Consider the following 144,179-nt stretch of genomic DNA (forward strand, 5'->3'; position numbering starts at 1 on the left):
CAGGTCCCAGAAGAGGTGAACCCAGCACTACATGCAGGGGACAGCATGGGAGGAGGGCCAAGGGAGTAGACTCAACCAAGCAGGTGGGGAGCCAAGAGAGAATGAGGACCTGTGGACAAGTGTCTATATTGGGGGTCAGAGTGAAGCACATAAGCAAAAAGTGTGAGGGGATTTCATTGGTGTGATTGAATGCCACTAGGCCAGAGGGAGGGCAAGAAGGGGAACTTGCAGTGGGGACCAGCCTTATCACACTGGTGCACCTGGTCACCTGGGCAGGGTGCTCACAGCCTATTTATGGGGATGTTCAGGAATCAGAAAAATACAAAGTTTAAAAATTTTACAATATGGTTTGGTAGTGCTTTCTAAAATTTATTTTGCAATAAAAACCTCTTGGTAGCAATGAACTTATAGAAAGGAGAATACTAATAATCATTTTTAAAGGGAAGTTGGTGATAAATGTTCACTATTCTTCCTTTATCAAAAATAAGGTGACCATATATGCGTGGGTTTATCTCTGGGCTTTCTATTCTGTTCCATTGATCTATATTTCTGTTTTTGTGCCAGTACCATACTGTCTTGATTACAGTAGCTTTGTAGTACAGTGGGAAGGAGGGAGACGAAAGAGGGAAGACATATGGGGATATATGTATATGTATAGCTGATTCACTTTGTTATAAAGCAGAAACTAACACACCATTGTAAAGCAATTATACTCCAATAAAGATGTTTAAAAAAAAAGAAAATAGGGAAGAGAGAAGATAAATATATAAGACAAAAAATACATATAGCTGATAATTGTTAAAAGAGGTTCAAAAAATAAATTAAATAATAAATAGTAACAAAAAAAAAAAAGAAAGATACTCTGAATAACAGTAAAAGTACCTCTGAACATATTTTGATTGCCATATTGTTCCATTTCAATACAAAACAAAATAGATTTGGAAATAGGCTCCATTTAGCATAATTGGCTCTAAGTTTATTGGGTACCTCAGCATGTATAGATAGAATATTTTCTCCATTAACAATATTATATTCTATGGAGAAGAGACAGATAAAAATATAAACAATTTCAAATTGATTAACCGTAACAGCAATTTTGAAGAAAATTACAGGAGATTTTATTTAAAAAAAAAAAGTAAAAATAAGGCTGTATTGAAAAAACTACATTCTTCAGCAAAATACTAGTGTCACATAATAAGACAAAGATATGGCCCTGAAATTGATTAAAGTTCAAGAATATTTATCTAAAATAAATATACTGCTTATGATATTTTTTAATATTAAAGAAAACCTATAAGGGAATTTTAAATTTTGATCTATTATCACTTATGTATTCAAGTTTTTAAAAAGATATTTAGTTTTTTTTTAAATTTTTTTTTATTAGTTTCTGCTTTATAACAAAGTGAATCAGTCATACATATACATCTGTTCCCACATCCCCTCCCTCATGCATCTCCCTCCCTCCCACCCTCCCCATCCCACCCCTCCAGGCGGTCACAAAGCACCGAGCTGATCTCCCTGTGCTCTGCGGCTGCTTCCCACTATCTATCTACCTTACGTTTGGTACTGTATATATGTCCATGCCTCTCTTTCCCTTTGTCACAGCTTACCCTTCCCCTTCCCCATATCCTCAAGTCCATTCTCAAGTAGGTCTGTGTCTTTATTCCCGTTTTACCCCTAGGTTCTTCATGACATTTTTTTTTTTTTAATTCCATATATATGTGTTAGCATACGGTATTTGTCTTTCTCTTTCTGACTTACTTCACTCTGTATGACAGACTCTAGGTCTATCCACCTCATTACAAATAGCTCAGTTGCGTTTCTTTTTATGGCTGAGTAATATTCCATTGTATATATGTGCCACATCTTCTTTATCCATTCATCCGATGATGGACACTTAGGTTGTTTCCAGCTCCGGGCTATTGTGAATAGAGCTGCAATGAACATTTTGGTACATGTCTCTTTTTGAATTATGGTTTTCTCAGGGTATATGCCTAGTAGTGGGATTGCTGGGTCATATGGTAGTTCTATTTTTAGTTTTTTAAGGAACCTCCATACTGTTCTCCATAGTGGCTGTACCAATTCACATTCCCACCAGCAGTGCAAGAGTGTTCCCTTTTCTCCACACCCTCTCCAGCATTTATTGTTTCTAGATTTCTTGATGATGGCCATTCTGACTGGTGTGAGATGATATCTCATTGTAGTTTTGATTTGCATTTCTCTAATGATTAATGATGTTGAGCATTCTTTCATGTGTTTGTTGGCAGTCTGTATATCTTCTTTGGAGAAATGCCTATTTAAGTCTTCTGCCCATTTTTGGATTGGGTTGTTTGTTTTTTTGCTATTGAGCTGCATGAGCTGTTTATAAATTTTGGAGATTAATCCTTTGTCAGTTGCTTCATTTGCAAATATTTTCTCCCATTCTGAGGGTTGTCTTTTGGTCTTGTTTATGGTTTCCTTTGCTGTGCAAAAGCTTTGAAGTTTCATTAGGTCCCATTTGTTTATCTTTGTTTTTAGTTCCATTTCTCTAGGAGGTGGGTCCAAAAGGATCTTGCTGTGATTTATGTCATAGAGTGTTCTACCTATGTTTTCCTCTAAGAGTTTGATACTTTCTGGCCTTACATTTAGGTCTTTAATCCATTTTGAGCTTATTTTTGTGTATGGTGTTAGGGAATGATCTAATCTCATACTTTTACATGTCCCTGTCCAGTTTTCCCAGCACCACTTATTGAAGAGGCTGTCCTTTCTCCACTGTACATTCCTGCCTCCTTTATCAAAGATAAGTTGGCCATATGTGCGTGGGTTTATCTCTGGGCTTTCTATCCTGATCCACTGATCTATCTTTCTGTTTTTATGCCAGTACCACACTGTCTTAATTACTGTAGCTTTGTAGTATAGTCTGAAGTCAGGCAGCCTGATTCCTCCAGCTCCGTTTTTCGTTCTCAAGATTGCTTTGGCTATTCGGGGTCTTTTGTTTTTCCAAACAAATTTTGAAATTTTTTGTTCTACTTCTGTGAAAAATGCCAGTGGTAGTTTGATAGGGATTGCATTGAATCTGTAGATTGCTTTGGGTAGTAGAGTCATTTTCACAATATTGATTCTTCCAATCCAGGAGCATGGTATATCTCTCCATCTATTTAAATCATCTTTAATTTCTTTCATCAGTGCCTTATAATTTTCTGCATACAGGTCTTTTGTCTCCTTAGGTAGGTTTATTCCTAGATATTTTATTCTTTTTTGTTGCAATGGTAAATGGGAGTGTTTTCTTGATTTCATTTTCAGATTTTTCATCATTAGTGTACAGGAATGCCAGAGATTTCTGTGCATTAATTTTGTATCCTGCTACTTTACCAAATTCATTGATTAGCTCTAGTAGTTTTTCGGTAGCATCTTTAGGATTCTCTATGTATAGTATCATGTCATCTGCAAACAGTGACAGCTTTACTTCTTCTTTTCTGATTTGGATTCCTTTTATTTCCTTTTCTTCTCTGATTGCTGTGGCTAAAACTTCCAAAACTAGGTTGAATAAGAGTGGTGAGAGTGGGCACCCTTGTCTTGTTCCTGATCTTAGTGGAAATGGTTTCAGTTTTTCACCATTGAGGACAATGTTGGCTGTGGGTTTGTCATATATGGCCTTTATTATGTTGAGGAAAGTTCCCTCTATGCCTACTTTCTGCAGGGTTTTTATCATAAATGGGTGTTGAATTTTGTCGAAAGCTTTCTCTGCATCTATTGAGATGACCATATGGTTTTTCTCCTTCAACTTGTTAATATGGTGTATCACATTGATTGATTTGCGTATATTGAAGAATCCTTGCATTCCTGGAATAAACCCCACTTGATCATGGTGTATGATCCTTTTAATGTGCTGTTGGATTCTGTTTGCTAGTATTTTGTTGAGGATTTTTGCATCTATGTTCATCAGTGATATTGGCCTGTAGTTTTCTTTCTTTGTGACATCCTTGCCTGGTTTTGGTATCAAGGTGATGGTGGCCTCATAGAATGAATTTGGGAGTGTTCCTTCCTCTGATATTGTTTGGAAGAGTTTGAGAAGGATGGGTGTTAGCTCTTCTCTAAATGTTTGATAGAATTCGCCTGTGAAGCCATCTGGTCCTGGGCTTTTGTTTGATGGAAGATTTTTAATCACAGTTTCAATTTCAGTGCTTGTGATTGGTCTATTCATATTTTCTATTTCTTCCTGAGTCAGTCTTGGTAGGTTGTGCATTTCTAAGAATTTGTCCATTTCTTCCAGGTTGTCCATTTTATTGGCATAGAGTTGCTTATAGTAATCTCTCATGATCTTTTGTATTTCTGCAGTGTCAGTTGTTACTTCTCCTTTTTCATTTCTAATTCTACTGATTTGAGTCTTCTCCCTTCTTTTCTTGATGAGTCTGGCTAATGGTTTGTCAATTTTGTTTATCTTCTCAGAGAACCAGCTTTTAGTTTGGTTGATCTTTGCTATCGTTTCCTTCATTTCTTTTTCATTTATTTCTGATCTGATCTTTATGATTTCTTTCCTTCTGCGAACTTTGGGGGTTTTTTGTTCTTCTTTCTCTAATTGCTTTAGGTGCAGGGTCAGGTTGTTTACTCGAAATGTTTCCTGTTTCTTAAGGTGGGATTGTATTGCTATAAACTTCCCCCTTAGAACTGCTTTTGCTGCGTCCCATAGGTTTTGGGTCGTCGTGTCTCCATTGTCATTTGTTTCTAAGTATTTCTTAATTTCCTCTTTGATTTCTTCAGTGATCACTTCATTATTGAGTAGTGTATTGTTTAGCCTCCATGTGTTTGTATTTTTTACAGATCTTTTCCTGTAATTGATGTCTAGTCTCATAGCATTGTGGTCGGAAAAGATACTTGATACAATTTCAATTTTCTTAAATTTACCAAGGCTTGATTTGTGACCCAAGATATGATCTATCCTGGAGAATGTTCCATGAGCACTTGAGAAAAATGTGTATTCTGTTGTTTTTGGGTGGAATGTCCTATAAATATCAATTAAGTCCATCTTGTTTAATGTATCATTTAAAGCTTGTGTTTCCTTATTTATTTTCATTTTGGATGATCTGTCCATTGGTGAAAGTGGGGTGTTAAAGTCCCCTACTATGATTGTGTTACTGTCGATTTCCCCTTTTATGGCTGTTAGTATTTGCCTTATGTATTGAGGTGCTCCTATGTTGGGTGCATAAATATTTACAATTGTTATATCTTCTTCTTGGATCGATCCCTTTATCGTTATGTAGTGTCCTTCTTTGTCTCTTCTAATAGTCTTTATTTTAAAGTCTATTTTGTCTGATATAAGAATTGCTACTCCAGCTTTCTTTTGATTTCCATTTGCATGGAATATCTTTTTCCATCCCCTTACTTTCAATCTGTATGTGTCTCTAGGTCTGAAGTGGGTCTCTTGTAGACAGCATATATATGGGTCTTGTTTTTGTATCCATTCAGCCAATCTGTGTCTTTGGTGGGAGCATTTAGTCCATTTACATTTAAGGTAATTATTGATATGTATGTTCCTATTCCCATTTCCTTAATGGCTTTGGGTTCGTTATTGTAGGTATAGTCCTTCTGTTGTGTTTCTTGCCTAGAGAAGTTCCTTTAGCATTTGTTGTAAAGCTGGTTTGGTGGTGCTGAACTCTCTCAGCTTTTGTTTGTCTGTAAACGTTTTAATTTCTCCATCAAATCTGAATGAGATCCTTGCTGGGTAGAGTAATCTTGGTTGCAGGTTTCTCTCCTTCATCACTTTAATTATGTCCTGCCACTCCCTTCTGGCTTGTAGAGTTTCTGCTGAGAGATCAGCTGTTAACCTGATGGGGATTCCCTTGTGTGTTATTTGTTGTTTTTCCCTTGGTGCTTTTAATATGATTTCTTTGTGTTTAATTTTTGACAGTTTGATTAATATGTGTCTTGGCGTATTTCTTCTTGGATTTATTCTGTATGGGACTCTCTGTGCCTCCTGGACTTGATTAACTATTTCCTTTCCCATATTAGGGAAGTTTTCAACTATAATCTCTTCAAATATTTTCTCAGTCCCTTTCTTTTTCTCTTCTTCTTCTGGAACCCCTATAATTCGAATGTTGGTGCGTTTAATGTTGTCCCAGAGGTCTCTGAGACTGTCCTCTGTTCTTTTCATTCTTTTTTCTTTATTTTTCTCTGCATCAGTTATTTCCACTATTTTATCTTCCACCTCACTTATCCGTTCTTCTGCCTCAGTTATTCTGCTATTGATCCCATCTAGAGTATTTTTCATTTCATTTATTGTGTTTTTAATCGATGCTTGATTCATCTTTAGTTCTTCTAGGTCCTTGTTAACTGTTTCTTGCATATTGTCTATTCTATTTCCAAGATTTTGGATCTGGGAAATAGAATCTTGGATCAGCTTTACTATCATTATTCTGAATTCTTTTTCAGGTAGACTGCCTATTACCTCTTCATTTGTTAGGTCTGGTAGGTTTTTATCTTGCTCCTTCACCTGCTGTGTGTTTTTCTGCTTTCTCATTTTGCTTATGTTACTGTGTTTGGGGTCTCCTTTTTGCAGGCTGCAGATTCGTAGTTCCTGTTGTTTTTGGTGTCTGTCCCCCGTGGCTAAGGTTGTTTCAGTAGGTTGTGTAGGCTTCCTGGTGGGGGGGACTAATGCCTGTGTTCTGGTGGTTGAAGCTCGATCTTGTCTTTCTAGTGGACAGGTCCACGTCTGGTGGTGTGTTTTGGGGTGCCTGTGGCCTTATTATGTTTTTAGGTATCCTCTCTGCTAATGGGTGGGGTTGTGTTCCTGCCTTGCTAGTTGCTTGGCATAGGGTGACCAGCACTGTAGCTTGCTGGTTGTTGACTGAAGCTGGGTGCTGGTGTTGAGATGGAGATCCCTGGGAGATTTTCGCTGCTTGATATTATGTGGAGCTGGGAGGTCTCTTGTGGACCCGTGTCCTGAAGTTGGCTCTCCCACTTCAGAGGCACAGCACTAACTCCTGGCTGCAGCACCAAGAGCCTTTCATCCGCCCGGCTCAGAATAACAGTGAGAAAAAGTAGAAAGAAATAATTAGTAGAAGAAAGAAAGAGAGATTGAAAGAAAGGAAGAAGGGAAGTAAGGAAGGAAGGAAGGAAGAAAGAAAGAAAGGAGGGAGGGAGGAAGGATGGAAAGAAAGGAAAGAAAGGAGGGAGGGAGGGAGGAATGAAAGCAAAAGGAAGAGTGAATGGAAGAAGAGAGGGAGGGAGGGAGGAAAGAAAGAAAGAAAGACAGGAGGGAGGGAGGGAGGGAGGAAGGAAAGAAAAAGAAAGTGGAAAGAAGAAGGGTGGGAGGGAGGGAGGGATGGAGGAAAGAAAAAGAAAGAAGGAAAGGAGGAGCGGAGGGAGGGAGGGAGGAAGGGAAGGGAGGAAAAAAAGAAAGAGCAGGTAAAGTACAATAGAATAAAGTATGAAATATAGTAGCGTTATTAAAATTAAAAAGTAATTATTGAAAAAAAACACGGACTGAAAGAACCCTGGGACATATGGTGGAAGCAAAGCTATACAGAGAGAATCTTACACAGAAGATTACACATACACATTCACAAAAAGAGAGCAGGGGGAAAAATCAAAAATCTTGCTCTCCAAGTCCACCTCCTCGATTTGGGATAATTCGTTGTAAAAAGAGGAAAAGGGCGAAAAGTCTGAAATCTTGCTAAGTCCACCTCCTTAATTTGAGATAATTCGTTGTAAAAAGAGGGAAAAAAAGGGGGGGAAAGTCTTAAATCTTGTCCTCAAGGTCCACTTCCTCAATTTGGGATGATTCGCTGTCCATTCATGCACTCCACAGACGCAGGGCACATCAAATGGACCGTGGAGCTTTAATCCGCTGCCTCGGAGGCTGCACAGAGAGATTTCCCTGTCTCTGCTCTCACAGCTCCCGGGTCTCAGCCTTGGACCTGGCCCCGCCTCTGCGCGTAGGTCGCCGGAGGGCGTCCGTTCTTCGCTCAGACAGGACGGGTTTAAAGGAGCCGCTGATTCGGGGGCTCTGGCTCACTCAGGCAGAGGGGAGGGAGGGGAATGCCCTCTCCTCGCACACCAGGCAACAAAAGGGAAAAAAGTCTCTTGCCTCTCCGGCAGCTCCAGACCCTTTCCCCGGACTCCCTCCGGGCTAGCACTAACCCCTTCAGGGTCTCTTCCTGCCGCCAGCCCCAGACCTCTCCCTGCGCTCCGACTGAAAGCCGATACCCGAGCCTCAGCTCCCAGCCCCGCCCGCCCTGGCGGCCGAGCAGACAAGTCTCTCGGGCTGGTGTGTGCCTGAGGGCACTGATCCTCTGTGCCAAAATCTCTCTGCTTTGCCCTCCACACCCCTGTTGCTGTGCTCTCCTCCGCTACTCCGAAGCTTTCCCCCTCCGCCACCTGCAGTCTCCGCCCTCGAAGGGGCTTGTAGTGTGTAGAAACCTTCCCTCCTTCACGGCTCCCTCCCACTGGTGCAGGTCCCGTCCATATCCTATTGTCTCTGTTTATTCTTTTTTTCTTTTGACCTACCCAGGTATGTGGGGAGTTTCTTGCCTTTTGGGGGGTCTGAGGTCTTCTGTCAGCGTTCAGTAGGTGTTCTGTTGGAGTTGTTCCACGTGTAGATGAATTTCTGATGTATCTGTGGGGAGGAAGGTGATCTCCGCGTCTTACTCTTCCGCCATCTTCCTCCGGCTCTCCAGATATTTAGTTTTGAAAAACAGTTTTGAATAAACTCTTTTGCAGGTCTGCCAATAAAACCAATAAAACCAATATATTGTTAAATAAATAAATATCTTAAAAATCACTTAATTCTAACAATTTTAGTGTCCCCTTTTACTTTCAAAAATGTCCCAGTGGGGTGGTATATTATGTGGTCACTTTGGCTTTACATAACATGTCTGGACATCCTGCTACCCCACTACAGGCCTCTGAAGTTTATGGGTTTGTCTTTACTTGTCCTTAGACTCAGTTTGGATGAGTTCTTAGAGATGGAGTCCACCCTCTCATTTACAGATGAGGTTACCTCTTAGAGCTAGCTTAGTTCTTGGAGGTGGCATCTTCCACTGTCAGGAGAGGACTGGAAAAATTCCAGGGTAGGTACTTGCCAGACAAAGAAAGAATCCCAGGATGTTCTGGAATAGCCAAACCAATGCTGATGAAGGGGGTAGGGGGGATTTTCTCTCAAGAAATTGATTCTCTTTGAAGGATTTGAGAAAAGTGCACAGAAAAAAAAAAAAAAAAAAAGGAAGGGGGGCAACCTGTAAAGCCCACACAGCTGGAGAACTAAAGATCATAAAGAAGACTTTGGATATGTAAGAAAATAGCAGCAGTTACATGTATCAAGCACCTACCACGGCATGTGTCAAGCACTTGCTGGGCACATTACATACATGGTCATGCCTCATCATTTCAACACACCTACGAGATGGGTATTAGATCCATTTTACTGTTGAAATCCTGAAGCTCACTCAAGCCTGAGGGCTCTTTACTGCTGCACCACCAGGTCTTCCCCAGTAGAGGGGAATGGAGAGCAATAGGGAAACAAAGAAAGAACAGAAGATGAAGACAGGCAAGAAAATCAAGGCTACAACTTGAGAAAACTATTCGTTCACATAAACCAGCATGAACAAAGACCTTAGAAAAATATGAAAAATCTGGGGCTTCCCTGGTGGCGCAGTGGTTGAGAGTCCACCTGCCGATGCAGGGGACAAGGGTTTGAGCCCTGGTCCGCGAAGATCCCACATGCTGCGGAGCGGCTGGGCCCGTGAGCCATGGCCGCTGAGCCTGCGCGTCCGGAGCCTGTGCTCCGCAACAGTGAGAGGCCCGCATACTGCAAAAAAAAAAAAAAAAAAAAAAAAAAAATCTAGAGATTCAAAATATATAGGTTTTGAAGGCTCTTGAGAGCAGTGGTCAGCTAGAGCCTTTATTCATCCAATCAGAAACAAACATGCCCTCTTTTGGGTGATGAGTGTGCAGAGAGCCAGAGCTCAGAATTAATTACAGAGTGGCTACAATACCAGCCATCCTCTGGAAGTCTGCTGTGAAGTGGAATGTAGGAATAGCACGGGTAATCAGATCCACGGGTTGCTGGGGATGATGCAAACACATTATTCTCCCCAAATTTAAGCACTCTATTCATGTCCAGAGCTTGAAAATTCATTTCTCAGTAAAGGTCAAGAAAAGCAAACACTGCTTGAATTCAGTTATTAAGCCAGCTGTCAGTCACTGGCAGTGACAGAGACAGGAAGACATATTGAGGCAGGAAATTGGCTGAAAGTAGCATGACAGGGTCCTTGCATCTTTAGTCAGAAACTCCTTTTAGAAATACTTTATCACTGAAAGAATGATGCCAAGTTGGCATCTACTATATTCCCTTATAGCTTTATCTCATTTTTTAAGTAGCAAATCTAGCAAGACCTTAGTTCACTAAGAGGATGGATTTCAGAAGGGCTGATAACCATATTAATCTGTCATTGATTGTCCACATTCAAAGTAGCGCCCTGAAGCAAGATCAAACAAAGCATGAGAGAAAAATCTGACCTCCTGGCATTTTGTTTTGTTATAAGATTAGGTGTGAGAGAGTTGGTTCAGGCATCAGGTGAACCAGTTTTATCCTTGAGCCCACCACTACTAACTAAAGGCAGCTTCAGAAGGTAGAAAGGACCCAGTAGGCTGGAAGGGAGTACTTGAACTATTGATGTATAGTGAATGAGAAAAAGGCCTAAATCATCTGCCATCCCCTCCTAGAACCAACCCTGCTACTAATTTTTCCTCTGTAACTTTGGGGGATTCACTTAACATCTCTTAATTTACATATTATTTGATTTTTACACATCAATATTATTAATATTTCCTTAAGATTAAGTTACTGCCTCGCTACTGATAAATGTTCTTCTGTATTTTTTGATGGTTCTTTATACACAGGGTCATAACAGAGGAAGCAATCCCATCATTGTCTCAAATGATAATGAACAGTCTTCCACAGTCTACCTTGCCCAAGCTGACAGCAGTGGAAGTTCAGAGATAGAGTCAGATTCTGGATATATTCTGAAAGTAGAACCATCAAGATTCTGCTGAGTGTGGGAGAAAATGGAAGGTCAAGAATAATATCAACTTGTTTATCCTGATCAGGAAAGGAAGGTTTGGGGGGGTAGCGAGGAGGGCAGTTAGAATTCAGTATTGAGCATGTAAAGTTTGAGATGTCTATCATACATTCAAGCGGAGATGTTGAGTAGACAATTGGGTATGTAAGTCTGGAATTTAGTTAGGGAAGAGGTCAGGTCTTGAGACACAAATTTAGGAGTTATCCATACATAGAAAAAACAAAACAAAACAAAACAGAAGATTGCATGAAATCACCGAGCAAATGAATGTAAATAGGAAAATGAAGACCAAGGACTCTGCTGCAGGGTACTCAGCATTAAGAGCTCATGGAAAAACTAAATACCCAGCAATGAACACTGGGAGTAAGGCAGGAAAATCTCAAGATACTCTAATTTCCTAGAAGTCAAATCAAAGAAGTGTCTCAAGGAGGTAGGAGTGACTTATTGTCTCAAATGTTGCAGAAAGTTCAAGAAGAATGAGGGCTGAGAATTGATCATAGGATTTAGAAGAGTGATCATTGATGCTCTTGACCAAAGCAGTTGCAATGGAGAGGTGATAAGGAAAGCTTGAGTTTCAAAGGAGTAGAGGCATTGGTGACAACAAGTATAGACAACACTCTTGGGGAATATTTCCGTTAAGGGGAGAAGAGAAATGGAGTAGTAAAGCTGTGGGGAAAAGTGAAGTCAGAGGAAGATTTTCACTTGTTTTCAGGATGGAAGAAACATTCTGCATATGGTGATGGGAATGGTTCAGTATATAGGCAAAAACTGATGAGATGAGAGCAAAAGGGAGGAATTACCAGTGTGATATCCACGAGCATGAACGAGGTGACTGAATATGGGGGATTGGCTTTAAATAGGGACACAGACAATTCAACTGTAATATCAGGAAAGACAACAGAGAATATGGGAATAGCTGGGAGATAGGTAGATACAGGTGAGAGTCTGTAAGTTCTCATCTAATGGCTTCAGTTATCTCCATGAAGTAGGAAGTCAATCTAATCTCAGTACTTAGGCTTGTATCCATTCTGTAGCAACTGACATTGTTCGCTACTTTCTCTTTTAAGAGTCCCTCAACTTTTAGCTTCTGCAACACAGAAAGTTCCTGACATCTCTCTTCTCCAATTCCTTTGAAGTCTTCTTTATCTTCCTACTCCTTAAATGCTGACACACAAGATCTTGTCTTCAACTCTTTTCCCTATTTCTCACTCACCCCTTCAGTGACTGTAGACATTACTAGTGTTCACTCCATCTGGTTCTCGTCTTTTCTGGGCACCCAAACTGTACTTTCCAGGCCCCTTTCAGTGGGCAAGGCAATGTGACTACTTCTGGCCCATAGGCTGTGAGCATAAGTGACACTTCCAGCATGAAGCATTTAATTAACAGGGTATAACCCTCCACTTTCTTTGTTCCCCTTGCAGTCATGATTGATAAGTTTTCATGTTCCGGCGGTGCAACTACAAGATGATAGAGGTTCTGAAAGCCTGGAATGATGAGTTGCCACATGAAAGACACTGGCCTGGAGAGTCACCCAACACAAAAAATCTTGGCTTATGAAAACTTTCCTTGTGTTCAGGCACTGTGATTTGGGGGTTATCCCACCATAACTAGCCTAGTTGAACGGTACAGTGATCTAATTGAGTGGTTCTCAAAACTTTGAGGCTTAAGACTCCTTTAACTCATAAAAATTATTGAGGACCCTAAAGAGCTTTTGTTTATGAGGGTCATATCTATACTTACCTGTTTTGAAATTATAATTGAGAAATTTAAAATATTTATTTGCTAATGCTTTTAAAAATAATAAATCCATTATACATAAACACAAATAATATATTTTATGGAAAATATTTTAATTTAGTGAAATGAGTGGCATTGTTTCACATTTTTGTAATCTCTCATTTTGTAAATCTCTTTAATGCCTGTCTTAATAAAAGACAGATTCTCATGTTTGCTCTCGTATGTTGTTTTGCTCAAAGTATATGGAGAAAATTAGGCCTTATACAGATATATAGTTAGAAAAGGAAGTATTTTAATAGGCTTTTCAGATAATTGTGAATATTATTTTCAAAATGTCACCCAAAATAGACAGATAGCAGCTTCTGAGATGTTAGGTGCAATGTGTAACCTGAAATCATATTAATGAACTTTACAGACTCTGTTGCACTAAGTTTCATTAGTCTATCTTATGCCTTGAATGGATCTTTTACCCATGCCTGATTTTATAACATACATTGGTCATTTGGAAAATAATGGCTTGCTCAGTTTTGTAGATCTCCTAAATGTGGACACATTTCATTGTATTATATCACTATCAGTATCATCAGAAGAGTTTTAAAAGTTTTGGGAAGCTATCAAGCTCACAGCGACATACACAAGTTTTCTAAAATTCTAATTTTTTCTTTGAAAGCTCTATTTTTACAATTACAACATATACTGTTGGTTGCTCTCCTTGAAAAAATAGGCGAAGTTAATTTCTGAGGAATTGTCTGCCACATACTCAAATGTGAATAACCACAGTATGTCTGCCAGTCACTCTTGAAGATAAAAATTGTGTTCCATGAAAAAAATCTGCTAGTTCAGATTGTAACTCAACAAGACAAAGGCTCTTCCTCAAGAATGAGACTGTATTTCAACATGCAGCAAGACAGGACATTTAAATTATACTCCAGCATTCCTTTCTTGGACTATTTCATTTCTACCCATTATGCTATTTGCATACTTGCCTCACTGCCTTTGTGAGCTCTCTGACTGTAGACCCCATGTCCTTTTCTTCCTTGTATTCTCCACAGTGTTCGGTAGTCACTGTTACTGAATGAATAAATATCCTATCTTCCCAGACTGTAAGGACATTGAAAACAGAAACTCTGTGTTATTCTTCTTTGAATCACCAGCACCCAAGACAGGGCCTTGGGCACAACAGAGTACAACTGTGGTTGTTTATGATAATCAAGTTTATTATGTATATTATATCAAGATGGCCGGTAACGATCTCAGCAATAATTACTCTTTATCATTTTTCTTTCAATACCTACTGTAGAGGAGCAGCTTCATAAGTTAGGTTTGCAGATTGGCAGGAAGAAACCAAACACACATACACACACACGAAAGAGAAATTAACTGGAACAAGGTGGTCACACAGAGCAGGGTTGGATAGAGCATGTTGGTGTGTGGTTTCCGCCTCCATGGGGTGTGTTGGTGACACTGAACTCTGCATAGATAAATCAGAAGAAAGTCACTATCCATTTATTGTCAGCTTTATATCACCATTCTGGAAAAATTATGCTCACAATCTATTTGCTTTCATTACAATGAATGTTTACAACCACTAGGATCGTCTAGTTCTAGAAACCAACAGTATCAACAAAGCCATCCTCAACCTGGGAGAAAAGCAGAATCAGCGCCCATGTGTCACTGAAAAATCTTCATGTCTCCAGCTTCCCAAGGTCCCAGAAAACCCACCTCCCTTCAAGAAGTCAACAAAAAATATCTGCTTTTAGAATTAAACATGTAGGTGAGAAATGTATATGTGATCATTTTTAGTTTGAAGGAGGAGGCTGGGATATAGTTTAAATTCCATGAACACCACGATAGGGAGAGTTGGCTCTTTTCCACGTTCAGGACAGCAATTAATTAAAGAATCAAGTTTTTGTTAATATTGCTTTTGAGCCCACAAATGTCATCAGTTTTCCCTCTATTTTGAGTCATAGACTTAAATATAGTCCAATTACAAGTGGCAAATTTTTCTTACACTTTAGTCAATTGAGTTACACATTTATACCTTTGTTATACTCCAAAGTGTCTTCAGGATGATTATGAAAGGCATATCAAACTATCCTTAAAAAACAGCTACCATGAGTTATCATATAACGCTACTTCCAGGAAGAATATATTCTGATATTGAATGCTTTTTTTTCTTTCTAAAAGACGAGTGTCACCTTTTGCATTCTTTTTTTATAATACCCTTATTGAGATATATAATTCATATGCCATAAAGTTCCCCCTTAGAAAGTGTATAATTCAGTGGGTTTTAGTAAATTTACAGAATTTTGCATCATCACCACTAATTTTAGGGCATTTTTATCAATTCATAAAGTCTTCTATGCATTAGGAGTCACGCCCTACCCCCCTCCCTCCTCTAGACCCTGGCAACCACCAATCTACTTTCTGTCTCTATGGATTTGCCTATTTCGGATATTTCATATAAAAGAGTTTATACAATTTGTGGCCCTTTGTGTCTGTCTTCTTTCACTTACCATAAGGTTTCCAAGGTTTATCCATGCTGTAGCATGTTTCAATCCTTCAGTTCTTTTTTATGGCCAAAAAATACTTGGTTGTAGAGAAAGACCACATTTTGTTTATCCATTCATCAGCTAATGGATATTTAGGTGTCTCCACTTTTTGACTGTTACGAGTAATGCGTCTAAGGACATTGTGTACAAGTTTTTACGTGGACACGTTTTTAATTCCTTTGGGATAGATCTATGAGTGGATCAAGAAACACTTTAAGGATTAAGTTAGTGCAAAATGAGAATAAGTTCAAAGAATTTTTTTCACAGGTTTTTCAAGCTCCCAAGACTAAAGGGACATTAGGAAAAAACATTAGTTCCCAAATAACAACAGAGAGAAAATCAGAATAATAGACAATAGAGAAATACTTACCTTTTCCTTGCTGTAATTTAAGTAAATTTTAATATTATACAACTTCTTGAAAACAAATTTAAAGACACTAAGAAAACAATTATAAATCTGTCTTGCTCTTTCTAGATATACATTTTTAGGTTCTTTTAGAATAGAAAATATTATTGTTTAACAAGGAAACTTTTGATTTATGATTTCAATACTGAATCTACTGTGTTGTGTACATACCCAAATTAAAGATTCTAAACTATATTTCAAAGATTCTAAGTCATCTAAAATGAAGAGTATTACAGAGCCTAAAGTAGTTTAAGAAGAGATACAGGGACTTCCCTGGTGGCACAGTGGTTAGGAATCCTTCTGCCAGTGCGGGGGACGTGGGTTTGATCCCTGGTCTGGGAAGATCCCACATGTCACGGAGCAACTGGGCCCGTGTGCCACAACTACTGAGCCTGCGCTCTAGAGCCCGCGTGCCACAACTACTGAAGCCTGCACACCTAGAGCCTGTGCTCTGCAACAAGTCACCTCAATAAGAAGCCTGTGCACCGCAACAGAGTAGCCCCCGCTCGCCACATCTAACGCAGCCAAGATAAATTAATTAAAAACAAAAAAGAACAGAGATACACTACATAAAGTTGGAGAAGGAGTTTCTTCTTGAAATAAAAGGCCAGCATCTTGAATGCTGGCAGACAACTTGCTACTTTCATCTGAGGATAAAAGAACTAACATCATTTGAGAAAATTATGGTTAAAAATAATTTCTTTATTCTTAATGTAAGGACAGCACACTGAGAGCTAAAATAATCAGGCAGGACTTCAGTTTGAAAAAGAAATGGTCAATTCTTTGAGTTTTCCTAAATACTTTTAAACTCAGACATACAGTAAATTACAGAGTTGGGACACAAAATAACATCCCCAACATGGTGGACATTTCTCTTCTACAGTCTAGTTGAATCTATTTGCAGTATCCATTTGGTACTGATTTCCCCATTTCAAAGAATAAAAGTGGTAAATGAAATTGCAAACCTCACATCTAGGGTTCTAGAAAAAATAACAGCCATTATATGATGGCTGCTATTTTTTAAAGCCTCGTTCTGCTTGAAGAATTACTTTAATAGGAATGAAAGAAGCATGCTTTCCCACCAATTATGTAATCTGCCTGGTTATACTGGCATAAGTATTCTATATAAAGACAGAATCTCTGGAAAAAAGAAAAGAGACCAATGTTTTGTGCAACCTATGGCTTTTACTTTTATTATAAACACACAAAGTACATGAAAAATATCAATTATTTCTTTTTAACTCTGTCTGCTTATTATTTCCAGATGCTTTAAATAGGATAGAAAAAGCAAAGCAACAAAACAAATTCCATCCACTACACTGAAGGGTGACATTTCAGTGTTTCACTTGTAAAGAGTCAATAGTAAAGTCATAACTATAAAAAGAAGGAAAACAATTATCACTTAAGTGCTTCCTTAGTTCCTGAATTATTTTTCCACGAAGAAATGGCAAATATGAGCCATATATTACTGCAGAGGAGAGTTACTTTTTTCTTTTCATAAACTTTTTCGCTTCTTTCAAAAGCCCTTCCATATCTTCCTTTTCTAGGTCCTCCTTTCCTGGCTCCCAGTCGGAATCTTCATCTGTTGGCTCATATTCTTCTTCCTCATCGTCTGTAATGCTGTCATTCAGGTTGTACTCACTGGGTTGGCCAACATTGTCATCTTCATCTGAAATGTTTCTCACTGAAAAACAGTTTAGTACCTAACACATTAGTTGCCACTCAACCTGGGATTAGAAACATCTAACTGTAAAATATCCTTTTCTGCCAAGAAGAATTAATTTTACTTAATACAAAGCTAACTACTACGAATTTCTAGAACGGGGGATAAAGCTCTCATTTGTTATAATTCTAACTTTTTTTTAACATTTGCTTAATTCTAACTTTTCCTACCATGAGGCTCCCAAGACTAAAATGTCCTCTGAGATTCATCATGATGGTTCCTTAATAATATCATAATCATATTCATGCTACCCTACCTTCCACTGTGGTAGAATGTATTTTTGTCCCAGTAATTCACTGTCGCTCCCTGTGACGTGATTCTATTTACCCACCCCCACTGACATCAGACGTGGCCAAAGAAAAGTGAGTGGAAGTAACAGCTTCCATGGAGAAGCTTTAAGGGCCTTTCTGTGGTTCTGCTATTGCCATTTCCCCTCTGCTAGGAGAACAGTGTGTCCCAGATAGAGGCCGATCCTTCAGCCTGGAGTTAGGATGAGAACACACGTGAGACAGAGCCACAGCCAACATGCAGCTACATGCATGTAACATGAAGGAGAAATACATCTATTTATCGTTGTAAGGCACTAAATTTGAGGACCGTTTGTTATCGCTGCAAACCTAGCACAATCTGATTGACACACCAGGGTTGTGACCAAATGAGGAAATATAAGCTTACATACTTTGGAAAATTTAGCTCATGCTTCAATAAGACTAGGATTACTATGGTAACAGCCATTAGAATTTACAGATTTCTAAATAACATTATAATAGTAGAATTACAATTCTAGAATTCTTCTGTCTCAAAACTCATTTCTTCCCTCAACCCACTCTGTTTTCTTTTCTTTCCACAGTGAGCAACAGAGTTGGTTTAAAATAAGGCAGTGAGAGACTCTAGGATGATGTGGAGCATTTAAGAAACAGGTAGGGGGCTTCCCTGGTGGCGCAGTGGCTGAGAGTCCGCCTGCTGATGCAGGGGACACGGATTCGTGCCCCGGTCTGGGAAGATCCCACATGCCGCGGAGCGGCTGGGCCCATGAGCCATGGCCACTGAGCCTGTGCGTCCGGAGCCTGTGCTCCGCAACGGGAGAGGCCACAACAGTGAGAGGCCCGCGTACCGCAAAAAAAAAAAAGCTGTGGAGGCACTGTGACCAGCATCTGTGCCCCGTGTGGCGCTCTGCTCAGCCTTGTCAGGGTGAACCGCTGCAACCTGAAGAGCCAAAGTCATGATAAGGGCAAGTCAGTGCCGGAACTCAGCTCTGTGTCCTTTGTTAGTGGTCCCAGGTTGACATTTCAGGATTTTGAATGCTGACATCTTCGTGGAATCAATTAAATGGGCCCTCTTGTAGCAAATTCTGTAGTAGTGACTTTAAATATTCCACAATACAAATGCCATCTAGATGGGAGGGTTTTTTTTTGTGTTTTTTTTTTTAAGTGCTGAAGGTACTTTTAGAGAAATAAGTTTCTGCCTTTCAGTGTAACTGGGCCATAGAGATAACGAAACTTTCCTTACTTGGAAAATGCTCTGAATCCGCGCACCTGTTGATCTGAATTATTTCATGATTTCTTGAATCGTGGGATTAATCTCAGGAGGCATGGTTCTGAAATAAATATGACTAGCACCTAACCTAGGAATCAAATATCTGTTTTTACCATAACAATTAATAAGTTTTTATGCAAAGGGAATTCAGAGAAAGCAAGAAAAAACACATATGCAAGCATTTTCTGAGCAAGCTGAAGCATGGTATCTGAATATCCGGATTTAAAGTGATGAAGCCAGTAAAGTTCATATAAACCCTCCTGTTTGCTACACAAAAATTTCAAAGAAAGCCTCTCAGACAAGGAAGCTTGTTGGTTAGAAAATCAGACAACTCAGTCATGGGAGTCACATCATAGAAGATCCCAAGCCAAGACCCCAAAACTGTACACAGAACACCAGGGTTAGTGAAAAGCTTATTGAAGTACAAAAATAACAGGAGAGGGAGTAGTAGCTGTTTAATATTTTTAATCAATAGCAAAAAATAATTTTTATAGTTTTATTTTTTGTAGTTGTGACTTCCAATAGATTTCCACAGAATTAAATAGCGTAATACCGTTTTTGAAAAAATAAGAGCCTACATTTAGCATTTTCTTACACTGCAGCTACCTTATTTGAAATATAATTGTTGAACATGTCTAAGAAATCAGAAGTGAGCTTGTTTCTTCCAAATCAAGGTGAACTTGGAAGGAATAATTTTTCCTCTATCTTCACATAAGTCACTTTTAAGTTTCTAGCTGCTAGTTTTTGCTGTTTTTATGTGGTGTTCCATTCCCCTCAACCAACAAGAAGTCTCTTTAAAAAATAGCATGGTTTAAGAAAGAGACAGACTAGGAGTGTAGAAGTATAAAGATCTGCGTCATGAAGCCCATGACAATGAACAAGGGATTTAACGGAATTTATCTTTTTATCTGTGAATCAAAGGATGTTGATTAAATGACCTCAAAGATCCTTTCCAACTCCAAAGTTCTAATTTTAAGGACAAAGCAGGAATTTTCATTTTCTCTACAGGAATATGAAACGCAGAGACAGGCTGACAGCTTGAGTATTTGAAAACAGCACAAGAGAAATAAGCTGTCACTTTTTTAAAAAAATGGATGGGTAACACTGTTCTACCATAATAATGAAAAATAACAACCTCTAGAAAAAGTAACAAACTCTTTAACGTATTTGAAACAACATGCTATTAACTATTTGGTATTAGGATATGGTAATTTCTGACTTTTCTATTTATGCAGAGGAATTTATAATAACAGAATGACAACTCGGAAGTTTGTATCCAATATTTCCTGTACAATTTAAAATTTCACCATCAAAGTCTTATCCCAAGAACCAAGTCTGCAGAGCTACTGAAGAGTATACTGTGTCACATACATGCTGGAAGATTTTTACATGGAGAAAAAAATCTTTCCAAATTGCTGATTTTCTCCAAATAGTTTTCTGGTAATAGGCAATAATAAGACAGATGTCTCATTACAGCTTAACATCAATAATTCTTCAGGTTTTATTTTCCTTTCTTTTCTAGTATATCTTAGGACTAGTTAGGATATTTTCATTTAAGTGAAAAAATACTTTAGCCCAGCATCTCTAAAGATGAAAGCTTACTACATACTATAAGAATAAACATTTTTAAATGCCTCATTTTACTACTAAAGACCAAGCTACTAGTTGGGTATTCATATTTTAACTTCGGGAAAGCAGTTTGTGCAGGTCTGATCCACTTTATTATACATTAAGTTTATTTCTTTTTTTAAAACACCATTGCATTAGCCTTTTATATGTTCCAAAATCTCTCAGGTTTCCCCACAGTAAGCAGCAGTTTACAGAATCTCATTTAAGTTTCACCAACCTTCGTTAATAGCTTTCTTTCTAGATCTTTTAATTTCTACTTCTGAAAAGAAAAAAGTCTACATAAGCACATGTGTGCATACAACTGCAGAACTAGAGAAATATGAAAATAGCTATCAGTAGGACATTCTAAATTTTGAGCCATGAATGGTACTGATCACCTAGAATCATGACTACCACATAATAATCAAAGCCAGAAAGAATGACTGCAATAATCAGGTAATAAAATGCTGATGATAATTTCTTTCAAATGCTGTCAACAAGTAAGGTACCTAAGAAAGTTTAAAATAAAATTTTCCTGGCATTGATTACTCTTGTATTCAATATGTTGTGCTAAAACTGCAGCACTATGAAAAAGTGTGGAAAGTTAATGAAATTTTAAACCAATTAGATATTCAAGAAGCTTAACAGATGATAGCAGTCAAACCTACAAAAATTGGAATACACTGCATAAACTGTTACATGTGTGGAAGAACTTTACAAACTGAAGTGTTTTAGGAGTGCTACAAATCAGAAATTAAATAATAAGAATTTCATGTAGTTATTCTGTATTATAAAATTCTATAGTATTTGGTATATAGTATATGGGTCTATATTAACTTTTACTGTTTTATTATGTATTTATGATACCCCCATCTCAAATTTAACATGTGTTAAAAAAAAAACCCCACAAACTACCTAGTTCTTCCTCCTGATCTCTATTATCATCTCCAGCCTCCTGATAATCTGTACTTTAATTTTCAGTCATTCCTATTTCCTTTACCTCATCCTACCCCCCCACACCACAACCAATCAGTTGTCAAATCCTATTGACTCTTCCTTCAAAATCTCACTTGTATCCAATCCTATCTTCCTACTCTCATGGTAGACTAGTTCTGGTCCTTTATTCAACTACCTAACTAATCTCCAGAAGGCTTCCCCTACTCTAATTCAGACTGCTCATCATCAGGGGTAAAATACTGGCTCACCATTGTTTGTCAGTGCACGTACCTCTTTGGTCTAGCTTTCAAGAGCTTCTATTATCTGACTTCAATACATCCCTTTAGTATCATTCACAGTAACTACAGAGACTCTCCCTGTCAGTTAAACTGATCCACCTTCTAACTCCAAACACAATTTTCCATTTTCTACTCAATGTCCTTGACTCATCTATTATTCACTTTGTCTGGGATGTCCTATACCCACCCACACAAAGCTAAGAAACAAAGATAATTGAAATCCTACCATCTTAAAGACCAACTTAAAATTCCCTTATCAAGTCTACCCTGATAAACCCTGGCAAAAAGTGCTCCATCCCTTTCCTCCAAGATTTTAGAGCGTCTCACCCCAAGCATGTAGAGCCAGAGCTGGTTCTCATGTATCTCTGTAACTTTGCTCACTTGGAAGACACATAATAAATGAATAAATGAGTGAATGAGTAAATGAATTGTTACATAAATCAGACTAAGATCTTGGGTAATGTTAAACTTTAAAGATTTGGGAAATAAGAAAAGTATGTTAGCATTTTATTTTAGATATCTCTAAATTAAGAAATATGAGACCTCAACATTTAATATTTTAAATACCCCAGTCACCTTAATTTATAGGTTTTTAGAGTAGGAAGAGATATTCTGACTATATTGCCACATAACAACTCTTGAAAGTACCTTAAATATATAAGGCTAAACTGTTACATTAAAATATACTTAAAAAAAACTGTCTTTCCAACAAAATAAACAGTTTTTCTTAAGAAAAGTTAATTGTTCTAAAAATACGTTCTTCATTCAGAAGACACTTCAGTGATAATTCAAAGAGATTTTTCAAAGAAAATTCAGATACTTTTAACTATGCCATATGATGCATATTGTCAGTTTTAGGAAAATGGTTCCTAGTTCTGTAAAGATATACAAATGTGTCAAATGCTCTTTCATGGGGCAGTGCTGAAATCTGTCAATAAAATAGAGTTTTAATCAAATATTATTACATTATTGTTCAAAGGAAAGTTAATTTAACAACCACAAATGCTATAGCTTTAGATACAGCCCCAATAAAGAAAAGCATAACATATAAACTCCGTACCATATTAGCTCAGATAAAGTGATTAAATCTGTATCTGGAGTATTAAAGCACTGAAGTGTGTTTCAATAAGAAATAGCAAATAGAATTCCCTTGTGGTGAAATTAATTATTTTTATCACTTGGTTACAAGTTGGCTGTGTTTATACATATACAAAGGCAAGTGGGCATAGCCTGGATAGTACATTTTATTCTCTCACTCTGTGGGCAGAAATACTGGATGATGAATCGGCCTCTGCATTATATAAATGATACGAAGAAGCCAGAATTTGTTAACGGGAAAAAATATTAGAGTTTAGAAGCAGGGGAAACAGAAGGTAAAACAGACTGATGTAAACAGAACTGACGGTCATTCGATAGTTGCATCTCTGGTGTCTATCTCCCCTTCTCCTTCCCCAAAACTAGTTTCTACTGGGGATCCCTGTGGTTTTGAAGAAAGGGACTCTGACTTGGTTCCAAGGGTGGAACAAACTAATCAGTGGTCACAGTGATTAATTCAAGAATAAGAATGTAACCTAAGCCAGTTTAAAAAAGTTAATTTTATGATTTTTCCTAGGAATAGTGAGAGTCTCTCTCTCTCCTTACATGTAAACATGGGGAGTTCACCATGTTAAATGGAGTTTAGCCAGTTGAATAAGGATGCATATAGTTCCTTGGTGGGGAGAGGAGCCAGTCTTAGGATAAAAATCACCCTCTAAAGACAGGATGATGGAAGGAAATTGGGTTGTTGGTGACATTATTGACATTATTAATGAGCCAAAGCAACAAATCTTGTCTAATCTAGCCTTGCTTCTGGACTTTTCAGTTATAGAAGCCAATATGATCTCTTTATCATTTAGGCCAGTTTGACATTTTGTTTTAAGGTACCTGCAAACAAAAGGATCATAACAGATACCAAGGCAAATATATATTGTTGGACAATGATTGTAGAAAACATCTGCTATATAAAAACTCATCAGTTGGGCTTCCCTGGTGGCGCAGTGGTTGAGAATCCGCCCGCCAATGCAGGAGACATGGGTTCGAGCCCTGGTCCGGGAAGATCCCACATGCTGCGGAGCAACTAGAGCCCGTGCGCCACAACTACTAAGCCTGTGCGTCTGGAGCCTGTGCTCCGCAACAAGAGAGGCCGCGATAGTGAGAGGCCCGCGCACCGCGATGAAGAGTGGCCCCTGCTCGCTGTGACTAGAGAAAGCCCTCGCACAGAAACGAAGACCCAGTACAGCCAAAAATAAATAAATTAATTAATTAAAAAAAAAAACTCATCAATTATTAAATCTAAGAAAATTATTAAAATCAGCAATTCAACAAATTCACAGAAGCAGAGATTTAAAAAATTCACAATAACTGGAAACTGTATCTAGGTTTAACAGGAGAATCCATTTGAAGGTTTCATTTGGAGTTTCCTGAAGTAAAATTACTTACCTGGAAATGTACTATGTCTATATTCTATCTTGTGCTGGGGATTCTTCCTTAAAAAAAAAGGGGGGTCAGAGAAAGAAAGCAAATATAAGGTCTAGTTTGACAATCACTGGAAAGGAATAGGACTATTTAAATTAAACTAGAGTCTACCCTAGTGCCATCCACCAGCTTTACTCACACACAAACACACACACACAGTTTTAACTTGGTTTTTCTTTTTTTTTTTTTTGTAAATAATGTACATACTGTCAATTTTTTATTAAAAGAAATATGCTTTGATGTGCTAGCATAACTGCTCTAGCTTCTTGTGTACCATAGTTCTATGTGGCTTCAGATTTAGTACCTATGAACAGATGTACAAGACATTTATTACACTTTTTACCAAAGGGGAAAAAAAAATAAATTAATTAATTAAACTAGAGCACTCACTAACCTATGAATAAAATTAGCAGTAAACCTCTTATTGAAAAGCATTTGCTTTGTTATTGTTGTTGCTGTTAACTCTAGTCACCATGCTGTACAAAGCATTTGCTTTCTGATTACATTTACTGAGTGCCTACTCCATGCCAGGCATATTTCTAGATGCAAAGACAGAGTGATGAACCAGATAAAGTGCTGCCCTCATGACTGACATGCTACAGACAGGCAGTATGAGACAAATAAAATATAATACAATATACTGTATTTCTAAAATGTCAATGCCATATATCACATATATAAAGATATGAGGTAAATTAGTATATAAAGTATATAACACAAAATATCAAATTGTGTGTGTGTGTGTAATATCTAAAAGGATACTTCTAAGGCTCTTCTAGAATCCAAAGACAAAAGCATGTAAGTCATCTCTCTCCAAAGAACACCAATCAACTGTTATGAGAAAACAAGAAAGTCAGTTTGCATCCAGAAATTTATAATAACATATCCCAAAGTCAAACAGAAACTACTGTTTGAATATCTACTTTTGATTATATATATTGATGATCGCTTCTATCATTTTATTAAACAAACGTTTGGGTACACTGTGTATACAACACATTCTCCACAAAGTACAAAACTACCCAGGCAGCAAAACCCCAAAGCAGCAACTGGTTGATCATGATCCATTTGGTGGGTACTTTTCCCTTAGGGGACTGACAAAGGAGAGCCAGGGAGCGCTGACAGTAGACATGTGCTGAGGTATACAGTTCAGATGAAGCTGTTGTGAGGATTCAGGAGTAATATACAATAAGTCCTCAGTTTAAGGGCGTAGTAGGCGGTAAGTAATTAATGTTAGCCATTGATTCATTCATCAGTGGTCCAAGAAATAGGCATGGGCCACTTATTACATGCCAGGCTCTGTGTCAGGTGTCAGCGACTTTTCTTATTGCTAATATCTCTTCTTTTGGGGTAACTTTTCCTAAAATATGAGCATTAAACACAGTATGAAAGTGCAACCACACAATTAACTGGGGTCATAACTCAAGAGTTTTGAAAAGTGGAAAAATGATTCACCAAAGATTGTGTGTTTGGGGTAATTAACACAAATTTTACCTTTTGATGGAAAAGAAACTTCAAAGTTGAAAGAAATAAACTGGATAACTTAAACGTGATGAAGGGAGCTACAAATGAAGAAAGCTGCCATGATGCTTCATGGGAAGATCTTTCCTTACTGAACATGCTGGCACAGGTCATTAACTTGTTTAATTCAGTCTTTATTAAAGTACAATTAATGTTGGACATCAGGGGAGGTAAAACAGAAAAATGGGGGACATTAATACCAAAGGTATTTTTCATCAATAATCTGGAAAAAATTGCTGATCCTTTGAGATTGTTTTTGGTAACCTTTTTAAAATCTTGTGTTTTTTTTGTTGTTTTTTTTGTGGTACGCAGGCCTCTCACCATTGTGGCCTCTCCCGCCACGGAGCACAGGCTCTGGACGTGCAGGCCCAGCAGCCATGGTCCATGGGCCCGCCCGCTCCGCGGCATGTGGGATCCTCCCACGAGGATCTGCGTTCGGCAGGTGGACCCCCAACCACTACGCCACCAGGGAAGCCCTAAAATCTTTTTTTTAATTACTGTGGTAAAATATACTAGTAACTTTTTATTTTGAAAAAATGTCAAACTACTGAAAAGTGGCAAGATTAGTACACAGATATTCCATATATCTTCATCAAGATTCTTCAAGTGCTAACATTCTACACAGATGCCTCATTATTATTATTATGTATCTACAGTCATTTGAGATTTAAAGGCTTTTTCTCCTTCCTTTTAATACATGTTTGCTTCAGGTACCAAGAAGTCCTAACCTTTTCCTGCTTTGCCCTTAACAGAGCAGGATTATTGAAAAGTTCAGTATGGTCTTAGTTGTTTGCTACTGGAGCCTCCTTCAAAAGCTGCTTTAGAAACTCTCAAGTAACTAAATGTCAGACTTTAAAAACAAGTATAGAGGGCTTCCCTGGTGGCGCAGTGGTTGAGAGTTCGCCTGCCAATGCAGGGGACACGGGTTCGTGCCCCGGTCCAGAAAGATCCCACATGCCGCGGAGCGGCTGGGCCCGTGAGCCATGGCCGCTGGGCCTGCGCGTCTGGAGCCTGTGCTCCGCAACGGGAGAGGCCACAACAGCGAGAGGCCCGCGTATCGCAAAAAAAAAAAACAAGTATAGAAATGAAACCAAGTGATTTAATGGAGACAAGCACAGTTTGTGTACCAAATACCAGTTAAAAGACTGTGGACATCCACTGTCAGGCTAGCAAGACTGAAAGGAAGAGTAACTTTTTTAAAAGGCCAAATGAAGACACAGTATCAGGACTGACATATATATATTAATATGTATAAAATAGATAACCATTGAGAACATGCTGTATAGCACAGGGAACTCTACTTCACTGTACAGTAGAAACTAACACAACATTGTAAAACAACTATACCCCAATTAAAAAAAAAAAAAGAAAGAAACCACGGTGGGGATGGAGGTAATGGTTCAACCCAAAAGTTGCACAAGGTGGTTCCCCATCATCTTGGAACACATTCACAGTTGCACTCACATACTCCATTTACATAATCTAACCTCACACACTATCTAGGAAAAGGCAAGCCATTTCAGAATAAACGAATAGGGAAAAAAGTTTACACTGGTATACTGCAAAAAGGAAGAGCAGAAATATGTGTTATGAAATTTTGTGCTCAGAAAATTTCAGCTCCATGTGCAGATTCTCATCTGCCTTAGAGGGGAAAAAGCTGTTTCTCTGAGGTTCTGCTAATAGTCTCCATCCTTTCCTAGGAGAACTTGCTATTTTCATTAAAAGGCAGATGTTAAGACTGCAATGTAGACCAGAAGACACTAGCTGAGTTGGTACTTTTCCACATTTAACTTAGGGATCAAACTTCCCATTTAAAACAAAAGTATTAATTAATTAATATCAATAGAGATTCTGCTAGTTAATTCACTGAAAATGAAGAAAAAATATCCTCTGGGACAGGTTCAAAAGTTTCCTGTTTTGGGGTATTTTCAAAAATACTTTATTCTTTCTTGATGCTATAACTCACAGAATAGATAGACTTCAATATGAAAATGAGCCAAAGCAGAAACAAAAATGTATCATCACATTTATGTGCAAAAGCACATACTCAAAAACAAATTTTAGGCATGTTTTGTTTACATAGCAATTTAAATGTAAAGAAGTTAAGTATTCTGAATGTTAAATTATCCTCTCCTTCAAGGTCCCTCCACCTTTATTTGCAGCCCAATCCTTCATTTCTACTTCGGGAAAAAAGTTTTTGATTTTTTGCCATTGATAGGCACTTGCTCACAGCCTTTTTTCTTTTTTAACATCTTTATTGGAGTATAATTGCTTTACAATGGTGTGTTAGTTTCTGCTTTATAACAAAGTGAATCAGCTCTACATATACATATATCCCCATATCTCTTCCCTCTCCCTTCTCCCTCCCTCCCACCCTCCCTATCCCACCCCTCTAGGTGGTCACAAAGCACTGAGCTGATCTCCCTGTGCTATGTGGCTGCTTCCCACTAGCTAACTGTTTTACATTTGGTAGTGTATATATGTCCATGCCACTCTCTCACTTTGTCCCAGCCAGCTTACCCTTCCCCCTCCCCGTGTCCTCAAGTCCATTCTCTAGTAGGTCTGTGTCTTTATTCCCGTCTTGCCCCTAAGTTCTTCATGGCCTTTTTTTTTAGATTCCATATATATGTGTTAGCATATGGTATTTGTTTTCCTCTTTCTGACTTACTTCACTCTGCATGACAGACTCTAGGCCCATCCACCTCTCTACAAATAACTCAATTTCATTTCTTTTTATGGCTGAGTAATATTCCATTGTATATATGTGCCACATCTTCTTTATCCATTCATCTGTCGATGGACACTTAGGTTGCTTCCATGTCCTGGCTCTTGTAAATAGAGCTGCAATGAACATTGTGGTACATGACTCTTTTTGAATTATGGTTTTCTCAGGGTATATGCCCAGTAGTGGGACTGCTGGGTCGTATAGTAGTTCTATTTTTAGTTTTTTTTAAGGAATCTCCATACTGCTCACAGCCTTTTTGCCAAGAATATTCTTCTAACTCTACACTGCCTGTCTAAGTACCTTGCGTGGGAAAACAACTCTGATAATTACTGGGAAATATCTCCAGAACATCTTGTCCATATCCACCGTTTGATACTTACCACATAATTTCTTATACTGTCATCTAAATTTTCAACACAAATGTTTTTTTTTTTGTGTGTGTGTGTGTGTGTATTATCTCATCATCTGTCAAATGAGCTGCTGGAGGTCATGGGTTTTTCTTACAATTTTAAATATCTTTTATAGCACTTACAAGCGTACCTTTTACAAGGTGGCATTCAACTACATTTTTCATAAATTATCTACCTACTACAATATAATCAACTCTTTTCCTTCAAAAAGAGTTTTGTTTTAATTGAGCTTTTACATGAGTTTCCAAAATGATGATATATTTTCTATTTTCCTATTTAAGAGGAAAAAAGACACTTGTTTTTGCTATCTATACTATTATTTCTTAAGAAAATGACTGTTGAAAAGAGCTTGAAAGAATCATTTGTGGGACTTCCTTGGTGGCGCAGTGGTTAAGAATCCACCTGTCAATGCAGGGGACACGGGTTCGATCCCTGGTCCGGGAAGATCCCACATGCCGCAGAGCAACTAGGTCCGTGTACCATAACTACTGAGCCTGCGCTCTAGAGCCCGTGCTCCACAACAAGAGAAGCTGCCGCCATGAGAAGCCCGTGCACCGCAACAAAGAGTAGTAGTCCCCACTCCCCGCAACTAGAGAAAGCCCACACACAGCAAAGAAGACCCAACGGAGTCAAATAAATAAATAAAATAAAATAAAAATGTCAATCTTTAAAAAAAAAACATTTGCAATAAAATTCTCATTGGTTGGTACAAAACACGATTTCTAATAACTTCCAGACTGATGAGTTTTCTTACATTAATGTTAATTTTTTTTATTTTTGGAAATTGTAATCCATGGATCATGATGTTTTTAGAAGTCTATCGTTTGAAAGGCAGTTTTTCTGTTGGATATAAGCCAAAGAATGCCTATTCTCATTAGGCTGAAAAGAATGTCAATGTGCTGAAATTGCTCTGCATTCACACCTACAAAGTTAATAATCAAAGTACTCACAGAAGCTTTTTACACAAACCTAGGACTAAAATATGTTAGAATTTCCTGCCATTAACAATTCATATTACTTCCCCAGGAAACAATGAAAATCTGATAACCATGTTAAGGAGACTTCACTGCAATCAGGTTCCTGAGATACTGACTGCTCAGCATCATAGGACACTTAGCTCTAGTCAATCAATCACTCCGGTTAACAGGAACACAGAGTGTCCTTCACCAACGCTTAAGAGACAGATGCCACTGTGACTTGGACCAGTTCTCATCTGGCTTGTTAAACTTTAGATCACCAGCATTATGTTGTGGAAGGGGTTCAGGTTTCAAGATCAGAAGAACCGAGTCTGAATTCAAACTACAGTTTACTGGTTATGTGATTCAGGGCAAGTCCTGTGACCAAGTCTCCACTTCCTCATCTGTAAAGCAGGGAAAATACTGCTTTCCTCACACAGGGTTGTTTGAAGCATTAAATGAAGTGATGTGCATAAACATTTGTAGGCCATTAAGCATTTTACAGGTGTCAACTATTTTTAGAGAAACAGAAATCAATTTTACTTTAAGATAGCCAACAGGGCTTTCCTGGTGGTGCAGTGGTTGAGAATCTGCCTGCCGATGCAGGGGACACGGGTTCGAGCCCTGGCCTGGGAAGATCCCACATGCTGCGGAGCAACTAGGCCCGTGAGCCACAACTACTGAGCCTGTGCGTCTGGAGCTTGTGCTCCACAACAAGAGAGGCTGCGACAGTGAGAGGCCCGCGCACCGCAATAAAGAGTGGCCCCCGCTCACTGCAACTAGAGAAAGCCCACGCACAGAAATGAAGACCCAACATAGCCAAAAATAAATTAAAAAAATAAAAAAAAAAGATAGCCAACAATGTCTAAAAATTCTATATGCCAGTAAAAGTAATTGTCAAATAATACTAGAAAGCTGAATTTTTCCTTCAATAATGCATATAATTATTATTGTTGAATATTTCCCCAATTGCATTTCACATATTTATAGAATATTTTATAACATTTGCCCATGCATATCCTATTTTTAAAAATCAGTTATTAATAATAAAGCAGAAAGTCTTTTTCATATAACCCTGGGTTAAGGCTAAGTGGCAATACTGTACAGCTCTTTGGGGACATATGAACATCTGAAATAACTTTCAAGGACAATGCAAAATTCCACCCAGAACTTATTCCTAATAATGAATGGAAATACTTAGAATTCATTCATAAAAGATTTACATCAACCTTTTCCACAAATAGCATTTTCTGTAACTCAGCAGGCCTCAAAATCCTGTTTTTTGACTTTTTTTTAAATCTTTGGGTTCTAAGGATAGATGTATACACTCATAACTACACCAGGTTTTTATGAGCTGTTATATTTTAAAATATACATTTTCCAAAGCATTTCTGGTGTTAATGATATAGACACATGAATAACAAATACATATCTGAAGGAAGAACACTCAGTAAGAGAAAATAAAAAATGTCTTCAAATTTGCCATGGCCCTAGGGTATTTGGAAAAACAAAGATTTGTATAGCTCAAGGAGAATGAGGGAGAAGGAAAAGAGTAGGCAATGAAGTCAGAGAAGAACTTGTAAGCCATGGTAAAGAGTTTTGTGGGAGGCTATCGGATGATTCTGAGCAAGAAATCAACATGATATGACTTATTTTTAGAGAATTGCTCTGGTTGCTGTGTGGAAAATGAACTATTAAGGGGCAAGAAAAGAAACAAGGATATCAGTTAAGAAGCTATTGCCGTACACCAGTTCAGAGATGACGGTGGTTATGACTAAGACGACTGAAGTAGAGGAAATAGGAAATGGTCAGGTTCTTAATGTATTTAAAGGTTGAAATGGCAAGAACTGCTGATGGATTGAATGCGTGATGTGAAGAAAAGAGAAGAATCAAGGGCATGTCTTGGTTTGGGGCCTAAACACTATGTGAATGGTGAAGTCATTTACAAAGGTGGAGAACACTTGGGAAAGAGTTGTTTTCATGACAAAAATCAAGAGGTCTGTTTCTGACATAAGTTTGCCCTATTTTACAACGAAGTGCAGGCATTTAAACATTTGAGTCTGAAGCCATTACCCTGAGTTAGCTCACCTAGGGAATAAGAACAGAACAGAGAAGGGAAAGGATCAAAGAACTGAACCCTGGGGCTCAGCAATAATTACAGGTGGGAAAAAGGAGACAGCAAAGAAGGCTAAGGAAGAGTAGCCATGAATGTAACTGATCTGACTTTATGAATATGACTATATTTCTCTCTGTCCTAGGTTTCCCCACTATTGAATGGAGGCCCCCAGAGCACAAATGATCCAACCTTCTTGTTTTCATGAGGAACTGAAGCCTAGGAAAATCAAACGACATTCAAAGTTTTGCTACAGAATTGGCATAACCATAACTAGAACCTAAGTCTGCTGATCTAAAAACCCATTATCTCTCCATCATAAAGAGCTACCTAAAGATTAACTAGGCAGTGACAAGAACAGAATAATAATTCTTATTTTTGTTTACTTCCAAAAATTTGATAACTTAATACCAAACCTACCACTCAAAATTTTAAAATGAACCTAAAGTACTGTTTTACATCAACTTCTATAAAACTGACTAGTACATAAGATGCTCAATATTCACTCAATGAATAAATGATCATACTATATGTTTTTCGTTCCAAAATAATTTATCTTGCACTTCTGAAATTCAACACTTACTTTAAAACCTAAAGCAAAAACATGAATCCTATGTTTTCAAATATCTAAGTCTCAAATTTAGGAGAAAAAGGAAAATTAACAAATATGGTCTTTATTAAATACTGAAAGAGTAAGCCAGCATAAAATAAGAGAAAGTAGTCAATCTGCTAATTGAAAATCATTACAATTTACTATCTCTGCCAAGAGAGCTCTGAAAATCTGTATACATGTGCAATTAACACTAAATATAACAAAGAAAAACAAACGTTAATATGAAAGGGAATGTATATTCAAATAAAGGAGAAAGAAAAACAAAACCACAGAAGACACTCCAGCACATTTTGTCAAGGCTATATGACACATTACATGTCAAGTAGCAATGTTGTTACTGCTACTTCTTTTTTGTTGCTGTTACTGCTATTTCTAAATGAAGTTAAACAAAAATTTATAGCCAAGTCTCAGGTAAAACTGTGCAGCCAGTGATTAACATTTACTGTAAGATACTTTCTTCTAAGATTGTATTCTTACATATGATTAAAGAACCGTAAGTGTGGCAAGTGATGACAGGTTACTTCCTATATATGCAGACCCTATAAAAATGCGATCAGGGCTTCCCTGGTGGCGCAGTGGTTGAGAGTCCGCCTGCTGATGCAGGGGACACGGGTTCGTGCCCCGGTCCGGGAAGATCCCACATGCCACGGAGCGGCTGGGCCCGTGAGCCATGGCCACTGAGCCTGTGCATCTGGAGCCTGTGCTCTGCAACGGGAGAGGCCACAACAGTGAGAGGCCTGCGTACCGCAAAAAAAAAAAAAAAAAAAAAAAGTGATCAACTTTGATTATTCTTAACTACAAATAAAATAATTGACAGCCTCACATGACTGATTCTGGGAATCTCAACTACGAGGCAATTAGAGTTTCCCTATTAAAACCTATTTATTTTGCCTCAAATAATATAATATGAATTTACACTAAACACACACATTCCTATTTTTTTAATTAAGCAGCTTCTAAAAATCAGATCTTGTAGTTTAAGGTGTACATTTGCATACAGGATCAATTAAGATAATACTGCAATAACTTGGAACACTTTGAAAATAAAAGAGAAAATAGGAAAAGACTAGATCATAGCTATAAATCTGGATCAACAAATAAAAAAAGATAGCAATTTCATTTTATTTATTTATTTATTTATTTTTAAGATAGCAATTTTAATATCAATGAATTATGCTTGTGGCAAAAACACTTATGTTTTTCACACTATACAGATCACATTGCAGATTTACTACAATGAGAGCACTTACAGTTGATGACTGATACACTTCCTTATGTGATCCCTCTTAGAAAGTATTATAATTAATATTAAAAAAATGGGGCATTGGCTTCTGGAAAACATGAAGGCAATAACACTTTCATTTGTATTATACATGACTGCCTAAGGTTTTGTAAATCTAAGACAATATATGTGTTTGACTTTACATTTTTACACTAAGCTGGTTGAAGATGGATTCTGTTCATTTTAGTGTATATATATTCTAAGTTTAGTGCTTAACTTAACAAATAAGAACAGGAGTAATGCACTGAATAAAATCCTATTATGCACCAGAGGAAGTGGGTCAGAGGCAAGCACAGCAATCACTGGATTATCCTGGACATTAAGTATCTAATGTTCTAATTTAGACAAGTACCTTAAGCTAATCAAATGCATTAAACAGAACGAGTCTTCTGACAGGCTGCAGTGTACAGCGTAAAGGGAAAAAAACTGGTTAAATGCGTGAGATACTGAAAATGATAACAACTAGTTCTTTCAAATTATCATTTTTCAAGTTGATTTAATTTTGTTAGATTTTTAAAAGTATAATGTCAGAGAAAATATTAATAATGCCTGTAGTTTTAGAAAAAATAAAATTTAATAATTAAAGATACTTTTTTCAACATCAACCTCCTATATTATATGGGCTATAGGAATCTTTATTTTTATTATAGAATACATTTATTAATATGTGAGCCATATCTGTTTTTCTGTTTTACTCATGTTTTACTCATTGGATGAAATGTCTGAAAATTAAGTATACCCATGTATGTACAGTTTTATGTTTGCACATTTGCTCTCTAGTGATAAAAACTTTGACCACAGATGACAGTACTTGTAACTACCAAAGGATACCATATAAATTTAAGTAGCTGATACAGTATAAGATTAAGATTATTTAATGTATTATACAACATTTGAGATCACCTAGATTTATCAAAACGAGAAACTGACTTGGACACGTTCAAGGGATTAGAAGGTAAGATTGGGAAGCAAACAAATTAAAAGCCAACCTAGTATTTCACCTGAGAGAATACTTGTTTTTACTTGAGAATAATTCTTATCCTGTTTTGTGAAGGCAATTTTTTTTTTTTTTTTTTTTTTTTTTGTGGTACGCGGGCCTCTCACTGCTGTGGCCTCTCCCGTTGCGGAGCACAGGCTCCGGATGCGCAGGCTCAGCGGCCATGGCTCATGGGCCCAGCCGCTCCGTGGCATGTGGGATTCTCCCAGACCGGGGCACGAACCCGTGTCCCCTGCATCGGCAGGCGGACTCCCAACCACTGCGCCACCAGGGAAGCCCTGAAGGCAAATTTTTAAAGATAAAAAGCAAACAAAGATGTTTTAGCTCATGAATTTCATCTCTCTTCCAAATGTGTCAACCATCATGGAATACAGGCTTATCACAACTTTACTTTTAGAACATATATATCTTTACTTTTCTAAATATATTAATTTCTGGCTGATTTTGTGGGTTATTTTATGATCAGTGAGGCTTCAATATTTTTCTTCTATGGCTACAGGAAAAACCTGGCATGCATTTACCTAAAAACTTGCTTTTAAGCAAGCTAATTTAGAACATTTTATCATTCTGATACAGTAGGCTTATATTCTAGCGCTATTGAAACAAACATCTAGGACCAAGATGGAGCCACTCCTGCCTAGGGTGCCATGTCAGCAAACTGAAACTTAAGATAACTTTCAGGTCCCTGTAAATGCTCTGCTTGACCAGAGACACCGTGTATACAGTCAGCCAATCCCCACAGGCCAAACCAACTCTGGGCTCTATACTTATTTCTTTGTCCCTTCTCACTCCAAACAAGGTTGACTATGGGGCCCCAGCCAATCAGACATTTTCTATTTTTCTCTTCCTTGTTCTTTATTCTTCATCCTATAAAAACTTCCTGTCTTCTGCCCCATGTTGCACTTCTCCAAATGGAGACCGTCTGTTTCATAAAGTGTTAAAGTTAATTTGTATCACCCAAACTGTCTTCTTTAAATCATTTTTTAACAGCACTAAACAGTATATGGCTAAAAAAATAATTTATTCTTGCAAATCAATATTGTTAAAAGAAAAATTAGCTCATAACATTATATCAATTTAGTTATAGAAATGATACAACATAAATTTACTACATGTGTTTTTTGCCTAACTAAAAATGATAATGTGACAAGAAAGGATATATAAATATATAGCCTGCTTCTACAATCTAGTTTCTTGTATCTTGTTGATTTGAAAAAATTCACGATTTCTTCAAAGTACTTTATCTGGGTTTTGTTTTTTTTTCTAACTCCAAAATACTATTTTGCCATGTGGCTAAAAAGGCAAGCACTATCAATACTTTAGAAGTGCTAACAATGGTGGAATCAGGCCACAACACAGAGAAGTGCTGGACTGGAGGAGGGAAGAGACTTGGTTTTGAGCTCACTAGCTTTGGAGTCTTAGGCAACTCAATCTTTCTTTGTTTCCATTCCCTTATTTGTAAAACAGTAGTCAGAGTAAGCAATCATATCTAACATTCTCCAAGAGTCTCTCTAAACTATAATTAAAATTAATGAGGGAGAAAAAAATCTTAAGATTTTATCTTCAAGTGGAAACAAGGACACCAAGCAGCTCAACAGATGAAAAAGAAAAATACAATATACATACATACAAATATATTTAGATATAGATATGAAAGTTTCTACTAGTACATGTGAGTCACTGGCCTTTGAGTAATTCCTCTTGACTACTCCCTACTCTGCCCCCATTTAAAGAGATTGATGAAATAAAGGCAGCAATTTTTGCCATCATTATTATTCTTAGCAAGGTTTTGCATTTTGTTTTTATTCTCCTCGAATAGGCATATTTGTATTTTGCTTCTGAAAAGGGTGCAGGACATCACGGTAGACCAATACTCTTGTTTTAACAACTAGAAAAAAACCCTTGATAAATGGTTAAAAATATATTTATGAGTGAATTGTGGGAGCAACGAGAATTTTATATTATCTAAAATTCCAAAGAGGAAAAAGTCCTTCCTAGGTGAGCTGACAATAACTGGCTCCTTTCTTCCGTAGAAGCCTTTGACAATTCTTAGTGTGGGCTAAGGATAAGATTTGGACCAAGTGGAGGCACACTATTTTAGGAAAGAGAAATTAGTACAGCTTATCATGATCTCATGGTGTTGTCACAACAGTCTAGAAACTAAAGGAACCCCAAACACAAGGCTGATTTTTCCCAAGAAATATTTGCTGAGTTCCTGGGAGGTCTAACTAGCTTCTAACCATCAATTATGAGGAAGTACAAGGGAACATAATGAATGACCATTTGGTAATGCAATCAGCAAAACCCAGACTAAGGGCTACTCCTCAGTACAAATGGTCAGCTTTCTTACACAAATATATTGCAAGGGAAAAAACAAAGAGAAACCTAGTGATTAAATAACTTAAGAAACATGGCCACTTTTTGTCATACCTGGACCTTAACTGGATCTGGATGCAAAGACACAAAAGGAAAAAAAAATATTATGAGACTGTAAGGGAACTGGGATACCTAACAGAATATTGAGATATTAAAGATTTATTTAATAATGCTATCATAGTATTGGGTTGGCCAACAAGCTCCTTCGGTGTTTAAAGTAAAAATAAAAGATGTATTTTTCATTTTCACCAAGAACTTTACTGAACAACATATTCACCGTTTTGTTCCACTACCATCTGCCATTTTCCAGGCAACTTCAGAATTCTATCTTCTCAAAACTTTTTATCTTTTTGAGCAAAGAACTGTTCCAGGTGCCTTTTACAGTCTTCCAGGGAACTGAAATTTTTTCCATTAAGAGAATTTTGTAAAGACCAAAATAAATGGAAATCTGAAAGTGCAATGTCTGGTGAATATGGCGGATGAATCAGAACTTCCAAGCCAAGCTCTAACAGTTCTTGCCTGGTCATCAAAGAAACGTGCAGTCGTGCATTATCCTGAAGGAAGATTATGTGTTTTCTGTTGACTAATTCTGGATGCTTTTTGTCGAGTGCTGTTTTCAGTTGGTCTAATTGGGAGCAGTACTTGTTGGAATTAATCATTTGGTTTTCTGGAAGGTGCTCATAATAGAGGACTCTCACCATATACAAAACATCACCTTCTTTGGATGAAGACCAGCCTTTGGTTTGGTTGGTGGTGGTTCATTTCACTTGATCCACGATCTCTTCCATCCCACATTGTTGTACAGTATCCACTGTACAAAAAATGTGTACAGTGTACACTTTTCATTGCCTGTCACAATTTGTTTTAAAAATGAAACGTTTTTGTTACATTTAAGTAGAGAATTGCACGTGGAAATACGGTCAAGGAGGATTTTTTCGCTTAACTTACGTGGAACCCGAATAAGGTGACATATGGTCACCTTATCTTTGATAAAGGAGGCAAGAATATACAATGGAGCTCAATATCAAAAAAACAAACAACCCAATCAAAAAATGGGCAGAAGATCTAAATAGGCATTTCAGCAAAGAAGACATACAGATGGCCAAGAGGCACATGAAAAGATGCTCAACATCACTAATTATTAGAGAAATGCGAAGCAAAACTACAATGAGGTATCACCTCACACCAGTCAGAATGGCCGTCATCAAAACATCTACAAACAGTAAATGCTGGAGAGGGTGTGGAGAAAAGGGAACCCTTCTGCACTGTTGGCGGGAATGTAAATTCAGCCACTATGGAGAACAGTATGGAGTATAGAGGTTCCTTAAAAAACTAAAAATAGAGCTACCATATGACCCAGCAATCCCACTACTGGGCATATACCCTGTCTTCTTATTGAAAACCAAATCATAGAAATAGCAACAATTTCAAAAACGGCAGTAGGTTCAGTAACCTATATTTCAAAATTATCTAAGAAAGACAGTTGTCTAGAATTAAAGCGCTCTAAGAATGGAATCCTACTTCTTTCTTTGGTAGTTTGATTTATTTCAAGTTCATTCATTCATTCAACAAAGTTGCAGATAAAGAAGTCCTTACTGGAGGGACTTCCCTGGTGGTCCAGTGGTAAAAAATTTGCCTTCCAATGCAGGGGACGCGGGTTCAATCCCTGGTCAGGGAACTAAGTTCCTACATGCCGCGGGGCAACTAAGCCCACATGCCGTAACTACTGAGCTTGCGCTCCTCAATGAGAGAGCCCACGTGCTGCAAACTACAGAGCCCATGCGCTCTGTACCCTGTGTGCCACAACTACAGAGCCCACACACCCTGGAGCCTGAGCACCAAAACTAGAAAGAGAAAACCCGTACTCTACAACTAGAGAAGCCTGCGCGCCACAACGAAGAGCCCACACTGCAACAAAAGATCCCGTACGCTTCAACAAATACCCCAATGCCGCAATTAAAACCCAATGCAGCCAAAAAAATAAAGAAAATAAATAAATAAAAAGGAAATAAATTTAAAAAGAAATAAAGATACTTAAAAAAAAAAAAAGTCCTTACTGTCAAGGAACTTACTGTCTGGAGGAGAAGCCAATTCAGGAAAGAACTAAACACAATCTCATGAGATAAATTCTACTGTGCATGATACAGACGAGTACAAGATGCTATGGAAGGAGAGAGGGGAGGTACTGTTTCGTTTTAGGATTGAGTTTCATGTGCTGGCAAGAATGGTGGACTGGTAGGCGTTGAGGGAGGCAGAGATAACATCCTGAATTGATTTATGTCAAACTAAGGAGTCTGGATAGAAAGTATAATGGGGTAGCACTGACAGCTTTTAAATTATCTGATTTACACTTTAGAAAGTTAGAAATGAGGAAAAATTTTAGGCATTTATAATATTAATAACTTCAACAATTTAGAATTATCTAAAAGAAACATTACAATCCTACCTATTAACAAAATGAAAACCTATTACCTATGGAAGTTTAAAAACTAAAAGTTAAAGGCTTGAGATGAGAAGCTTGCCTGCAGTTTCTCCTGAATAAGTAACAGAGATTAAGCAGAAAAGGAGTATAACCAAACACTTCAGGTTTACGTACCTATAACAAGATGCTCCATAGGGACATTCGGGCCGGTCATCAGCCTCACCTTGACACGTGATGTGTACACCTCCATAATCACTATCACCAGGGTGACTGAAGTGTTGAAAATGGACAGGATTCTTCCTATGAGAGTGATAAACATAATCTCAGAAAAAATAATTAATAGGATATAGCAGACTTCTAGATAAACTAGAAAAAAATAATTAATATGATATATCAGGAAACCAAACAATACACATCTGATTATTCTAGAACGTGAACCAACATGCTACATGACATTTAGTCAGTGTGGAACTCTCATGGTAGCAAAATAAATTTCTGGTGACATGGGGAAGACCATGAATGTCAACGGACAATCTGCAAACAGTACTTTATATAGGCTATATACAACAGAATATACAGGATAATATAAATAGTATAAGCACACATAGCTTTTAAAGACTTTTAATAAAGTGAACACATCTACACTCACTTTGCTAAGATAAAAAACAATATTACCAACATTCTAGAAGCCCTGCATGTCCCCTTCTAATCATTAAACCCATTTTACTACCCAAAGGTAACCACTATCCTGTCATTTGCAACAGTGTTTCTCAAACTTTTCAGTCTCAGGAAAAAATCTATGAAAACTCCAGAGAACTTTTATTTATGTGGGTTATTTAACCTATTAGAGATTAAAAATGAGAAATTTTTAAAATAAATTTACTTTATAATAGTAATAAACCCTTTACATATTCTCATAAATAGCACATCTTAATGTAAATACCTATCTTCCAAAAAATTCGTGGAGACATTGTTTTATACTTTGGAAATTTCTTTAATGTCTGGCTTAAAAGAGGGCATCCGAATTCTCCTCCTATCTGCTTCTGCATTCAATCTTTAACACAAATCATGTAGCCTCTGGGAATACTGTACACTTGTGAGTGAGAGAATCAGAGTGAAGATGGCACACACACACAAAGTATTATTATGAAAATGGTTGTGGCCCAACAGGTTTCCTAAAAGCATCTTGGGGACCAGGACCTGCAAGGGCCTCTGGAACATACTTTCAGAAGCAATGTTACAAACAACATATTAGTTTTTCCTGTATTTGAATTAAAATGGAAATATATAGTACGTACTTCTTTGAGAATGACTTTTTATGTTTGTATGATTACTCCACATTATTGCATGTAACAGTAGTATACTTTTATTACTGTGTAACATTCCACTGTATGAAAGTGCTATAATTTATTTGTCCATTCTACTATTAATAGACTTTTGGATTCATTCTAGTTATTGGCTTTTATAAATAATACTGCCGTGAACATTCTACTTTTGGCGTACTGTTAGAAGTAATAAACTAATTCAGCAAAGTTGGAGGATACAAAAATCAACACCCAAAAACCAGTTGTGTTCCTATATACTTATAATGAACAATCCCAAAAGGAAATTAAGAAAACAATTCAATTTACAATAACATTTAAAAATAAAATAGTTAGGAAATAAACTTAAGGAGGTGAAAGACATACACAGGTTTAATTTCTATTACAGAAGACACAAATAAATGGAAAGACATCCCATGTTCCTGGAATGGAAGACTTAATATTGTTAAGATGTAAATACTACCCAAAGCAATCTACAGATTTAAAGCAATCCCTATTAAAATCCCAATGACGTGTTTTTGCAGAAATAGAAAAATCCATCCTAAAATTCATGTGAAATCTCAAGGGACCTTAAATGGACAAAACAATCCTGAAAAAGTTGAAGGTTTCACACTTCCTGATTTCAAAACTTATTACAAAACTACAGTTATCAAAACAGTGTGGTACTAACATAAAGACAGGCATATAGACACATGGAAAAGAACAGATAAACTCTTGCTTATATGGTCAAATGATTTTTTTTTTTTTTTTGCGGTACGTGGGCCTCTCACTGCTGTGGCCTCTCCCGCTGCAGAGCACAGGCTCCAGACGCGCAGGCCCAGCGGCCATGGCCCACGGGCCCAGCTGCTCTGTGGCACGTGGAATCCTCCCAGACCGGGGCACGAATCCGCATCCCCTGCATCGGCAGGTGGACTCTCAACCACTGCGCCACCAGGGAAGCCCTGGTCAAATGACTTCAACAAAGTTGCCAAGACCATTCCAAAAGGAAAGAATACTCTTTTCATCAAATGGTGCTGGAAAAAAGAGGATATTCACATGCAAAAGAATGAAGTTGGACCCTTCCCTTACACCATATACAAAATTAACTCAAAATGTATCCAAGACATAAAAGTAAGACCTAAAATATAAAACTTCTAGAAGAAAATAGGGGGAAAGCTTCATGACATTGGATTTGTCAAAGATTTCTTGCCAAATGCAAAGGCAAGAAATGTAAAAGTTGCCTAAGTTCCATGAGACTGCCCCAAACTCTGCCTGTCCTCTTAGCCCTCAGTCTGAAACACTAAAAAATAGGCAAATGTCACAAGAGAAAAAGAAGCCTCAAGGTCCTGACTGCCTCTAATGTTCTCAAGCATGAGTATTCCACTTTGCTAGTTGTTTTCAGTGGGAGCTTTGGTCCTCAGTAAGACACATCACCTTTATTAGAGATAAAACCCTTATTTTATAGACTATTAACTCATAATTTATATGACCTTATGGAGATAAAATCTACAAGTTTTAATTAAGGTATAAATTTCTTACAAGTTAATAAAAGACATTTCAATTTCTGTCCAATTTTTAAAAGCAGTTTACTAATGGAACCATATGCTATTAAACAGAAAAACTATATGGCCCCAAAAGAACAAAATTTTCAAAAAGAATTTTTTGGAAGCAACAGTTTCTATAAAGTTAAATGCTATTTTGTTGTTTTTTTGTTTCACAAAGGATTGAAATAAGATGTGACTGCTTTAGACAGGTTGAATTTGAAGTGCCTGTGATTTAAGTGGTGATTATCTGGATCTAAAATTTAGTACAGAAATCTGTGTTGGAAATACAGACTTGGGAGTTAATACCATAACATGAAGGGAGTGAATAAGACTAACCCTGAGCAATAATTTTCTATTAAGACAGAACATGTAAATAAATAATTAGAAATCAATGATTAGATAGTAAATATCAGATCTAATATCAAATATTAGAAAGTGTATGAGGAAATGTTGTGTAGAATAGAAGATGAGCAATTTAGGGAAGAATGAACATGTTAGAAAAGGACTAAGAAAGGAACTGAATGTATCTTTAAGCAGGACAGGAGAGAGGAAAAGGGAACAGCACATCCAAAGGACCTAACAACAGCATGACAGCATGGTGCATCCAAAGAATTACTGGGAGTTCAGGGTCTTCTAGACTATGCTAAGAAATCTGGCCTTTAGCCACTGATGGATTCTGTAAAAGAGAGTAATATTGTCAGATTTTTTCTCTCTCTCTTCTTTTTAACCTTTGTTTTTATTTTCTTAGCCAGATCATTCAGGCAACAATGAGGAAGGAATATGAACCTGACGGAAAGTTTGGAGACTTAGGAGATTATTCACTTGTCCCAGAGAGATCATGGCATGAGCTATAGCAGTAGCATTGAGGCTGGAGAAAAGATACATTTAACTGATTGTTAAGATGCATGTATATAACAAGAACTCAATATAGGTTATTTTTCCCCCTTTGTTACAAATATAAACATTTTGTTTTCAAGATTTCAGTGGCAAATACTTCTCAGGTATTAATTATGTATATTAAAATTAGTGAAGAAGTAAAAAAAATTATTCATAAGCTATGACTGGTTAAAACTAACGTGTATTATCATCAAATATGTATGAATTCATTATGATCTTGATAAAACATTCGATCACATTTAACAAAGACAAGTACCAGCCAAACACCATTATGGACTGAATTGTGTTCCCTACCCCCAAATTTATATGTTCAAGACCTAACCCCTAATGTGACTATATTTGGAGACAGAGCCTTTAAAGAGATAATTCAAATTAAATAAGGTCATGAGGGTAGGCCTTTAATCCAAAATGACTGATGTCCTTATAAGATGAGGAAGAGACTCCAGAGATGTGCATGCACAGAGAAAAGGCCATGTGAGGACGCAATGAGGAGGCACTGTCTGCAAGCCAAGGAGACAGCCTGCAGGAGAAACCCAACCTGCCAACACCTTGATCATAGGCTTTCAGCCTCCAGAACTGTGAGATAATAAACTTCTGCTGTTTAAACCACCCAATCTGTGGCATTTTGCTATAGCAGCTCTAGTGAACTGATACAGATACCAAACAGGATTTTTCAAAAATCCAAAATAATAGAAGGTTTATATACTTCCATTTCACAAGTTTATAAATTATGTTCCATATGCAGGACTAAGGCCATTGTAAATAGACAAAATTGTGAATAAACACATAAATTATAATTGTTGAAACTGAAAAATATAATTATTCAGGTGTTATAATGGCACTGCATTTTAAAGAGAGATACAATGAATGAGAAATTAACAGAATATGTGATATAAATATGCTACTGAATAGAAGACAAACTGTACTAGAATGTACTGATAAGATACTTGGTTTGATATGCTGGAATGGCAAAGAAATACTTCTGAAATAGGGCTAGGTAATTATAAACATGCTAGAATAGAGAGAAACTATAGCCTAAAACTAATTCACAAAGCATGAAATTAGAAAATATGGTACAGTGTTATCAAATGAAGTAAGTATAGGAGTAACCAATCAATCCAGAAAATATATATTCAGTTTTTTTAGAAGGCATCACGGTGACTCAAAAGCACCATTAGAAAAATACAAAGGAAAATGCACAAATATAAGATGCTTAAACACAACTTAGAAATATCTTGAGAGTTATACTGTATACAGCAACTATTTATGAAGGCATCTTTCCAACATCTAAATAAGACATTACATAAGCAGGTATTTCGATCTGAGTGATTCTGTTTTCAAGTCTGGATTCCCCAGTTCAGATCCCTGTATTAATCAGCATATCTACAATGAAACATTTAATCCCCCACAATATTTTAAAAACCTCTAGCAGGATTTGCTAGAATGCATAATGAGAAAGTGCAAACCAGGAGAAACATGATAAAGCTCCTAACCTTTAGGCCAATGGGTTTTATTAGGCTTTTAACACACTATAGCATGTATCTACATAGCTATTATGCTGTTGAAATAATGGAATTATATGCTAGCTGTAATTTCACTTCATACCTGTAGCAGTTTGCCCCATACATGCAGGATGTCCTCTTGACCTTGTTTTCTTCAGAACCCTGTGGAACTGAATCAGCTGCCTTTGCATGCAAAGTTTCAGGACTGGAGGGATCAGAGCCAGACTCAGGATGAGATCTTTCAGGCTCGTCATGGAAGGACTTGCCTTGGGCACTCAAACAACTCCCAGAACAACTCTTCGCCTTGCTGTCTTTATTTGGTGCTCCCTTGGTGGTGATTTTATGTTCAGGAACCTTACCAAGTTCCTCTACTGGGATTTCACTTCTCTGTGCATTAGTCTTCATGTTATTTACCTCTGTGTTATCTAACGTGATTGCAGAAAATGACTGTGACATTTCCTATAACACAAATCAGAAAGTAAATAATAAATAATAAAGCATGTTTCAAAAGAAATATGTAAATTTAAGCGTAAAAGCGTGAAACTACAAGATTCATGCAATATGTATATTTTAAAACATTAAGATTCACATTTTAAAGTTATTAAAAATACTGTTATCTGTCTCTAATTTAATAACTTTGAAATAGTCTACCGTTATTAGAAAAGGAACTTATAGCTGTATCAAACCTTTACAATCGTGTCAAACATTCAGTGACAAATAACCAGAAAAATACAAATGAAACATAAGAGAACACAACAGTTGCTTTCATTTGAATATAATCTTTCCCAAAAAACCTACTAGGCTCTTAAATTTCCTGTTCAAGAATGTGTCACACTCTTATGCCCTGTTCTTATAATTTCTTATAAGTTACTGTAATACTTTATTTCTACCCTCTAAATATAATCATGATTTTTTTTCCTACAGCTGTATGATGAAATTGCTCCTCCTTCACAGAAAAATTTGCATTAAGTTATGAGCAAGTTAGAAAATAAATGATTCCTTTGAAGTGATAGGAAAAACAGTTTCAGTTTAACCAATTAAAGGCATCTTGAATCAAGTAAATATTCTCATTAGCACTACAGAACCTTTTTTAATGTGTACTTACCACCAGTGAGTACAAAGAGTAAGCCTAGTCTTATCCTATTAAAAATGACCTCTTAATTACTTATACTTCCTGTGGAGTGAAAACATTGCTCAGATAAACCCCAGTCCTCCTGGTAAGGATGTGATGACCACGTACTAGATACACGTGAATGTTCATTCCCATGTATAACTAAGAACTCATGTATGCTGGCTGTCTTCTGGAAAAAGCTGGTTTTAAGGTTATGTGATATCCAACAGATCAAATTTCTTGAGAAGGTATCAGCATGACTTTTTTTTAGACTAATTACTTAGGTGTTTTGATAGTTTTTTCTTTTCTAAGAAACACAGTATGCCAACTTTAAAATGTTATCCAAACTGGCTAAAGACCTTGCAAAAAGAACCTAGATCTAATCATGGCTCTCGTATAGTAGGTAATCGATAAACAATCATGTGACTACCTCTTGGAGCTGGCCCTCAGCTGGTGGCATTCATGCCACATCCCGCTAACATATACACTCTTTCCTCCGAAGCTGCTCAAGTACACCCCAATCTCATCTCCCTCTGCTACAGGACCAACTAACACATGCCAGGATCTGGACCTGGGTGGGGGGATGGGGTAACAGAGCAATTCTGATCCACCTCCCCACTTGGCAGTCCCCCCACTGGGTCAACTCTCACCAATTTTCTTTTTTTCTGTTCAGACAGTAATGGGGTAAGTCAGCAAATCCACTGGCTAAGCAGGTCCAATAAAATGTCAGTCTCTTGTTCCTGTTGGCATATCGAAATGCCACAATAAATTCTCTTAGAGCACATCTCTTCTCTTGATTTTAGAAAGGGAGAAAATAACTTCTTCCCCCAAACCCAGCCCTCTCCCAGATCTTAAAACCTCCTTGTCTCTCAGTTCTCTTTGTATACAGCCTGGGGGTGGGACAGTGAAAACTTCTCACCCCTTTCAATAAGCCCCACAGGGAAAGTCTAGCTCTCACTGCTGGGGTGCTCCTTTCAAACATGAGATACCTAACAGTACTTCTGTCCTCAGTGTTGGGTCTCAGCAACAGTTTTGTTGACAATAGGGAAAAATACCCCATTCAACGTCCTGTCACATTTAGTACAGGGGAAAAAAAACAATACGACTAGGGAAATGGTTAAATAAAGTAGAATACATTCTTACCATGAAACACTGCAGAGGTTGAGAAGAATGAGGTAGATCTATATATATCTAAGGATTTTTTTAAATTAAACAATATATATATATATACTATGATTCCATCTAGCTTTTAAAAAAAAATTCCCTATATATCTATGTGAGTACTTACTTATGTAAATCCACATGAAAAGATTTAGAAGGATGCAAACCAAAATACCAGTAGGCAATAAGACTGAAGGTTGAGGCAAATCAAGATTTTCATTTTACTTCACATGCGTCTGAATAGTCTAATTTTTGACCATAAGCATCTACTATATTACCACTTAAAAAATGAAAAGCAAACCAAAGAAATGAAATAAAAGATATGAAATGTAAAGCATCATATTTCAACTCCCTCTACTTCCATGAAATGTAAAGAAGGATTTGTTTTTTAAATATCTTCACAAGGAATATGTTGAACACGTTAATTTATTCCAAAAGAGAAAGGAGTAATAAAATCACAGATATCAATACTATGGATCAGGGGTTCTCAAATATTTTAAGAGGCATAAAAACTGGAATTCATAATGTTCTTTACGGAACTCCATGAAATATTGATATTCAGTAGGCCTTTGGCATTCAAGAATTTAACATTCATGGTTTCAATTATTCATAAACGGTCTCAAAAATGTATTACATGCAGTAATTTGTAAGCTTGCTGAGACATAAATTCGTACTGTGCCAATTATAAAACTCATGAGCCAGAGCAGGTCACTGAACTGGCAAATGAGAGAAGAGGAAAGATGGAGGGTGCTCCGTACTTGGAAGAAGTAGGGGAAGGCAGAGAGCTCCACATTTTATGGCACCCACATGGCTTATGTCCTAGATGAGAAGAAAATGTGAAGAATGAAGTGTGGGAGGCTAGAGATTCATGACAGAAGAGCCAGATCTCCTACACTTTGTAAAACTACATGCTAGAGACCTCAGGGATTGGGGAGCATGGAGCTAATGGAAGGTGACCCTGGTGCTTGAAGGTGGCTAAAATGTACCAGATTAAGGCTATTAAAGTAGTCTGTTAACTTGCCCAATAAGCCCTCCCTCGTCCCTCAACCATCTGAAGTTGTTTTTTTTATTTTTTGGCCCCGTCATGCAGCCTGTAGGATCTTAGCTCCCCAACCAGGGACTGAACCAGTGCGCATGGCAATGAAAGCACAGAGCCTTAACCACTGGACTGCCAGGGAATTCCCCATCTGAAGTTTTAATACACTACAAGGGACTGGATAAAGAACTTTCCCCGATACAAGTTCAATGAAGTAATTTGTTGTTGTTTCCAAGCTGCCCTTGGAAAGAATGTCTGTGCTAATAAATTGCCTTAAAAGTCCTGCATCAATCCCATTAGCATCCACATGCTAAGGACTAAAAAATCCTAAACTCCAGTCCCAGCCTCACTCTTGAGCTTCAAATTCATATATTCAACCACTAGCTAGACATTTCTTCCTCAATATCCTATGCACCTCAAACTCAAAATGTCAAAATTGAAATCCTCCCTCTGTATTCTGGCCATAGTTTTGGCCAACATAACGTATCTATTCATTCTAGCCAGAACCTTGGAAGTCTATCTTTCATTTCTTCTTTCCTTCACTTTCCCCAGATCTAAGCAACAAGTGCTGCAGTTTGTTTCTTAAATATTTCTCTAATCCAATGCCTTTGCATCATCCTTAATGTCAATGCCTTGGGTCAGATTCTCTTCATTTCATGACACTGTCAATGCCCTTATCCCCCATTTTTATCTTATTCTCTTCCAATCTCTCCTCTGAAGAGCTGGCTTATGTAGTCCTCCTCAAGGCTCCCATAAAAATCAATGTGTTGTCACTTTATTTTAGGATTTGAATCATGTCCCCCATAAGACTATTTGCTTCTTATCAACTATATCTTATTCATCTTTATTCATTTAATTCCATATTCTAGCATACTGCCTTGCATATAACAGAAAGACTGCTTTAGTGTAATGATTATTAGAATGGTCTCTGAAATAAAAGAATCAGATTTTGAATATCAGCTTTGCTATTTCCTAACCTTTGACCCTGAACAAGTTGATTTAAACTTTCAGACTCCCCTGGTCTGTAAACGAGGGATATTATCAACCAACTTTACAGGATTTTCTAAAAATTAAATGAAATAAGTATATCTTAGTACTGGGTCTAGATGATAAAAAAGGCTCAATAAATGACTGTGGGTGTTTTTTCAGTTGTTGTTGTCAATAGCATTATTAATGCCACCATATTATTACTATTTGCTTAATGAATGCTTGTTAAATGAATGAATGATTGAATGAATGAAAAGGTGTTTCTGTGGGACTGATCAGAGACATGCTATAAATGGTACAACCTAAATGGCCGATCAGAAGCAAAGGATATAGGATTCTTTGATGCAGTAAACAAACACTAAGGAGCTCTGGGGGATACAGTCTTACTTAAGAGATAGCTATGTAAATAAGAGTTACACTCTTCACCTCTCCTGTTATTTTGGTCAGCCAAGCCAAGAATCTAGTGTACTCAAGACAAATGAAGATACTCTTAAAATATCACCTCCCTACCAGCTTTCAGGAATAAACAACCTATTTTTGGTAATGTTTCAAAGATTTTATTGAACATCTAGATCTTTTGATATTCCTGATAACTTAAAATGTTTTCTTTCTGAATAACCTTGATTGCAGTCCTTACAGTTGGCAGAAAAGGTCTGACCTTTCTTAAAGGTTCACTTGTGACTATCAAACTTTATGGGTTGGTATAAACATAGGAAAACGTGTATACTACAGATTTTCCTCTGAAAAAAAATTTCTCTTCTTGGGAAAAAAAAAAGGGCAGTTATATTGATATTGTAAAAAAACAATAAAAAGAAACCTCAATTAAATAGTCAGGATACCAGAAGATGGAGCTCTCATGCCCTGTGATGAGAGCAAAGCCCAACAGAAAGAAGACTCCTCTTTTTTCCTGGCAATGATTCAGCTAATAAAAAGCCATGGACTCTTAGTTTACTACAGTCCGCCAACCTCCTTTTCCTCTCTATAAAAGAGTTCTCCTTCCCTTGTAAAGCGAGAACTTGCAGCACATGGCTTGCCATGGTTATAGACCTCGAATTGCTGATCACAAATAAAACCATTTCTGCTGAAGAAATATCTGGAAGTGCATTTGTTTTAGGTCAACATTTTGGTGGCCTGTACGGGGATCAGAGAAGACCCCCAATAGCTCCAGGGCTGGTGAGCAAACAGGTGCAGTCCCCACAACTGAGTCCACTGTGCTCACTGATTTTTCTCGCAGACCCTGGAGTTTGAAGGTACATGCTTCTCCAGGATCCGAGCTCATAACCTCTTTGCATTTGAAGCTCTCCAGGCTTTATCTGGAATCTATTTTAAGGTTCTGTCTTCCAGGTTAAGGCCTTGTTCTGCATGAGGGTACTCATTTGGCACTTTGGTCTGACTTTGAGATCAGACTGCTTTAACTGAAGCTGGCTGAGAAGCCTCTGGCCTGGCTTCTCCAGGACCAAACTGTTTCCTTAGAACTGGCTGGTATTAGACCTGCGAGCTGTTTGAGTTGCGAGCTGTTTGAATTGAGCTGTTTAAGCTGTAAGCTGTTTAAGCTGTTTGAAAATTGTTCTTTTATTATAGAGAAAACCCTCTGAGAATTGGGATCCCAGTTATCTAAATATTTTGAGGGCAACCCACCCCCACAACAGGTACTTCAGCTGATTTTGTGTTTAAAAACCACAGTCCTTCCTCACGGGCATTTCCAACTAAATGGACCAACCTGACCAAAGGCAATTTAGAATATCAATGGCCATTACTGGAAACTTTTGAAATCCCCAACTTAATTTTCTTAAAACCAAGCTGGATTACAATAGCTCAAAAACTTCCAGAACTGAATGGAATGACTATTTTGATTTGAAATTTTGAGGCTCCCCAATGTTATCAGAAGTCTAAAATTGCCTCTCTGCAAAATAAGATTTTAAGATTAACTGAGGCAAATGATTAAAGAAAAACAGAATAGCTTCTGAAGCTTCAGGCTCTTCTTCCTTAGCTCCTTCATCTCAGGCTCCACCTCAGGTGCCATCTTGTCTTTCTCCCTCAGCTCCTATGGTCAGACTCTGCCTCTGGCACAAACTTCCTCCTTCCTTTTATACTGTCTACACCTCCTCTGTACCCTCAGTGCCCCCATACTAATTTTCTTGCTAAACTTCCCCTTTTCTCTGAAACTCTCCCTACTCCCTCTTCCTTTGAAATTGCCAGAACCTGTTGCTTTAAAATTAAGCCTTCTGAGGAGCCAGAGGCTAAACCCTTAATTTCTTATATTCCCTGGACTAAAGCTGAACTGTGAGCAATAGTCAAAGATTTTCCCAAAGTAACAGAAGATCCTCACAGATTTGCTGAGGAATTTAATATAGTCATTCAAACTTGACAACCTGGTTTCTCTGACTTACATCACCTAGTTCATATATTTGTCAGTGAAGGCCAGGTCTAGCATTAGATAAAAACTGCTAATTGGGAAAATCTTGAAAGGTCTCTAGCATTACAAGTGGGAGACCAGCCCAGTTACTTATTATATGATCACACTTAAGCAATCATGAGGCGACTTCATCAGGTAATTCCTACGGCTTTTCCGAAGCCTGTTGATTGGAACAAAATTCAGGCTTGCACACAAAAATCTGATAATCCTGTTTATGACTATTACAATCAACTTCAGATTGTTTTAAAAGAAAATTCTGGTCTTCTTTCAGATGTAGATTCCACCTGGGTATCTGTTAACTCTATGTTTATTACTGGGCTGAACTGGGTCCTTTCCTTTCTAGTAAAAAGGAGCAGAATAGAATGGAAAACGATGTCCACTCCAGATTTAGCTAACCTGGCAAACCAGCTCACTCAAACTCTAGGTGGGTGACCCTTCCCCCCCCACACCCAAAAAAAAGACTAAGATTCTTAATCTTCAAATCCAGCAACTAAAAGACTCCTAAACAAAACCAAAACCCTCCTAGTTTCTGCTATTATTGCGAAGAGCCAGGACATTGGAAAGAGACTGTTAACAAGTGTAAGTGCTTCAGGCCTTCAGCCCTCTAACCAGCCTTTCCAACATCTGCCCAATTCTCAGTGACAGGGCTCTGATAAACTACAGGGGCTCTTCCCAATCCTTCCTCTCAATCGACTTGGAGAAACATTTCTCCAGATTGGGGGTGAATCTCTTCTAGTCTTAACTGACCCTGGAGCCATACTCTCAATGCTCAACCCCACTACTATAAAGCAGTCCCTAAAACAGCTCAAATAGTGGGATTTCTAACGAGCCTCAAGAGTTTCCTCTCCCTGAGCCTATTCCCTTTTGTTTAGGCCCTCTGAGAGACGCACACCCTTTTCTCCTTAGTTCCTCTGCCCCTATTCATTTATTAGGCTGAGACTTCTTAAAGAAGTATCATGCTGGAATTTCTTCCTCCCCAAAGGGGAAAATAATTCTAGAATTTGACAATAGTCATCAAAGTAACCAATGAGGTGAATTAAATGATCCTTTGACATCTTTTATTTGTTTTGCCTCTGATGGCACTAGAGCTAATTCTGGAAACACTGATCATTTGTCCCTAGTGAATCAGCTGCCACCCTCCTTATGGGCAAAAACTCCAGTTGATACTGGCAAAATTCACAGCGCACCTCCCATCAAGATTCAAATAGAGTCCTCAAAACCACTTCCAGAATTAATATTCCATAAGAAAAGAAGCCCTTAAAGGCATAAAGCCATAACAGAACATTACAAGGCTCAAGGTCTCATTATCCCTTACACCAGCCTGGTAAGAAAACCTAAGGGCTGAGGGTGGAGGTTCATCCAGAATCTCTGAGCAGAAAACAACATTGTTATCCCTTGACACCCCGTTGTTCCTAATCCCCGTACATTACTAACATCCATTCTTACTGGAAGTAAATTCTTTACTGTTCCTGATTTATGTAGTTCATTCTTTAATATTCCAGTTGATGAAGCTGGCCAATACCTTTTTGCTCTCACTTGGGAAGAAAAACAATTCCCCTGGACAGTAATGTCCCAGGGTTTTGCTGAGGGTCCTTCTTATTTCTCACAAATCCTAAAGGCTGATCTGGAATTATATAAAGTTCCCTAGAGGTTCTACTTTGTTGCAATATGTGGATGATTTGCTTCTTTGCTCTCCTTTTCAATCATCCTCACAGGAAGACAGTATTCACTTGCCAAAGTTTTTAGCCTGAAAGGGACATAAGGTCGTCAAAGAAAAATTGCAGTTTGCCCAAACCCAGGTTCGATATTTAGGGCATCTGATATCAGAACAAAAGCTACATGTAGATCCAGATACACTTCATGATGTCCTAAGTTTTCCCAAACTCCAAACTAACCCGCCAACTGCAAAGTTTTCTCAGGATAGTTGGTTACTGCCAAAATTGAATTCCAAATTTCTCTCTTATGGCCAAACCTCTGTATGCTTTATTAAACAATAACAACCATGACTCAAACTTATGGGAAGAACCAAACAACATAGCCTTTAAGGCCTTAAAGTTGAGTCTGATGAACCCGCCTGCCCTTGAGAATCCCGATGATCAAATTCCCTCTTTTCCTTTTTGTATATGAAAAGGAAGAGAATGCCCTTGGGATACTCACCCCAAATCACGGGGTCCACCATCAACCCACACTGCATTATCGCCAGTAACTGGACCCTGTGGCACAGGGATACCCTGCTTGCCTTAAAGCCATCATGGCCACTGCCCTTTGGGTTAAGGCCACCAAGAAAACTGGGGGATCCCCTCTAACTATTTTTGTACCTCATGCAGTAGAAGCCCTCCTGAATTCTCATCACCCTCAATATTTCTCAGCCTGCTGCCTCACCTCCTTTGAAGTAAGTCCTTTTGTTAACTGCTCCTCGCATAACTCTTCTATGCTATAATAACCTTAACCCCGCTACTCTTCTCCCCTCTGTCATGAAAGGAGTCTCTCTTGACCGCTTAACACTGACTGATCACCTCCTGACTCCTCATGATGATTTACAGGAAAGATCTCTCAGTAACATTGACTTCTCCTGGTTCACTGATGTTCTTATTTAAAAGGTAACGATGGCAAATATTATGCTGGGTATGCTTTGCAACTCCTTTTGATGTTGCTGAGGCAGCATCCTTACCAATGGTTACTTTGGCCCAACGGGCTGAATTATACACTCTCAAATGGGCTTGTACTTTAGCTAAGGGCAAAACTGCCAATATTTATACTGATGGTACACACTTGAAGAGTAGCTCACGATTTTGGAATACTGTGGAAGCAACGTGGTTTCCTTACTTCCAGCGGAAATAAAATTTTAAGTGGCTCTTATGTTCAGGAATGCAATATTTTTATCTGCCACTTTAGCTATTACTAATATTCCAGGGCATTCTAAACTTTACTCTCTGGAAGCTAAGGGAAATCACTTTGCTGACATTTCTGCAGGGAATGCTGCCCTGAAAGGGGTTAACAGCATTCTGTTGGTCCAAAGGAACACTTCCCCAAATGATAACTTAGAAAAACTGGCTAAAGAATCCCAACAACTGGCCTCAGAAAAGGAAAAACAAGATTAGAAATTCAAAAATTGTTGGTTTGATAAAAAGAGAAAGCTCTGGTTTAGACTAACAACCCAGTCCTACTGGAGACTCTAAAATCCCCACTCATCACCCCGGTACCTGCATTAAACCACTGGTCTACTGACAAAATGATAGCATTCATGAATCAGTACTGATGGGGAAACACTGACAAATCCACCAGAAGTATCTACCTCACTTGTCCCACTTGTCTGAAATACAACTCAAAGAAGTCTGTTTGTACTGCTCCTAAACAATTTAAACTGTCCAATGGACCACTCAAGGTCTGACAACTTGCTCTGGCTCATGGATATAAATATGTTTTAGTAATGGTCTATGTGTTTTCACATACAGACAGGCCTCCCTTGCAGACAGGCTACTGCTTCTTCTGTGGTTAAGGTCCTTTTAGAAAAGAGTATCCCTACCTGGGGAATTCCTCTCAAATTTCATGGTGATCAAGGAACACATTTTACTGATCAGGCGCTTCAACAAGTCTGCTATTTAGCCAGTTTTACAACACTTTCACTGTGCTTACCACTCTCAATTCTCGTTTAGGTGAAGGCACTAATGGCATTATTATGACTCAATTGGCAAAATTTGTAAAGGCTCTCCAGATACCTCGCCATTGGTCCTTCTAAATCTCAGATCCACCCCTTTTGGAACTCATAAAGCCCTCACCCTTTAAGACAGCCACAGGATGCTCAATGCACTTGGCTCTTGCTTCTTTTCACTCACAACTGATAAGAGGAGAGATCCTCCAATATTGCAAAGGCCTAATTTCTTCTATTAAAAATAACCATGTTTTGGTAGAGCAATCTTTTCATAGTGTACTTGTGGGAGATGATGACCTTAAACATCACCTGGCAACCTGGATATTTCGTCTATTGGAAAGAAACACCTCCAGAAGAACTCTCTTCAACCTCACTGGAAAGGCCCCTATCAGGTACTGCAAACCAGCCCTTGTGCTGCCAAACTCCAAGAACTCTCTTCAACCTCACTGGAAAGGCCCCTATCAGGTACTGCAAACCAGCCCTTGTGCTGCCAAACTCCAAGAACTCTCTTCAACCTCACTGGAAAGGCCCCTATCAGGTACTGCAAACCAGCCCTTGTGCTGCCAAACTCCAAGGAGTGGACTCTGGGATTCATGTGACACACCTAAAAACTGCACCGAACCCTGACAGGCCCTGCACGTCATCTGATGACCTGAAGGTAAAGATTTCCCATAATTGAAGCCGCATCTGATGAGACAGCTTTCCCAAGATATCCAGACCAGGCCTGTTGGAACCTTGTCTGCCAAACCTTTGATGATGACATAACACTTCAGATGCTCTCCAATCTCTATGATCTTGATAACATAGAGACTTTAGATTAAAAGTGCCTGAAAGTTCTTCCTCCTACCTCTCCTTGATACCTGAATGTGACTTCAATAGGTTTCCAATCTGTACTTTCTCTCCAGTGTGAGACACCACAACCAGCAAAGGCACCTCCTGGCATTATGGGACAAAAAGCCACTGAAACCAGAAAACCTGATTCTTGATCAGTAGTGCTTTCAGAGAAAGATCTTGATCAAAAGGGGTAAAATGTAAAAAATTAATAAACAGAAACTTCCATTAGATAGAGTTGGGAGACCAGAAGGCAGAGCTCTCATGCCCTGTGATGATAGCAGAGCACAACATGAAATAGAAAGACTCCTCTTCCTTCCTGGCAAGGACTCAGCCAATGAAAAACCATGGACTCTGTTTACTATAGCCCTCCCAACTTCCTTTTCCCCTCTCTAAAATCATTCTCCTTCCCTTGCTGTGCGGGAACTTGCACGTCGCTCATCCACGGCTGCAGACCCCAAACTGCACTGATGATCTTAATAAGTCTTTATAGCCAATATATGAGTCAGAACACATTTTGTTTTCATTTATTAAACTTGACTCCATAAGTAAGCAAAGGAGTTGAGCCTATAGTGTTTATACCCCACTTCTCTAGCTTGAGGAAAGGATCCAGTGAGAAGCAGGATCTTCTCTAATGGGAGAGGAGGCAAGAGTGAGGGGAGAACTATAAAAGGTCTGACTCTCTGGGATAGCTGCTGGAATTTCCATCAATCCAGTGCATGCTATTGTAAAACCAATCCTACTCCTACGGCTCTCAATGAGACGAAATAGATGGGGACCCACAAAGCTTAGCCATAGGTCTACAATGATCATGAAAACTGTCATCTAAAGCCACCCTACTCCTGAAAGGAAGAATACCTCATCTTTTTGTCCTAGGGCCATCTCTCTCTCTCTTTTTTTCCCCTTCTCTCTCTCTCTTTTTAAATTCATCCAATAAATAGGCCTCATTTTCTTAGAGTATCCAGTACCAAAGAATGCTTCAGTCAGCCAAACCATTCTAGTGACTTAGCAAAAACTGAAAGAGGAAAGAAAAGGTTTATAAATACTGCAAGTTAGTCGAGAAGTAATCCTGCAACAGGCTGTTAAGAACTACCCATTTGTTGTTCCTCTCTTCATACTTATCAAGAAAAAGGTAGTTACAGGCAGTCTGAGAATGACCAATAGAATAGAAGAAACCAGATTTTCAAAATGGAGGTACCAAATTATGACCAAAGTCAAGTGGTCTCCACCTTTTTTTCAGTCTGAAAATTTCTAAATTAAATAGCTTTGTTTTCTACACTGCAAGTGCTGTATTAAAGATTAGTTTCAGTAAGCCAAAAACCAAAAACAAACAAAAGAAAAACTGGGGCTAGTTTTTATCTTGATAAACTCAATATAAAAAGCATTTTTGGTTTTTCCTTGATATATACAGCATAAAACTATTCCTAACTAGAACACCTGATGAAGAAAATAAACAATCAAATTATGAATTTTTAAAAAATCACCTTGGATGAAATGATAGACTCTTCCTGGTCAGCACTTTTGCACTTTTTTCCTGTGTCTTGCTCTGCTGATATACTTTCTGTACTTCCTGATGAAATTAATCGCTTTCTTCCTTGTTGTGTGATGTTTACTTGGGTTTTGTCTTTGCAGATTCCTTCTTTTCCACTTTCCTGGATTACATTATTATCTTAATCACACACAAGTACATAAACACAAAGAAAAAGAAGAAGAAAATTATCTCCTGTACCTTCAAATGTCAATAATCCATACCAAAAAAAAAAAAAAGACAGAAGAAAAAGGATAAAAGAGCAAGTAAATTTAAAGTTCTATTTATATTAAGGCCAATCTCCAATCTGAAAATGCATATTTGCAAATCTCACAAAGTATTAAGCAGCACCATGGCCAAGAGCTCCAGCCCTGAAGTCATCCTGGCCAAGATGCTAATGTGGGCAGGCTCCATCCTTTAAGTGTTTCACCTCACCTCTCTCAACTTTGGTTTCATCATCTAGATAAAGGGAGTTATAATAATAACTGATGGAGTTATTAGGAGGAGTAAATGAGGTAAGATATATAAACTCTCAGAGTACCACATGTATGTTAGTTATCATATACATTTTTTTAAATTTTGGCATTGAATTTCTCTAACAGAAAATCTGACATATAGCTATCCAATGAATTTTACATATACTTACTGAGCCTCTATCATCCACAGTGAGTAATACAACTTAAGTTACCTTAAATACAGATTAAGTACCTAAAATAACTGAAAAGGAAGAGCAACCTCTACAAACTTCACTGATAAAGAAAACAAATCTCAATGGACAAAACAATAACAATGGACATTGCATTGCCATAATACTTATTCAAGGTTCAGTGTAGTGGGGAAACTTAAATCAGCATCACATTTTGTTAACAAATTCATGAATTGTCTAATCAGAAAAGAAAAAAAGATCTACTTATTTTAAGAGGAAAATCTTCATGGTTAGTTGTCTTTCTCCTCTACTTCATGAGGGCAGAGACTTTCTGTGCCTTGTTCATTGTTCCCCATTTTGTGTCTCTAGTATCTAGACCTATGCCTAACACAAAACTGATACTCAATGAATATGTTTGAGTAACTGAATTGTTAGCATAAACAGAAATTGTCCAAAGATCCTTTGAGAGACTGGATACAGGTATGTAAGGCAATCTGTAGTCACTATTTTAATGTTCTAAAGCAAAGGTTAGCAAACTTCCGTAAAAAGCCAGTGAATAAATATTTTAAGCACTGTGAGCCATATAATATTTGTCACAACTACCCAACTCTGCCTTGTAGTGTGAAACCAGCCATAGACAATACATACATGGATGAGTATGGCTATGTTCCAATAAAACTTTCTTTACAGAAACAGGCAGTGGGCTGAATTTGGCTCATGGGCTGTAGTTTGCTCAGAGCTGTTCTAAAGGATATTCAAATGCCCTGAAATAACACACCCTCATTAAATTCAGAAAAGAAATACCAATAGAATACTGTCCATATTATTGAACAGGAAAATCACTGAACCAATATAAGAGTAATGTACTTATCAAAGGAAACTTATGAAAAAACTATCTAATAACTAAACTCAGTCTCAATTATTTAAATCTTTGTTTTGAATCTAAATTAGGGAACATTTCACATCATTTTAAAAACTGGCAGAAATAGGACTAAATAGAACTGACTATACAGTTTGGTGAAGCAAATGACCAAATATTACAGCAGTTATGAATTAGTGAAACCAAGGGAAATAATCAACTATGATACTGTTTACTATGCTAGGAACTAAGAAACTGTATATTAAATAAGGCACAGCTTTTCCACAAATGACAGGTCACCACATTCCAAGTGTCACAGATATATATAAAATTCTAAAATTAAATATATGTATATTTAAAATATTCAATTCTTTAAAATTCCAAATGATATACTACAAATTCCCTTCTAGGAACCAGAGCTCATTTTTCTTTTTTTTGCACAGGAAGAAGTCATTTTGATATTGTTAAAATGTTCTTCACAAAGCGTATATAAAATATATAAGTTAATTGGCCCATAACAATCTTTGTATCTGGCATATAAAATATTTTTCTAAATCCAGAATAGGTATACTTAAATGATAGAAATATAAAAGAAATTAGCTATTAGAACAAATCAGTTTATTTTAAACAATTACTAACTGCATTTACTTACATGAGCAGTTACACTAATACTATATGAATACTAGCTCAACTATATGCATATATGTCATAAAATCACAACCATCCAATTTTATCCTCCAAAGAAACCACTCCTAACAGTTATAGTAACAATTTGATGCGTATCCTTCTCAACTTTTTCCTAAGTATAAGCAAATATATTTGCAAATACATAAATATATACAGGGCTAAAAGTATACATGCTATTATTTCTCTGGGATAAATACCTAGAATTGGAATTTCTGGACCAAAATGTGTTATACATTTAAAGATTTAAGAGATAGTGGCAAATATCTTTATTTAATGTCTCTAAATAACTTTAAAAGGCTATACCAACTTATACTTCCACCAACCATGTTTGCTGATACCCATTTTGGTCAGTACTGAATATTATCAATTGCTTAGATTTTGATGAGCTTAATAAACAGACACTGGTACCTGGTTGTTTTAGTTTACATCTCCCTATCTGATAGTAGTCATATATTTATTGGCTGTTTGTATTTATTCTTCTGTAGTACAGCATATAAAATGCCCCAAATTTCTACCAAGTTCTTTCTTTTCTAAGTAGATAATTATTACAAACCTTCTATCTATTTTATAACTGTGACAGATAATATCTCCCAGTATATTGTTTGTCAGTCTGCTATTTGCCTCTGACTCTGTTTACAGTGTCTTTTGCATTAAAAATTTTTTTTACCTTTAATCTAAATAGACCTGCCAAATTTTCCCTTATGGTTCTAGGCTCCCCATCATCTTAAGAAAGTCTCCCAGAAGTAATAAAAAATATTTCCCCATATTTTCCTCAAATGCCTTAATAGTTTCAATTTTTACATTGGTTATTAATTCAGTAGAAGTTTATTTATGAATATGGCATGAGCAGTGAGTGCTCTAGTACTATTTCTTCCAAATGGAAAGCTAATTCTCCCAACATCATGTTTAATAATGATGCATCCTTTCCCCATCAATTTAACTGATAATTTCTTATACATTAAATGTGTGTCATTCTAATCTGCTTTGGGGTGTTTCATTCATTTTTACTGGTCTAACTTACCTATTCCTATGCCAAAACTATCAACTACTAAAAGTAGGCACCAGCCCAGACTGTGATAAAGGAAAGTTCTATAAAGAAATGGATATTTCTGTTATTCAAACTGTCCTTGAGAGCATAAAAAATCTCCTAATGCACTTTATACAATGCTGACATAGCTCTAATGTCAAAATCTGACATGGATGGCACAAATGGAGAAAAATACTAACCACACTTATGAATATAGATACAAACGTCCTAAACTAAATATCAGCAAATCTAGCACAGCATGAAAATAATAAGTCACCACAATAAAATTAACTTATTCCAGGAACACAAGCATGGTACAACACTAGGAAATCTACCAACATCATTAATTACATTATCATATGAAAATTCAGGACTGTTTCTATAACAAAAATTTTTTTCAAAGAATTCAACAGTTATTCCTGAAGGAATCAATCACCCTAAACATGATGAGTATCAGAATCAAATACCAATCATATTAAATACTTGAAACACTAACAGAATTACTGTTAAAATCAGGAATAGATGCCAATTTTATCCATTTTTATTTAAAACTTATAGGATCTAACTTATGAAATAAGAAATGTTTTTAAAAGCAGTAAATAGATCAGAAGAGCCAAAATTATCATAATTCTGTAGATATGACTATACAGCTAGAAAATCCAAGAGGCTAAAAAACGATTAGAATTAATTAGACCATTTAACAAGGATGCTTAAAATAAAGTAAATGTAAAGAATAACTAGAGCTTTAAGTAAACTGAACCATAATTAAATTAAACAATGTCAGTTAAATATTTATAATCTGTATTGAGTTGTCATACAGAAAATATTCAGAGTACAAAATTAAGTGTAAACTAAATGGTTTGGGAACTACTTACTACTTCAACCTTTATCAGCATGTGCCACTTTTCATAACTCCATGCTGGAGGATTAGAAGATGGGGAAAGAAGAATACTAAAGGGTAGCATGATAACCAGTGAAAATATAAAAGCTCCCTTTTCAATCTAGCAAGAGTGTCATACCCTAGGAGTTCTAACTTGTCCTGGGGTCTAGAAGGTTGAGGAAGCAAAAGGAAGCAAAGAGAGGGGAGGCTCTGATACCCTTTGCCCAAATATTTATATTCACTTACCAATCACTAAGGGACATGGAAAAATTTTAGCCCAGGCCTGAGAAGCTCATGATAATATCTAAGGGCTAGTACCTGGGGACCCAGAAAAGTAAATAAATTAGAAGTATACTGGTTGAAAGACAGAAAGGATAGCCTGATCACAGCAAACATTCACGTACATATAAGAATTAAACTAACAGTTAAACTGAGAAAAGATCTAGGAGAGAATGCAAGGGCATATTAATAAAATAAAAAGCAAAAACCAAACCAAACCAAACCCCCAAAGCATACAGAGGGTAAATTTAGGTGGCCATCCAGGTATAGTGATATGGTTCAGAGCATGGGCTTTACAGTCAGACAGAACTAGGCCTCAGTTATAGCTCTGGCATTTATTATGATCTTAGATAAGTTAGTTAACATCAATTAACATTATTATTTGTCCTGTAATTAATGTCACAGATGGTTCCAAAATATCAAGACGGTTTCAGATAGTCTAAATAAAGATCAATGAACACAATAGAGTACTAAAGCTGCAGAAGACGTAAGAAAGTATCCTACATCTAAATGAGCCTAAAATGCATCTTGGAAATTGATTTTTCAAAATCATTAGCATTGGTCTATTGACCTGGATGATATACTACTTAAACAAACAGAACAATAACAATAATTAAAAACTACACAGCAGAAAAAGTCAAATTATTCCAACCTTTAATTAGCTGGATTCAAGTACAAAACTGTCCTTTACTTCTAAATCTTTCAGTCTTTAAAGGAGTTAAGTAACCTAACTTTGCTTTTTTAAGTATTCTCCCAAAGTCTGAATTTATAAGACATGCCTGAAGGCAAAGACTTTTTTATCTTATTTCGAAGCTTTAGCATTTTAAGTATATTATGTATTATATAATATTCCTGTCCAAATCAATGTCAAATTACTCTCATTTGTATTTTCAAGGTGAGGTGCCCAAAAAAATGCTTCTTATTTTATATGGTGCATTTATCAAGTGAAAATTAATGGATATTTGCTTCAAATTTATAATTTGAAGCAAATGTATTTTAGACGATCATAAGTCATGTAATAATGGTAGTACAGAAGCAGATACAGTACAAAATAACTCTGAAAGAAAAGAACTTGTTTGCAAGGAGGCAGTTCACACTGGTCTAATTTTTGGTCAAATAATATTCTTTCTATATTAGAGAAAAGGTTTCTACTGAGGGAAAGTGCTGCCCCCTCTCCACTACCATCCCCCATTCCCTTCCTACAAACTGAGAAGAACCACACTTAATGAGAAATGTTACTGATAAAAATATATTATACATGTAATGATGGGGGGTGGGGGATTGAAAACCACTGTCCTGGAATAAAACACTTAGCAGGAAATCTTAGATTTAAATATGAAAATTCTCTAGATTAAATCACATCTCCCTCACCACATGATATATAAGCTATTTTTGCCACAAGATCACTCTGATCCTACTACAATCTAAATTAGCATTAAATAAGGAATATTATGTACACAACATATTTGATCAAAAACTTTAGAAGACTTCTATGACCACTATGCTGAACATGAGAAATAGTAAGAGTCGGAACATTCAACTAACATATATTGTGCTGTTAATTGTGCTGTCAATTGTGCTGTTAATTTATAAAAGACAATGTTCAAGGTAAAAAGGCAGATTGACTGAACTGATCATCACAAACAAAACCATTACAAATTTTAGACAAAGTATTTTTTTTAAAAAAACAACTATTTGAAGGCACTAGAGAGTAACCAAAAAGGCAGAAATGAAGAGTCTGACCTTGAAAAATTAACTACAGTCTGTGAGGTTTATTAATTTGTGACTTTTTTCCTGAGGGCATCCCCCAATTCGCAGGTGACAGAAAGCTGCAGCCTTAGTGGCTTAAGTGGTCAGAGGGCTGAGTTTGAGGCTAACAGTGCAGGTAGAAAGTTAAAGACAAAATTCCAGAAGGAAGAAAGGCTTAGAGAGCCAAGAACCAAAATCTACATTTAAAACTGACCCAGGGCTTCCCTGGTGGCGCAGTGGTTGAGAGTCCGCCTGCCGATGCAGGGGACACGGGTTCGTGCCCCGGTCCGGGAAGATTCCACATAATGCAGAGCGGCTGGGCCCGTGAGCCGTGGCTGCTGAGCCTACACGTCCGGAGCCTGTGCTCCGCAACGGGAGAGGCCACAACAGTGAGAGGCCCGCGTACCACAAAAAAAACAAAACAAAGAAAACCTGTGAGCTAGGGCTTCCCTGGTGGCACAGTGGTTAAGAATCAGCCTGCCAATGCAGGGGACATGGGTTCGAGCCTTGGTCTGGGAAGATCCCACATGCCACCGAGCACCTAAGCCAGTGTGCCACAACTACTGAGCCTGCGCTCTAGAGCCCACGAGCCACAACTACTACTGAAGCCCGCATGCCTAGAGCCCATACTCTGCAACAAGAGAAGCCACCGCAATGAGAAGCCCGTGCACCACAACGAAGACCCAATGCAGCCATAAATAAATAAATAAATAAACAAACAAATAAATTTATTTTAAAAAAACGTGTAAGCTAATAAATGGGTACTGTTTTAAGCCACTAAAAAATAATCATAATCATAATAATTAGCAGAATGGTGTTTGATAAATGGCATAAAATAATAGTTCATGTTTAAAATTAGACTTCATGAACACATCTAAAGAAATGTTAGGCTAAGTTATACACTTACATAACTGCTATTCTGTCTTCATTTGTTCAGAAAAACTTTCAAATTCTGTTAAATATTTTCTTGAAACAAAACCTACCTCCACTGATGACTGGTACTGAAAGGTTCTGATCACTTAGATTTTCTGTTAACATCCACGCTGGAAGGATTCTTTTCCTCTGGGAAGGGTTTGGCTGTTGCTTACTCAAGTATCTACTTTCATCTAGGAAAGACTAAAAAGGCACCTATATATTAATTGCTAAAAATAATCCTGCATCCTTAATAAAACCATAAAAATTATTTACTTAGCAGAAAACTACCATTAAAAAAAATCCATCTGCGGGCTTCCCTGGTGGCACAGTGGTTGAGAGTCTGCCTGCCGATGCAGGGGACATGGGTTCGTGCCCTGGTATGGGAAGATCCCACATGCCGCGGAGCGGCTGGGCCCGAGAGCCATGGCCGCTGAGCCTGCGCGTCCGGAGCCTGTGCTCCGCAACGGGAGAGGCCACAACAGGGAGAGGCCCGCGTACCACAAAAAAAAAAAAAAAAAAAAAATTCCATCTGCAACTGTGGACTGAGTTGCTCAAAGTTCTCAAAGAAGGAAATTCAATATCTCTATTAGTTGAAGTGTTGGTCTAGTGTGATATTCTCTAGAGCTTAACTTAAAAACAGCGAAAGCAGATCAATGCTAGAAATTTTGTCATGATATGTCTAATACCAGTTGTCTTTTCTTTCCTTAAGGAACATGTTATAAATGGATGAGATCTTAAATTTCTTACCACACTATTTGCAGCGGTCTGGGTCTTTCCTATTTCTGTGCTTCTTTCCAGCTGTGGGGCATCAGGTGTCTCATCAGGCAAATCAATCGAGGAAGGTTTTGGTGTTTCATTCAATATATCATCTTCATCAAGTATTTGACTATTTCTATGAAATATAATTGAAATTCATTTATTAATCAGTTAAATTTAAAACATTTCTATTGCCTACCATGCCATTATGTGATTCTCCCAAGTACATCTAACTAATGGGTTATGCTGCTTTTCTCAGACTTAGGAAGACAAAAAAGCAGATTATAGTATGCTAGAATAAAATATATACACTAGAATGTTCTTCATCTTCTGCCCACTCTATCACCATAAAATACATTAATCTTTCCAAATTATGGGCCTAGAAACCACAGCTATTTATATGATGGGCAGTGGCCATCTCTATGAAGGCTTAAGAGTTATTTACTTACTATATAGTATTTGTTCAGATTGTCCATAAAAGTTAAGATAGCCTCCAATATCCAAAAAGAAAATGCAAACTGTAAGAACATCAGCTAAGCTAGTTAGGATCTTGAAGAAAAAAGAAATAAAATCCTGAGGTCAAGTTCACACACAGCTACTACTGGGGTCCTGGCCAGTGCAGCCACTTGTGAAATCTCCCCAAACTTGTAGTCCGACACAGGAGCATCCATGGTCACATGTGGGACATACTAGCAGAACCAATTACCTCCTACTTGCTGCAAAGTGTGGTAAGATCATCCAAAGTTCTGGATCATTATTCTTTATGTATGCACAGAGATGATCCAACAGACTTATCTTTTTCAAAATTTGAAAATATACATGGAAATACCACTCAGAAATAAAAAGGAAAAAAGTATGATATGTTCATCAACTTGGATGAATCTCAAAGGCAGTTTGCTAAGTGAAAGAAGCCAGACACAAAAAGTACATTTCGTATGAATCCATGCATATATCATTCTGAAGAGGTAAAGCTACAAGGACAGAAATCAGATCAGAAGTCGCCAGAAACAGTGGGTGGGGGAGGGGAATGACCACAAAGAGACAGGAAGGAATTTTCTGGGGAAATGAAAATGTTCTATATCTCACTGTGGTGGTACTTACATGACTACACAGATTTGTCAAAGTGCATTGAATTATACATTTAAAAGGGGTGAATTTTACTATTGGTAAAATGTTCCTCAGTAAACGCTAATGTTAAAAAATCTGTCTAGCTGAGAAAAGAATAATTAATGGCTTGTTTTGTTTTAGTGTATCTTATAGGAATAACCTCCTTCAAAGGCAGACTCGAATTCATGGCAGGAATCAGTCAAAAGAGAACAACTTACTAAGACTAAATTTCCCTGCAACACCACTGTTTTTGTTCATTCAATAAATATTTTTAAAATACCTAGGGTGTGTCAGACACTGTGCCAGGCACTGGGGACTCAGAGTTGAAAATGTATGATTGCATGAAATTGCACTCCCATCACAATATTCAAATCCATTTCACTCACAACACACAGGTGTGCTTCCAAATTCTGATTTTTTTCCTCAAATTTTCTTAATATTTAATTTGAAAAATATTAAGAAACACTCCAGAGAAATGCAATGGGTTTTTACAACTTACAGTGTTACAAATTAAGTAACGTCATCCATTCCATTTCTAGTTTTTCTATTCTGGCATAAATTCAAGACTAATACACACACATCCTATAGCCATAGGGAATTTTTATTAATATTTACCAAGAATAAATATAACAACAACAAAAAAATCCTATCCCAGAACAAAATTCCAACATTTAGTTTCAAATAGGTCAAAGTGCAAATTATTCTATTATACTTTTATTTAAATATAAATATTGTCACTGTGATATGGACATATTCTTATATTATCTTCAAATACTTCCTCAAGCAATCAGCTATCACAGATTTATAATACAGTGTAACCAGAATTTGTTAAAAAATAAAAACTTGGAATTTAATCTAAATACAATATAACAAAGGTAAATGAGTTACCCTTTGGTAATAGCTATCAAGACATAATTCACGTAATCATGAAATTCATGCTGTTAAAGTATAAAATTCAGTAGTTTTAGTATATTCCAAAGTTGTACAATGATCACCAATATCTAATTTTGGAACATATTCATCACCTCAAAAAGAAATCCCATATGCATCAGCAGTCACTTCCCATTCTCTTCTCCAGCCCCGGCAACTGCTAATCTACTTTCTGTCTCTAGAGATTTACATTTTCTGACACTTCATATAGATGGAATCATACAAGTTGTTTGTATACAGATGTTTTCAAGTCTTTTGGGTACATTCCTAGGAGTGGAATTGCTGTGTCACATGTAATTCTACGTTTAAAATTTTGAGGAACTGCCAGAATGTGTTCCAAAGAGGCAGTAACACTTTACAACCCACTACCAAAGCATAAGAGTTCCAATCTCTCCACAACCTCACCAACACTTGTTATTATGTCTTTTTTTTTTATCATAGCTACCCTACTGAACGTGAAATGGTATCTCATTGTGGCTCTGATTTGCATTTCATGTTGAGCATCTTTTCATGTGCTTATTGGCCAGTCAGGTATTTTCCCTGAAGAAATGTCTACTCAAATTTAGTATGCATTTTGAAATTGGGTTGTCTTTTTATTACTGTGCTATAAAAGTTCTTTACATATTCTAGATAGAAGTCCCCTATCAGATATATGACTTGCAAATGTTTTCTCTCCTTCTGTGGGTTGTCTTTTCACTTCCTTGATGGTATCCTTAGAAGCAGAGAAGTTTTTAACTGTGATGAAGTCCAATTTATCTATTTTGTTTCCTTGTGCTTTTGTTCTTATATCTAAGAAATCATTGCCTAATCCAAGGTCACAAAAATTTATACTTGTGTTTTTTTCTAAGCATTTCATAGTTTTAGCTCTTATATTAGGTCTCTGGTCCATTTTAAGTTTATTTTTTCTATGTTGTGAGGTAGAAGTCTAACTTCATTCTTTTGCATTTGTCCCAGCACCACTTATTGAGAAGACTACTCTTTTCTCCATTTAAATGTTTTGGCACTCTTGTCGAAAATTAATTGGCCATAGTGTAAGGGTTTATATCTGGACCCTCAACTGTATTCCACTGACCTGTATGTCTTTCTTCACACCAGTACTACACTGTCTTGATTACTGTAGCTTTGTAGCAGGTTTTGAAATTACGAAGTGTGAATCTTCCAACTCTTTTCTTCTTTTTAAAGATTGTTTTGGAAATTAAGTTATTCTTAACTCATAAAAATATATTCCAAGTTATATTTAAATATAAGTTATATATTTTGTCTTTAATACAAAATGTACTGCTAATAAGTATGAGCTGGATCTAAAAGTAAGTTTTAAAATAATTATAAATGAATTGTAAACATGCACGCTTTCATATTACAATGGCATTTTCATCAACATTTTATTGTTTTGTCCTGTCCAAAATTAAAGTGATTAAAATTAGCTATTTATATGGAATCTAAGTATTAAGAACTTTAACAGTTTGAAAGAAAAATGTAATTTGGTACAAAAGATTTACTTTACTTTCCTCAACAGTGTTTTAAAGAAAATAATCCCTCTAGAGAGAGAATGTTATACTTCCTTATCAGCAATGAAACTCAGATAAAGAAAATGTTAAACAATATTTCATTCATGTATTCAAGAAACCAATGCCTGCTAAGCACCCACTACTGGGGAAGCAATAGGAATGCAAAATTAATGTTGGTCCTTCTATATGAAATACGTCAAAATTTAATTAGCTAAAATCTAAAACTTTTTTTTGGCTTTCTCTTACTTTGACTTCTCAAAAAAGTATGGATTTTAGTACTTCTCACAGAATAATTTCATAGAAACATATACAGAAAAGAGTGAAAAATAAACACACTAGAGCTGATACGTATAGACCCATGTGCTCTCATTGAGTTCATTATGAATGGGATTTATTATACAGAATCTAAACACTACATGAAAAGCATGTTGACATGAGTGAAGTGAGAACCTAAAGAAATGACAAGCTTTTGTACTGTTGTTTTGTTGTTCAAATCTCTTTCTTAAATTCATAACTGGTTGGAAGAAAAAATTTACAATGATATCAGGGGTCCTTACAACTGACACAAAGCACATAGGTTTTCTTTTCTGTTCTTATTCAAATTTAAAAATATTTCAACATGTAGAAATATAGAGAGACTATAATGTATGTATTCTATCTACCTATCTATTAATATAAATACTTCTGTATCCACCACCCAAATAGAAACATTTTGTCATATTTGCTCCAGATTAATTATAAATACAATCAAAGCTTCCTCTGTGTCCAGCCTCAATCTTGTTCCTCTCCCTCTCATCCCTTCTTTGAAGTAAAATTATTCTGATTTTATTATTCACATGCATGTCCTTATACTTTTACTACTGTATGTATATATCCATTACTTGTGTATATATATACACATAATATATGTATTATTCATGAAGTAATCCAAATAACCCATAATACACAGGTATAATATGTAATATATATCTATATACAAATGGTGTATGCTTTATATATTTGTAACCTTTTTGTTTGTTTTTTTCCTCAACATTACATTGTGGAGATTTACCCACATTTTAACCTGGAGCTCTCTCTAGTTCATTCACTTTCACTCCATTTTAAAACTACACCAAATTTATTTAGCCACTCTCCAAGTGTCTGCACTATTAGAATGACTGCTATAGTAAGCTTTCTTGTACAGTCAGGGAAGTCAGTAAGAGCTATAGTCCTAGTCAGCTTGTGTTTGAATTCTCTGCCACATATTAGCTATGAGACCTTGGGCAAGTCTCAAACCTTCTGTGTCTCAGTTTCCTAATCTGTAATATAGGGATTTTAACAGTACCTATTCCTTATAAAGATGGTTGTGAAGATTAAAAAGTTCATACATGTAAACCTTACACAACAGTACAATGGTGTTTTTATGAGGTAGGCACTGCAAAATGGAGCTAGTTCTAAAATATATGAGAATCCCAATGGTATCAAAAAATGTCTAAAATATATTTCAATACTTCCACAGTCTAAGACATGGTTCACTCCCCCTTGCTAGAGGATAGTAGCCTTTCTTTGTCTGGAGACCAGGCAGCTGCCTCCTAATGGTATACCTGTCATGATGATACATGCCTTCCTCAAGACCTGCCCTCCCACCCACCATGGCTTCTATTCCAATAACCAAGGTCAGCTCATCATTACCTGACTAGAAAAGTACTGTACCTACTTCAACAGGAAAGCAAATATTTACTACTAAAGAGCTACAGGACCTGGCTAATATGTACTGACAGAAACCAGAAGAGCATGCTCAAGAATAGATCTTGAAGTTGCTAAAACAGGGGATGCAGAATAAAACTGGATAAAAAACAATGTCCTGCAACCTAGGATGTAAGGTACTGGCAAGGACACCTAAAGCCAGTCCTAACATACAGCTGAAATGGCTTGTTCATGCTTGGAAAAAGAATATGTTTACAGTAAATAGGGTAGAAATAGAGAATGCCCTGGCATGATACTGAAAAGGGAGTCAATAGGCTCTAAAAGGTGGGCATGCTAAAATGGACTTATTACATGAGACTAGAGAATCCCCCACCTGACCATGTTCCCCAGAAGGGCCCAGAACACTAAGCTATAAGGTACACACTAGTGAGGCAGTGTTGAAGAGCTCAATGGTAGCTGCCTCTATAGGTCAGTGTTAATGGTAGGAGAGGCTGCCAAGAACAAGGCTCTTTAGCATCAATGGAGATGACAGCATTCTAGAATTGTAGAGGCCAGGTGGTTAGCATTTAACCATCAGAAGCTAAGTGGTCATTATCTGCATAACAGACAGCAAAGTTGTAATGGCACTGATCTATAAGCACCTTTAACAATGGCTATCCACCCAGCTGGAGATTACATTGCCCAGCTTTCCTTGCAACTCTGGGTAGCCATGTGCCAAACAACCCCATCAAAACGTAGGCAGAAGACCTAAATAGGCATTTTTCCAAAGAAAACATACAGATTACTAACCGGAACATGAAAAGTTGCTTAACATCACTAATTATTAGAGAAATGCAAATCAAAACACCATGAGATATCACTTCACACCTGTCAGAATGGCTATCATCAAAAAGTGTACAAATAACAAGTGTTGGTGAGGATGTGGAGAAAAGGGAACCCTTGTGCACTGTTTAAGACTATAAACTGGTGCAGCCACTATGGAAAACACTACAGAGGTTCCTCAAAAAACTAAAAATAGAACTACCATATGATCCAGCAATTCCACTCCTGGCTACGTAACCGAGAAAAACAAAAACACTAATTCGAAAAGAGACATGCACCCCGATGTTCATAGCAGCACTATTTACAACAGCCAAGATATGGAAGCAGCCCAAGTGTCCATCAACAGATGAATGGCCTGTTGTTATACAAAGATACATATATATATACACACACACACACACACAATGGAATATTATCCATAAAAAAGAATAAAATTCTGCCATTTGCAACAATACGCAGGGACCTAGAGAGTTTTACATTAGTGAAATAAGTCAGACAGGGAAAGACAAATACTGTACGTTATCACTTATATGTGGAATCTAAAAAATACAACAAATGAATGTATATACCAAAACAGAAAGAGACTCACAGATATAGAAAACAAACTAGTGTATACCACTAGGGAGAGGGAAGGGAGGATGGGCAAGATAGTGTTATGGGATTAAGAGATAAAAACTACTGTGAATAAAATGGATAAGTGAAAGGATATATTGTACAGCACAGGGAATTATAGCCATCTCTCAGTAATAACTTTAATCTATAAAAATACTGAATCACTATGCTGTAACTAACCTGTAACCTGAAACTAATATATTATAAATCAACTATAATTTTTAAAACAACAGAGAACATATCCATCACCCCCAAAAAGTTCCCTTGTGGCCCCCCTTCCTAGTCAATCCACCAGAAATAAACATTGATGGATTTTGGCCCCCTGTCAGTATAAATTAGTTTTCTTATAATAGAATGTAATATAAACGTAAGTATACAGTAGGTATTGTTTTGTGCCTTGCTTCCTCAGGATTTTCTAAATAGACAATCATGTCATCTGCAAATAAAGACAATTTTGCTTCTTTCTTTCCAGTATGATGCTTTTTCTCCCTTTACTGGACTGGCTAGGACCTCCAGTCAACATGGAATAGAGGGCTTCCCTGGTGGCGCAGTGGTTGAGAGTCTGCCTGCCGATGCAGGGGACACGGGTTCGTGCCCCGGTCCGGGAAGATCCCACATGGCGTGGAGCAGCTGGGCCCGTAAGCCATGGCCGCTGAGCCTGCGCATCCGGAGCCTGTGCTCCGCAACGGAAGAGGCCACAACAGTGAGAGGCCCGCGTACCGCCAAAAAAAAACAAAAAAAAAACATGGAATAGAAGTTGTGCAAATGGATATCTTTGTTTTGTTCCCAACTGTAGGGAGAGAACTTTTCAATACCTCACTATTAAGTATTTTTTTATAGGAAGGAAATTTCCTTCTTTTCCTAGTTTTCTCTAAGGATTTTTAACAGGTATTAAATTTTTGTCACAATTGTTTTTAGGCATCTACTGGAATGACAGTCCTTTAATCTGTTATAGTGAATTTCACTGATTGATTTTTTTTATATATATATGATAAATTCACCTTGCATTTCTCAGACGAATTTCATGTTGTCATAATGTATTAAAATCTATTTCACACATTGTTGGTTTTGACTTCTAAATATTTTGTTATAGGAATATGGGTTTGTATTTACTTTTCTTGTAATGTTCTTGTCTGATTTTGGTATCAGGATTATGGAAGCTTCATAAAATGAGTGGGGAAGTGTACTATCTTCTATTTTGGAGAAAAAAAGTATAATATTGGTATTATTTGTACCTTGTAAGTTTAAGACAAATCACTAGTGAAGTTCCTTGCAGGAAATTCTTAAATTGGGAACTCAATTTCTTTAATGGACATAGGAGTCATCAGATTTTCTATTTCTTCCTGTATCAGTTTTGGTAAATTGCGTTTTTCAAGGAATGCATCCATTCATTTAGGCTATCAGTTTTACTGGCATAAAGTTTTAAATATTTATTTCTTTATTATTCTTTTAAGGTCTGCAGGATCAGTAGTGATATTGCCTCTTCCATTCCTGATATTGATAATTTGTGTTTTCCAGCTTTTTTTTCTTGGTAAGCCTTGTCAATTTTATCAATTTTATTAGTCTTTTCAGAAAACTAACTTTAGGCTTTGTTGATCTTCTTTGTTATTTGTCTATGTTCTATTTCGTTGATTTCTAGTCCTATTCTTCTTATTGTTTACTTTTTTCTATTTTCAGATTAGTTTACTCCTGTTTGTCTATCTTCTTAAAATAGAAGCAAAGGGCATCAGTTTTACCTCTTTCTTCTCTTCTAATATAGGCATTTAATATAAATTTCCCTCAAAGGACTGCTTTAGATATATTTCACAAATGTTTTTGTTATGTTTTCAGTATTATTCTGTTCAAAATGTTTTCTAATTGCCCTTGTGATTTCTCTTGGATCCAGAGGTTACCTAGGTATGTGTTGTCTAATTTCAAAACACTTGAAGATTTTCCTATTGTATTTTTATTGATTTTTAAATTTAAAACCAGTGCAATCAAAGAACACACTCTATATAATTTTGTCCATCTACTTCTATAGGTCCAGTTTAAGTATTCTATAATTTAAAAGCTAAAACAAAGGCGAATAATCTGCTAATGATTGCCTCATCAAAACTAGTGCATTAATTTCAATTTTACACCAGCTATTTATTGTAACCTCATTTCATCCGTTTCCCTATTCTATATTTTCTGTTATTCTTATAAGAAATAAGTTATACAAGTATAATCTAAAACAGAGGTTAATACCTTAAGAAAATTTTTAAAACTAAAAAAAAGATTAAGAAAATGTAGTCAGTTTCAAATTAACTATCCTGGTTATTGTTAGATGTGAAATATATTCTAAACACAATGGTAAAAGATACAACATATGGAAGCAATCACTACTGAGGCATAAGTTTCCAAAATCAAATGTTTTCTAGAAAAACACACACACACACACACACACACACACACTCACCATGTAAGACCTATCGCCAATATAGTTGAATTCTAGACTGGTTTCTACTGAAGCTTTTGTGGATGACTGAGGAATTAGACTACAAATACCTTTACTTAACTGCATTTCATCAGGCAACCTTACCTTAAAGTGCATTCCACTTCCATTTCAGAATGTGTAGACAAAACACGGAAAATGTATTTGTCAACTAATAAAGAGAAACTATCTCCAGGATTCAACCAGTGCCATAGATTTGTCTTCAATGGTAAGAGCTGGCTCTTCTCAGAAGACTGATAAAAGCATGGATTTGTATGTATCTAACAAATTAAAGAAAAAGAATACAGTGATGTAGTAACTCAAAATCATGACAAAAATACAACTAAATATGAACTGATTCAAAATTTGTGTCAAAACAATTCTAAGTATAAATTTACACCTAAAAGTCTAATAAATCTGGCACTTCTAAGTATCATAATTATTATCTAAACATAAAAAAATAGTTGTAATATACCTCCCATTTCTCTAGGAATCAAAGAAAAAAGCAAAGTTATCAATTAACTGTTTAAAAGATACTTCTATTTTGTTTGAGAGATGACTGGACATTAGAAAGAGAAACATGAAAAATAATTATCAGTATGGAAACTGAGTCCCCCAATTTTGATATCCAAAATTCACTACTCCCTTGAAAATTCTCTTCTGCTTATTTTCCCCTAATAATTTCTTACTATGATTAAAAAATGAGAAACTATGGGAAGGAAATTCTTTTTTTCTTTTTGCAATACACGGTCCTCTCACTGCTGTGGCCTCTCCCGTTGCGGAGCACAGGCTCCGGACGCGCAGGCTCAGCGGCCATGGCTCACGGGCCCAGCCGCTCTGCCTCACGTGGCATCTTCGCGGACTGGGGCACGAACCCGTGTCCCCTGCATCGGCAGGTGGACTCTCAACCACTGCGCCACCAGGGAAGCCCGGGAAGGAAATTCTTGATCAAATTTCTCAAGCAAACAACATACCTTTTTTCTTTACTCCTCACAGAGGAATCTTCTTATTTTGTTTAAATGAAATTCCCCTCTGAAGATCATCATCCATATTCAAATTGCAAGAGGTAAATATATCTCAATGTCAAAACTATTACAATATCCCCTATTTTGAATTATGTTTCCACTGATTACCTCATGTTAGCAAAGATAATGAGAGTTGCCTCCATAATTAATACCTATTGAAAGGCATCTTAAAAATTCTAACTAAAATCAAGCTGAGTTTAGCCATCTCCAGAATAGCCTTCTTGTCATCTAAACCATTGGGTCTTTTAATAAGATTTAGCATATACCAAAGCAATCCACATTAATGCAGATCTTTTAAAAGAATTTTACATAGAGCAACTCCCCCTACCACCCATTCATCTGTCTACTTCATCAGTTTAAATGACATTTCTTTCTAGAGACATCAACCATCTTTCCATTTATAGTAAGGTAAATGTCACCCTGAGATTGGACATATGCCAAACATTCTCAGTTTTTCTATTTATACTTCATTAAAGTATCTTGAGATACAACTAAATTTTCACACATCAAAACCTTTTCTGATCCCAACCATTTAATATATCTATAGGGGTTAAGATATGTTTTATTCACCCTGAGATTGAACAGACTAGAAATGAGTATAAATTCAGGCAAAAACTTCTGTTCCTACTGTAAAAAGTATTCATTATGGAAAAACTAAGGAAGCTTATAATAGTCCTCTTTTTAATGTATTTTGAAATTCTAGAAATGCATCAGTATTTTTTTTACCCCTCAAAAATTTTCTTTTCATTGGAAAACTTGGTTTTAAAATTTTTATTAAATATAGTTACTTTCATATTTTAAAAATCTCAATCATTTACAGAATATAAACTAAGTAAGACATAAACAAGTCTAGAATATTGTTATAAAACATGAAGCAAATAATGTTGTTAAGTTAGGTAGATTATTTTGCATTATAATTTATTTTTCATTTGTTTTTATTTCTTAAAATGCCTATTTCTATGGAAAAAGAATAGGGTATTTCAAGCGTAAATACAAGATATTCTGATTTAGTTTCAATTATATATTAAAACACACCAAAATATCCACAAACTTTTACTGAACATCTACAACATTCTTTCATTCCATTCAAATGTCAAGCCCCAGATCATTTACCTCTGAAGTATCCCGAGTCCATCTCTCTTTAGCATTTGCGGTCACTGCCCTACTTCAAGCTCTTACCCACTGCTTGCATTTCTTGCTTGTGCTAACATCCCATCAAGTCTCCCTGATTTCCTTTACCTCACTGCTTCCTAAGTTATTTTTTTACATTTCCCTACATAAGGCCTCTGATGCTTCTCCAATATAAGCAAAGCATAGCAGTGAACGCTCTTCATAAATCTACAGTGGTTTGCAACCTCATCTCCCACCTTCATACACCAAAATCTTCACCCTATACATACAACCTTTGATCCAATCATTGAGACCTACTCAAAAATGCTCTTTTGTTTACTACAGCTTCAGTAATATCTTATCTCACCCCACCTTTCTGCTTGAACTATTGGAACCAGTCCCTATCAGTTCAAAGATAGTCATCTGATAAATCACCACTAGACTCCAAGGTCCATGGGTGCAGATAACTACCTAACACAGTTCTAACAGTCTATGATTAAAATGACTACAGAAGTCTCTAGCAGCAGGAAGAATCTATGATATTTCAACTGTCAGTCATTACTGAATAATCTCAGGAACGGTTCCAAATAGTGTACTATAAGAAGTGAGGCTTGAAGTCTAATGTACTTAATAAAAATGCTACCTGTTGAGTCACTTAAATAGAGTCACCCCTAAAACTGTTTAATTGCATTGTCTATAAGATATCATATTAAATGATTTTTAAAAACTATAATCGGTGCAATTAGGTAAACTAAATTTTAAACAGAATCCACTTTCATCTGCTAAAAAGCTCCTGGTAGCAAGCAGCTCAGCACATGAGCTTACTGGCTTTCAAAATACCAAGAAAATCACAAAAGTAACTTTAGTTGTCACTTCACATGACTTCTTCTGATCAAATACCATAATATACTTTTTAAAAAAATATATTTATTTATTTTCATTGGATGACTTGAATAATCTATATCTATCTTTTATACAGAAGGCTCTTATTAGTCATCCATTTTATGCACATCAGTGTACACATGTCAATCCCAATCGCCCAATTCATCACACCCCCACCCCCACCACCCACCGCTTTGCCCCCTTGGTGTCCATACGTTTGTTCTCTACATCTGTGTCTCAATTTCTGCCCTGCAAACCAGTTCATCTGTACCATTTTTCTAGGTTCCACATATGTGCATTAATATACGATATTTGTTTTTCTCTTTCTGACTTACTTCACTCTGTATGACAGTCTCTAGATCCATCCATGTCTCAACAAATGACCCAATTTCGTTCCTTTTTATGGCTGAGTAATACGCCATTGTATATATGTACCACATCTTCATTATCCATTCATCTGCCGATGGGCATTTAGGTTGCTTCCATGAACTGGCTATTGTAAATAGTGCTGCAATGAACATTGGGGTGCATGTGTCTTTTTGAATTATGGTTTTCTCTGGGTATATGCCCAGTAGTGGGATTGCTGGGTCATATGGTAATTCTATTTTTAGTTTTTTAAGGAACCTCCATACTGTTCTCCATAGTGGCTGTATCAATTTACATTCCCACCAACAGTGCAAGAGTGTTCCCTTTTCTCCACACCCTCTCCAGCATTTGCTGTTCGTAGATTTTCTGATGATGCCCATTCTAACTGCTGTGAGGTGACACCTCATTGTTGTTTTGATTTGCATTTCTCTAATAATTAGTGATGTTGAGCAGCTTTTCATGTGCTTCTTGGCAATCTGTATGTCTTCTTTGGAGAAATGTCTACTTAGGTCTTCTGCTCATTTTTGGATTGGGTTGTTTGTTTTTTTTAATATTGAGCTCCATGAGCTGTTTATATATTTTGGAGATTAATCCTTTGTCCACTGATTCATTTGCAAATATATTCTCCCATTCTGAGGGTTGTCTTTTCGTCTTGTTTATGATTTCCTTTGCTGTATAAAAGCTTTTAAGTTTCATTAGGTCCCATTTGTTTATTTTTGTTTTTATTTCCATTACTCTAGGAGGTGGATCAAAAAAGATCTTGCTGTGATTTATGTCAAACAGTGTTCTTCCTATGTTTTCCTCTAAGAGTTTTATAGTGTCTGGTCTTACATTTAGGTCTCTAATCCATTTTGAGTTTATTTTTGTGTATGGTGTTAGGGAGTGTTCTAATTTCATTCTTTTACATGTAGCTGTCCAGTTTTCCCAGCACCACTTACTGAAGAGACTGTCTTTTCTCCATTGTATGTCCTTGCCTCCTTTGTCATAGATTAGTTGACCATAGGTGCGTGGGTTTATCTCCGGGCTTTCTATCTTGTTCCATTGATCTATGTTTCTGTTTTTGTGCCAGTACCATATTGTCTTGATTACTGTAGCTTTATAGTATAGTCTGAAGTCAGGGAGTCTGATTCCTCCAGCTCCATGTTTTTCCCTCAAGACCGCTTTGGCTGTTCAGGGTCTTTTGTGTCTCCATACAAATTTTAAGATTTTTTGTTCTAGTTCCATAAAAATTGCCATTGGTAATTTGATAGGGATTGCATTGAATCTGTAGATTGCTTTGGGTAGTATAGTCATTTTCACAATATTGATTCCTCTAATCCAAGAACATAACCATAATATACTTTTAAATTAACCACAGAATCATGGAATTTGGGAAAAGGAACCAAAAACTACTTAGCTAAATTAGGAAAGAAAATGACTACATTTTAGAAGCTAAACCATCCAAACAGTACATTTAACCAAGGCCTGGGGCAGGCCTGTGAGACTAATACAGAATAGGGAATGTTAAAGCAAAAGCTGCCAGGAAAATAAGCATTGTTACCTACATGCTCAAATTAAAGAAAAAGAAAAAAAAGACAATTCTGAAAGCTGCAATGAATATAATCTATCTAGTTCTGGCAATTAAAATTCATGAGGATCTGGCCTTAACTCCTTCCTGGGTGTTTCTGCAATTGGAAACATTTCTATTTCCTTTAAGTCTGTGTTAAAAGAAAGCAGTAAAATAAAATTTGGAGAGAAAGGGTAGAAGTAGAAATTAAAATCAGAGGCTATATAAATTTGGTAGGCAATTATTTCATTGGTCAGTCATTCTATAAACTATATTAATATAAAGTTTTATAAACAAGATAGCATAACAATGGAGATGCAATGTAATTTATTCAACATCATATTCCTAAAAAGAGCTGTGAATGTTTGATTTTTTTTTAAGTTATAATTGAAATGTAATGTTTAGAAACCTTTCATTATGTTATCAGCCACCCCTAACTTATCTCTCAATGTGGCTCTCTGGCATATGGCTAGAGCTTTTGAGTGTTTTTGCATGTTGCTGGGCTTGGAAATGTTCCCTGTTACTCCTCAGCCTTTAAAGTGAAGCCTCCCCTTCCTCGGGTATATGCCATGGTCACCAGTGAGGAATGGTGGGTAGCAGGAAGGACAAGAGTCAAAACAGGAATATACATATCTTCTGCCTGAACCCTGAATATTCTCTAAATGAGGTTTCCTTCTTACAAGCTAAGAGAAGACCATGTTCTTATTCATGAGTATTTTAAAGATTCAAATGAATCTCTAAACAATATTAAATAATGATATAGTCCTAAGTTTATAAAAGCTAAGATGTTAAATACAACGGCATAAAATTGTAAGAGAAGAAACGGTAAAATACTTAAGAAAGGAAAATGATTACATTTCTTTAAAAACACATCACAAACCCAAAGTCAAGAAAACAGTCAGTTTGAGTATTTTTTCCTCAGCTGAAAGCACTTAATATTTAAATGATAGGTGGTTAAATATTAGTCATTTAGCAAATCATCCACAAAGAAAGTGGACCACTCTGTGTGGTCCGTGATCATCTTTTTCTTTTCCTAAAATGTTCATATAGGAGATCCCAGAACTAAGAGCAAAAATGACATCCCAAGAAATCTGATGCTCGCTCCTAAAACTCACATCTAAATAAATATTACTCATTGAGTAAGCTTTTAAAAAAAATCTATGTCAAACTATATACACTCCAACTAAAAAGCCACACATACAAGAAGTCCAAAAGGTTGTTTCTTAAAAGTTATAAAATAGACAAAAATTTACCAATATTTATAAAAAAGGAGAAGACAGACACAACATCTGGAATGAAAACAATGATATAAGTACACATAAAACTTTTGAAAAACAATAGAATACTACAAATACTTTATTCCAATATATGTGTAAACATGGCCCAAACTGACAACTGTCTTAAAGAATACACACAAAACTGACTTTTAAAAAGAGAATCGGAAAAAGCAGCCCTGTTATTCCATGTCACCAGAAGAGAAACATCAAGAACTCTGAGAGTTCCTTTATGTAGAAGTCTCAGCCTGCCCCATAGGGGAGGCAACCTGGTTCCCAGCAGTATGTGACCAGGTGATACTCAAAATGCATTAATGGATTCAGGGAGCAAGAAACCAAGTATTTCTGTCACAGAGGAAAAGCTTGATTTACAAGGTTTTTACTGAGAAGAGGCCTTCAAGATGGAGGAGGAGTAAGACGTGGAGATCACCTTCCTCCCCACAAATACATCAGAAAAACATCTAAATGTGGAACAACTCCTACAGAACACCTAGTGAACTCTGGCAGAAGACCTCAGACCTCCCAAAAGGCAAGAAACTCCCCACATACATGGGTAGGGCAAAAGAAAAAACAAACAGAGACAAAAGAATAGGGATGGGACCTGCACCTCTGGGAGGGAGCTGTGAAGGAGGAAAAGTTTCCACACACTAGGAAGGCCTTCGTGGGCAGAGACGGGGGGCGGGGGGTGGCAGGGGGGAAGCTCTGGAGCCATGGAGGAGAACGCAGCAACAGGGGTGCAGAGGGCAAAGCGGAGAGATTCCCGCACAGAGGATCGCTGCCGACCAGCACTCACCAGCCTGAGAGGCTTGTCTGCTCACCCGCCAGGACGGGCGGGGGCTGGGAGCTGAGGCTTGGGCTTCAGAGGTCAGATCCCAGGGAGAGGACTGGGGTTGGCTGCGTGAACACAGCCTGAAGGAGGCCAGTGCACCACAGCTAGCCGGGAGGGAGTCCGGGAAAAAGTCTGGACCTGCCACAGGGGCAAAAGACCATTGTTTCAGGATGCACGAGGAGAGGGCATTCAGAGCACCACCTTAATGAGCTCCAGAGACGGGCACGAGCCGTGGCTATCAGCGTGGACACCAGAGAAGGGCATGAGATGCTAAGGCTGCTGCTGCAGCCACCAAAAAGCCTGTGTGCAAGCACAGGTCACTCTCCACAACTCCTCTCCTGGAAGCCTGTGCAGCCCACCACTGCCAGGGTCCCATGATCCAAGGACAACTCCCCGGGAGAACACATGGCATGCCTCAGGCTGGTGCAATGTCATACCTGCTTCTGCTGCCACAGGCTCCCCCCACATTCCATACCCCTCCCTCCCCCAGGGCTGAGTGAGCCAGAGCCCCCTAATCAGCTGTTCCTTTAACCCCGTCCTGTCTGGGTGGGGAACAGACACCCTCAGGTGACCTACATGCAGAAGCGGGGCCAAATCCAAAGCTGAATCCCAGGAGCTGTGGGAACAAAGAAGAGAAAGGGAAATCTCTCCCAGCAGCCTCAGGAGCAGCGGATTAAACCTCGACAATCCACTTGATGTACCCTGCATCTGTGGAATACCTGAATAGACAACAAATCATCCCAAATTGAGGAGGTGGACTTTGGGAGCAACTGTAGACGTGGGGTTTGCTTTCTGCATCTAATTTGTTTCTGGTTTTATGTTTACATTAGTTTTGTATTCAGAGTTTATTATCATCGGTAGATGTGTTTATTGACTTGGTTGCTCTCTTCCTTTTTTAATATATATATGTTTTTCCTTTTTTTCTTTTCGTAAGTGTGTATGTATATGCTCCTTTGTGTGATTTTGTCTGTATAGCTTTGCTTTACCATTTGTCCTAGGGTTTTCTCTGTTTTTGTTTTGTTTTTTGTATAGTTTTAAGCACTTGTTATCATTGGTGGATTTGCTTTTTGGTTTGCTTGCACTCTTCTTTCTTTTTTTTATTACTTTAAAATTTTTATTTTTAATAATTTAAAAAAATGTTTTATTTTAATATATTTATTTTATTCCTTCCTTCCTGTGCTCCGGCCAGGTGTCAGGCCTGGGCCTCTGAGGTGGCAGAGCCGAGTTCAGCACATTGGTCGACCAGAGACCTCCCAGCCCCACGTAATATCAAACAGCAAAACCTCTCTCAGAGATCTCCATCTCAACACTAAAACTCAGCTCCACTCAATGACCAGCAAGCTACATTGCTGGACACCCTATGCCAAACAACTAGCAAGACAGAACACAACCCACCCATTAGCAGAGAGGCTGTCTAAAATCATGATAAGGTCACAGATACCCCAAAACACACCACTGGACGCGGTCCTGCCCACCAGAAAGACAAGATCCAGCCTCACCCACCAGAACACAGGCACTAGTCCCTTCCACCAGGAAGCCTACACAAGCCACTGAACCAACCTTAGCCACTGCGGGCAGACATCAAAAACAAGAGGAACTACGAACCTGCAGCCTGCGAAAAGGAGACCATAAACACAGTAAGGTAAGCAAAATGAGAAGACAGAGAAATACACAGCAGGTCAAGGAGCAAGGTAAAAACCCACCAGACCAAACAAATGAAGAGGAAATAGGCAGTCTACCTGAAAAAGTATTCAGAGTAATGATAGTAAAAATTATCCAAAGTCTTGGAAATACAATGGAGAAAATACAAAAAACATTTAAAAAGGACCTAGAAGAACTACAGAGCAAAAAAACAATGATAAACAACACAATAAATGAAATTAAAAATTCTCTAGAAGGAATCAATAGCAGAATAACTGAGGCAGAAAAACGGATAAGTGACCTGGAAGATAAAACAGTGGAACTAACTACCACAGAGCAGAATAAAGAAAAAAGAAAGAAAAGAATTGAGGACAGTCTCAGAGACCTCTGGGACAACATTAAATGCACCAACATTTGAATTATAGGGGTCCCAGAAGAAGAGAAAAAGAAAGGGACTGAGAATATATTTGAAGAGATTATAGTTGAAAACTTCCCTAATATGGGAAGGGAAATAGTTAACAAGTCCATGAAGCACAGAGACTCCCATAGAGGACAAATCCAAGGAGAAACACGCCAAGACACATATTAATCAAACTATCAAAAATTAAATACAAAGAAAAAATATTAAAAGCAGCAAGGGAAAAACAACAAATAACAAAGAAGGGAATCCCCATAAGGTTAACAGCTGATCTTTCAGCAGAAACTCTGCAAGCCAGAAGGGACTGGCAGGACATATGGAAAGTGATGAAAGTGAAAAACCTACAACTAAGATTATTCTACCCAGCAAGGATCTCATTCAGATTCGACGGAGAAATTAAAACCTTTATAGAAAAGCAAAAGCCAAGAGAATTCAGCACCACCAAACCAGCTTTACAACAAATGGTAAAAGAACTTCTCCAGGCAGGAAACACAAGAGAAGGAAAAGACCTACAAAAACAAACCCAAAACAATTAAGAAAATGGTAACAGGAATACACATATTGATAATTACCTTAAATGTAAATGTATTAAACGCTCCAACCAAAAGACTGGCTGAATGGATACAAAAATAAGACCCGTATAGATGCTGTCTACAAGAGACCCAATTCAGAAGAGGGACACACAGAGACTGAAAGTGAGAGGATGGAAAAAGATACTCCATGCAAATGGAAATCAAAAGAAAGATGGAGTAGCAATTCTCATATCAGACAAAATAGACTTTAAAATAAAGGCTACTACAAGAGACAAAGAGGGACACTGCATAATGATCAAGTGATCAATCCAAGATGACAATATAACAATTCTAAATATTTATGCACCCAACATAGGAGCACCTCAATACATAAGGCAAATACTAACAGCCATAAAAGGGGAAATCGACAGTAACACAATCATAGTAGGGGACTTTAACACCCCACTTTCACCAATGGACAGATCATCCAAAATGAAAATAAATAAGGAAACACAAGTTTTAAATGATACATTAAACAAGATGGACTTAATTGATATTTATGGGCCATTCCATCCAAAAACAACAAAATACACTTTCTTCTCAGGTGCTCATGGAACATACTCCAGGATAGATAGTATCTTGGGTCACAAATCATGCCTTGGTAAATTAAAGAAAATTGAAATCATACCAAGTATCTTTTCTGACTGCAATGCTATGAGACTAGATATCAATTACAGGAAAAGATCTGTATAAAATACAAACACGTGGAAGCTAAACAATACACTACTAAATAACCAAGAGAACACTGAAGAAATCAAAGGGGAAATCAAAACATACCTAGAGACAAATGACAATGAAAACACGAAGACCCAAACCCTACGGGATGCAGCAAGCAGTTTTAAGAGGGACATTCATAGCAATACAATCCTACCTCAAGAAACATCTCCAATAAACAACCTAACCTTACACCTAAAGCAATTAGAGAAAGGAGAACAACAACAACAAAAAAAAAACCCAAAGGTAGCAGAAGGAAAGAAATCATAAAAATCAGATCAGAAATAAATGAAAAAGAAATGAAGGAAACAACTGCAAAGATCAATAAAACTAAAAGCTCGTTCTTTGAGAAGATAAACCAAATTGATAAACCATTAGCCAGACTCATCAAGAAAAAAAGGGAGAAGACTCAAATCAATAGAATTAGAAATGAAAAAGGAGAAGTAACAACTGACACTGCAGATATACAAAGGATCATGAGAGATTACTTCAACCAACTATATGCCTAAAATGGACAACTGGAAAAAATCGACAAATTCTTAGAAAAGCACAACTTTCTGAGACTGAACCAGGAAGAAATAGAAAATATAAACAGACCAATCACAAGCACTGAAATTGAGACTGAAATTTAAAAATCTTCCAACAAACAAAAACTGAGGACCAGATAGCTTCACAGGCAAATTCTATCAAACATTTAGAGAAGAGCTAACACCTACCCTTCGCAAACTCTTCCAAAATATAGCAGAGGGAGGAACACTACCAAACTCATTCTACGAGGCCACCATCACCCTAACACCGAAACTAGACAAAGATGTCACAAAGAAAGAAAATTACAGGCCAATATCACTGATGAACATCGATGAAAAAACCCTCAACAAAATACTAGCAAACAGAATCCAACAGTACATTAAAAGGATCATACACCATGATCAAGTGGGGTTTATCCCAGGAATTCAAGGATTCTTCAATATACACAAATCAGTCAATGTGATAACCATATTAGCAAATTGAAGGAGGAAAAACGATATGATCATCTCAATAGATGCAGAGAAAGCTTTTGACAAAATTCAACACCCATTTATGATAAAAACCCTCCAGAAAGTAGGCATAGAGGGAACTTACCTCAACATAATAAAGGCCATATATGACAAACCCACAGCCAACATTGTCCTCAATGGTGACAAACTGAAACCATTTCCCCCAAGATCAGGAAAAAGACAAGGTTGTCCACTATCACCACTATTATTCAACATAGTTTTGGAGGTTTTAGCCACAGCAATCAGAGAAGAAAGAGAAATAAAAGGAATCCAAATTGGAAAAGAAGAAGTAAAGCTGTCACTGTTTACAGATGACATGATACTATACATAGAGAATCCTAAAGATGCTACCAGAAACCTACAAGAGCTAATCAATTAATTTGGTAAAGTCGCAGGATACAAATTAATGCAAGAAATTTCTTGCATTCCTATACACTAATGATGAAAAATCTGAAAGAGAAATTAAGGGAACACTCCCATTTACGACTGCAACAAAATAATAAAATACCTAGGAATAAACCCACATAAGGAGACAAAAGACCTGTATGCAGAAAAATATGAGACACTGATAAAAGAAATTAAAGATGATATAAACAGATGGAGAGATATACCATGTTCTTGGATTAGAAGAATCAACATTGTGAAAATGACTATACTACCCAAAGCAATCTACAGATTCAATGCAATCCCTATCAAACTACCACTGGCATTTTTCACAGAACTAGAACAAAAAATTTCACAATTTGTATGGAAACACAAAAGACCCCAAATAGCCAAAGCAATCTTGTGAAAGAAAAACGGAGCTGTAGGAATCAGGCTTCCTGACTTCAGACTATACTACAAAGCTACAATAATCAAGACAGTATGGTACTGGCACAAAAACAGAAACATAGATCAATGGAACAGGATAGAAAGCCCAGAGATAAACCCACACACATATGGTCACCTTATTTTTGATAAAGGAGGCAAGAATATGTAATGAAGAAAAGAGAGCCTCTTCAGTAAATGGTGCTGGGAAAACTGGACAGCTATATGTAAAAGAATGAAATTACAACACTCCCTAACACCATGCACAAAAATAAACTCAAAATGGATTAAAGACCCAAATGTAAGGCCAGACACCATCAAACTCTTAAAGGAAAACATAGGCAGAACACTCTATGACATAATTCACAGCAAGATCCTTTTTGACCCACCTCCTAGAGAAATGGAAATAAAAACAAAAATAAACAAATAGGACCTAATGAAACTTAAAAGCTTTTGCACAGCAGAGGAAACCATAAACAAGACGAAAAGACAACCCTCAGAATGGGAGAAAATATTTGCAAGTGAAGCACTGACAAAGGATTACTCTCCATAATTTACAATCAGCTCATGAAGCTCAATATCAAAAAAACAAACAACCCAATCCAAAACTGAGCAGAAGACCTAAATAGACATTTCTCCAAAGAAGATACACAGATCGCCGAAAACACATGAAAGGATGCTCAACAACACTAACCATTAGAGAAATGCAAATCAAAACTACAATGAAGTATCACTGCACACCAGTCAGAATGGCCATCATCAAAAAATCTAGAAACAATAAATGCTGGAGAGGGTGTGGAGAAAATGGAACACCTTGCACTGTTGGTGGGAATGTAAACTGATACAGCCACTATGGAGAACAGTATGAAGGTTCCTTAAAAAACTAAAAATAGAACTACCATGTGACCCAGCAATCCCTCTACTGGGCATATACCCTGAGAAAACCATAATTCAAAAGGAGTTATGTACCACAATGTTCATTACAGCTCTATTTACAATAGCCAGCACATGGAAGCAACCTAAGTGTCCATCAACAGATGAATGGATAAAGAAGATGTGGCACATATATACAATGGAATATTACTCAGCCATAAAAAGGAACAAAACTGAGTTATCTGTAGTGAGATGGATGGACCTAGAGCCTGTCATACAGAGTGAAGTCAGTCAGAAAGAGAAAAACAAATACCGTATGGTAACAAATATATATGGAATCTAAAAAAAAAAAAAAAAAGAAAAAAAAATGGTCAGAAGAACCTAGGGGCAAGACTGGAATAAAGATGCAGACATACTAGAGAATGGACTTGAGGATACAGGGAGGGGGAAGGGTAAACTAGGACAAAGTGAGAGTGTGGCATGGACATATATACACTACCAAACGTAAAACCGATAGCTAGTGGGAAGCAGCCACATAGCACAGGGAGATCAGCTCGGTGCTTTGTGACCACCTAGAGGGGTGGGATAGGGAGGGTGGGAGGGAGGGAGATGCAAGAGGGAAGAGATATGAGGACACATGTATATGTATAACTGATTCACTTTGTTATATAGCAGAAACTAACACACCACTGTAAAGCAATTATACTCCAATAAAGATGTTAAAAAAAAAAAAAGAAATGGTGCAAAGGATGCATTATCCCTGAAGGACTAGAACTAAAATACAAATAACTTTTCTATAGCTTTCTATTGGAATTATCATTAAATATTAAACAAAGATTGATGTATACCGAAAAAAAGAGCTCCTCTTATTTTGTGTTTTTTTAGTTTGGAAAGCATTTTTTTTTTAAACAAAATGAGTTGTGGAAAAGCTATTTTAGTATTTTATAGCTATTTTACAAGTGTACCCATAATTTCATGGGAAGCAAAACAATCACAACTCAGAAATTTCATTGTGCAATAGAAAAGATACAATCACCCAAAGCTGCATATTTTGAGAATCAATACCAAATGGCAAAAAATACGTATCTTTTACAATTTATACACAGTTCAGAACTACTCTCTCAATCATCCAAGAACCAAAGAGTAAGTTTTTATTTATTTATTTGTTTTTTTGCGGTACGCGGGCCTCTCACTGCTGTGGCCTTTCCCATTGCGGAGCACAGGCTCCGGACACTCAGGCTCAGCAGCCACGGCTCACGGGCCCGGCCGCTCCGCGACATGTGGGATCTTCCCGAACGGGGGCGCGAACCCGTGTCCCCTGCATCGGCAGGCGGACTCTCAACCACTGCGCCACCAGGGAAGCCCCAAGAGTAAGTTTTTATTAAAATGAAATAAAAGCATTGACAGCTATGAATTCACCCTGATGACATAAGTAACCACTGGTGATACAGTCATTTACAAAGAACATCATCATTTTGCCTTTAGAATGCATTTTCTCCGTGCTGATAGCAGACTGTACATCAAATTTAAACGACACACAAAAAAGCTAACATCATCTCCCCATGAGCTAATATTATCTCTTCATGCACTATTTCCAAGAACTGCTAAGAGCTAGAGCCTTTTCTAAAGGGAAATATTAGAGCAGGAAAAAAAGACAAATTCGTCCAATTTAAAAGTCCAAATTAGTTACTGCCCTAATTGCATTCATCTATCATTGTCAAAGCTACTTTTTTATTTACTTAGATTTCTAATTTGAGGGAAGGAAAAAAAGATTTAATTACTTAAAGTGGAGTACACAGCATACAGAAGGGATCATCAAAACAAAATATCTGCTATATTTATTTATATAATTTTACAAAGATTTTTAAACTAAAACTTCTCTCAACACTTTATTACAGTTGTATATATAATTTGCTTTAGCAGATCAAATAATTTGTGATTGACTAGAACAGAGAATAAGTGATATTTAGCACACATTATGATAAAATGAATAAACTGGAAGTTATTTGTCCATCTCATACTCATTATTTCTAATCTTAAACTTCCATTAACAAAATCAGTGTTAGAATTCCTCTAAACTTCTCTAAATTGCACCTTGAAGGTGCAGCTACAATAAGATGCTGATTAAATAAATAAATCTATTTCAAGGGGATGGGTATTTTATTGAAACTATATTAATATAAACAAGAAATCAAGCATTACATAAAGCAAAGAACCCATACGTATATCACTAAGTCCAAGAAGCAGCTTTCCTTCAACTAATATAATGTGAATTTCATAATTCTTGGAATAAAATTCAAAACCCAATTAAATATTTTTCTAAAAGAGCAATCAAATTCTAGTACTAGAACTGCACATTTCCTTAAAAAAACATTTTTTATGTCTTCCAATGTTTGGTAGTTTGGCATTACAGAAATAACTGCAATATACTGTACTATTCTTTACCCTTTTTTCATGTTATAAATATTCCATAATAATTTTTTAGAGACATAATACACATAAGATATTATGTGTGGACCCACCACCCAGTTTAAGAATATTACCATTACCTTTGATGTTACCAGTGAGTCTTTACCTAACCACTCTCTTCTCAGTTTCCTCAGATGTAATTATCCTGATGTTTGTGTTTATCACTTCCTTGATTTTCTTTATGGTTTTACCACCTATGTTTATGACCCTGAATATATTGCTTACTTTGTAGGATTTTTAATCTTACATAAATGAAGCCACACTGTAAATATTCTTCCAATGCTTGCTTTCATCATTCAGTATTATGTTCCTGATTTTAATCCATGCTTTTTCAGCTTTCACAGTAATGTATCTTCACTGCTGTACTACATTTCATTAAATGAATATATCACAATATATTTATTGATTTTACTGTAGGTGGAAATTTATGTTGCTTCTAGTGTTTTGCTATCATATAAACAATTTTGTTCTTCAGGCTCTTGTACATATCTATTGGTACCTGTGTGTGCGTGAGGTCTGCCTGCAGGGAATACAAGCCTTCATCTTTAGGAAATAGCATCAAGCTATTTTCCAAAGTGGCTGCACCATCTAAGCTCCCAGCCACAGCTCATAACTATTCCACTTGTTCTACTGCTCCCCCAACACCTGAAATTGTTAGACTTTTCATTTTTGCCAATCTGTTGGGTGTGGAATCGTATCTCATTGTGGTTTCATTTATTTCTCCATCTAATAAAAAGGCTGAGCACCTGCTTTTCGTGTTTACTAGCTAGTCAGGTTTCCACTTCTGCAATGTGCCACTCAAATCTTCAGTCCATTTTTCTATTGGATTATCTTCTTCTCATTGACTGAAAGCATTTGCTATAAATTTTGGATATCATTCCTTTGTCAATTATATGTGTTTTACGTATCTTCTCCCTGTTGTATTTTTCATTTTCATTATAGTGTCCTTTTGATCAGCAAAGGTTCTTAATTTTAATGTAATTGGCTTTTTTTCAATCTTTCTTTTACAGTTTCTGCTTTTTATATCTTATTTAAAAACCTTTCCCTACTCTAAGGTCATAAAGGTTTTATCCTACGTTATCTTCTAACAGTTTTACAGTTTCGACTTTCACATTAATCTATCTGGAATTGATTTTTGTGTATGGTTTGAGGTAGGGGTCTAATTATTTTTTTTATTTTTTTGCCCAAACAAACAACAAACTGTCCCAGTACCATTTACTGATAAAAACTTCTCTTCTCCATTTCTATGCAATGCCAGCTCTGGCCCAAATCAAATTCCCACATACAAAAGCCTGAATCTAAGATTGCTTTCAGTTCTAAAGTTCTACTCAACTGAAGGCACTAAAACGTCTTGTGAAGATAAGTTGAAACAATTAGTTTTAACTTCAAGAATTTTTTTAAAGAAGAGAACATGGCAAAAGAATCCTGACTTGGAAAATGTGACGGAAAAAAAAAAAATACTGCAGAGGGTTCAAAGAACCTGAGTTCTAATTCTCATTTAACAACTTGCTGACTATGTAGAGCTAGACATTCTAAGTTGTCAAAAATAATAGTACCAAGAAAAGGGTAAAAACACTTACCTTTTTCCCATGTGTATAAGGTCATTTACTAAAAGTTCATAAAATTATACTAAACAATATTTAAAAGATAAATATAAACAAAGGTATAGTTTAAATAAAATGTTACCATCCCAAATGTTAGTTTTAAAAGTCTATAATCTAATGTGGAATTTTTGCTCTAACTTCTAATTTTGTATCTACCACAGTTTGGTGCTCAAAAGACACCTGTTGACTTATCTTATATCAACACAATCTAATTAAAGACCAAGCAAGGTAAAGAATGTTTTCTAAAAGGTGTCTTCTTTGTTTGAACATTGTTAAACACCCATACAGAAATCTGACCCACTTCATAAGGGATAAAGTTTAACCTGAAGAAAGAATTTTCCATTAATAAAATCATCTTTAAGTATATTTATTTTATATTGTCGATACTCTTTTAAATAGTCACAGAAGTTCAAAATACACCTGAATACTTTTCATCCAAGTATAGACATGACTCCAATTAAGCATCTCTATTAAGCCAATTTGGAAAATACTCTAGGTACAGAAATCTATTGAAACAAGCCTATAACACTTAAGTGACTTTGGCTGCTAACTCATCCCCCAAAAGCCAACCATTACACAGTTATGGACTTTCTTATAGAATCTTATTTGTAATACCTACTCATGAACAAAATCATAATGTACACATGAACTGGTAGTCACCTTTCATTAAGATTCTAACTACATAAATGTGGCACTGCCCCATGGGAAAAAAAGCAGCTTAAATAGTTTAGATCTTTATCTCCCAATTATCTTCTGGCAATAAGAAAAACATATTCCGACATTAATTCCCTATTTTCATAACCTTAAAAATAAGCCCCTCCAATCAGGAGCTGGAAACACGTGAGAGAGAAAATGTTAAAATAAATCACTAACAACATATTTACCGGTTTGATTCGAAGCTGACCACCCACCACTTCAAGAATGGCATGTCTTCTGGACACTCTCTTATCTGTTATCTACAGGAGAAAAAAATTAAAATTTCAAACACAGCCACCTGCCTAAAAAACAATAACAACAACAACAAACCCCACAGCAATGCTTCTGAAATCATTAGGCTAGATATGAAATCTATTATTCATTCAACAACTGTATATTGAAATGACTGTCCTTACTGAACAAATAAGGAAACAACTCAGAGATTAAGGGACCTGCCCAAAGTCACAGAAAAATAAACAGTGAAGCAGAGACTCAAGGTTGGAAACTAACAGATCCCAAAACCTTTCATGATGGTTTCCATTCAAGACAGACATTTAGTGGGGATTCTTATCAATAAAATTCATAAAATGAGAAAAAAATCTATATAATATGTACTTATCAGGAAGCATTCCAAATACAGATAAGATAAATTATGTTATAATGGCAGAAGGTCTCAAAAACCAGCAGTCTGGTAAATGTAAAAGGTAAGACTACAAGCTTTGGGGTCAAGCAGACGCAGGTCAGGCAGACCTGCGTTTGAGCTCAGGGCCATTAGCAGTAGTTAAGAGAACAGGAAGGTAGGAGAGGGAGCAGTGAAAACCAAGTATTTACAGTGAAGAAAAAATTTTTAATTATATATTTTCTTCCTGTTTTGAGCCAACACTGTTCTACTTACTCCCACAATCACTTCCGCACACCAAAGTTTAAAAATTGGGGACTTCCCTGGTGGCGCAGTGGATAAGACTCCACGCTCCCAATGCAGGGGGCCTGGGTTCAATCCCTGGTCAGGGAACTAGATCCCATATACATGCCGCAACTAAGAGTTCACATACCACAACTAAGGAGCCTGCCTGCCGCAACTAAGACCTGGTGCAACCAAATAAATAAATAATTTTTTTTTTTTTTTTTTTTTTTTTGCGGTACACGGGCCTCTCACTGTTGTGGCCTCTCCCGTTGCAGAGCACAGGCTCCGGACGCGCAGGCCCAGTGGCCATGGCTCACGGGCATAGCCGCTCCGCGGCATGTGGGTTCTTCCCAGACCAGGGCACGAACCCGTGTCCCCTGCATCGGCAGGCGGACTCTCAACCACTGCGCCACCAGGGAAGCCCATAAATAAATATTTTAAAAAATAGTAATAATAAAAATAAATTGCAACCTTCACTTCTGCACTTTCGATCTCCCCTCTCCACAATTAAAAAAAAAATCGTTTGCACTTTCAATGTTGAAATTGCCAATCAAGCCTTCCCTGCACGGCTATTAACAGAACAGTTAAGATTACCTTTGTAATTTGTGACTTTATGTAATGAAAACATTTTAATCACCAATTTTACTTAGCACCATAATTATCCAGCCTACCTCTTCATTACCTTAGTATCTATCACTTCATCTCTGACCTTATCCACACCAGGACCAAAATTATCAGAAAAAGCAGACTGTAACAAAGCCTAAATTCAAGTAAACCCATTAAGTTCTACAAAAACTTGCAAATATATGAAACTTCCAGGAATCAGTACTCATTTTTTTAGCCAACGACTAATTCCACACTTAAGGCTGTGACTATATAAAAACAGTAACATCAAGCATCGCAGTGGAATAAGTTCCACATAGTGAATATTCCGCACAGCTACAGTTGATTTTTAGAACATTTTCTAAAATAAAATATCTTAAAGGCATCCTATTTAAAATATATCCACTATTAGCCACAATGGCTATTTCAGAAAATTAAATATAAACTAGTAGCCTATTCAGTCAGAAAAGAGAGGATAGAAATTTGGAGGTTGCTATATTCTTCCCATAATGTGCCTTAGTGGGCCCCAAACAGCAGTTATCTAATAATCCACTTTACCATTTGCACAGATTTTATCATTTGCATAGAACTTTCACTTAAATATTGAGCTTCACCCTAATACTGTCATAGCTATTATTCACATTTTACATATTTGGAAGCTGAAAGTCCAGAGAATTTAAGTTGCTTGTGTAGGTCACTCTTCAAGCAGGTAGGACTCCAAATCCATACTTATTAACAAAAATAAATACCTGAGAAAAACGGTCATATATTACTCTACGCCTACACGTAATCATTCAGAAGTAGTTTCAAGAACGGCAAATTATTCTGTGGTGAGGAGTAAGAAGTTTCTATTTATAACTTGGAGAGTAATATCTCATTGTTAACTTCAATAATACAAATTGATTTTCTAACCAACAGAGTAAGAAACTGTCCAATATAAAACCATGACATATAAGGATGGTTCCTGTAATAGTCCGGCTTGGGTTTCTTTCTTTTTCAAACCATATTTTTGCAGGAAGCAATAATATAAAAGTATAATGTGACCTCTAGTGGACACATGTTTCCTCAACAATGTAATTTCATCACAAGCTGTGCATTTCTATAGTACCCACAAAAGTGTTTTAAAGAGTCTTTGAAATTAACATCATTCAGGCATTTAGCTATACCTGCCCCTTTTAAACCACAGCTCTAAATAATAAGTAAGTTACAAAATAATAATTTATGCTTTTTCAATGTAAAGTTTAGAGATTTAACAAATTATCATTAAAGCTTATTTGAATTTCGGGATGTGGATGGTGAGAAGCGGGTAAGGTTACAAACAGATCCTAAAGATCTGATGACCTGCTCTATGTAACAGCAATCACTGCTCCTCGTGCAGAGTAAATATTCATACATTCTTATTAACATACTAACTGTAATGGCAATTATTTATCAAGACCAAGGCACTGTTCTATATTTATCACATATATCTTTTTTCATCTTCACAAAACCTGTGGAAGATACTACTATCTTTATTTTTCAGGTGAGAAATGGAAGTGCAGAGAAGTTAAGCAACCACTTAAACTACTTAAAGTTACACAGCCAATAAGCAGCAGGACCAGGATTTGTGATTCTAAAGACATCTTTGCTCTTGGTACTGTACTGCTTCCCTCATTATCATTATGTAAAATATTATTTTTAGATGATTTAACATCAGCTTGACTGTCTAAACTAAAACATACTAAAAAACTGGAAATAAGGAAGAATGGCTATTTATTAAGCAAATAGCAAATTCTAAGAAAACTCAAGCCCTAAATAAAGCTCCAAGAGGCCTTCAGGCTTTCACGTGGTCCTGTTTATTCTAAGATCACACCCAAGTCTAATGAGATGAGTTATCTGAATTCCCAGCTGTCTATTCACAGCAGATAATAAAGTGCATAGGGTTTAGTAGTCAGTGCATTAACCATGATGTTGGTCTGCAGGTGGAAAGAAAAAGGCTGTAGAAAAACAAAGAAACATAAAGGCTCAAAGAAGTACACTAGCTAGAGACTGCTGGGAGCAGGACGAATGGCATAACATCCTTCGCAAGGTACTAAAGCCTTATCTGAGTTAACCTACTGATTATCAAGAGTCACCAGGTTTAAACAAAAACTTCATTTGAAAGTCAGACATTTCGCATCTTAGAAAACCATAGAAGTAGTTAAAATAGAGGAATTCCAGTGTCCTACCAAGTAATTGTAGCCACCTAACTTCTAATCACACCACACATCCTCCAAAAAAATCAGAGATCAACAAATACAGCAAATAAAACCACCTATTTTCCACATCTAAAGCACAACTAGGAGACAGATTACCACTAACTTTAATTTACATGTAAGAGGGGAAAGAAATGCCAAATGCGGATGAAGCGTCAGGATCTATGCTGGAACAGAATTTAAGTGGCAATTCGGAGGAAGAGAGAAGACAGGGAGCGAGAACCACAAAAAAGTCACCCCTTGAGTGGGAAAGGCTGAAAATGCATCCCACATCCAAGAGTTCAGAGATCCAGCAAAATTGAAAGTAATTTGGGCATCAATAGGAATAATAACAATAATGGAATATAACACACTCAATACAAAATAATCCATGAGTTCATACTGAACTCAAGAAAGCGGCTGGGGTCAGGACTGGGAGAAAAAGCCTTTCTTTATAAAAGAATGACAGCTAACACAGAAGAAATGATGGAATGAGGAAATCACAATTTTGTAACTACTAACATTAATTGACTCAGTAAAGTATCAGTGGTGATACTTTTTTATCACCATTATCATTTCACCTGATAATTTTCAGGTGAAAGCTTGATGGGAAGCAGAATACTCCTGAAGTCTCAAAGCATCACTCACAGATGACTCACAAAAAGAAAAGCACCTTCTCTGGAGAAGTCTGATAGACACCACCTTCTGCAAGTGATCACATTTATAACCACCAACAACAGGACAAAGAGAGAGAGACCTGGGCCTCCTGACATGCTGCTCTGAGTTCATATCACCGATGGAATGTTCTTGCCCAAAGTGTTTAACCTGAATCTAATTATGTGGAAACAATCAGACAAATCAAAATTCTGGGCATTCTATGAAACAACTGGCCTGGACTGCTAAAAGCATTAATGCCATGAAAGACAGCTCTAGATTAAAGAAGATAATATATATTTGATTGGATCCTAAATTTTTTTAATGCTGAAAAGAGCACTATTTGAAAGTTGGGTAAAACTGAATATGGAATATTAAAATTTACTGCACAATTACAAATTTCTCGAGTATAATTTATATTACTTACATATATAATGTATATAGAAATGTCCTTGTTTTTAGGTGATACATGTTGGCATATTTAGGGATGAAGTGCCATAACGCATGCAATGTACTTTCAAATGAGTTCAGGAGAAAGAGGAAAAAAAAAAATATATATATATATATATATACATATATTTATACACATGAGAGATAAAGAAAAAGTAAATGGGACAAAATGTTAACCATTAACTAACCTAAGTTAAGGATACATAGGTGTTAGTTGTACTAGTCTTTCAACTTTTCTGCAGGTCTGCAATCTTTCGAAATGAAAAGTTGAGGCAAAAATAGTTAAAATTTCAAAAATGTTGGTACATTTTTGGTTGGTACTAAAAGGGTTATCATCAGGTAATGGAAAATGTAGTGTACACGATTGCTAAATAACATGATAATTGAAGTGTGATTTAATTTACACCTGTTCCAGTGAAATTACTAACCCTCTATTTTCTATATGCTCTTTCTATTTTCTACATTTCTATATGCTGTTTTAAAATATTTCTTCGATTTAGACTAAGCACCACAAACTGGTAGCCAACACACGACAAATCACTCAGACAGTATCTTTTTTAATTTTTACTTTGAAGAGTGTATGTACCCTCCACTTCCCCAGCGTGCCCAGCACTCCCTATAATCTTCCACTTAGCCCGCTTCACTCTTTATTGCATACCTGGCCTCTGCAGGCATGTGAATTTGTAACTCATGGTTTAAACTACACCTATACTTTTTAGACGCTAATTCTTCACACATGACACTGTGTACCAGATGCTACTAGTTGCTTAATCAATATCTATTCGTTTCTTCTTTCATACTACTATTACTTCAATTTTGTTTAGGGTAACAATGTACCCAGTTAAAAACATCCAAATGCCCAGAATTCCTCATAGCTGTGGATGGCCGAGACACAATTCTAGCCAAGCACATAAGAAAGAGTGTGTATTACTCATCCTGCTCAACTACATGTGAAACGTTTTCCAGCACAGATGACATGCTAGGCTATAAGACAAGAGATTGAAAGCCACATACATGGCTGGTGGGAATGTAAAATGGTGCGGTCATTTTACAAAACAGCTTGAGAGTTCCTGCAAGCGTTAAACATCGAGTTACCCTATGACCCAGCAGTTCCATTACTAAATATATACCTAAGAGAAATAAAAACGTATGTCTGCACAAAAGCTTGTACGTGAATGTTCAGAGAAGCATATTTCTAAAAACAAAAGGTGGAAATAATTCAAATGTTGATCTGATAAATGAATAAACAAAATGTGGGATATCCGTACAATAGAATAGCATTCAGCTATAAAAAAGAATAAATATTGATCCATGTTACAACATGGATGAACCATGAAAGCATTATGTAAAGTGAAAGCAGCCACTCACAAAAGATCACATATTGTATGGTCCCGTTTGTATGAAATGCCCAGAATAGCAGATCTGTAGAGACAGGAAGTAGATTAGTGGTTGCCTAGGGCTGAGAGGGTTGAGGAGAATGAAAAAACATTGTTAATGTGTAATGGGTTTTTTGTGGGGGGACAAAAATCTACAATTGGATTGTTGTAATGGTTACACAAGTCTTTTAGTGGTTACACTAAGAACCACTGAATTGTATACATTAAAGGGTTGAAACTATGGTATGAAAATTACATCCCAATAAAGCTATTAAAATTATGATAATTTTATATTTATAAATTTGAAAATTCATCCAAAATTACACATTCTTAAAAAATGCAACCTAACAAGATTAACCCAAGAAAGAAAAAAATATCTAAAAAACCTGTATCTACTCAAAAAGTTGTTTGTATAGTTAAGTGTACCTTTATAGAAAATGATTTCCAGGGATAAGTGGGTTTCCAAGTGAAGTCTTCCAAATATTTAGGGAAGAAATATTGGTAATCTTACATAAAAATCTTCCAGGAAACAGAAAAGTATATATTGCTCAAAATATTTATAAGGCCAACATAAGCTTCAGATCAAAACTAAAAAGAAGGGCTTCCCTGATGACGCAGTGGTAAAGAATCCATCTCTCAATGCAGGGGACACGGGTTCGAGCCCTTGTGGGGGAAGATCCCACATGCCGTGGAGCAACTACGCCCATGTGCCAAAGTGAGAGAGTGGCATGGACATATATACACTACCAAATGTAAAATAGATAGCTAGTGGGAAGCAGCCTCATAGCACAGGGAGATCAGCTCGGTGCTTTGTGACCACCTAGAGGGGTGGGATAGGGAGAGTGGGAGGGAGGGAGATGCAAGAGGGAAGAGTTATGGGAACATATGTATATGTATAACTGATTCACTTTGTTATAAAGCAGAAACTAACACACCATTGTAAAGCAATTATACTCCAATAAAGATGTAAAAAAAAAAAAAAAAGTGTGTATTAACCATGTTTTCTAGTTTCTGTATCTGATGCTTTGATAGCTAAGACTTTGCTGACTAGGGAAAGGCTACCCCTCCCAGGGTTACTGATTCTAAGAAACAGTAAATGACTCACCGGCAAGTGCACCTTTCATATGCAAATGAACCCATCCAAAGCCACACCCCCAATGATGGCTTTACCTAGTTCTTACATGGCCCTAACCACCCTAGGACTAGGCATCAGACAACTAGGGGTGGCCCAGAGCCCCATAAAATTATTCAAACTAGATCATCCTCTGTTTACACTGCCTTGCCCATTCACTCCAAAGAGAACCACAGTAAAGGCTTTCCTGCAGTTCCCCTAGCTCTCTCTGCCTTCCACCAACCTTGTGTGGCCCTGTGTGGCATGGTGTGTCCTTACTTCTCTCCAGAACTATGAGTAATTAGTTTTTCAACAATAATCATCTCCTGGTCCGTTGGCCTCACCACACCTAACAAAACAATAAGACTATATTTCAAAATATAGTGGAGCTTCTGGGAAGATTAGTGTCTTCCTGATAAAAAGGAACGGGCTCAACTGGCCTGCACCTTTTTCCCTCTGCCTTTCTCTTTTTCTTCCTGCTTATATGTAACACCTCAAGGTACAGCAGCCATCTTATGAGTACAGATGCAAAAGCCATATGCAAAGGATGACCAAGGAGAACCACAGAAAAGCCTGTTCCTTGAGCAGCTGCGCCAGCCCTGGACCGACTGCCCAAGATTCTGCTGCAGAAGAAAAATTAATTTGATTAAGTTGCTGTTTGTCACATGTCTGTTACTTGCAGCCAAAGCAATTATGATTAACACACACTACTCTAACAACTGTTATTATTGATACTGGACACTAATAGCAAATTCGTTTATGCTCAGTCAGTGAGAGAAGGAGTATTAGAAAACAGAAAAGCTAACTAAATTAAGCATTCAAATACAAGAACATTTAATACTAAAAGAACTGCACAGCATACAGCAGGAGCTTAGAAAAGAAATTCTGAAGGATACACAGGCTGAAGAGTTACGCTGAAATCACTCCTATCTCTTGTTAGCAACAGCTAAAATGACAGTAAGTTTTCTTCAGATACTATAGAACAAACCCTTTTTACTTGAATTCTTCAGACCGTGTCTTGAATGGGGACAGGGATCTCTGTTTTTATATGACTTTTGTATTAATACAATGTGGATCCCTTATCTTTGATTTTCTGGCTTTGAATTGGCTATTTCATGTATTATGACACATGTACAAGTTTTCTCCATTTTTAAGACATGGAGTTTGTGGTAGAAGAAAAGACATGAAAACATAAAAGAACTGTTTGTGATTTGTTTGCCAAATATTTATTTTTGGCATTTACTGAAGTCAAACAAAATGAAGATTTTCTTATGCTATCAGCAGAAATGTTTAGATATTTTGAACCAAGGTCTCTAACCTATTTGTTTATTATGTCCAAAACCCTAAAAGTAAAAAACAAACCTGAATAAAGTAAAAGTAGAAAAGCTACCGGACCTTTCATTTCATTTTTTTTATTAGTTTCTGCTTTATATCATTTCATTTTTGTCCATATATAATATTTACTGAAAAACCAACATCAGTTAATTTTTCTGACAATGTTTTCCTAGAGAAATTTCTGAATATCACAGACAGGAATAATATATCTCATGAATTCAGTGTTCCCATTTAGCCTGGTTTCTATAAATGGAAAAACAGAGAAGAGGAAAAATTTGTTTTTTTCAGAATAAGCTACATAACAAACCACAGGCTAAGATAATAACAATTTTCTTGTACAATACTTTATAATTTACAGTGCTTTCACATAAGATTATCTGGTTTGCTCTATCAACAACAGACAAATTCAAACTTTCACAGTAGAGAAAAACAGAAAATCATCTGCTATGGGATTTAAGCCTGTATTATGAGAAAATGCCTAAATCTAAAGAAGCATGGGATCTATTTTAGGCATAATTTCCATAAAATTCTTTCCCCAAACTTATATTGTGTGGCAAGTAAGCAAAATCTAAAATTAAGACCTGAAAATCACAGCAAGATCCTTTTTGACCCACCTCCTAGAGAAATGGAAATAAAAACAAAAATAAACAAATGGGACCTAATGAAACTTAAAAGCTTTTGCACAACAAAGGAAACCATAAACAAGACCAAAAGACAACCCTCAGAATGGGAGAAAATATTTGCAAATGAAGCAACTGACAAAGGATTAAACTCCAAAACATACAAGCAATTCACACAGCTCAATATTAAAAAAACAAACAACCCAATCCAAAAATGGGCAGAAGACCTAAACAGACATTTCTCCAAAGAAGATATACAGACTGCCAACAAACACATAAAAGAATGCTCAACATCATTAATCGTTAGAGAAATACAAATCAAAACTACAATGAGGGCTTCCCTGGTGGCACAGTGGTTGAGGGTCCGCCTGCTGATGCAGGGGACGCGGGTTTGTGCCCCGGTCCGGGAAGATCCCACATCTGCGGAGCGGCTGGGCCCGTGAGCCATGACTGCTGGGCCTGCGCGTTCGGAGCCTGTGCTCCGCAACGGGAGAGGCCACACCAGTGAGAGGCCCATTAAAAAAAAAAAAAAAAAAAAAAACTACAATGAGATATCATCTCACACTGGTCAGAATGGCCATCATCAAAAAATCTACAAACAATAAATGCTGGAGAGGGTGTGGAGAAAAGGGAACACTCTTGCACTGTTGGTGGGAATGTAAATTGATACAGCCACTATGGTATGGAGGTTCCTTAAAAAACTAAAAATAGAACTACCATATGACCCAGCAATCCCACTCCTGGGCATATACCCTGAGAAAACCATAATTCTAAAAGAGTCATGTACCACAATGTTCATTGCAGCTCTATTTACAACAGCCAGGACATGGAAGCAACCTAAGTGTCCATCAACAGATGAATGGATAAAGAAGATGTGGCACATATATACAATGGAATATTACTCGGCCAAGAAAGGAACGAAACTGAGTTATTTGTAGTGAGGTGGATGGACCTAGAGTCTGTCATACAGAGTGAAGTCAGTCAGAAACAGAAAAACAAATACCGTATGCTAACACATATATATATGGAATCTAAAAAAAAAAAAAAAGAAAAGAAAATGGTCAGAAGAACCTAGGGGCAAGACGGGAATAAAGATGCAGACCTACTAGAGAATGGACTTGAGGATACAGGGAGGGGGAAGGGTAAGCTGTGACAAAGTGAGAGAGTGGCATAGACATATATACACTACCAAACGTAAAACAGATAGCTAGTGGGAAGCAGCCGCATAGCACAGGGAGACCAGCTCGGTGCTCTGTGACCACCTAGAGGGGTGGGATAGGGAGGGTGGGAGGGAGGGAGATGCAAGAGGGAAGAGATATGGGGACATATGTATATGTATAACTGATTCACTTTGTTACAAAGCAGAAACTGACACACTGTAAAGCAATTATACTCTAATAAAGATGGTAAAAAAATAAAAATAAAAAAAGATAAAAATAAAATTAAGACCTGAATTGAAGAAAGACTGGTTACTGTAAACCAGTTGACAAACCATAAACTTTTCTTACCTAGAGTGATCCCCAGTATTGGGTCCAGCCCACAGTCCAGAGCTCAGACATCAACACTAAGGCTGCCATGATATTAGATGATAAGGAGACCTTATTTCTCAACAGAGCAAAAGCTAGTTGACACAAGCTGTTTAATATCATTCCATGTGGAATGTATCAAAGTGCAATTTCTGACACTAAGACAAGTTTGAGGAAATGGACTTGATTTTGGCCAGAGGCTCTCTAGGCAGACTCCAACTTAGGCATGATCTCTCTTTATAAGGTTATTAATATACTGGATGTGGTCTTTGAAACTTGTGAATATACTTTCTCACATGAGTAATGATGTAAATAAGAGGTAGGTTATCAGACTACCTCACAAACACCCATGTAATCCACAATACTAATGAAATATGGATCATTCAGACTTTTAAAAGTAAAATCCAATACTTTCTGAGCTCCTACTTCAAGGTTGCCAAATTGTTAGCCAATATGATGAAATTGTGCTGACTCACTGCCATTGAAATTTCAACCCACTCAATCCGTTTGGCTTGCAATTCTGCTTGCACAGTGAATGCTATACAAATGTGAGAACTTCATCCTCAACTTTAATATATTATGACAGAGGCAACATAGTGAGTAAAAATATAAGCACAGCTTAGTAAGATAAAACTGGGTCTAAATCCCCACTTGGGACTTTGGTAAATGAAGCTTTCCAAATACATTTAGTTCAGGTCAGCAGACATTTCTTAAAGACCTATTCTGTGCCAAGCATTCCACTTAGTGTGTCTAAAAGTGGTTTTCAAATCTGGTTTCTCGTATTCACATTGAGTGGCACCCGGGAGATGACAATTTAAAGAATTAAATTGGAAAATACATATGAAAAGCAACTTACTACACACCTATTAGAATGGCCAAAATCTAAAACACTGACAACATCAAATGCTGACAAGGATGTGGAAGAACAGGAACTCTTATCCACTGACAGTGGGAATGAAAAATGGTACAGCCACTTTGGAAGACAGTTGGCAGTTTCTTACAACACTGAACACACTCTTGCCATACTATCCAGCAACTGTACTCCTTATTATTTACCCAAAAGAACTGAAAACTTATGTTCACACAAAAACCTGCACGTGGATGTTTACAACAGCTTTATTCATAATTGCCAAAATGTGCAAGTAACCTAGATATCCTTCAGTAGACAAATGGATAAACTGTGGAACATCCAGACTGTGGAATATCACTCATCACTAAAAAAACAGGAAAAGACATGGAAGAACCTTAAATACATCCTACTGAATGAAAAGAAGCCAATCTGAAAAAAAAGTCTACATATACATACTGTATGATTCCAACTATACGATACTCTGGAAAAGGTGAAACTATGCAGATGGTTAAAAAGTTCAGTAGTTGCTAGGGCTTGCAGGGGAGAGGGAAGATGAACAGACAGAACATTGAGATTTTTAGGGCAGAATTCTGTAACACTACAATGGTGGATACATGTCATTACACAGTTGTCAAAAGCTACAGAATGTACACCAAGAGTGAACCCTAGTGTAAACTGTGGGCTTTGGGTGATAATGACATGCCAATACAGGTTCATCAAATATACCACTGTGGTCGGGGATGTTGATACAGGAGGTTAGCCTATTTTTAAAAAAGAAAGAAAACTAGTACCTGTTGTAAAAGCAATGTCTGTAAAAGTTAAACAGAATCACTGATGTAATGTGATCATCCCACAAGTCTACTCAACGCTTATCCAATTATCCAATGTGCCTTACCCTTTACCCTTTCCAACCTTAGGGCCTTAAATCCTTAATTTAGCCTTAAGGGCCCTTCCCTTCCTATCTACTCTCGACCTATCAATATTCTAACTGTTCTAACACTTTAAAGTCAGCTCAATATGTCAGTGTGTTCACGAAGCCTTCTCTGAGCCCCCATCTTAATTGTGGGTTCCTTCCTACACCTCTCTGTATCACGTCACATCCTTCTGTTTGGCTCAAGGTATTGAAACAAAACTTTTAATGTGAACTTTTAAAAATCAGAGGTTATATCTAAAAATCTAGATTTCTTACTACTTTTGAGAAAAATGATATGACACTTAATAGGTGGAATGGAGGTGAGTAGCAGAAACTGCATTACACAGTCCTCTCCTCGTGGCCTCAGCACTGAGGCAGTTGTCATTTACGACACTGCTGTCATCTATCGGTGTGTCCCTGTGTTATTTTTCTTACTCTCTCCCACTTCACTCACTGGAGGTGCCTGCCTAGCTCCCCTTTCTAGTTACTTGCTTCTATGTCTCTCATACCTACTAACTATAAGTTTCCTGAGAGCAAGGACTTATTTCTTCTTCATTCCTCCCATCTAACTATAGTATATATTCATTAGCTATTTTCTGAATTTACTAATTAGTCAATAAAATAGAAAAAATGCTAACACAATCCACCATGAATGTTACTCCTCAAGCTTTAGCAGTTGGTAGCACTGCCTCGTTACTATATTTATATTCACTTCAAAACTCTACGCTCTCCTTTTTACACCCAAGTTGCAAGTAGGCTCTTTATGAGGGTTGGAAGAGTGAGGCTGAGATGCAGAAAAGGAAGAGATCATGTGGTGAAGGCCTACGATGCATCAGGAATTGTACTAGGCTTAATAACTGAGGGCAGGGCAAAGTAGGAGTGCTTGGCACGTCCCTAGGGACAAACCTTGTCAGACCAGACAGCCGCAGCAGGTGAAGTCTGGCAACAAGTAGGAACAGTGCAGAGTTGCCAGGCCTGGGAGTGCTTACTTTGTATAAACTTTGTGGGACACTTACAACAGTCTTAGAAGTGGTGAACTGATACCCGGTGAAGAGTCTGGACTAGAGCCCAGGACTATCCCCATCCCCACCTGAGGGCCCTTTCTCTTTTTAACTAGATACCTGGTGCTGTCCTATTTCCTTGGAGGAAAATGGATCATAAAGGAATGGGTCCTATAATCCCTGCTATCAAAACAGAATAAGGAAAATTTGAAATCAGAAAGAGTAGTTTTCATTTAAGAGCAAAATCGGATTTAATTAAAGAAAAACCATAAAGCAAATAATTGGGCCTAATGGTATTCTGTTGTTTGAGATGCTGTAAAATCTTTTTTAAACTAATTGTTTTACTTAAGATAGTTGTAGATTCATGGTGAAAAGATACATTACATTAAGATCTCTTGTACTGTTTACTGTTTCCCCCAGCAGTAACATCTTGCAAAACTACAGTACAGTATCACAACCAGATATTGATATTGACACAGTCAAGACACAAGACACAAGACACAAGACACAAAATCCCTCATTGTTGTTTTACAGGCATACCCAATTCCCTCCTGCTTCCCTCACCTCTTCGTTAAGCCCTGGCAACCACTAAGTTGGTCCCCATCTTTATAATTTTGTCATTTCAATAACAGTATGTAAGTTAAATCATACAATATGTGACCTTTGGAATTGTTTGTTTTCACCTAGGATAACTCCCTGGAGATTCATCCTGCTGTAAAACCTTTTAAATGGTGATCAGGAAACAGAATTACAACTTAGGAAAATAAAGACCTTGGGTTCCCTGATGAATTACACTAAAGCAAAGGGAACAAGAAAATGAAATTTCACTGTGCTCTGTTGTCTACAAGTGTTCTCTATAAGGGTTTTCCTGCCACTGTAAAGACATGAAGGCATTCCCACGGTCAAATTGTTTTACCACAAAGAATGCTTTACACATTGGAATTATAAACCTAAAGGTTGTGTCCATGCAGGTTCGTGAAACTTGTCTCCAAAAGACATGGCTAGTTAAGAGAGTTCAAAAATCATCCTGATTATTATTAATCACTTCAGATAGATATGAATTTACAATAAACTCCCTGAGTTTACTAAGTCTGCTCTCTCACACACTACAAACAAAACAAAACAAAACAAAACAAACCAACCAACTCACTGGAATTGCTGTTGTTTGAAACAGCAGCCCTCAGGTGGAGTTTGAACCACTGCCAAGAAGAAACACCTGTCTGTCAGCTCCAAAATCTTTAGAACCACAAGGTAATTTGTTTTTCAAGGTTTTCCTTCCACACATCTAGTATCGTTCGTAACCACTTCTAATAACCTACCTTGGCAACTTGAATCTCATCACTGAATGACTATTCAAAAAGGAAAAGCTAAATCCTGACCAGATAATTGACTTTCTATTCCTTACCATTTTTAAAAAGAGAAACCGGGCTTCCCTGGTGGCGCAGTGGTTGAGAGTCCGCCTGCCGCTGCAGGGGACGCGGGTTCGTGCCCCGGTCCGGGAAGATCCCACACGCCGCGGAGCGGCTGGGCCCGTGAGCCATGGCCGCTGAGCCTGCGCGTCCGGAGCCTGTGCTCCGCAACGGGAGAGGCCACAACAGTGAGAGGCCCGCGTACCGCAAAAAAAAAAAAAAAGAGAAACCAAATAGGCTCCTCTCGCATTAGCAAGCCTATTAACACAAAGATCAAGCTACAAATAATGAATCGGTCTGTGACCCGATGCCAAATTTATAAAACAGAGGCCTAAAATTCATCCATCATTTAACGGGATCCTCAGCACTCTGTGTTAGTGATACAGTACGTTAAGGAAATTAAAACTCATTAGTAATCAGACATAACATTTCTAGATGAAGCACATACTCTGTTTCTGAGATAAAGTGAGGGGGGGAGGGAGGGGAGGAGGGAGGAGAAGGGGAAGGAAGGAAGAAAGGAAGGACGGAAAGAAGGGAGGAAGGGAGGGAGGAAACCTCCAGACAGTTCCACCAAACGTTTGTATAGGTTAATAAACTATGAAGAAAAATAACAAACATTTAAGTCAAAACAAAACAAAGCAAAAAAACCCACAAACAAACCGGCAAGTGAACTTGGAACTTTCTCAATAATCTTACCACATACACACATATGTACGCACACATACACTCACACCCCTTTAGAACTGACTTCCCCACCACCACCTTGAACCACCACTCCTTTTCCTGCTTGGAGAGGAGTCCTAAGGTTAATACCTATGTTTCCATTTAGACACTGGAGGTTAACCAGGGTAACAGACCACACTCCTTACTCCCTGGTATTGGCTCACTGATACAGGTGTGTCGGGACAGTCCAAGAGAAAACTGGAGGGCAAGGACCCATTCATCCCTGTGTGCCCCGCACTGCTAGGGTCTGCACGACATGCTGCGCAAAGCAGGCACTAAACAAGACATGCTGAATGTTGAGAAAATAATATATATGTATTTAGGGAGAGAGCTACAAAATTCCAGAACGGTACAGGCAAGTTTTCTAACTCCTAAACATCCCAGAGGAAGAGTACAGAGCCCAATGGCACTCTGCGTCCAAAAGCTTGTGTGTGCCCTTTAAATAACCAATCCATAGCTCAATTTTCTCATCTGAACAATGAAGATAATAAGAGCACCTAACTCATAGGGTTTGGAAAGGATTAAGAAGTTGGTATAGGTAAAGTCCTTAGATCAATGCCTGGAATACTACACACTACTGAAGGGTAAGCCACTGTTGCTGAAAAAGGCTACTGCAATAAAAGTGAAGCCGACACAGTACCACCAAAGGAGCCAAAGCTTAAAAGAAATTATTCTAGAAAAACTAAGATCAGAGGTTGGCAAACTTTTTCTGTAAAGGGCCTGAAACTACTGTAAACACTGTGGCTTATCAAGCCAAGAGGCAATATCACCAACCCTTAGAGCCATTATTCTCCCTGAAACGCTTAATATGGATTTTTTGTTTACGTTTTACATTTTAAACTTTGAGAACCATTCTTGGTATGTGGGTCCAAACAAAAGCAGGCTGGATTTGGAGCCAGAGCCACAGTTTGCCGACCCCCGGGTAAGATTATAATGATGATAACCCAAGTCAAGTTCACTGAAGAACGTGCTGCCCCCAAACTTCTAAAATCCAGACAGGCCTGGCCGGCGCGGTGGGGAATCGGGGCAGGACCCCGAGTAGGGCCTCAAGAGCCGCCCAAGATATCGCGGCTCTCCGGGGCCGCCGAGCCTCCGCCTCACTTACTCCCAGCAGCGGCCCGCGGCCGATCACCGTCTCCCCCGGCGCCAGGGCCACCCGGGGGCCGCCGTCCTGCGGCTGCAGCTCGAAGGCCCGGGACATGGCCGCGAGGACTAGACCCCTTCGCGAGGAGCCGGACCCCGCAGCCGTTTCCGCCTTCCATGGACAGGCGCGGGGCCTATGCAGGCCCCCGGAAAACACAGGGGGAGGTGGAGCAAAGACTGCCCCTGAGTGTGACCAGGCCGCGCGGAGCTGGGGCCCCAGCGCGGGTACGGAGTCCCGCCCCTCCACTCAGACCAGTGACTGACTCAGGGATTTCCCCCTTCACACCGCCTCCAAACTATTGTTTAAAAGCCCCGGTTAAACCCCCCCAGCCCTTCTCACCGCCCACCTGTCTCGGAGGACACCGGTCTTTGTAGTCTGTGGCGCCTCCACGTCTCTTCGCTTGCCGAGCTGAGACGCCCTGGAAAAACTACCAATCCCAAGAGGTAATGCGCGCTCCTCTCTGCGCCTGTGCGAAATACTAGCCAGCAAGGCGGGGCTAGAGTGAGCTGGACGTGAGGGACTTGAAGGGGAAGGATTCGAAATCCGGAAGATTTAAATCGTTGAAGGAGAGGTCGCTACGGACCAGTAGGTAGGAGGGTCTTCGCTTACAGGTGACTTTGGGCGGGCGTGCTCGGGGGCGCGGCCCTGGCGCTAGCACAAGCGTCCTCTTAGCCGGCCGGAGCTGCGGTGACATTTGGTGCTGACGGTTGTTATTGTTGCTTATTTGTCAGTGCCCCGTGTGGTTTGGATTCCGGCAAATGCAGTCTGGGCGGGACACGCCAGGAGGGTGGCTCAGAAAGGACGTGGGGTCATTTCTTCCGACCTGCGGGGTCCGCAGGGGGTGAGGGCTCCCCGAGAGCCGGGCGTCTGAGCTCCCTTCCGATCCCTCCCTCCGTGTAACACCCGAAAGAGGGGCGATCTCTCACCTAACTAGAGAGGTAATTCAGCAAAGTTTGGTTCAGAAAGAAGAAGGGGCAGAAGAGGATAGGTTTCTAGGCATCCAGGCAAAACTGGACTTAAAAGAAGAAAAATGCCTAGTGGGATTTTAGGAACCTCACCAAGGCACCCCCATCTGTTAAATTCAAAAGTTTCATCTGCCCCCTGTGGTATAACTGTAAAGGAAGGACGCATTTTATCCCCAGTGAGATCTTGGGAGAAGTAACAAATGTGCATTTAAATGCACAGTAACTTTTTCCTAATATGAGATAGAGTAGTTTGGCTTTGGTTTATATTAATGGGGCAGGAGGGTGGGCTGACAAAAACTTGACTCATGAACTTGTTTTTACCAGTTTGCTTTCTTACTTACCCAAACTCTCAAGAGGAAGTCCTCTGCTGAACTCAGACATTAAAATCCTAACCACCAGAGCTAATTTGGATCATAAACCACCAAATGAATGGGAGCATCTGTGGTCTTGGCAAGTACAGAAACATATAGGTGAGTAGCACATCTGGAAAGGGGAGTTTGTCATTAGCTGAGCTAGAAGAAGTATTTAGCTGTATCTGAAACCCCTCCTGTGATGCCACCCCTCGTTATAAAAGGAAGTGCAAAATGGAATAAACTGATTTTAAGTAAATATGAACTGTCTTTATATGCCAAAAAAGCTTCATGCTTTCAACTGATTTCAGAAGCCTGCACCATGCACCTTAGGTAAATTAGCTGAAACTGGACTTTAAATTTTTAGTCACGTGCTATACCTCGATGAGTTATAAACATTGTTTATAGCTGTTAGTCAGTGTTGCTTGATGGTCTCGGTGACTGTTATCTTAATTCATAATTGACTATGCATTTAGTGCAGCTTCAAAAAGCCATTTCTAGGGGCTTCCCTGGTGGCGCAGTGGTTGCGAATCTGCCTGCCAGAGCAGGGGACACGGGTTCGAGCCCTGGCCTGGGAAGATCCCACATGCCGCGGAGCAACTGGGCCCATGAGCCACAACTACTGAGCCTGCGCATCTGGAGCCTGTGCTCCGCAACAAGAGAGGCAGCGACAGTGAGAGGCCCACTCACGGCGATGAAGAGTGGCCCCTGCTCGCTGCAACTAGAAAAAGCCCTCGCACAGAAACGAAGACCCAACACAGCCATAAATAAATAAAAGCCATTTCTAAAACACTACTCTTATTGAATATTTGAAATTTTGTCAGTATAACCCAGACCTTAACTTCTTGTCTATTTCAGGTAGTATTTGTGTCAAATGTTAGCACCTACCCATTAGATGTAAGGAGATAAACAGTTCTTATATAAACTACTAAAAGTTGATCAGGTTTATGATTAAGTCACAAACTGTAGATGAAGAATTTAATGACAAGGCATTGGTTCCCACAGACAAATATTAATGAGTTCAATAGAATCGAATACTTTTCAAAAGTATTTTCAATCAATACTTGGAATCGAATGTGTTCTCACAATATTCGTTTCTACTGCTAAAAATAAATTATAGTCTGATGACTGTGAAGAATCACTTCTCTTTTTTAAGATAATGTTCTTTGGGAGTAAAAAAACCCCAAATATTTAGAAACAAACCCATTCACCAAAAATATCTAAAAAGAAGAAAGGAAGTAACATGTGTTGGGTGCCTCCCACATGCAATTCAGATGTGGGGCTAGATGTTTTACACATTATCCCTGTTCGTGCTTGCAAGAACACACCCCAGAGAAGCATCATTGGCCCCATTTTACAGACTGAGAAGCTCAAGTCAAGAAAGTTAAAGTTCATTAAATCATACCCAGAAAGTATCTGTCTCAGAGTAGGATCTATAGTCTGATCTAAAGGGAGTGAGTATTTTTAACTTTTGCCTTTTAGCTTACTTATGAGGATAATTCACTAAAACATCTAAACAAGCTATGAAGAAAAACTCCAAGAGGAACCACAGTTCAAGGGTTTCTGACCTAGAATTGAACTCTCCAGATGCTGAGAAGGAAAAAAAAGAGCGTCAAAATAACTTTGTTGAACTGCTGCCTCCAGAAGTTACTTTTAAAATTTTCAGTCAGCTGGACATCTGGAGTTTGTGCAGGGCTTCACTGACGTGCAGGAGCTGGAATCACACAATAAGACACAGCGATGCCTTGTGGAAACCTCATTGCCTGACTGTGAGAGCTGTATGCCAAAGAGAGATAGATGATGATCTAGAGAGTGGTTACCCCTGGAGGGTAAGTTTAACCTATGGATTCTGCAGTGTTCTTGTCAATATGGTGGTCAGTTTGAGCCCAAGCCTACCTTCTGCTTGGAAGAGGGAGGATTTCATATACAGAATGACATACAGAGTGTGTTGGCTTTGGGAGTGTAAGTTGAATTTTATTATTCTTTTCCTGCAAACCACACTATCTCCCATCCATCCTTTTACATTTTGGGGGCATTTACCTCTGTTAACCACAATAGCTCCTTCATTTCACTCTACCTTATCCAAAACCCCCGGGAGACTCTGTGAGTCACTCTGTTCTGTACACACACACACACACACACACACTTATTAGTATATGTGTATATCGATGTAAATAATCTTTTCACCCCTCTCAATCAGCTTCTCTAGTTTCAAACAAACTCACTCACCAACCACTGACTACCTTCTTTAACCATGGTGGTTTACCTCTTTCAGGTAATACTACTGAGGAATTACCAGAAGAGTAAAGTGAAACATGAATGGCTAAGTGGCAGATATAGCAACATATGTTCTCCTATCAGCCTACCAGAAAAAATCATGTACCCAATGGATGCAGACACGTGGGGGGAAATTCTAGAAGCAGAACTGGAAAGATAAGCAGAAAAATCACACACAGATCTCCTAACTTTGAGAGTTTAAAACTAAAATGACTCTTAGTTTATAAAAGGTATACCTTTAGCCGTCCATTTTTTTGTTTGCCTTTTTACTATTTAACATTTAAAAGAAAACTAAGTGGAAAATATTATAAAAATAAAGCTTTGATTTTACTTTGCACTTTAGTTAAAAATACATTTCTGGTTTTATTGTAATATGGAAAAATCATGAAATGCTATTTATGTAAAAATACTATACTGATAGAGTGATTTCAAAATGTATTGTTTCATGTATTTGTGTTAGTCTGTTGCAGTAGTTTAACGATAAGAGAGTTTGATTGGTATTTTCTGCTTAATGATAATTTGAAAATTCAGGAAACCATTTGAAGAACCTGACTTAGAGATTTATTAATTAGTAGACATAACTAGGCTCATGGGGAGACTCCCTAAATGAAATTAATAGCAATATGTTTAAATGTATAATAAATTTGTATTTCAATAGCTTTAAAATTTCCATTTCAGTGGAATCAGATTGAATTGTCAAACACTGAAACCATTTTGTGTTAAACTTGTGGTTTAATTTTAAATGAATCTGACCAGAGGGCTAAAAGTTGTGAGATTAAGATTCCTATTACTTGCCTACAAACCTAGAATTGCTCTCAGGAACTGAAAATATATGGAAAGTTTTCAGCACACGTAACGTCCATCACAACCTCCGCACTATTTTTCTTGGTGAAACTTACCTTCTTTCTGACAGCCTTATAGCACCATCTAGTGTACTACTTGTAGATAACCGAGACAAAGGACCAGCTCCTTTCTGTTTTCTCCACATTGAAGAGAAAGAAAAATATTATTTTCGAGAAACCGGTATAGCTTTGTTGAAGTTTAGAGCTTTATAGGAGTCTTTAACTTTTATTCTCTTTTTCTTAAAAGTAGATGATATAATATTCACTATTCCAGATTCTTCATTCTGAATCTGTGATCAGCACTATAGGTAAAGTGTCTACAAAACCTTTTAGTTAGCATGGGATTTTCTTCTTAAATGGTGCTCTATAGCATGAAAAAAATGAGTCCAGGAAATCAGTATTCCACGAATAGGCAAATATCAGGAAGATGCCCCACTCTATACGAATTCCCTTTGTTGGATCAAGTAGATGATGATTGATTGTCTCCTACTGTCTTCTTGGGGTTGGAAGGGGCCTTGAAGATCAGGCAGTCCAGTCCCTAGGACTATTCAGTCATCCCTGCTATAGGAATGTTCTTCTTCCACCCACCATTAATTCTTTTCTTGGCAAATTCTTTCATAAAATATATCATCCTGACCTGGAAACCATCTCAAACTTCTACCATTCTGGATTAAGTGACCCTCTTAAGGTTCCCATAGTTCTTTGCCCATACTGCTCTCAAAGCTGCATACTACATTAGATTGTCTGTTTTATTTGTCTATCTCCCCTTTTAGGCTGTAAGCTTCTTAATAGCAAGGTCCATTTATTTATTTTTGTGTTCCCAAACCTGGAACATAGTTCCATAAAGATTTGTTAAATTATTTCTATATTATTTATTTTAATCCTACCCAAAATGTAAAATAAAAATAATTTAACATATTGATAGTGGATACGATTGTATTGAAATGCAATGTACAACCCATAAGATATATGGGATGCTTAATATTAATGCTAATATATGAAGAATTATTCTTGTTTTCTGAAAAGCTGTAAGAGAAAAATAGGAAAAGTTGAAATATTTTTTTAAATTCTTTGAATAAACACTTGCAAATAAACTTCACCCAAAAGTTTCACCTATTTTTAATTATTGGGTCACCCCAATCAGTCTTAAGTATTATTTTGTTATATGAATACTCTTTAGTTTGGTTTTCGTTTTAGTATTATACCACTAAAATAATTCTCTGTATATAATAAGTTATAAACTATGATCACAGTCTACACTGAAAGGAAAGTTTTGGAACTTAATGACAAATTTACAGAATGGGCTTAGAATGAATTGTACATTTATCAGACCAAGCCATTAGCATCTGAGGACATGTGTGTGTGGAGTAGAATGAAAGGAAGGAGTGCTTTCACTCAGAGATAAATAACATGTTACGTATACACAGTTTGTAAAAAGAGGCAAGGTTATTGGGGATAGAGGATTAAAGAATTTCCAATGTTGTATAATGTTTGATCAGCTCAAGACCTAGTTTCTTTGTTCATTTGTTTGTTCTTAGAAACCTTTCCTTAATTGCTTCTAGTTTATAACCCAGTCTTAAACCAGGATAATCATTAATAAAATCTATGGGAATATAAACTTTAGACCTTACAATAGTCATGTATAGAAGCCTAATTTGAAAAATATACCCCTAACAACTTTAATTTCATCTTTGCTTTGACTTTACATGATATCTTCTCTCTAAAACTTCCAGTGCCCTAATAATATTAACAAAAATAAGATGAGTAGTAACACTAGGAAATGGCTTGGGAAGAATATATAAGATGGAAGATCACACATTTTTATTTAAAGTAGAGTTGAAAGAAAAAACCATCAAATGGATGAAATTAGGTCAACAGTGGACAAAGTTGATTAATTACAATAGCCAACATTTATTGAATGCCTACTCTGCCCCAAGCATTGTGCTTATGTGGGGGGTACTCTAACTCTATATCCATTTTATGCATGAGGGAACTGAAAATTAGAGAATGATCTTATCTGTCTAGTTCAACCACACTCCTCAGCACCTATAAGAGTAATACATAGTAGGTGCTCATTAAATTTTTATTTTGAACAAATAAAAACTAATCTGAGAACAAGTAACTCAAATGAAAGAGCCAAGAATGTTCCTTCAACTTTTTATTTTGAAAAATTTCAAACCCACAGAAAGGTAATAATACATGACAAAAAACTCTTACATGGGAGGAGCTTCAAGACGGTGGAAGAGTAGGACGAAGAGATCACCTTCCTCCCCACAGATACATCAAAAAACTCTTACATGTGGGCTTCCCTGGTGGCGCAGTGGTTGGGAGTCCGCCTGCCAATGCGGGGGACGCGGGTTCATGCCCCCGTCCGGGAGGATCCCACATGCCGCGGAGCGGCTGGGCCCGTGAGCCATGGCCACTGAGCCTGCGCGTCCGGAGCCTGTGCTCCGCAATGGGAGAGGCCACAACAGTGAGAGGCCCACATACAGCAAAAAAAAAAAAAACTCTTACATGTATATCTTCACCTAGATATACCAGTTGTTAACGTTTCCACATTAATTTTATTATTTATTTTTGCTGAAACATTTGAAAATAAGTTGCAGACATGATACTTCACTCCTAAATACTTCAGCATGCATCTCCTAAGAATAAGTACAGTCTCCTAAGTACAATTTCATTAGCACATCTATTTTTTTTTTGTGGTACGTGGGCCTCTCACTACTGTGGCCTCTCCCGTTGTGGAGCACAGGCTCCGGATGCGCAGGCTCAGTGGCCATGGCTCCTGGGCCCACCCGCTCCACGGCATGTGGGATCCTCCCAGACCGGGACACAAACCCGTGTCCCCTGCATTGGCAGGTGGACTCTCAACCACTGCACCACCAGGGAAGCCCAGCACATCTATTTTTTTTATATTAATTCAATAATATCATCTAATTTGCAATCCCTATTTAAATTTACCCAATGGTTCCACAAATAGCTTTTATAGATTTTTTTTTCCCCAAATTCAAGATCCAGACAAGGTTTACATATGCATATCATTTTTTATGTTCCTTTAATCTTTTTTAACCAGAAGCATCTCCCTGCCCTTTGATTTTGTTTTTTCAGGATATTGACTTGTTTTTTTTTTTTTTAATAATTCAGGCTGGTTATCTTATAGAATGTTCTGTAATTGATTTGTCTTATTGTCCCTTTATGATCTGATTCAGGTAAAACACATTCAGCAATTAGACTACATAGGTGATGTAATATACTTCTTATTGTACTACATTAAGAAGCACAAAATGTCCGATCACTTTACAATGTGAGAGGGTAATCTGATCATTTGCTTGAGGTGATAATCACCAAATCTCTCTATTTAAAGGGTTATTTTTTCCCTGGAGCTAAGATTTCTTTTTTCAACAATGTGTTTCTAGATTATTCCCCCATGGCTGCCCTATGCTAAATACTTTATAATTTCATCTTCACAATTAATTTTTAGATTTTTAAAGAGCATAGGAAATCATCACCAAGTTCTTTGCCAGGTAATCTAAAACATAAATATAAAAAGAAAATGAAAACCTATTTAAACACAAATCTCTTTGATTTCAGAGACCAAGCTTTTAACCACTAGAGTAAAGTGGCTTTTATAAATTCAGCACTTTGTTCTTATGTTGAGACAACATGACAGACTAAGACTAACATGAAACATCTCCCATTACAAGTATAAAGAGAATCTAAGGGAAATTAATATTAAATACATAGAACTTGCATTTCTACTAATGGCAGAACAGATAATTCTGACAAGATATCCTACTCAGGACAACTTGAAAACCTGGGGGGGAAATTAATCTATTTGAAGGCATCCCAGAGCTAATAAGATAGAAAAGAAATATTGGACCAGTTTCTGGGGAAAGAAAGAGAACCAAAGAGGTAAGTCAATAACTGAGGTTAATCTTGCCATGAAGCATTTGCCAATTTCTGCAGGAGCAGCTGAGAGATTAAATAGATTTTGAAAGCCTGCAAGGCTACAAGGACAATGAGCAAAATCTAGGATTCACTAAGAGAAAGGGAACCAGTAACCCCTCTCCTTAGTAATCTACCTTCTTGTGGTTTGGGACCCAGAAGGACAGCATCCTAGGAATGGAAGTGACCTGGAAGTACATAATACCTCACAGGAAAACCATGCACCTTCAAAACATCTCAACCTCTGAAACTGGAACGAGAGGATCCCAGAAGAATAATGCCCTAGACACCTGGCAGAAGCAAAAAAAAAAAAAACAAAAAAACACAAAGTCCTCCCTGGAGAAACATATCAACATTTTAGGCTTTATATTATCTCTACAAGCATTTAAAAAAATCAGACGGATACACCAGAAATACAGCTACACGTGGAACAACTCCTACAGAACACCTACTGAACGCTGGCAGAAGACCCCAGACCTCCCAAAAGGCAAGAAACTCCCCACATACCTGGGTAGGGCAAAGCGGAGAGATTCCCGCACAGAGGATCGGTGCCGAGCGGCACTCACCAGCCCGAGAGGCTTGTCTGCTCGCCCGCCGGGGCGGGCGGCGCTGAAAGCTGAGGCTCGGCCTTCGGTCAGAGCGCAGGGAGAGGACTGGGGCTGGCGGCGAGAACTCAGCCTGAAGGGGGCTAATGTGCCACAGCTAGCCGGGAGGGAGTCCGGGAAAACTCTGGAGCTGCCGAAGAGGCAAGAGACTTTTTCTTCCCTCTTGGTTTCCTGGTGCGCGAGGAGAGGGGATTAAGAGCGCTGCTTAAAGGGGCTCCACAGACGGGCGCGAGTCACGACTGAAAGCGCGGAGCCCAGTGACGGGCGTGGGACGCTGGGGCTGCTGCTGCCGCCGCCAAGAAGCCTGTGTGCGAGCGCAGGTCACTGTCCACACCGCCCTTCCGGGAGCCTGTGCAGCCTGCCACTGCCGGGGTCCCGGGATCCAGGAGCGGCTTCCCTGGGAGAACGCACGGCGCGCCTCGGGCTGGTGCAACGTCACGCCGACCTCCGCCGCTGCAGGCTCGCCCCGCACTCCGTGCCCCTCCCTCCCGCCCGGCCTGAGTGAGCCAGAGTCCCCGAAGAGGCTGCTCCTTTAACCCTGTCCTGTCTGAGCGAAGAACAGACGCCCTCCGGCGACCTACACGCAGAGGCGGGGCCAAATCCAAAGCTGAGACCCAGGAGCTGTGAGAACAAAGAAGAGAAAGGGAAACCTCTCCCAGCAGCCTCAGAAGCAGCGGATTAAAGCTCCATAATCAACTTGATGTACCCTGCATCTGTGGAATACATGAATAGACAACAAATCATCCCAAATTGAGGAGCCAGCAGTCAGTGCTGTGCCTCTGAGGTGGGAGAGCCAACCTCAGGACACTGGTCCACAAGAGACCTCCCAGCTCCACATAATATCAAACGGCGAAAATCTTCCAGAGATCTCCATCTCAACACCAGCACCCAGCTTCACTCAACGACCAGCAAGCTACAGTGCTGGACACCCTATGCCAAACAACTAGCAAGACAGGAACACAACGCCACCCATTAGCAGAGAGGTGGCCTAAAATCATAAAAAGTCCGCAGACACCCCAAAACACACCACCAGACGTGGACCTGCCCACCAGAAAGACAAGATCCAGCCTCATCCACCAGAACACAGGCACTAGTCCCCTCCACCAGGAAGCCTACACAACCCACTAAACCAACCTTAGCCACTGGGGACAGACACCAAAAACAACGGGAACTACGAACCTGCAGCCTGCAAAAAGGAGACCCCAAACACAGTAACATAAGCAAAATGAGAAGACAGAAAAACACACAGCAGGAGAAGGAGCAAGATAAAAACCCACCAGACCTAACAAATGAAGAGGTAATAGGCAGTCTACCTGAAAAAGAATTCAGAATAATGATAGTAAAGCTGATCCAAGATTCTATTTCCCAGATCCAAAATCTTGGAAATAGAATAGACAAAATGCAAGAAACAGTTAACAAGGACCTAGAAGAACTAAAGATGAATCAAGCATTGATTAAAAACACAATAAATGAAATGAAAAATACTCTAGATGGGATCAATAGCAGAATAACTGAGGCAGAAGAATGGATAAGTGAGGTGGAAGATAAAATAGTGGAAATAACTGCTGCAGAGCAAAATAAAGAAAAAAGAATGAAAAGAACAGAGGACAGTCTCAGAGACCTCTGGGACAACATTAAACGCACCAACATTCGAATTATAGGGGTTCCAGAAGAAGAAGAGAAAAAGAAAGGGACTGAGAAAATATTTGAAGAGATTATAGTTGAAAACTTCCCTAATATGGGAAAGGAAATAGTTAATCAAGTCCAGGAGGCACAGAGAGTCCCATACAGAATAAATCCAAGGAGAAATACACCAAGACACATATTAATCAAACTGTCAAAAATTAAACACAAAGAAATCATATTAAAGGCAGCAAGGCAAAAACAACAAATAACACACAAGGGAATCCCCATCAGGATAACAGCTGATCTCTCAGCAGAAACTCTACAAGCCAGAAGGGAGTGGCAGGACATAATTAAAGTGATGAAGGAGAAAAACCTGCAACCAAGACTACTCTACCCAGCAAGGATCTCATTCAGATTTGATGGAGAAATTAAAACGTTTACAGACAAGCAAAAGCTGAAAGAGTTCAGCACCACCAAACCAGCTTTACAACAAATGCTAAAGGAACTTCTCTAGGCAAGAAACACAACAGAAGGAAAAGACCTACAATAACGAACCCAAAACAATTAAGAAAATGGGAATAGGAACATACATATCGATAATTACCTTAAATGTAAGTGGACTAAATGCTCCCACCAAAAGACACAGATTGGCTGAATGGATACAAAAACAAGACCCATATATATGCTGTCTACAAGAGACCCACTTCAGACCTAGAGACACATACAGACTGAAAGTAAGGGGATGGAAAAAGATATTCCATGCAAATGGAAACCAAAAGAAAGCTGGAGTAACAATTCTCATATCAGACAAAATAGACTTAAAAATAAAGACTACTAGAGGAGACAAAGAAGGACACTACATAATGATCAAGGGGTCGATCCAAGAAGAAGATATAACAATTGTAAATATTTATGCACCAAACATAGGAGCACCTCAATACATAAGGCAAATACTAACAGCCATAAAAGGGGAAATCGACAGTAACACAATCATAGTAGGGGACTTTAACACCCCACTTTCACCAATGGACAGATCATCTAAAATGAAAATAAATAAGGAAACACAAGCTTTAAATGATACATTAAACAAGATGGACTTAATTGATATTTATAGGACATTCCATCCAAAAACAACAGAATACACATTTTTCTCAAGTGCTCATGGAACATTCTCCAGGATAGATCATATCTTGGGTCACAAATCAAGCCTTGGTAAATTTAAGAAAATTGAAATTGTATCAAGTATCTTTTCCGACCACAATGCTATGAGACTAGATATCAATTACAGGAAAAGAGCTGTAAAAAATACAAACACATGTAGGCTAAACAATACACTACTTAATAACGAAGTGATCACTGAAGAAATCAAAGAGGAAATTAAAAAATACCTAGAAACAAATGACAATGCAGACACGACGACCCAAAACCTATGGGATGCAGCAAAAGCAGTTCTAAGAGGGAAGTTTATAGCAATACAATCCCACCTTAAGAAACAGGAAACATCTCGAATAAACAACCTAACCTTGCACCTAAAGCAATTAGAGAAAGAAGAACAAAAACATCCCAAAGTTAGCAGAAGGAAAGAAATCATAAAAATCAGATCAGAAAAAAATGAAAAAGAAATGAAGGAAACGATAGCAAAGATCAATCAAACTAAAAGCTGGTTCTTTGAGAAGATAAACAAAATTGATAAACCATTAGCCAGACTCATCAAGAAAAAAAGGGAGAAGACTCAAATCAATAGAATTAGAAATGAAAAAGGAGAAGTAACAACTGACACTGCAGAAATACAAAAGATCATGAGAGATTACTATAAGCAACTCTATGCCAATAAAATGGACAACCTGGAAGAAATGGACAAATTCTTAGAAATGTACAACCTGCCAAGACTGAATCAGGAAGAAATAGAAAATATGAACAGACCAATCACAAGCACTGAAATTGAAACTGTGATAAAAAATCTTTCAACAAACAAAAGCCCAGGACCAGATGGCTTCAGAGGCAAATTCTATCAAGCATTTAGAGAAGAGCTAACACCTATCCTTCTCAAACTCTTCCAAAATATAGCAGAGGGAGGAACACTCCCAAACTCATTCTACGAGGCCACCATCACCTTGATACCAAAACCAGACAAGGATGTCACAAAGAAAGAAAACTACAGGCCAATATCACTGATGAACATAGATGCAAAAATCCTCAACAAAATACTAGCAAACAGAAACCAACAGCACATTAAAAGGATCATACACCATGATCAAGTGGGGTTTATTCCAGGAATGCAAGGATTCTTCAATATACGCAAATCAATCAACGTGATACACCATATTAACAAATTGAAGGAGAGAAAACATATGATCATCTCAATAGATGCAGAGAAAGCTTTGGACAAAATTCAACACCCATTTTTGATAAGAACCCTCCAGAAAGTAGGCATAGAGGGAACTTTCCTCAACATAATAAAGGCCATATATGACAAACCCACAGCCAGCATCATCCTCAATGGTGAAAAACTGAAACCATTTCCACTAAGATCAGGAACAAGACAAGGTTGCCCACTCTCACCACTCTTATTCAACATAGTTTTGGAAGTTTTAGCCACAGCAATGAGAGAAGAAAAGGAAATAAAAGGAATCCAAATCGGAAAAGAAGAAGTAAAGCTGTCACTGTTTGCAGATGACATGATACTATACATAGAAAATCCTAAAGATGCTACCAGAAAACTACTAGAGCTAATCAATGAATTTGGTAAAGTTGAAGGATACAAAATTAATGCACAGAAATCTCTGGCATTCCTATATACTAATGATGAAAAATCTGAAAGTGAAATCAAGGAAACACTCCCATTTACCATTGCAACAAAAAGAATAAAATATCTAGGAATAAACCTACCTAAGGAGACAAAAGACCTGTATGCAGAAAATTATAAGACACTGATGAAAGAAATTAAAGATGATACAAATAGATGGAGAGATGTACCATGTTCATGGATTGGAAGAATCAACATTGTGAAAATGACTCTACTACGCAAAGCAATCTACAGATTCAATGCAATCCCTATCAAACTACCACTGGCATTTTTCACAGAACTAGAGCAAAAAATTTCACAATTTGTATGGAAACACAAAAGACCCCGAATAGCCAAAGCAATCTTGAGAACGAAAAATGGAGCTGGAGGAATCAGGCTCCCTGACTTCAGACTATACTACAAAGCTACAGTAATCAAGACAGTATGGTACTGGCACAAAAACAGAAAGATAGATCAATGGAACAGGATAGAAAGCCCAGAGATAAACCCACGGACATATGGTCACCTTATCTTTGATAAAGGAGGCAGGAATGTACAGTGGAGAAAGGACAGTCTCTTCAATAAGTGGTGCTGGGAAAACTGGATAGGGACATGTAAAAGTATGAGATTAGATCACTCCCTAACACCATACACAAAAATAAGCTCAAAATGGATTAAAGACCTAAATGTAAGGCCAGACACTATCAAACTCTTAGAGGAAAACATAGGCAGAACACTCTATGACATATATCACAGCAAGATCCTTTTTGACCCACCTCCTAGAGAAATGGAAATAAAGACAAAAATAAACACATGGGACCTAATGAAACTTAAAAGCTTTTGCACAGCAAAGGAAACCATAAACAAGACCAAAAGACAACCCTCAGAATGGGAGAAAATATTTGCAAATGAAGCAACTGACAAAGGATTAATCTCCAAAATTTATAAGCAGCTCATGCAGCTCAATAACAAAAAAACAAACAGCCCAATCCAAAAATGGGCAGAAGACCTAAATAGACATTTCTCCACAGAAGATATACAGACTGCCAACAAACACATGAAAGGATGCTCAACATCTTTACTCATTAGAGAAATGCAAATCAAAACTACAATGAGATATCATCTCACACCTGTCAGAATGGCCATCATCAAAAAATCTAGAAACAATAAATGCTGGAGAGGGTGTGGAAAAAAGGGAACACTCTTGCACTGCTGGTGGGAATGTGAATTGGTACAGTCACTATGGAGAACGGTATGGAGGTTCCTTAAAAAACTACAAATAGAACTACCATATGACCCAGCAATCCCACTACTGGGCATATACCCTGAGAAAACCATAATTCAAAAAGAGACATGTACCAAAATGTTCATAGCAGCCCTATTTACAATAGCCCAGAGATGGAAACAACCTAAGTGTCCATCATCGGATGAATGGATAAAGAAGATGTGGCACATATATACAATGGAATATTACTCAGCCATAAAAAGAAATGAAATTGAGCTATTTGTAATGAGGTGGATGGACCTAGAGTCTGTCATACAGAGTGAAGTAAGTCAGAAAGAGAAAGACAAATACTGTATGCTGACACATATATATGGAATTTAAGAAAAAAATGTCATGAAGAACATAGGGGTAAGACAGGAATAAAGACACAGACCTACTAGAGAATGGACTTGAGGATATGGGGAGGGGGAAGGGTAAGCTGTGACAAAGTGAAAGAGCGGCATGGACATATATACACTACCAAACGTAAGGTAGATAGCTAGTGGGAAGCAGCTGCATAGCACAGGGAGATCAGCTCGGTGCTTTGTGACTGCCTGGAGGGTTGGGATATGGATGGTGTGAGGGAGACGCAAAAGGGAGGGAATATGGGAACATATGTATATGTATAACTGATTAAATTTGTTATAAAGCAAAAAATAAAAAAATTTTTTAAAAATGTTCATTTTATAATAGATATGGTATGATACAATTTATAATAGATATGGTATGAACCTTTCCCTTTCATGGGAAAGGTTCGGCTGGGAAACAGGAATTGTTCTTGAAAACGGGGCCTGTGCTATTGCAGAGACTGTGCTGAACCTAGGTCCACAGAATGCTCTGATGTCATCATTGAGGTCACAGAATCCTGCTGTGCGCCTGGCAACCTTGGAAACTTAACAGCCCTGGTGAGCACTAGGCAGCACTGCTGGTTCAATAAGTGGTACAAGTTTTTCAGCCATTTAGGAGACTTGACTATTTTTATTTGTATTGAATCATTTCAACGGATTTCCCAAGAGCCAAGAAGGGCCAACCTGTAGGGAAGAGGAGGAGTTGGACATCTCTTGAGGCATCTTCTAAGGGAGACTTCTAGTTGGTACGATGAAACGGCGACAAAAGAGGAAACATCTGGAAAATGAAGAGTCCCAAGAAACTGCCGAGAACGGAGGTGGAATCTCGAAGTCACAAGAGGATCCCCCTCAGCTTGGATCCACTGTGGTGGCCCAAGGCTGCAGCCCAGGGGCAGGGGAGGTCTCCTCTGCCTCTACATACTTCTCCTGTGCTTCTTCTCCGCGCAAGCTCATCTACGCTGGAATCCGGAGACCACATCGAGACACTGTCCAGCCTAAAGCACCCCTAGCCCAGGTTCAGGAAAAAGGGGAGACCGCTCCCCCTTCACACTGTGTCTCCTCCTCACCCTCTTCACCCTGTAAGAACTATCTGCACCCAGACAAAGAGGAAAGGGGCATGAAAATATACTACATGCAGGTACAAGTGAACAAGGGTGTAGCTGTCTCCTGGAAGACAAAGAAACCCTTGGAGTTGCCTGAAAAGCAGCTGACGATAGAAGCAGTGACCCCTCCTGAGGATGCGTGCACAGTAGGCACTTACCCTTCTGATGTGTTCACCGAAAGCCTCCTGTCTGGCAGTGAGCCCACTGGGGAGGAGAAGGAGTATGAGGAAAGGGCAGAGCCAGGCAGCCCATCAGGGTCACCTGCAGTCCAGGAGAGACCCAGGGCCAAGACACCGGACTGGATGGTGACCATGGAGACTGGCTTCAGGTGCATGGCCTGCTGCCGGGTCTTCCACACCTTGGAGATCCTCCAGCAGCACGTGAAGGGCGGTGGCCTGGAGGGCTTCGGCTGCCGTTTCTTTCATCTCAACATCACCCAGTGGATTGGCAATGTGGAATTCGAGAGCACCCCTGAGGAGGAGGGCAGTGTGGAACCCGAGACCACCTCTGAAGATGAGGAGGACGAGGAGGACGAGGAGGAGGAGGAAGAGAAGCTAGAAGGCCCCAACCCGAAGAGACCCCGCAGGCAGGGTCTTTTCTCTCTTTTGATTTCCACACAGCAACTGAGATTCATGGGACAGAAGATCCTGGAGACGGCGTGGCCTTGGAAGAGGGAGAAGAAAGGACCCTCGGGATAGTAGTAGACAGAATGCCGTGGTCTGAAGGAGGATGAAGAGACCGGAACTCAGTCTAACATCATATGACAATATGAACGTCATATGCAATAAAGGGCATTTTCCAAAATAAATAAATAAATAACTAAAAAATAAAAATTCAGTGTCTGATGTGCATACACACACACACACACACACACACACACACGAGGAGACATTATAATGAATAAAATCAAAGAGAAAAACCCAATGGAAAAGACCCACAGTTGGAATTATCAGATGCAGTCTCCAAAATAACAAAGCTTGAGGTAACCAGTGACATAAAAATCAAGTTGAGAATTTCATCAGAGAAATAAAAATAATAAAAAGAGCCAAATGGGAATTATACAAGTAAAAAGTAAAATGACATGCTAACAAAGCAATAGGTGGATTTAACAGCAGATTAAGCACAGCTAAGAGAGGAGAAAGTGTTCATGAATCTGAAGATAAGTACAAAGAAAATATCCAGAATGAGGCAAAGAGAAAAAAAAGGATGAAAAATACAGAAAAGAGAATAGTGGAAAAATATTTATAATGAAGTGAGAAGCTCTATATGTGTGTAATTAGAGTTCAAAAAGGCAAGGAGAGATAGAATGAGGTAGAAGCAATTTTGAAGAAATGACAGCTAAGAACTTCCCCAAATTTTTGAAAGACCTTAAGTCACAGATTCAAGAAGCCATACAGTCTGCAAACATGCTAAATAAAATATATACCCCCTCTTAAGATAAATATGCTGAAAAGTAAAGACAGAGAAAAATGAAAGCAGTCAAAGAAAAAGGACAAACTACCATTGGATGAACAATAATTGAATGATTTCTTCTTAACAAGAACAAAAGGTTGTTATCTTCAAAAAGCTTTCCAAAGAAGAAAAGTACCAACTGAGAATTCCGTGCCCAGAGGAAATACTTTACAAGAAGAAAAGTGAAGCAAAGACATGCTCAGGAAAACAAAAACTGGGAGAGTTCTTCATGAATGGACTTGAACTAAAGTATATATTGAAAAGATAAAAAGAATATGTTCCCAGATTTAATCTGGTTGGAATACAGGAACGAATAGAAAGCAAGAAAAGTGGTAAATATGTGGACAAATCTCAATGAATGCCAAGTATAAGGTAATAATAAAATCTGCAATGGAAAGACAAAGATATTAAACTGGATTTTTTTTTTTAACTGTGTTACCAAACTGAACTTGGGTCTGCTTGCCTGATGCACAGCAAAGCCAATTTACTGACACCAGGTTGTGGTGAAAGAAAATACAGCATTTATTTCAGGTGCCAAGCAAGGAGTACAGGCAGCTCATGCTCAAAAGACCCAAACTCCCTGATGGCTTTCTGGGAAGCATTTTTAAAGGCAACATTTGGGGTTGAGGGTTTCAGGATGCTTGAATTTCTTCTGATTCATTTGTGGTGGGGTAACAGGGTGGTTTTCAGAAATCTTAATCATCAACTTTCTGGTTCCAACCACTCTGGAGTACCATCCTCCACCTGAGTGAGGGAGGGGAGCCTTAGTTCCTGAAGAACAACTTAAAGATAACCATGTCTATCAGATTTTGTAGGTATCTAGATATCTATAATATCTGATAGATTATGATATCTGATATCTGATAGATTATGATATCTATCATATCCTTTGAGAAGGAACTAGGACTCTGTTTTATTGCTGAATTATTGTCATTGCTTTTCTTGTTTAACTGCTTTTCCTTTGTTTCTGCATTCCCTCACTTCCCTAATTAGTAACTGCCTGTGCCTGCTCTTTGGAACTCAGGGAAGGCCTAGGAGACTAAAGTTTTTTTCTACAAACAAGAAACAGGGGACACAGAGGGGCTTTTGTACCCAGGAGGGCCCCAAAGAGTCCTGCTCAGTTCCATTCCCCTTTTCTTTGGTACTCCTCAATCTTGAGGGGAACAGGTGTGGGACAAGAAAGAGAGTAAAGTTTTGTATAAAGAGGTTAATCATAAACTTAGCAGAGGAACTCAGTTTTAGGGGGACTCGTTTTCAACTATATGCATTTTACAAGAGACACATCAAAACTTAAGGATATAAAAAAGTGTTAAGTAGAAGGATGGAAAACTATATGCTATGCAAACACTGACAAAAGAAAAAAGATGTATCTAATATCAGACAAATTAAACTTTAAGGAAAAATATATAACTGGAGTATTTTTTACAAAACTATACAATTATAAAAAACACAATTCACCGTGAAGATTAAGTCTTTTCTATTTGTATGAATTTAATAATACAGCATGAAAATATAGAAATAAAAATTAACTACAAGAACAAGTAGAAGAATCCATAATCACAGTAGGACATTTTATCACACCTCTGTCAGCAGTTGATAGAAAAAACACAAAAAATATAATAATGATATATAAGAGCAATGTTACTGCCTCAAATAAGTAGAAAAGACATAAAACAGAAAACATCAACAGAAAGGCAATGGAGAGCTGCCAAAGCAACCAGAGCCAGAGGGACCAAGATTCTGGAGAAGGATGGACCTGGAGAGGTAAGTTGATATTCTGCAGTTTTCTTTTCCCTGAAAACATTTGGCAATTCCAGGTGTGATGCAAAAAAACTGAGAATCTGGCTTTTGTTAAGATAGAGGACCTTGGCAGGGGAGGCAGGGAATCTAGCAGAGCTATGGGTGGTTTCAAGAGGACTGAAGAGACAAAATTGGAGACTTGAAGGCTCAACCAGAAGGGAGAGGCAGAGAGCTAAGTCTTAAGACATTTGCCAAACTGAAGCTCTGCAGAATTGGAGGTTAAGAAGCTAAGCAGAGAGCCTCTGAGAAACAGAGCAGAGTTTTCACACGGTCTCACACTGCCAAAAAAACTAATTAGAGTTGGGGTCCACCCGACAGAGGGGCCCAGGTGAACATCCAGGTTCTCAGTTTAAACCCCTGGAGGGCTCCACAAAAAAGTATCCAGCCTCAATTCAGCTAAATCTCTAATTTGATTAAAATGAGCAAACCCCTGGGCCTAGCAGAAGACACTTCCTTTTTAGAGGAAGATAACATCACTTGGAGCCTCTATAGGTTATAATATACAATGTCTACATACAATGAAAAGTTACCAGGCATACTAAAAGACAGAATTAAATGATGGAAAGTCAAGAGAAAGGACCCAAGTCAAAGGGAATTAGTGGAGTTTGCCAACAAGGACTTCACAATAACTATGTTTAATAAGTCCAAGTAAATGGAAGAAAAGAGATAACAATGAAAATTTTTACCAGAAAATTCTAGAATAAAAAAGAACTAAATGGAAATTCTAGAACTAAAAAGTACAACAGCAGAAAGGAAAACTCAATATGTTGGTTTAATGGCAGATTAGAACACTGCAGAAAAAGATATTTGTGAACTGAGAAATAGAACATTAGAAAAATGTTTTGAGCCAAACCACAGAGAGAAAAATTATTTTTAAAAAAAGGATTTAGAGGGGCTTCCCTGGTGGCACAGTGGTTGAGAGTCTGCCTGTCAATGCAGGGGACACGGGTTCGTGCCCCGGTCCGGGAAGATCCCACATGCCGCGGAGCAGCTAGGCCCGTGAGCCATGGCCGCTGAGCCTGCGCATCCGGAGCCTGTGCTCCGCAACAGGAGAGGCCACAACAGTGAGAGGCCCGTGTACCACAAAAAAAAAAAAAAAAAAAAAAAAAAGAATTTAGAGATTATGAGTCAGAATACAAAACTTTAGTATATTTATAATTGGACTTCCAGAAGCAATGGAGAGAGAGAAGTAACCCTCAAGTTTCCTCAGGTCAGTGGGACATGCAGGAGACCATTGAAAAGGATCCCATGCTCCATGAGAGGGCTATAGAAGTAGCTGAAAAATAAGGCAAAAGGACCCCAAAGTAGAACCCTGGGATTGACAACCAAAACCAGGAGCCAAATAGAGAATGCCACAGAGTTCTTACAGCACCATCAGCGCAGTAAGATTTGCAGTGGGCCAGAGGCAGCAGTGGGAGGACACCCATGCCCTGAGCCCTGATCGCTCCCAGAGAAGAGACTGCAAATTACAGGGAGAAAGGATACAGTGTGAGGAAAAGCTACTGCCCACAAGGAAAGAGGCCTTTCAGGAGGCTGTTAGAAGTGAAGGCCTCACGTAGGTTTCAGGGCAACCACAGGCTTTGCCCTTGACGCTGTTACTCAAACTTCCTGCTCTGCCTGGATGCCAGGAAAGGGGAAGGAGAAAGGAAAAAGGAAAGAAGACCTCCAAATAGGATTGCCAGATTTAGCAAATAAAAACACAAGGTGCCCAGTTAAATTTTTATTTTAGATAAACAACAAATCATTTTACTATATTGAATAGGATATACTTACACTAAAAGATAAATTGTTCATTTTTTTATCTGAAATCCAAATTTAACTAGGCATCTGTTTTTTCCCTGGCAACCCTAACCCTGAAAGATGGAGTAAGGTGCTGAGCCTGAGTTAACCTGGAAATGACTGGAGAACGTTTAATAGGCAGAGTTAGGTCTCACAGCGTGTCCCATCCCCCCTCCCAACTCCACACCCCTCCATGAACACAAAATGGTTGCTGACGAAGCCATGACCCTGTAAGGTAACCCAGCCTCTTCTCAGGCCCACTCTGCCTAAGCACCCGCAGCATGCCCCTTTCCACTCCCCCTGCTGCGGCCTCATGCTGTTATAGGACACAGGCGTTCTCCCAGGTTTTTGGAGGAATATAGAATGTTCTGCCGTGAAATCCCTCAAACATGTCTGGGGTTGGGGGTTCCGCTCTCAGGGAATGTAGGAGCCGGACTCTCAGAGGCGCCCCATATAGACATCCTTTAGTCTTCTCCGATTTTCTTTTGGCAAACATCTCAATCGCTTTTTGAGTGGGAATGCTGAACTTCAGTTGTATCTTGCATCCGTCCTATTTTATGGTAGTTCATTTAGTAAACACTGTTCTAGATTTATTTAAAGTGAATCTTTTGGAATTCAGAACACCCTTCTCAAGTGCCTGGGTCTTTGCATTGAAAGCCTGACTATGAAAACCTTTGTTTCCTCTGTGCTTTTTTTTCTTTTTTCTTTTAGTCTTTTGAAATTCAAAGCAGCTCTGACTCCTTTGTTCTTAGCCAAATCCACTCCCCACAAAGCTCTGGAGGCCTGTCTTCACAGGTGGAGAGCAGCAGAGAAAAAAGACTCACTGGGAGTGGATAGTACAGTGCAAAGTGTTACCAAAAAATCAACTCATTCTATTATTACTCTACACAATAAAACAATTCGGGAAAAGGAAGAAAGATTAAGAACAACAGAGACTGAAATGAGACCAAAGAAGGTCATAGTACAAACGAAGGATGCAAGTCAGGTCTGATTAAAGCTCAGCATTTTTGTATTCAGCCCTACTATAAATAAACCCACTTTTTAAATAAACCCATTTCGCATTTTCCAACACCTCCCTAGTCCCTGACAGGCAGAATGGATGGTAAAATAAGATAAAACCAGAGGTTTGCAAACCACACCAATTATGCTGTGTTACCATAAACATTAACTTGTCAAGGAAAATTTTTTTAATATCCATTTTCTAAGGCCTGTTTTTCAGCTATGGGTCTTCTGAGCCATGTAGAGAAGAAACCGACTGCTGGTTTCCCAATCTGCTTGTTTTGATTTAGTTTTAATAGGACAAAATTATCTGTTTGATCATCAGTGAAAGCCTGGGAGAAAATATTTACATAAACTCATAAAAGAAGTTTTCTAAAAATCACATTTGAAATTTTCTCAACTTAATGTGGTGTCTTGTGGTTTTTGTTGCCAATAAGTAGATTAGGCAGAATTTTCCGTCTTTTCTTTATTCTCATAAGAATAATAATAATAAAAGAATTTTTACCATTGTTTTTCCACGTGTGGCCAATTGTTTTAATCAGTTCAGCTTCTTTTTTCTCTCCTAGACTTCTTTTATTATATATTTATTAAATTTATCTTTTCCCTAAATGTTTTGTTGAAAAAATTCAAACATACAGAGAGTTGAAAGAATAAGACAATGGTACAATCACCTAGATTATCCAGTTGTTAACTTTAGCCACATCTGTTTATCTATACCAGGTTTCAAAACCTTGGCACTATTGACATTATGGGTTCTTTAGGGGGCTGTCCTGTACTTCGTATGATGTTTAACAGCATCCCTGGCCTCTACTCATTAGATGCCTAGAGTACCCCTTCCCAAGTAGTGACACAAAACTGTCTCCAAATGTTGCCAAATGTCCCTGATATAGAACTGGTCTATGATAAAAATACATACCACTTCCGTTGAGCTGAAAGTAGGTTTTCAGGCCTCATATTTTACCCATAAATACTACAGTATGTTTTTCCTCAGAACACACACATACACACTCCTACAAAACCACAGCCCCATAATCACACCCAAGAAGTTTAACTTTCATACAATAATATATCATCTAATACCCCCAGCTCAGATCCAAATTTCACTCAATTGATCACAGAAAAGTATGATTTCAAGCTTTTGAACGCTCGTCAATCTGTTAGTAAGAAATGATATCTTCATGTAGCTTTTTGCAATGATTTATTATGAACTTTTTCAAACATACAGTAAAGTTGAAAGAACTTTCTCACTGTAGATTTGATTTGCATTTCTCTTGTCAAAAAAAAGTTCATATGTTTAAAGGTGCTTATATTTTTGGTGTGTCTGAATCTTTGCTTTTCTTGACTTCTGAGTGCTTTGTAAATAGGGAAAGTTAGCTCTTTATCTGTGGTATATGTTGCAGCTATATTTCTCCCAGTTTGTCACTTGTCTTTTGATTTTGCTTATAGTGCTTTTTCCATAAAACTTCTTTTTATTAACATAGTCAATTTTGTTGATGTTTTCTGCTATTGCATCTGGATGATGAGTGTATTTTAAAAGTTTTCCCCCACAGCAAGACTATGAATAAATTAACTTGGGGTTTTTTCCTAGTGCATTTTTGGCTTATTTTTTCATTTGAAGTATGAAATATGAAGTATGTTATGGATCCCAAATTTTTTTTTCAAATAGCTGTGCAGTTGTCCTAACAGCATTTTTATCAAATCTGTCTTTAACCCAGTGATTTGAGATGCCACTTTACTCATTAATAAAGTTTACTTGGTTCTATTTCTGAATTTTCAGTTATGTTCCTGATCTATCCATCTATTCATGCCATATTGTTTTAGTTATAGAGGATTTATAGTGTATTTGTATTTAACAGGGTTCTCTCTCCTCACTGACCCTTTTTTCCCACAGATTTTCCTATATATGTGTGTTCATTTTTCCATGCAAATTTAGAATCAATTTGTCTAGTTTCTAGAAAAACACTTGTTGAAATTTTATGGAAGTAGTGTTAAATTAGGGGTAAGTTACATCTTTTTGATGTCAAGTTATCTTATCCAAGACCAAGGAATTCGTCTTTCAGGAATGTTTTACATTTTTCCTAGACATTTCTTTTTAAGTTTATTTTTCAAGTATTTTTATCTTCTATGCTGTTATTGTAAATGGGATTTTCTCTTATTTTATCTTCTAATTGGTTACCATTACAAACACACACACAAACGCACACACACTATTAATTTTTGTACGTTAGTTTTGTAGCCTGCTAACTTACTGAATTCTTTTGTTCATATTAGTATTGGGTTTTCCTGATGTATTATCATATCACTTGCAAATGGAATTTTCCTTTTTTTCTGATATTTATATATTTTTTCCCTTTAAGGAGTACACTGACTAATGCATCCAGTATGTTGTTAAACAGTGAACATCTCTGCCTTGTTCCTTACCTTAGTAGGAATGCTTCCAGCATTTCTCCATCTTAACATTCCCTCTCTCTATCATATATATATATATATATATATATATATATATATATATATATATATATATATATGTCATACATATATAATATGTATAATCATGTTGGGGGAATATCCATTAATTTCTATTTCATCTAATACTCTCATTAGGAATTCATACTGTATTTTATTAAAGGACTTTGGGGCATCTATAATTTAAGTTATACATTTCTCACTTGAGAATTTTTAAGAACTTTACACATGTTATGTTAATATTCTATACACTGTAAGAATAGCTTCTTAGGTTGACATAGCACATGTATGTTTTCTCAGATCCAGAAAACCAACAGTATTGAAGATCATATATTACAACTTTGAAAAACTTGCTGAACAACTTGGCTTTCTTCTCCAAAACTGTCTTAATAATACCTTTTATTTATTAAGTACCTTTTATGTGGCCATTTACCCATAAAACAGTCTTGAAAGGTAGTCTTTTTAACATGACTATTTTAAAGATGCAAAAATCAAGGCTCATAAAGGCAAAGTAACTTGAATAGTATCAAACAGCTTTTACATGGAGGAGAGACACCCTGACCCTAGGTCTGACTCAAACTGTTTCTGCCACACAATCCTTGAGAACTGGCTGCCAGCAGAGGGAGCAATGTTTCTATTGAAACCTAGACAGACAAAGAACTTGAGACAGAGAGCAAAGAGCTCATTTCAACCCTGTTTGCTGATTGGAAAATTTCAGACATCAGAATTTGTCCAAATGCTTTTAGTTGCAAGTGACAGAATTGAAACTAGTCCTGCCCATGCCAGGTGAGAGGGATGGACTGAGAGTGGAGTGGAGTCTTTCCTGGAAGAGAACATTTGTCGATCCAAAAATGACAAACAGATTCTACAGCTAGAAAGTTAAGATGTCAGGAAACATAATACTCCAATGAAGAGAATTCTCATCCTAGACCATCCTCCACTCCTGGCCTGACCATCCAAAGGGTTTCTACCTTAATCTAGAAAGGCACAATTAAGAACATTTGAATCCAACTTTTTTTTTTTGCCAAAAAATAAAAGTCCAAGTCATTATTCCGTGTAGATGTTTTTCCATAGGGGTATTATTTCATTTTCCATGGGTTTGTTCTCCAAATCTCCAGTTCAGTGCCTCCACTGATTCTGTAGCTCTTTGAGGTTGAGCTGTAGTAGTGAGTATATTATACTGAAGTAATGAATGCAAGCTCTGAGGTTGTTGGCTCTAAGAGCTTAGAATTAAACATTCATGGTTTAACAGTCTTTAGGTGTAAAGAAATTTCTCACCATTTTACTAACATTGTGAATAAATTCTGCTCCCATATATGAAAAGACTATAAAAGGAATTCACCCAGAGGTCAAAACACTTCTAGAATCATGTTTTATTCTTTCCCTTTGAAACTTACTTGGGCAGATAGAGTGAGCCAGGGACCTTGAGGGGCTGAACAAGGCAATCAAAATTCACATGCAAGAGCCCATTTCATTTGAAAACACACCTATCACATGTAAGTTCTGAAATTCACCTCCTGAATTACACACTTTATTATGTATACAATATTCACATCTCAAAAGGGAAAGCAAAATGTGCCCAAGTATGATGTAGAATTTCATCTCAATATGACTTAGTTTTGACTCAATATGACTACTTTCCTGACCTTGCGTAAAGCACAGTGTATTTGTGATACAAAAATCACCACTCAAATTTAATGCATAGATATTTATAGCTACCCTAAAGTGTGTGCTTACTATGGAGAAGGTATCCTCCCAACAACCCTTGAAGGTTTTTCATTCCTGAGACTGTCCCTTATTAACTATGTGGGCAAGTTGTGTATACTTCTGATTTTCATCTATAAAATGAAAATTACAAAAGTATCCACCTCATGGAGCTGCTCTGAGGGTTAGCAGTCATGTCCCATCTCCCCAAACTTCCTGCTCTGCCTCAACCACTACTAAGCTACTTTCTGTCTCTATAGCTTTGCCTATTCTGGACATTTCATTTTGAGTTAATTTCTTGATACAGTTGACCCTTGAACAACATGGGCTTGAACTGCAAGGCTCCACTTATACTCGAATTTTTTTACTAAATATGCACTATAGAACTTCATGATCCACAGTTGGTCAAATCCATGTATGTGGAATACAGAGGGCAGACTATAAAGTTTTATGTGGATTTTGGGCTGTGCGGAGAGGGGGCACCCCTAACCCCTTCGTTGTTCAAGGCAACTGTATAGTATGAGTTAGGGGACTTCATTCTTTTGCATCCTGCTCTCTGGTTGTCTGGGCACCATTTGTTAAAAAAACTGTTTCTTCCCCATTGAGTGGTCTTGGCATCCTTGTTGAAAATCAGATGACCATAAAAGAATGGGTTCATTTCTGGACTTTCAATTCTTCTCCACTGATCTATCTATCCTTATGCCTTATCTTGATTACTGTAACTTTGTAGTAAGCATTGAAATCAGGAAGTGTGAGTCCTCCAACTTTGTTCTTTTTAAAGATTGTTTTGACTATTCTGGGTCCCAGGAGGATATTTTGTTTTTGTTTTTTGTTTTTTTAACTTCACCTTAGTTGGCTGAGTGTCTCATAAAGAGTAGAGAGAGAAAAACTGTCCCCCCAAAAACAAACCAAAAATAACTTCCAAGTGATTGAGCTGTCTTTCCCGCCAATCTCAACCTCAAGTATATCTCTTTTGTAGCTGAAGTTGCAAAGTCATTAACAATTCACTGATACTCAAGGAATATTGTCCTTCTGGTATTTTCTATATTACACACTTCTGTGCAGTAATAAATAGGAGCAGAGTTAGGGCAATACAAATATTACTAACACTAGCTAGTGGTGATGCTTCAGGCTGATTACTTGCTGTTGACCAATAGCTGCTGGCATTAAAGAGGCACTTGAGGAATCACAGACCCTGGCAATTCAGGCCATCTTGACCTTCTAGATACTCTGCTGGAGACCCCAACCCACAGGAGTAACTTCAGCCCAGAGGTCGGTCACTCTGAGTAACTCATGTCACTTGTCAGCTTTGTTGGGTTTTTTTTTAAGTAACAGGAACTTACTTTCCCAGACCTTCATTCCACAAATACTTGGGGACTTGGAGTTAGACTTTAACAGGTTTTAACATTTCGATTTTATACTGTATACGTCTTCCTTTGGTATTTTGTCACCTCTCTATTCTTGTTCTCTGTATTTATCCTTTAGCTTATTTTAGCTTTTTCATGATTTTACCCTTCTAAATCTTGGGATCTAGAATTTTTACCTTTTACCATGTATATTTTTTACTTTATAGTGTATATTTTATCCTGTTTATATTCTTTTTTATTTAGCCCTAATTTTTATCCTTAATTTGTGCTTCACTTTTAGTTATGTCCAATTTCATCTTTCCTTTTTATTTTTTAAAAATTTCAGCCAAATATATTACTTTAATTTTCTGATTCATTCTGGGCTCAGACCTCTTATTTATAGTTCTTTTTTTAAATTCTTTTAACTTAAATTTCTGCTCACATGTTTTTCTTTTTAAATGTTTTCTCTTGTGTCCACAGTAATTTTTAAATCTTTTGTTCTTTTTTTTAACTCTCAAGCTATAATGGTGGGCAGGATTTATGGGTCTAGGAGTAACATAGCTGTGGCGAGGTCCACACCACAAACAGAAACGTTGAATACTCTTTTCCTTCTAGCTGTCTCTATGCTTACCTCTCTGGCTCTGCTCAGCAGATCATCTGTCTTAGTCAGTGTTTTTCTCCAAAAACAAATGTTAACTGGGTTATATCAGAAACTCAGGAACAAGAACTCCTTCACGTGCCTCTAAACTTCCTACTTATGTAAAAAGCATATTTGAAATGCTGGAATGAGGGCCCTTTATAAGGAGTTACATGTTCTAAAATCTATAGTCTATGACATATATAGCTAGTCAATATATGGGGTAGAGATTTAGGCCGAAAATACCTCCTCTTCCTCCAATTTTCCCTTTAGCAGCAAATCAGGTACCAGATGCTCAAGCCAGAACCCTGTGAGACATCCTGCAGCAAATTATATCCATTCTGCCTCCATACATCCCACATTTGTCCCCTTCTCTTCAACTTCACTGCTCACCTGGGCTACTGTCATATCATCCCAACTTTGCTTCTAAATTTGACCCCTTCTATTCATATAGCAGCCAAAGTGATTTATTAATGTATCAAATCATATCACTCCCTGAGTAAAACCTGTCAATATCTATTTTCCCATTGTACCTCAAATAAATCAGTACTCTTTACAAGAGCCTCCACTTGGTGATCCGACCCCTGGCTGTCTCTTCCTCCTCACCTTGTTCTTTGAGCTTCCTCCCTGCACTGACTCTTCCCTGACTATGCCAAGCTCTTTCCCACAGCAGAGCCTTTGTACTTGTGATTCCTTCTTCCTGGAGTGCTTGTTTCCTACTCTTTGTAAAGCTGGCTCTTTCTCATCCTTCAAGCAGGGTGAGCAACCATCCTGGTTTGCCCAGGTCTAAAGGGATTCCAGGGATGCAGGACTTTTAGCTTTAAAACCAAGAAAGTCCTGAACAAACTGTGTCCATCAAATTGATCACTTATTTTCAAGTCTCAGCTCAAGTATCATTCCTTAGCAAAGCTTTCCAGACCCATGATGTCCTCAGCGGGTTCCCACCCAACCGCCCATTAGTTTTCACTTCAATGTACTGTTTCCTTCACGAGGAGGACATACTACGTATACTTTGCATTTACTTTATGTATGTCTCTATTTGCTTTCTCTTTGTCTCATTCCCAAATGTCTAAGTATCATGGGGTACCAACATGCCTGTCTTACTCCCCATAATATCTCCAGTGCCCAGCACTGGCCAGACACACATTTGTTGAATGAAAGAACGGAAAAAGGAAGGATGAAAGGAAAGAAGAGGGAGGACACCTTAACTTAACACTCAGGCTTACTTTTGTAAGGAACCGTATAATGTTTAACCTTCCCCCAAAGCCCTATGGAACGAGGCAAACCCATTCTTCACAAGCCTACTTCTGTGTATTTTAATTGGATTTGTGTCCATTTTTTAGGGAATTACTAAAAGAACCTTTCACTGTCTGAATTTAGTGTGTGGGTTTTCTCCACTCTCCGCCCTTTGAATTCCTTTCAGAGTCAAGTAGCTCCTGAAGAGTCATTTGATTTCTTTATATACAGAAATTATAAACCCCAAATGCCTTCAGGAGCCAAACCGGCAATATACAGGAATGAAGCAGGCTGAAGGTAAGAAAAGTCCACTGAGGAAACACATACTCAAACATATTTTGTTTTTATTCAGCTGTGGCTTAAGCACACAATCTCATACACATTTGTAAAATATTGGAAATTTTATTTGAAAAATGAAATGGAAATCCAACCCAAACAATGAAAAATAGAAATATAATTATCCTGAATACTGTCACAGGTTTTACACAACTTATATACACCTAGAATGGTGTTTTTCCTTTATTTAGCTCAGTGGTCCCCAACCTTTTTCGATGGGAAGAATGGTTCAGATGATAATGCGAGTGATGGATCAGGGGGTAATCTGAGCGATGGGGGCGATGGGGAGCGATGGGGAGCGATGGGGGCGATGGGGGGCAATGGGGAGCGATGGGGAGCGATGGGGAGTGATGGGGGCGATGGGGGGCAATGGGGAGCGATGGGGAGCGATGGGGGCGATGGGGAGTGATGGGGAGCGATGGGGAGTGATGGGGAGCGATGGGGAGTGATGGGGAGCGATGGGGAGTGATGGGGAGCGATGGGGAGTGATGGGGAGTGATGGGGGCGATGGGGAGCGATGGGGAGCGATGGGGAGCGATGGGGAGCGATGGGGGCGATGGGGAGCGATGGGGAGTGATGGGGAGCGATGGGGAGTGATGGGGAGTGATGGGGGCGATGGGGAGTGATGGGGAGCGATGGGGAGTGATGGGGAGTGATGGGGAGTGATGGGGAGTGATGGGGGCGATGGGGAGTGATGGGGAGTGATGGGGAGTGATGGGGAGTGATGGGGGCGATGGGGAGTGATGGGGGCGATGGGGAGCGATGGGGAGTGATGGGGAGCGATGGGGAGCGATGGGGAGCGATGGGGAGCGATGGGGAGTGATGGGGAGCGATGGGGAGTGATGGGGAGCGATGGGGAGTGATGGGGAGCGATGGGGGCGATGGGGAGTGATGGGGAGCGATGGGGAGCGATGGGGAGCGATGGGGAGCGATGGGGAGCGATGGGGGCGATGGGGAGCGATGGGGAGCGATGGGGAGCGATGGGGAGTGATGGGGGCGATGGGGAGCGATGGGGAGCGATGGGGAGCGATGGGGGCGATGGGGAGTGATGGGGAGCGATGGGGAGTGATGGGGAGCGATGGGGAGTGATGGGGAGCGATGGGGAGTGATGGGGAGCGATGGGGAGTGATGGGGAGTGATGGGGGCGATGGGGAGCGATGGGGAGCGATGGGGAGCGATGGGGAGCGATGGGGGCGATGGGGAGCGATGGGGAGTGATGGGGAGCGATGGGGAGTGATGGGGAGTGATGGGGGCGATGGGGAGTGATGGGGAGCGATGGGGAGTGATGGGGAGTGATGGGGAGTGATGGGGAGTGATGGGGGCGATGGGGAGTGATGGGGAGTGATGGGGAGTGATGGGGAGTGATGGGGGCGATGGGGAGTGATGGGGGCGATGGGGAGCGATGGGGAGTGATGGGGAGCGATGGGGAGCGATGGGGAGTGATGGGGAGCGATGGGGAGTGATGGGGAGCGATGGGGAGTGATGGGGAGCGATGGGGAGTGATGGGGAGCGATGGGGGCGATGGGGAGTGATGGGGAGCGATGGGGAGCGATGGGGAGCGATGGGGAGCGATGGGGAGCGATGGGGGCGATGGGGAGCGATGGGGAGCGATGGGGAGCGATGGGGAGTGATGGGGGCGATGGGGAGCGATGGGGAGCGATGGGGAGCGATGGGGGCGATGGGGAGTGATGGGGAGCGATGGGGAGTGATGGGGAGTGATGGGGGCGATGGGGAGTGATGGGGAGCGATGGGGAGCGATGGGGAGTGATGGGGGTGATGGGGAGTGATGGGGAGCGATGGGGAGCGATGGGGAGTGATGGGGGCGATGGGGAGTGATGGGGAGCGATGGGGAGTGATGGGGAGCGATGGGGAGCGATGGGGGCGATGGGGAGTGATGGGGAGCGATGGGGAGCGATGGGGAGCGATGGGGAGCGATGGGGAGTGATGGGGAGTGATGGGGGCGATGGGGAGCGATGGGGAGCGATGGGGAGCGATGGGGAGTGATGGGGGCGATGGGGAGCGATGGGGAGCGATGGGGGTGATGGGGAGTGATGGGGAGCGATGGGGAGCGATGGGGAGTGATGGGGGCGATGGGGAGCGATGGGGAGTGATGGGGAGCGATGGGGAGCGATGGGGAGCGATGGGGGCGATGGGGAGTGATGGGGAGCGATGGGGAGCGATGGGGAGCGATGGGGAGCGATGGGGGCGATGGGGGCGATGGGGAGCGATGGGGAGTGATGGGGGTGATGGGGAGTGATGGGGAGCGATGGGGAGTGATGGGGAGCGATGGGGAGTGATGGGGGTGATGGGGAGTGATGGGGAGCGATGGGGAGCGATGGGGAGTGATGGGGGCGATGGGGAGTGATGGGGAGCGATGGGGAGTGATGGGGAGCGATGGGGGCGATGGGGAGTGATGGGGAGCGATGGGGGCGATGGGGAGTGATGGGGGTGATGGGGAGTGATGGGGGCGATGGGGAGCGATGGGGAGTGATGGGGGTGATGGGGAGTGATGGGGAGCGATGGGGAGCGATGGGGAGTGATGGGGAGCGATGGGGAGCGATGGGGGCGATGGGGAGTGATGGGGGCGATGGGGAGCGATGGGGAGCGATGGGGAGTGATGGGGAGCGATGGGGGCGATGGGGAGTGATGGGGAGCGATGGGGGCGATGGGGAGTGATGGGGGTGATGGGGAGTGATGGGGGCGATGGGGAGCGATGGGGAGTGATGGGGGTGATGGGGAGTGATGGGGAGCGATGGGGAGCGATGGGGAGTGATGGGGGCGATGGGGAGCGATGGGGAGCGATGGGGAGTGATGGGGAGCGATGGGGGCGATGGGGGCGATGGGGAGCGATGGGGAGTGATGGGGGCGATGGGGAGCGATGGGGAGCGATGGGGAGCGATGGGGAGTGATGGGGAGTGATGGGGGCGATGGGGAGTGATGGGGGCGATGGGGAGCGATGGGGAGTGATGGGGAGCGATGGGGGCGATGGGGAGTGATGGGGGCGATGGGGAGCGATGGGGAGCGATGGGGAGCGATGGGGGCGATGGGGAGTGATGGGGAGCGATGGGGAGTGATGGGGAGCGATGGGGAGCAATGGGGAGCGATGGGGAGTGATGGGGAGCGATGGGGAGCGATGGGGAGTGATGGGGAGTGATGGGGAGCAATGGGGAGTGATGGGGAGCGATGGGGAGTGATGGGGAGCGATGGGGAGTGATGGGGGCGATGGGGAGCGATGGGGAGTGATGGGGGCGATGGGGAGCGATGGGGAGTGATGGGGAGTGATGGGGGCGATGGGGAGCGATGGGGAGTGATGGGGGCGATGGGGAGCGATGGGGAGTGATGGGGAGTGATGGGGGCGATGGGGAGCGATGGGGAGTGATGGGGGCGATGGGGAGCGATGGGGAGTGATGGGGGCGATGGGGAGCGATGGGGAGTGATGGGGAGCGATGGGGGCGATGGGGAGTGATGGGGGCGATGGGGAGCGATGGGGAGTGATGGGGGCGATGGGGAGCGATGGGGAGTGATGGGGAGCGATGGGGGCGATGGGGAGTGATGGGGGCGATGGGGAGCGATGGGGAGTGATGGGGGCGATGGGGAGCGATGGGGAGTGATGGGGAGCGATGGGGGCGATGGGGAGTGATGGGGGCGATGGGGAGCGATGGGGAGCAATGGGGAGTGATGGGGGCGATGGGGAGTGATGGGGAGCGATGGGGAGTGATGGGGGCGATGGGGAGCAATGGGGAGCGATGGGGAGTGATGGGGAGCGATGGGGAGCGATGGGGAGTGATGGGGAGCGATGGGGAGCGATGGGGAGTGATGGGGGCGATGGGGAGCGATGGGGAGTGATGGGGGCGATGGGGAGTGATGGGGAGCGATGGGGAGTGATGGGGAGTGATGGGGGCGATGGGGAGTGATGGGGAGCGATGGGGAGCGATGGGGAGTGATGGGGAGCGATGGGGAGCGATGGGGAGTGATGGGGGCGATGGGGAGTGATGGGGAGCGATGGGGAGTGATGGGGAGCGATGGGGAGCGATGGGGAGTGATGGGGAGTGATGGGGGCGATGGGGAGTGATGGGGAGCGATGGGGAGTGATGGGGAGCGATGGGGAGCGATGGGGAGTGATGGGGAGCGATGGGGAGCGATGGGGAGTGATGGGGGCGATGGGGAGCGATGGGGAGTGATGGGGGCGATGGGGAGTGATGGGGAGCGATGGGGAGTGATGGGGAGTGATGGGGGCGATGGGGAGTGATGGGGGCGATGGGGAGCGATGGGGAGTGATGGGGAGCGATGGGGAGCGATGGGGAGTGATGGGGAGCGATGGGGAGTGATGGGGAGCGGCAGATGAAGCTTCGCTCGCTCACCCACTGCTCACCTCCTGCTGTGCAGTCTGGTTCCTAACAGTCTGCGGACCAGTACCGATCTGTGGCCCAGGGGTTGGGGACCCCTGATTTGGCTGATATAACTGTGTTCCTTGCAAGCCTCTACCTCTGAGTTTCAGAAGGGGAAAGATTTACTATCCAACCCATTGTTCAAACCTTAGACCAATCCAATAACAGAAAGTATTATTAAATTTCAGACTTTTGAGAAAAATACTCATTACCTTGTATTTCCATTGCTTACTACCCTACTGTCATTCAAAATGGTAACGAATTCCTGGGGACAGAGGGATTCACGTGATTTTGCACCAGAAGATGTCATGTGACATCTGTTCTCCTGTCATCTGGTCTTATGGATGCTGAAGCATACATAGTTGACTGGGACTGTCCAAGGGCTTTCTACTGGCATCTGCTACTGACATACATTTACTGCATACATGGTCTTTTCTCTGCAGTCTCATGCTGCTCAGGTCTACCTTTGGCTATTGCTTGGCTGTAGACCTGAGAGTCTCCTCCAGGTCTTCCACACAGTCTCATAGCCAGTTAGTCCCTCACCCTCAATATCTGCTGTGGGGCAACC

The 144,179-nt window shown here is 38.7% G+C and overlaps 3 protein-coding genes across 3 annotated transcripts; 2 read left to right on the plus strand and 1 right to left on the minus strand.

The window, feature by feature from the left end:
* Positions 1-16,917: 16,917 nt before the first annotated feature.
* Positions 16,918-109,416, minus strand: APLF (aprataxin and PNKP like factor; the record flags this gene model as incomplete). The annotated part of the gene is made up of 10 exons (XM_079720515.1): positions 16,918-17,436; positions 24,333-24,379; positions 39,958-40,083; positions 45,131-45,486; positions 57,706-57,890; positions 64,860-64,992; positions 65,539-65,683; positions 74,773-74,945; positions 92,716-92,787; positions 109,321-109,416. The coding sequence occupies 10 exons, from the start codon at positions 109,414-109,416 to the stop codon at positions 17,234-17,236; spliced, it is 1,536 nt and encodes a 511-aa protein (XP_079576641.1). The 3' UTR covers positions 16,918-17,233.
* Positions 109,417-112,141: 2,725 nt separating this feature from the next.
* FBXO48 (F-box protein 48) lies at positions 112,142-113,111 on the plus strand (the record flags this gene model as incomplete). The annotated part of the gene is made up of 2 exons (XM_079720919.1): positions 112,142-112,503; positions 112,950-113,111. Exons 1-2 carry the CDS (start codon positions 112,198-112,200, stop codon positions 113,109-113,111), a joined length of 468 nt encoding a protein of 155 aa, XP_079577045.1. The 5' UTR covers positions 112,142-112,197.
* A 12,005-nt stretch (positions 113,112-125,116) lies between these two features.
* Positions 125,117-126,166, plus strand: LOC307064203 (protein FAM170A-like; the record flags this gene model as incomplete). The annotated part of the gene is made up of 1 exon (XM_079720688.1): positions 125,117-126,166. The coding sequence occupies one exon, from the start codon at positions 125,117-125,119 to the stop codon at positions 126,164-126,166; it is 1,050 nt and encodes a 349-aa protein (XP_079576814.1).
* Positions 126,167-144,179: the final 18,013 nt, after the last annotated feature.

This window comes from Hyperoodon ampullatus (genome assembly GCF_949752795.1).
Source record: "Hyperoodon ampullatus genome assembly, chromosome: 15".
Lineage (NCBI taxonomy): Eukaryota > Metazoa > Chordata > Mammalia > Artiodactyla > Ziphiidae > Hyperoodon > Hyperoodon ampullatus.